The sequence below is a fragment of the Schistocerca americana genome, chromosome 10, assembly GCF_021461395.2.
Source record: "Schistocerca americana isolate TAMUIC-IGC-003095 chromosome 10, iqSchAmer2.1, whole genome shotgun sequence".
Taxonomy (NCBI): domain Eukaryota; kingdom Metazoa; phylum Arthropoda; class Insecta; order Orthoptera; family Acrididae; genus Schistocerca; species Schistocerca americana.
This window is the reverse complement of record NC_060128.1, coordinates 176444828-176589006: the sequence shown is the minus strand read 5'-3', so window position 1 is coordinate 176589006 and position 144179 is coordinate 176444828. Positions and strand designations below refer to the sequence as shown.

The following is a 144179-nucleotide window of genomic DNA, read 5'->3' as shown; positions in this document are numbered from 1 at the left end:
GAAGCTGCTTAAAACATCAGTGTTGCCTGTGCTGTGATAGTGCCACGCAAAACAACAAGGGGTGCAAGCCCCCTACATGAAAAACACGACAACACCATAACACCACCGCCTACGAATTTTACTGTTGGCACTACACACACTGCCAGATGACGTTCACCGGGCATTCGGCATACCTACACCCTGCCATCGGATCGCCACATTGCGCACCATGATTCTTCACTCCACACAATGTTTTTCCACTGTTAATGGTCCAATGTTTACACTCCTTACACCAAGCGAGGCGTCGTTTGGCATTTACCGGCATGATGTATGGGTTATGAGCAGTTGCTCGACCATTAAAATCCAAGTTTTCTTACCTCCTGCCTATCTGTTATAGTAATTACAATGGATCCCGAAGCAGTTTGGAATTCCTGTGTGACGGTCTGGATAGATGTCTGCCTATTACACTTTACGACGCTCTCCAGCTGTCGGCGGTTTATGTCAGTCAACAGACGAGGTCGGCCTGTACGCTTTTGTGCGGTACGTGTCCCTTCACGTTTCCACTTCACTATCAAATCGGAAACAGTGGGTCCACGGATGTTAATGAGTCTGGAAATCCTGCGTACAGACGTTTGATGCAAGTGACGCCCGATCACCTGACCACGTTTGAAGTCCTTGAGTTCGGCGGAGCGCCCAATCTGCTCTGACACGATGTCTAATGCCTGTTAAGGTCGCTGATATGGAATACCTGGCATTAGGTGACAGCACAATACACGTAATGCGAAATACGTACGTTTTTGGGGTGTCCGGATACTTTTGATCACATAGTACATGAGAAGTGAAGTGGTCCACCGTCATGCTGCAACCGCATCTCATGACGGACATTCAGTACCACAGCTTCCAAGAACAGGTCCAGTACGTTTTGTCGGAAGCAAGTATGCAGCACCTGTTATCCTAAGTGGAAGGAAGTATGGCTCAAATGGCTCCGAGCACTATGGGACTTAACATCTATGGTCATCAGTCCCCTAGAACTTAGAACTACTTAAACCTAACTAACCTAAGGACATCACACAACACCCAGTCATCACGAGGCAGAGAAAATCCCTGACCCCGCCTGGAATCGAACCCGGGAACCCGGGCGCGGGAAGCGAGAACGCTACCGCACGAAGGAAGTGTGGATTAGTCGCATAACCGTCCAGGATACGTGCCCACACGTCAATACGAAACCGGTGTTCAATCCCTGAACATGCGCGGAACGAAAATTTTCGGCTGTTTGGACATGGCTGGTTGGGGAATTCGAAATACAATCCTTTCAGTTGAGAACAAAACTCGACGTGAAAACAGGGATGTATCGATGCAGCGGTGCGATAACCACGTAGAGCAGGCAACGCGTTGTGGAAAATCGGCGGGACCCACAGCTTGTACCCTTTGTAAGTGGTAGGGGCGTAATTATTGCTCACGCAGAGCATCCCATGCCGTACTGTGACTGGCACCCATTGCATCCATTACATGTGCCATTGTTCGAGTACTCGTTGACGGGTTCTCTTCAGCCCGATGCAGTACATCTTCAAATCCGGCCGTGCGGCTGCCTTCTCACGGGGATAGTACCTGTTTCTCGGAGCCGCTGCGTAACTTGGGCAAAAAGTCTGTGCGATGGCGTGCCGCGTTGCGGAAAACGTTCGTGGTACAGCCGACTAGCAGATCTTGCGTTGCCTCGAGCTTCGCCATACACAAGGAGCATGTCTGTGTAATCCGAAAACGTGCACCGAACCACGTTTACTGTACCGGATATGCAGAGGCTACTGAGTGGGCCTCATAGCAAGGCAGACGTTAAATGACATGTCGTTCTGTCTACCCTATTGCGTACCAGAACGAGCAATCCTGAGACTTTTTGTCTTTGCCTCACCACATCGCGTTGAAACCGTCGCAGACGGAAACTGTACGTTTTCGAACATAGGTTCCTACACAAAGTATTATGTTCGAAGATGCTACTCCAGGCGGCTGTAAAATGAATGTGCGCAACGGAAAAAAAGTGGTTTAAATGGCTCTAAGCACTAACATCTGAGGTCATCAGTCTCCTAGACTTAGAACTACGTAAGTGGATTTCCGCATTTGCGGCTCGTACCTTTCGCTCGCATTCTTCCCTTACTGCGTCACGTACCCACACGACCATCCTTGCGAAGGGCAGTGGTCATAATGTTTTGGCTCACCAGTGTATGCCGCTACAATGTTGTGTATCGCGAGCTCATTTCGGAAGCGGTACATGGTCTGTGTAAGGCTCGCGTCGATCCGCCTGGAGAAAACCGCTCGTGCAGCGACCACAGGCGGCTCCGTTCCAGAGGGGAGTGAAACCAACACCGACTCAAAGGAAGGCCTCGGCGCTTGTTGGTGACGTCACGTCAGCTAGGCAGGCAGAAACGCCTGGGCGTGCTTATCACCATAATTCTCTTATTTTTGGACCAAATGTTTGGTATTGTTTTGGATTCTGCAGTTTTATTTAGATGAAAGATTTTCTTACTATCGTAAAGCTAGAAATGAAGATCATTGTTCTGTGTTACTGAATCCTGTCGAAACAAACGTAGACCAATATGACAAGATGCTTTGCCCCATTGCAAGCTTCGGAAATTTTACATTCAAGTAACTATATTTACTTGATCCATTGTGTTATCGAAACTTACCCCAACCCCATTACAATGAACTCGTTTCTTTTATTTAATTATTTATTTATTTCCGTTTGACATCGTCACTCGAAATGTGAACTAATTTACATGTGTAAATGTCCAACTGTTGCCAGTCATTAGATTACAGTCGTTTTCAACGAGAGGAATTCTAAACAGGAAACAAAATAGCTTCATACATCGAAAATACAGCTGAGCTTAAACTTTTTTAAACATGCACATTAGAAAAGATAAATATTCCCCTCTTGCAACTGAATGGAGAAACTTTATAAGATACAAATAATTTAATTTGATAAAACAAGTATCTCTCTTTTGCCTCTTCGTCTCTCCCCCACCCCGTACCCCAAACGTGTACAATCGCAAGATATTTCATTAACATTCAGTGCTCCTCACCCCATAGTCAACCAAGATACCTAAAGAAGAGCACCAATATGTTCACAGTTTCTTGTAAAAGCAACCCAGTACAAACGTAACTTCCTCAGATTTACAAGTAAGGTTAAGAAGCACGAATTCTGTTGCCGCTGGACCATGAAATTGTGTTCTACATCTACATCTACATTTATACTCCGCAAGCCACCCAACGGCGTGTGGCGGAGGGAACTTTACGTGCCACTGTCATTACCTCCCTTTCCTGTTCCAGTCGCGTATGGTTCGCGGGAAGAACGACTGTCTGAAAGCCTCCGTGCGCGCTCTAATCTCTCTCATTTTTGTATGTCAATCCTTAAAACAGGTGGAAATTTAAGTTCAGGAGAACACTATTTGTGAAGAAGTGTAATGAATTGCACAATTAATTGATTGCAGCAATCTCTCAGAACAATGTGTGTTGGTCAACTACCGCCAATAGTTTCACATTTTTCTGTGTCAGGGGGGGAGACACCACCATTATGAGTATGCCTGCAACAGACCTGGCGTTCGCCGTGCCTAGCTGACGTGACGTCACGAACAAGCGCAGAGGCCTTCCTTTGAGTCGGTGTTGGGGAAACAGGGCGACGCAAATTGGGTAACAGGACAGAGCGGGTGAGACGTCAGCCGTAGTTGACTCAGCGGTCCGCATCGCCAGTGCATGCCCCACTGGGCTCGTAAATCTCCCAAGTCTGAGCCGGCGGGCGGCGGCGGTGAAAGCACGGCCCTAAACACGTGCTGCGGTGGGCGTTAAGGCTTACTGCACCAGTTTCTGAGGACGTACCAGGCACGGCTAGTTGAGCGCCGTATCACAGGCCTACAATACTGATGAAAGCTGAACAAATGAATTAAAATTTGTGCTGTGGACGAGACTTGAACCCAGCTCCCCTTGTTTGGTCGGCGGTAGTGCTAACCATTACACCACCACAGCACCATACCTGCGTGGCCTGCTGTAGTCCAGTGCCCTCCTTAACACAAATTTCAGTTCAGGTCTTCAGATTATTTTCCTCTCCATAGGTTGTCACTATTACTGCGGCTCTTCAGTACTGGAATAGCACCTCAGCGTTGGACATAATGGGGAAATCCTGCATGTATCTCAGCAATAGTGACGATATACACTACTGGCCATTATAATTGCTACACCAAGAAGAAATGCAGATGATAAACGGGCATTCACTGGACAAATATATTATACTAGAACTGAAATGTGATTACGTTTTCACGCAATTTGGGTGCATAGATCCTGAGAAATCAGTAACCAGAACAACCACCTCTGGCCGTAATAACGGCCTTGATACGCCTGGGCATTGACTCAAACAGAGCTTGGATGGCGTGTACAGGTACAGCTGCCCATGCAGCTTCAACACGATACGACAGTTCTTCAAGAGTAGTCACTGGAGTATTGTGACGAGCCAGTTGCTCGGCCACCATTGACCAGACGTTTTCAATTGGTCAGAGATCTGGATAATGTGCTGGCCAGGGCAGCAGTCGAACATTTTCTGTATCCAGAAAGGCCCGTACAGGAACTCACATGCGGTCGTGCAATATCCTACTGAAATGTACGGTTTCGCAGGGATCGAATGTAGGGTAGAGCCACGGGTCGTAACACATCTGAAATGTAACGTCCACTATTCAAAGTACCGTCAATGCGAACAAGAGGTGACCGAGACGTGTAACCAATGGCACCCCATACCATTACGCCGGGTGATACGCCAGTATGGCGGTGACGAATATACTCTTCCAATGCGCGTTCACCGCGATGTCGCCAGACACGAATGCGACCATCATGAGGCTGTAAACAGAACCTGTATTCTTCCGAAAAAATGACGTTTTGCCATTCGTGCACGCAGGTTCGTCGTTGAGTACACCATCGCAGGCGCTCCTGTCTGTGATGCAGCGCCAACGGTAACCGCAGCCATGTTCTCCGAGTTGATAGTCCATGCTGCTGCAAACGTCGTCCAACTGTTCGTGCAGATGGTTGTTGTCTTACAATCGTCCCCATCTGTTGACTCAGGGTTCGAGACGTGGCTCCACGATCCGTTACAGCCGTGCGGATAAGATGTCTGTCATCTCGACTGCTAGTGATACGAGGCCGTTGGGACCCAGCACGGCGTTCCGTATTACCCTCCTGAACCCACCGATTCCAGATTCTGCTAACAGTCATTGGACCTCGACCGCCGCGAGCAGCAATGTTGCGATACGATAAACCGCAATCGCGATAGGCTACAATTCGACCTTTATCAGAGTCGGAAACGTGATGGTAGGCATTCCTCCTCCTTACACGAGGCATGACAACAACGTTTCACCAGGCAACGCCGGTCAACTGCTGTTTGTGTATGAGAAATCGGTTGGAAACGTTCCTCATGTCGGCACGTTGTAGGTTTCGCCACCGGCGCCAACCGTGTGTGAATGCTCTGAACTGGTTCAAATGGCTCTGAGCACTATGGGACTTAACTGCGGTGGTCATCAGTCCATTAGAACTTAGAACTACTTAAACCTAACACCTAAAGACATCACACACATCCATGCCCGAGGCAGGATTCGAACCTGCGACGCAGCGGCCGCACAGTTCCAGACTGTAGTTCCTAGAACCGCTCGGCCACCACGACCGACGTGAATGCTCTGAAAAGCTAATCATTTGCATACACAGCATCTTCTTCCTGTCGGTTAAATTTCGCGTCTGTAGCGCGTCATCTTCGTGGTGTAGCAATTTTAATGGCCAGTAGTGTAGATATGGCAATCGTAGAAGTAAGAGATGGCTTCTTTGTCGTAATACTGCCGCGATTAACAAATCATTAGTAGCGAACAACGTCGCAAGCGTGTAAGGCAGGCCTCTCCCGCGTACTGCCGTGGGAGAAAAGTGTTAACAGTGTAGCGCTTATGCAACAGCGTACACGATTAAGATATAAAGCAGCTAACTGGACCATCAGATGAAAGCCCGTAATGGCTGCCTAAAAAGAAAGAGAGGCAAGTGCAGTTAAATGGGGCGGAAGGTTGCGCAACGTTTCTTCACGGCGGCGATGAGTGAAGGTACACTAGGGGCAAGGCGGCCGTTTCTCGAGAGAATAGAAAAAGGTCAGCGGGCGAAAGTTTCCGGGCGCTCGCGATGTTTGTGAGGTGTTGACGGGCGGCCGGCTGGTGCGGTTTTGGCCGCGAGGACTTGCCGACTCACCGGGCACGGGCTTTCAAAAGAAGCTGTTCGGCTTAGGGTACGCCCAAAAAAAAAAGAGATGGAAAGAAAAGCAAATCGGTATAGGCGGCAATTTGGCAGATCTCCGTCGGCAGCCAATCCGCACACGTTTCCCGTGGTCGTTCGCCGCTCTAGCGCGCACCACGCTACGGAACTCTCCCCGTTGTGCAACGCGCAGCTGTCGGCTGTCGTCCCCTGTGGCGAGCCGCTGGTGCGCGATTCACCTCTCGCCGCTACCCGCTCGTTGCAGCAGAACCGCAAACACTTCCACTGCTTTACATAAGCGGCAGGTGCACTGGTTTTCGACATCTGGATTTCTAAACTGGTGGTCGAGTAAGTACACCTGTTACATATTCACTGATTGGGATGTCTGAGTGGTGCAGTGGACAAGCGTCAGACATCAAGCGGTTTTTGATATTGCCTAGCAACAGTCGTACAATATTTTTTAAAGGAAAACACTGCCATTTGTTTTATTGTTTATTTAACTACAGCCCAATTTTCCGCCGTCTTATGCCACTTGCAAGTATTTGATTTTATGTCTTCAACATACATTGAAGCACTCCGATTACAGGCCACGAGTGGCCTACCGGGACCATCCGACCGCCGTGTCAACCTCAGTGGAGGATGCTGATACGAGGGGCGTGGGGTCAGCACACTGCTCTCCCGGTCGTTATGATGGTTTTGTGTGACCGGAGCCGCTACTATTCGGTCGAGTAGCTCCTCTATTGGCATCACGAGGCTGAGTGCACCCCGAAAAATGGCAGCAGCGCATCGCGGCCTGGATGGTCACCCATCCAAGTGCCGACCACGCCCGACAGCGCTTAACTTCGGTGATCTGAGGGAAATCGGTGTATCCACTGCGGCAAGGCCGTTGCCAACATACATTGAAGAGCCAAAGAAATTGGTACAGCAGCCTAATATCGCGTCGGACCCCCGCGGGCACGCAGAACTGCGGCAACGCGAAGTGGCACGGATTCTGCTAATATCTGAAGTAGTACTGGATGGAACTGACACCATGAATCCTGCAGGGCTGTACATAAATCCGTAAGAGTACGACGGGATGGAGGTGGCTTCCAAACAGCACGTTGCAAGGCATCCCAAATATCCTCAATAACGTTCATGTCCGGGCAGTTTGGTCACCACCGGAAGTGTATTAACACAGAAGAGTGTTCCTGGAGCTACTCTGTTCCAGTTCTCGACGTGTGGAGTGTCGCGTTGTCCTGCTGGAATTTCGCAAGTCCATCGGAATGCACAACGGACATGATGGGTGCAGGTGATCAGACAGGATGCTTACGTACGTGTCACCTGTCAGAGTGGTATCTAGACGAAGGATAGCTCCCATATAACCCCAAATGCACATGCCTATTACAGAGGCTCCACAAGCTTGAACAGTCCCCCGCCGACGCGCAGTTTCCATGGATTCATGAGGTTGTCTCCATACCTGTACACATCCATCCGCTCGATCGCAGTCATCAATGGTATACGAGTGGGCCTTCGGCTCCGAAAGCTCATATCGATGATGTTTCGTTGAATGGTTCGCACTCTGACACTTGCCGATGGCTCAGCACTGAAATACGCAGCAATTTGCGAAAGGGTTGTACTTCTGTCTCGTTGAACGATTCTCTTCAGTCGTCGTTGGTCCCGTTCTCGCAGGATCTTTTCCGGCTGCAGTCATGTCGGGGATTTGATGCTTTATCGGATTCCTGATATCATCGGTACACTTGTGAAATGGTCGTACGGGAAAATCCCCACCTCATCTCTACCTCGGAGATGCTGTGTCCCATCGCTACTGCGCAGACTACAACACCACGTTCAAACTCACTCACATCTTGATGACATGCCATTGTAGTAGCAGTAATCGATCTGAGAACTGCGGCAGACACTTGTGTTATACAGGCGTTACCGACCGCAGCGCCATATTCTGCCTGTTTATATATCCCTGCACTTGAATAGGTATGCCGGCCGCTGTGGCCGAGGGGTTCTAGGCGCTTCGGTCCGGAACCACGCTGCTGCTACGGTCGCAGGTTCGAATCCTGCCTCGGACACTGATGTGTGTGATGTCCTTAGCTTAGTTAGGTTTATGTAGTTGTAAGTCTAGGGGACTGATGACCTCAGATGTTTAGTCCCACAGTGCCTAGATCCATTTGAACCATTCCTTTTTTTTCAATACGTACGCCTACACCAGTTTCTTTGGCGCTTCAGTGGATATTGCAGGACACTTAACACGTTGTCAAGCTCAAAGTTGGCCATAAATTAAGAAAGATATTGGCTCCCCACGAAATGCAAGACGTAAAATCACCATATTGTTCAGTGATCGGTTACAAGCTGGTGATTTTAGATCTAACATTTCATGGGGAGCTAATGTTTTTCCTATTTTATGGCCAACTTTGAGCTTGACAACGTGTTAAGTGTCGTGCAATATATGTTAAAGACATTAAAACAGATACTTGAAAATGGCACAAGAGCTCGAAACCTGGGCTGCACCTAAATAAACAATAAAACAGTCAGACATCAATTTAATTTTACCGGACACCAGTTTATTGTCTGGTTCGACAGCGCCCACAACGAAATCCTCCCTGGTGCGAAACTCTTCATCACAAGCCTGTGGTGGTGGTTTGATAAGTTTGTAAAAATTAAAAAATAAATTTGTTTTCTAAACAGATCGCCTTACTTCTCGACATAGTCTCCTTCGAAGAATATACACCTGATCCACCGATCCTCCAGCTTTTTCATCCCATCGGAGAAATAAGTCTTGTCAGAGCTCTGCTAAATACTCGTTGATTGTGCGGTGTAACAGCGATACTGTGGATAAAAGAATGTTGTCCTAAAAAGAAAATGAATTGCAAGTTAATCGTCTTTTCGTAACGTTAATGATGGCTGTAAATAAATTTCTTGTAATTTGGTGGGTGTAACTCAGTATCTTCAGAATAAAAATTAATGTCATCAACATACCCTGCTCTTGATGCTCTTGAAGATTCGTTGTTTCCTGAAAGGTTAAGTGAAAACGGGCCAGAGAACTGCATGGTTCTGAGTAATCGTGTAAATACAGTAGTTGGTTCAAATGGCTCTGAGCACTATGGGACTCAACATCTTAGGTCATAAGTCCCCTAGAACTTAGAACTACTTAAACCTAACGAACCTAAGGACATCACACACACCCATGCCCGAGGCAGGATTCGAACCGTAGCAGTCCCGCGGTTCCTGACTGCAGCGCCAGAACCGCTAGACCACCGCGGCCGGCATACAGTAGTTGTTTTAGGTGTACAATTTATAGCATCACAGAGCCCTTGTCATACCAGCCCTCCCACTCTTACACTCTTTGTATAGACTGATGAGCCAAAAGTTAATGACCCCCTCATTAATAGCTTGTTTGTCCGTATTTGGACCGAAATACATCACTTATTCTGAGTACCAGGTATGCGACAGTTCGTTGGTAGATTGCGGCATTAGATGTCTACCCACAGGTCATGTACAATACTGGCCATTAAAATTGCTACACCACGAACATGACGTGCTACAGACGCGAAATTTAACCGACAGGAAGAAGATGCTGTGATATGCAAATGATTAGCATTTCAGAGTATTCACACAAGGTTGGCGTCGGTGGCGACACCTACAACGTGCTGACATGAGGAAAGTTTCCAACACATTTCTCATACACAAACAGCAGTTGACCGGCGTTGCCTGGTGAAACGTTGTTGTGATGCCTCGTGTAAGGAGGAGAAATACGTACCATCACGTTTCCGACTTTGATAAAGGTCGGATTGTAGCCTATCACATTGCTGCTCGCGTTGGTCGAGATCCAATGACTGTTAGCAGATTATCGAATCTGTGGGTTCAGGAGGGTAATAAGGAACGCCGTGCTGGATCCCAACGGCCTCGTATCACTAGCAGTCGAGATGACAGGCATCTTATCCGCATGGCTGTAACGGATCGTGCAGACACGTCTCGATCACTGAGTCAACAGATGGGGATGTTTTCAAGACAACAACAATTTGCACAAGCAGTTCGACAACGCATGCAGCAGCACGGACTATCAGCTCGGAGACCACGGCTGCTTTTACCCTTGACGCTGCATCACAGACAGGACTGCCCTCGATGGTGTACTCGACGACGAACCTGGATGCACGAATGGCAAAACGTCATTTTTTCGGACGAATCCAGGTTCTGTTTACAGCATCATGATGGTCGCATCCGTGTTTGGCGACATCGCTGTGAACGCACATTGGAAACGTGTATTCGTCATCGCCATACTGGCGTATCACCCGGCGTGATGGTATGCGGTGCCATTGGTTACACGTCTCGGTCACCTCTTGTTCGCATTGACGGCACTTTGAACAGTGGACGTTGCATTTCAGATCTGTTCCGACCAGTTGCTCTACCCTTCATTCAATCCCTGCGAAACCCTACATTTCAGCAGGATAATGTACGACCGCATGTTGCAGGTCCTGTACGGGCCTTTCTGGATACAGAAAATGTTCGACTGCTGCCCTGGCTAGCACATTCTCCAGATCTCTCACGAACTGAAATCATCTGGTCAATGGTGGTCGAGCAACTGGCTCGTCACAATACGCCAGTCACTACTCTTGATGAACTGTGGAATCGTGTTGAAGCTGAATGGGCAGCTATACCTGTACACGCCATCCATGCTCTGTTTGACTCAATACTCAGGCGTATGAAGGCCGTTATTACGGCCAGAGGTGGTTGTTCCAGGTACTGATTTCTCAGGATCTATGCACCCAAATTGCGTGAAAATGTAATCACATGTCAGTTCTAGTATATTATATTTGTCCAATGAATACCCGTTTATCATCTGCATATCTTCTTGCTGTTGCAATATTAATGGCCAGTAGTGTAATTCGCGTACGTAATGGGCCTCTAATTTCCGTATGCAGTGAGGGCGCCCGAGTAAGAGAGATTCTTCGATGAACTTTGCACAGCGTGTGTGGTGTGTGGAACTCTAGAATTTATTTAATTTATGAAAAAATGGATGAGCTGTTACATTTTAACATGTTTCGAAAAAAGCTCAAATTTTATAGTTAATTATTTCAATTTTTACCACTGTTTCTAATAGATTTGGAAAATCCTCGAGTTTCATACACATGTAGGTATGGTTTGTATACTGTGCAAAATTCATCGAAGAATCTGTGTTACTTACGAAGAAAAGTGTACCTATAGCAACAAATGCAGTCAACAGTGAGTGAAAAAATGATGAAATTTCACATGTAAAAAAAAAAAATTACTTTGCTGTATTTTTGAACTTTCACCGCTATCAGTGTGAATCCTGAATCTTTACTGATCAAGCTGATGAAGTTTTATGAATTTATTTGTAAAAGTGTAGACAGTGGAAATTAAAATGTGCTGTTGTGCCTCTCCTACTCCAAGTCGACCTGTTTGACGTCCTACCCTACTTAAACCTGCTGGCAAGAGACGCCCTCAGCCCTCTGCTGAAGTCGCTAGCGAATTCACGCCATTGATTTCAGCCAATAGCAAGCGAGGGATGCAGGTCACGTGTGTGGACGCTCGAGCGTTCTGCAGAGCAGAACACAGTAGCCCTCCCCCCCCCCCCTCTCTCTCTCTCTCTCTCTCTCTCTCTCGTGATCCAGACATCGGGCAGAACAGATGTCTTTTTGGGAGGCAGAGCCTCTGGCTCTCCGTTCCATGATCGGCCACCGACATCAATTAATATGAACCGCCTCCGCTCCCGTTGCTCATTTCGATTAATAGTTCGACCTGCTACACTGACCAAAACGTGGTAACTTCCGACCCTAGGCGCCTCCCTTGTATACTGTACACTAAAATACACTATGTGATCAAAAGTATCCGGATACCCCCCAAAAATGCGTTTTTCATATTAAGTGTATTGGGCTGCCATCTGCTGCCAGGTACTCCATATCAGCGACCTCAGTAGTCATTACACATCGTGAGAGAGCAGAATGGGGCGCTCCGCGGAACTCACGGACTTCGAACATGGTCAGGTGATTGGGAGTCACTTGTGTCATACGTCTGTACGTGAGATTTATACACTCCTAAACATCCTTAGGTCCACTGTTTCCGATGTGATAGTGAAGTGTAAATGTGAAGGGACACGTACATCACAAAAGCGTAGAGGCCGACCTCGTCTGTTGACTGACAGAGACCGCCGACAGTTGAAGAGGATCGTAATGTGTAATAAGCAGACATCTATCCTGACCATGACACAGGAATTCCAAACTGCTTCGGGATCCACTGTAATTACTATAACAGACAGGCGGGAGGTAAGAAAATTTGGATTTTAATGGTCGAGCGACTGCTCATAACCCATACATCATGCCGGTAAATGCCAAACGACGCCTCGCTTGGTGTAAGGAGCGTAAACATTGGACGATTAACAGTGGAAAAACATTGTGTGGAGTGACGAATCATGGTGCACAACGTGGCGGTCCGATGGCAGGGTGTGGGTATGCCGAATGCCCGGTGAACGTCATCTGCCAGCGTGTGTAGTGCCAGCAGTAAAATTCGTAGGCGGTGGTGTTATGGTGTGGTCGTGTTTTTCATGGAGGGTGCTTGCACCCCTTGTTCTGCGTGACACTAATCACAGTACAGGCCTACATTGCTGTTTTAAGCACCTTCATGCTTCCCACTGTTGAAGAGCAATTCGGGGATGGCGATTGCATCTTTCAACACGATCGAGCACCTGTCCATAATGCACGGCCTGTGGCGGAGTGGTTACACGATAATAACACCCCTGTAATGGACTGGCCTGCACAGAGTCCTGACCTGAATCCTATAGAAGACCTTCCGGATGTTTTGGAATGCCGACTTGGTGCCAGGCCTCACCGATCGTCATCGATACCTCTCCTCAGTGCAGCACTCCGTGAAGAATGGGCTGCCATTCCCCAAGAAACCTTCCAGCACGAGATGGAACGTATGCCTGCGAGATTGGAAGCTCTCATCAAGCCAAAGGGTGACCGAACACCATACTGAATTCCAGCATTACAGATGGAGGGCGCCACGAACTTGTAAGTCATTTTCAACCAGGTGTCCCGACAATTTTGATCACATAATGTATATTCTCTTTATTTTACCTGATTTCCTGTTCTGTTATTTAACGGCAGACCTGGATGCCCACTTACAAGTCCTGACCGCTCGACTTCCTGTGCATCGTCGTCGTAAGTAGAAACCAATAACCTTCTTCCCTTTCCCAGCCGATGTACACTTTCACTCTAAATTTTAAACCATCTCTTGAACCTCTCTTTTATAACCGCCATTTGAACAGTAGAGGGAAAGGCTGTATCCTTGTCCTGAAATGAAATGTCGTGTGACGAGGGCCTCCCGTCGGGTAGACCGCTCGCCTGGTGCAAGTCTTTCGATTTGACGCCACTTGCACGTCGATGGGGATGAAATGATGATGATTAGGACAACACAACACCCAGTCCCTGAGTGGAGAAAATCTCCGACCCAGCCGGGAATCGAACCCGGGCCCTTTAGATTGACAGTCTGTCGCGCTGACCACTCAGCTACTGAGGGCGGACCATCCTTGTCCTAAAACCTACCGGGTGATCAAAAAGTCAGTATAAATTTGAAAACTTAATAAACCACGGAATAATGTAGATAGGGAGGTAAAAATTGACACACATGACAGGGAGTTTTATTACAACAACAACAAAAAAGAACAAACAAAGTTCACAAAATGTCCGACAGATGGCGCTGAACAACAAAACTTCTACCGTGACGGGTGAGAGGTACGCCGATATGTTACAGAATCGCATCATCCCCAGCCTGACTGATAAACACCTGCTGGAACGTACGATGTTTATGCAGGATGGCGCTCCACCCCATATTGCTAGACGCGTGAAAGATCTCTTGCGCGCGTCGTTTGGTGATGATCGTGTGCCCAGCCGCCACTTTCGTCATGCTTGGCCTCCCAAGTCCCCAGACCTCAGTCCGTGCGATTATTGGCTTTGGGGTTACCTGAAGTCGCAAGTGTATCGTGGTCGGCCGACATCTCTATGGATGCTGAAAGACAACATCCGACGCCAATGCCTCACTAAAACTCCGGACATGCTTTACAGTGCTGTTCACAACATTATTGCTCGACTACAGCTATTGTTGACGAATGATGGTGGACATATTGAGCATTTCCTGTAGAGAACATCATCTTTGTTTTGTCTTACTTTGTTATGCTAATTATTGCTATTCTGATCAGATGAAGCGCCACCTGTCGGACATTTTTTGAACTTTTGTATTTTTTTTTTTTTTTTTTTTTGTTCTAATAAAACCCCATGTCATTCCAAGCATGTGTGTCAATTTGTACCTCTCTATCTACACTATTCCGTGATTTATTCAGTTTTCAAATTTATGTTGACTTTTTGATCACTCAGTGTTTAACCAGACACTTCCTTCTTAGCTTACCATTCTTACTGTTCCTGTATCTCACCTCTATGACAGCCGTATTTCTCTTGTGGATAATTGCCCTCTGTAGCCTCCTCTGTTATCCGGAAGGGACACATTCACTTCAGACATTTCAAGTGTGCACGAAGCTCTTACGTAAGGTCCCGTTATCTGGAGTAGAGTGTTCGTGTACTACTTACACCAATTCACGCGCTCCCCACTTCGGCTCAGGTTAATCACGCTCTGAGTTGCAAATTACTTTCACGAGTCGCGGAAACCAGCGGGGGAGATATGGGCGCGCGCGCCCGCTACGTGTGACGTAAACGTGTCGGAGAACAGAGCATTGACCACCTGTCTGTCGCAAGTGACGGCTGCCCGCCTGCCTTTCGCCGCGGAGCCGCCGGTCCGAATCAGCAGACACTTTCGCCCCCGGACCGTGTGTCCGCTCTGCTACTGGCGCCTCGGGCTGGGTAATTCAGTCTCTCGACCCAGCAACGTTACCCAGCAGGCCGCGGCGGCGTAGTGTCCCGTGGAGACGCCAGCCGATCGTTCTGCCGTGCCGCTGCTAGTGTTGGTCACGACTGTCGTGCGAACACGAGATCAGTCTGTTCAGGAGGCCCGTAATGAAGCCCGTGCTGGATCTCAGTTGGCGCACGCGACTAGCGCCCGAGAGGACCGACGCACTGATCGCTCGGCCATGCAGGATCGTACACTCAGGCTGTATGAAAACCGTGGCCAACCCATGGAGACGGATCATTCTGCCATATCATATTTTCTTATGATACCGTTATTTTTGAAGATGCCTTATTCCACAGTCGAAATTGGACATTAAAAAACTTCATTTATTAGATTCAACATGATATTCTGAATAATTTCAACATTTATGCTATATAACGGTCAGGCTATAATTTCACAAAAAAGTGCCTTATCCGATTCTGACCAGTAGGTGGGGCAGAATGGAAAAATCTAAGGATTTCTTTGAAAAACCAAAATATACTGAATGTACGGTTTTAAGTAACTATCAAGTAATGTACGTTAGGTTACACTACAAAGAAATATGATCACTTCTGACAAGTGTTTTCTTTCGCTCCCATACTTTAGAAAAACATTAAGTAGCCCTGATAAGGATAGAAGATGAAGTAATGAATTGAAATTTATAGCGAGGACGGGACGTGAACCTGTTTCTCCGGCTTACTAGGGAGATACGCCATGAATTTCTCTCCTGTGCCAACGTCTTCATATCAGAGAAGCACTTGCAACCTACGTCCTCAGTGTATTCCAATTTCTGTGGCCGAGCGGTTCTAGGCGCTACAGTCTGGAACCGCTTCGAATCCTGCCTCGGGCATGGATGTGTGTGATGTCCTTAGGTTAGTTAGGTTTAAGTAGTTCCAAGTTCTAGGGGACTGATGACCTCAGAAGTTAAGTCCCATTGTGCACAGAGCCATTTGGCCCAATTTCTGTCTTACTCTGTAGTTTTTCCCCTGTACAGCTCCTTACACTATCATGGAAGTCATTCCCTGATGTCTTAACAGGTGTTCTATCATCCTGTCACTTGTCCTTGTCAGTGTTTTCCACTTATTCGTTTCCTCTACGCTTCTGTGCAGAACCTCCTCGTTCCTTATCAGTCCATCTAATTATCAACATTAAACTGTAGCACCACATTTCAAATGCTTCGATTCTCTTCTGTTCCGGTTTTCCCACAGTCCATATTCCACCACCATAAAATGTTGTGCAGCACTCGTATAATCTGGGAAATTTCTTCCTCGAATTAAGGCCTAAGTTTGACACTAGCAGACTTCTCTTGTCCAGAAATGCCCTTTTTGCCAGTGCTAGTCTGCTTTTGATGTCCTCCTTCCTCCGTTCGTCATTTCATTTTGCTGCCTAGGTAGCAGAACTCCTTAATGTCATCCACCTCGTGACCAAGAATCCTGATGTTAAGTTTCTCTCTGTCCTCATTTCTGCTACTGCTCATTACTTTCGTCTTTATTCGATTTACTCTCAATCTACATTCTGTACTCATTAATTTGTCCATTCCATTCCTCAGATCTTGTAATTATTCTTTACTCACGGTAATAATGTATTACCCTAGTCAGGTGACATATCTAAGACAAAATTCAATTCACACTTCAGCCCATCTTGATTTTCCTCTTCTTAAATCGTCAACTTTTGTTAGGGAGGGCATTGGACTAGTCTAGTCTGTGCATCTCCGTTAGCCACAATACCAGGATGGTATAGTGGATAACACATCTGTCTAGTAAGACTCGGATTCGAGTCCCGGCATCGGTACAAATTTTAATTCATTACTTCAGCTTCTATCCCTCTTAAAGTAAAGTAGAAACTCAGTATTTGTTGTTGTTGTTGTCTTCAGTCCTGAGACTGGTTTGATGCAGCTCTCCATGCTACTCTATCCTGTGCAAGCTTCTTCATCTCCCAGTACCTACTGCTGCCTACATCCTTCTGAATCTGCTTAGTGTATTCGTCTCTTGGTCTCCCTCTACGATTTTTGCCCTCCACGCTACCCTCCAACACTAAATTGGTGATCTCTTGATGCCTCAGAACATGTCCTACCAACCGATCCCTTCTTCTAGTCAAGTTGTGCCACAAACTCCTCTTCTCCCCAATTCAATTCCATATCTCCTCATTAGTTATGTGATCTACCCATCTAATCTTCAGCATTCTTCTGTATCACCACTTTTCGAAAGCTTCTATTCTCTTCTTGTCTAAACTATTTATCGTCCATGTTTCACTTCCATACATGGCTACACTCCATACAAATACTTTCACAAACGACTTCCTGACATTTAAATCTATACTCGATGTTAACAAATTTCTCTTCTTCAGAAACGCTCTCCTTGCCACTGCCAGTCTACATTTTATATCCTCTCTACTTGGACCATCATCAGTTATTTTGCTCCCCAATAGCAAAACTCCTTTACTACTTTAGTGTCTCATTTCCTAATCTAGTTCCCTCAGCATCACCCGACTTAATTCGACTACATTCCATTATCCTCGTTTTGCTTTTGTTGATGTTCATCTTATATCCTCATTTCAAGACACTGTCCAATCCGTTCAACTGCTCTTCCAAGTCCTCTGCTGTCTCTGACAGAATTACAATGTCATCGGCGAACCTCAAAGTTTTTATTTCTTCTCCATGGATTTTAATACCTACTCCGAATTTTTCTTTTGTTTCCTTTACTGCTTGCTCAATATACAGATTGAATAGCATCGGGGAGAGGCTACAACCCTGTCCAACTCCCTTCCAAGCCACTGCTTCCCTTTTATGTCCCTCGACTCTTATAACTGCCATCTGCTTTCTGTACAAATTGTAAATAGCCTTTCGCTCTCTGTCTCACATATCTCCGGGAAAAATGTAATTCCATCAGATTAAGTATCCCGTTCCGCCTTGATGTCAGCTACCATGTATCTACAAAAGATAAAACTGCGCTGTTTGCTGTTCATTCTGATGTTAGGGTTTTAATGGCTAGGACTGCCGATGTCGATGCAGATGCAGATGCAGATAGCAGTGTTTGCACGCCTCGCCTGCGACCCTCGAAAGCGAGCGGGGCGGAATAGGCTAGGAGCGGTCGCCGGCTAGACCGCCGTGACGGCCGCGGATTTGTGCCCAGATCTCGCCGGTCTGGAGTCCTTGCCTGCTTTCGGCCAGTCACTGCCTGCCGAGCCGGAAGTTTGCGCCGCGCGTTTCAGCGTTTCCTGCTCCTGCGACAGTTCGCCTCGCAGACTCAGTTTGTCCCACTCTGCTGCTCCTAACAAAAGAAAAACATTCCGGCAAGACACTGGTGGTACTGCAGATTTCTCGCGCGAGGAGAAGAAGCGGCGTTGTTCTGCCCGAGAAATAGCAACCTGGTTTTACCGTCCAGATTGGCTATAAGAAATGACAGACTTGAAATGGAAGTTCCTTAGGCAGACTATAAAGTAGTACACGATACAAAACAGTGCTGCACCCTATACATCTCTATTTCTCGATCCAGCAACCTGTCATCTTGGGTTTTTGGCATTAACATCCAGAATGATTCAGCTGGCCCTACCGAAGTCGTTTTACGCAACCGACAATATCTGGTTCTCAAAAACCACGAGCGACATCAAATATGCCTAACTCGCTACGCGCGAGCTGCATCTGTGGCGAACCTAAATGCGGCCATCATTATCTACATCTGCATACATACTCCGCAATCCACCATACGGTGCGCGACGGAGGGCACCTCGTACCACAACTAACATCTTCTCTCCCTGTTCCACTCTCAAACAGAACGAAGGAAAAATGACTACCTATATGCCTCTGTACAAGCCCTAATCTCTCTTATCTTATCTTTGTGGTCTTTCCGCGAAATGTAAGTTGGCGGCAGGAAACTTGTACTGCAGTCAGCCTCAAATGCTAGTTCTCTAAATTTCCTCAGTAGCGATTCACGAAAAGAACGCCTTCTTTCCTCTAGATACTTCCACCCGAGTTCCTGATGCATTTCCGTAACACTCGCGTGATGATAAACCTACCAGTAACAAATCTAGCAGCCCGCCTCTGATTTGCTTCTATGTCCTCCCTCAATCCGACCTGATAGGGATCCCAAACGCTTGAGCAGTACTCAAGAATAGGTCGTATTAGTGTTTTATAAGCGGTTTCCTTTACAGATGAACCACATCTTCCCAAAATTCTACCAATGAACCGAAGACGACTATCCGCCTTCCCCACAACTGCCATTACATGCTTGTCCCACTTCATATCACTCTGCAATGTAACAGCCAAATATTTAATCGACGTGACTGTGTCCAGCGCTACACCACTAATGGAGCATTCAAACATTACGGGATTCTTTTTCCTATTCATCTGCATTAATTTACATTTATCTATATTTAGAGTTAGCTGCCATTCTTTACACTAATCACAAATCCTTTCCAAACCTTCCCGTACACCACAGCATCATCAGCAAACAGCCGCACATTGCTATCCACCCTGTCCAAAAGATCATTTATGTAGAAAGAAACCAACAGCGGACCTACCACACTTCCCTGGAGCACTCCAGATGATATCCTCACCTCCGATGAACGCTCACCATAGAGGACAACGTACTGGGTTCTATTCCTTAAGAAGCCAAACAAACAGAACCTGGATTCGTCCGAAAACAATATCTGGCGCCATTCCTGTTCGACGTCGTACCATATACCATTACCGTTTAGCATGTTTCTGCACATTCGTCAAAGGTAAGTGGAGAAGTGGACGACGCGCACGTAACACATGCCGTAATAAACGGCGACGGACTGTCAGCCCTGATAGTGTACAATGTGTTCCACTGCTGCGCCAGAGTCGAGGAGGACGCACATCTGTTCAGCAATGCCATTCGAGTGAGGTGTCGATTTTCTGTGGGGGTGGTCTGTGTGGTGCGACCTGACCCATCTTGTCGTGTTATACGGCCTTCCGTAAACCATTCTGCATACACCCTTTACACTGCCGAAACACTTCGTGCCACAAGAGTAGTAGCTACCCTGATGCATTCATCGTATCCTTTCTTTTCCTACTGCGTTGATCCCGCATTGTGCGCAGGGTCGGCAGAGTGAAGTACGCTTTTGGCATGGTTAGTTGAAAGGGGTGGCTGGATGCCCTTACTAACCCCACCCCGAACCCCCCAGGGACGGAATCAGTGTACCCCAGTTGTCTGCGTCTTGTGTAAATCGTGAAATAGTGTGAATGTGTTGCATATGTCTGCGAGTCGCGTAACTGAGGCGGAGCATGGGGACCAGCCCGGTATTCACCTAGGAGGATGTGGAAAACCGCCTAAAAACCACATCCAGGCTGGCCGGCACACCGGCCGTCGTCGGTAATCCGCCGGGCGGATTCGATCCGGGGCCGGAGCGCCTACCCAAGTCCAGGAAGCAGGGCGTTAGCGCTCTCGGCTACCCTGACCGGTGGATGCATTCATCGTATTCTCTCATGCCAATAATGCGTCCTCTTTCAAACTCACTGATTTGACGGGACGGTTCGCGCATACGTCTGCGAGGCATATGCACGTCTGCCCAAGTCACACTGACACATTACCTTCGGTTTATAGCGACAACATTTTACCGGTGGGTGGTGTTACGCCGCGATATCGATGTTGACGTTGAGGCAGCAGGCCGACATGGTTAAAAAAAATGGTTCAAATTGCTCTAAGCACTATGGGACTTAATGTCTGAGGCCATCAGTCCCCTAGACTTAGAACTACTTAAACCTAACTAACCTAATGACGTCACACACGTCCACGGCAAAGGCACGATTCGAACCTGCGACTGTAGCAGCAGCTCGGTTCCGGACTGAAGCGTCTAGAACCGCTCGGCCACAGCGGCCGGCGACGACATGGTTCACATGCTAATCATTTCTGCAGAACATACTAAAGTACATGTCCCGTGAATATGAACGTCTTCTCTCTAGTCGTTCAAGGTGTTCTGCTTTTTTCCCTGAACATGGGTGTATTTAGCAAAATCAATAGAATTGAATTTACAAGTTTTTAAATGAAACTACAGCATTGTTTTAAATAAATGGTATATAAATATTTAGTTATGAATTACTTAATTTTTATGTAGACAGTTTTCGTATGAACTTTCCTGTTTGTAAGCGAATATACGTACACCCGCTGCTATCGTAGCATTCACTATATGCCATGGGTTGATTAGATTAGAGAGATGTAAAGGGGAGTCCATTACTCGTTCTCGGATGGCAGACGCAGATGTGAAGCAATTACGATGTGCTCGGTGCACAATACGCGATTCCCTTCAAATGGCTCTGAGCACTATGGGACTTAACATCTGAGGTCATCAATCCCCTAGAACTTAGAACTAGTTAAACCTAACTAACCTAAGGACATCACACACATCCATGCCCGAGGCAGGATTCGAACCTGCGACCGTAGCGGTCGCGTGGTTCCAGAATGAAGCGAGTAGAACCGCTCGGCCACTGCGGCCTGCGATCCCGTCAATCCTCCCTTATTGTAATAGAAGACATGATACGTATTCGCAATTGCGAATATGGACCACCATCAGCTGTATAATGGAATGACGACAATGGAAATTTGTGCCGCACCGGGAATCGAACCCGCATTTACGCTTATTGCGAGCAGTCGCCTTACCATTGGTTATCGGAACACGACTCACGGCCAGATCCAAGCATCTAAATGTTGTCAATTATGCATTTATAACCTGCAATCGTGAATCCATTATGTATATTTCTTGTACAGGAATATACATATTGACTCCCATACATGGGAGATCGACTAGAACCTTGACAGTCAGTATGCCTGCCCTCAGGTTCCCTTGCAGTTCAACATGAGGTCACTGTGACATCTGAAGGCCTCACATCTCTGGATCCTGCACCATCGTACCAGATGGTCAAATGGAGAGTCTCAATGACGCCCCTTTCAGAATCCGCCAGGCGCTGATAACGCTGTCTCACACGAGTACGCGGCATTCCCGTGTTCTTCAGAGTGATCATTCGACATCTGAAGCTGTTCACGCTCCTCATACATCCTACCAGGCCTTATAACCGCACGGAACGCGAGGAACATTAATGTCCTTTAGTGGCCTTTGTACCTGCCATGGAGTGTTTGTAGTTCTTATCATTTCCACATCTGGCGATGGTCTGTGCGTGTACGAAGCTTTCTAGACATCCGACCATCTCTTCTACATGCTCCACTTTGTTTGTCAGGCAGTGTAAATCTGATAACATAATATACTGTTGGACTGCTACATCATTACTTCAACAACAAAGCACGTCAGAGTAAATGTTGGGTTGGCAGAAGAGCCAACACCGTGTTACTAGAGGAGGCCGAAATGCACGCGTTTTAGCTCACGCAGGCTGGCGTGAGGAGGGAAGAACGATACTGACTTCAGGTCCGGAACATGACAAGGAATTAGAATTCAGAAAGCGGACGTAATTAGCTTCATACTTAACTTTAATCCATTAATTATGAACGTCGCTCTTGACGGTACATGATTCACAATATTATCTGTTCAGAATAGTAACGGAATATGGCGCCTTGCTAGGTCGTAGCAAATGGCGTAGCTGAAGGCTATGCTAAACTGTCGTCTCTGCAAATGAGAGCGTATGTAGTCAGCGAACCACCGCTAGCAAAGTCGGCTGTACAACTGGGGCGAGTGCTAGGGAGTCTCTCTAGACTAGACCTGCCGTGTGGCGGCGCTCGGTCTGCAATCACTGATAGTGGCGACACGCGGGTCCGACGTATACTAACGGACCGCGGCCGATTTAAAGGCTACCACCTAGCAAGTGTTGTGTCTGACGGTGACACCACAGTAAATATGTTCCTTCACCCCATAGGAAAAAAAGATCAAACATATTCTAAACTGAGAATACAGTACCACAACAGCGATACAATTACTGAAAACAAGTGAAAACTTGTGCCACACCGGGACTCAAACCCGGATTTCCCTCTTTACATGAGCAATCGCCCTAACCGCTTCGCTCCCTGGACAAATCCAAACTTCCATAATATCCCAGTGTCTGCCCCCCATAGAGGTCGTACAATTGTGTGATTCCCGGCCACCGAGAGACTTTTTTACTTTTCTCGTCGGGTTGTCTTAGCTTTGATATGAAATACATTTGTGCAGTGTCTGTATTTCACAGTGTCTGTAAAGTTCGAAGGAAAGTTCCTTCGGTCATGCCTGCATGTGCAAAGGAATAGACACTGCAGAGATGCATTCGCAAATTGCATGCATCTCGGAAAGAACATTGAATCCACATATGTTGGTCTGCTTGTACAATTCATCACAAAAACACACGACTTTGGATTCAAAATTATTATTTAAAAACTTCCTTTTTTGTTACAGGTCCATTATCAGATTCCAACAAAATAACAGCTGAACCCTAACTCTCTTACTCTGTGCATTTCGAAACGTCATTTGCCCTGAAAAGAAAAATAAATTTAACACAAAGAACAATTATTTACAGAGCTGTACGTTATTAACACAATTACACTGAAGCGCCAAAGAAACTGGTACAGGCATGCGTATTCAAATACAGAGGTACACTGCGTGATCAAAAGTATCAGGACACCCTCAAAAACATAGGTTTTTCATATTAGGTGCATTGTGCTGCCGTCTACTGCCAGGTCCTCCATATCAGCGACCTCAGTAGTCAATACACGTAGTGAGAAAGCAGCATGTAGCGCTCCGCAGCACTCAGGGTCTTCGAACGTGGTGGCTCAAATGGCTCTGAGCACTATGGGACTTAACATCTGAGGTCATCACTCCTCTAGAACTTAAAACTAATTAAACCTAAATAACCTAAGGACATCACACACATCCATGCCCGAGGCAGGATTCGAACCTGCGACCGTAGCAGTCGCGTGGTTCCAGACTGAAGTGCCTAGAACCGCACGGCCATACCGACTGGCGACTGATAGAAACCGCCGACAGTTGAAGAGGGTCGTAATGTGTAATAGGCAGACATCTATCCAAACCATCATACAGGAATTCCAAACTGCATCGGGATCCACTGTAGTTACTACAGCAGATAGGAGAGAGGTAAGAAAACTTGGATTTCATGGTCGGGCGGCTGCTCGTAAGCCACATATCAACCTAGTAAACGCCAAACGACGCCTCGCTTGGTGTAAGGAGCGTAAACATTGGACGATTGAACAGTGGAATAACGTCGTGTGGAGTGACGAATGATGGTACACAACGTCGCGATCCGATGGCAGGGTGTGGGTATGGCGAATGCCCGGTGAACGTCATCTGCCAGCGTGTGTAGCGCTAACAGTAAAATTCGGTGGTGGTGGTGTTATGGTGTGGTCGTGTTTTTTGTAGAGGGGGCTTGCACCCCTTGTTTTGCGTAGCAGCATCACAGCACTGGCCTACGTTGATGTTTTAAGCACCTTCTTGCTTCCCACTGTTGTACAATTCGGGGATGTCGATTGCATCTTTCAACACGATCGAGTACCTGTTCATAATGCACGGCCTGTGGCGGAGTGGTTACACGACAACAACATCCCTGTAATGAACTGACCCGCACAGAGTCCTGACCTGAATCCTATAGGAAACCTTTGGGATGTTTTGGAACGCCGACTTCGTGCCAGGTCTCACCGACCGACATCGATACCTCTCCTCAGTGCAGCACTCCGTGAAGAATGGGCTGCCATTCCCCTAGAAAACTTCAGCCAGGTGTCCGGATACTTTGGATAACATAGTGTCTGCAAAGAGGCAGAATACGTCGCTGCGTTCGGCAACGCCTACATAAGACAACAAGTGTCTGACGCAGTTGTTTCATCGGTTACTGCTGCTAAAATTGCAGGTTACTAAGATTTGAACGTGATGTTATAGTCGGCGCACGAGCGATGGGACACACCATCTCTGAGGTAGCGATGAAGTGGGAATTTTCCCGTACGTCCATTTCACGAGTGAACCATAAATATCAGGAATCCGGTAAAACATCGAATCTCCGACACCGCTGCTGCCGGAGAAAGATCCTGGAAGAAGGGGACCAACGACGACTGAAAAGAATCGCTCAAGGTGACAGAAGTGCAACCCTTCCGCAAATTATGATAGATTTCAATGCTGGGCCATCAAAAAGTGTCAGCGTGCGAACCATGATCAATATGGGCTTTCGGAGCCGAAGGCCTACTCATGTGCCCTTCATTAATCAACCACACAGACTTCTATGCTTCGGCTGGGCCCGTCAACACCGACAATGGACTATCGATGACTGGAAACATGTTGCCTGGTCGGATGTGACTCGTTCCAAATTGTAACGAGCGGATGGACGTGTAGGTGTATGGAGACAGTCACATGAATCCATGGACCCTGTATGTCAGCAGTGGACTGTTCAAGCTGGTTAAGGCTCTGTAATGGTGCGACGTGCGTGTAATTGGAGTGATATGTGACCGAAAATACGTCTAGATACGCATCAATTTAGGTCCATTGTGCATTCCGACTGACTTGGGAAATTCCAGAATGACAACGCGTCACTCCACAGGTCAAGAATTGCTACAGAGTGGCTCGAGGAACACTCTTCTGAGTTGAAACACTCCCGCTGGCCACCAACCTCGCAAACATGAACATTATTGAGCATATCTTGGATGCCTTACTCTCACGGATTTACGGTAGCCCTGCAGGATTCATGGTGTCAGTTCCCTCCAGCACTACTTCAGACATTAGTCGAGTCCATGCCACGTTGTGTTGCGTCACTTCCGCGCTGTCGCGGGGTCCTATACGATGTTAGGAAGGTGTACCAGTTTCTTTGGCCCTTCAGTGTATAATCCTATAACACTGTCAAATACAGACAATGCATTAGTGCATCGTTATAAAGTGTCTATTCGTACCAGAATGAAATTTTCACTCTGCAGCGGAGTGTGCGCTGATATGAAACTTTCTGGCAGATTAAAACTGTGTGCCAGACCGAGACTCGAGCTCGGGACCTTTGCCTTTCACGGGCAAGTGCTCTACCGACTGAGCCACCCAAGCACGACTCACGCCCCGTCCTCACAGCTAAGCCATGTCTTCGCAATATCCTTTTTGTCAGGAGTGCTAGTTCTGCAAGGTTCATAGGAGAGCTTCTGTAAAGTTTGGAAGGGAGGAGGTACTGGCAGAAGTAAAGCTGTGAGGACGGGGCGTGAGTCGTGCTTGGGTGGCTCAGTCGGTAGAGCACTTGCCCGCGAAAGGCAAAGGTCCCGAGTTCGAGTCTCGGTCCGGCACACAGTTTTAATCTGCCACGAAGTTGGGGTTGGGTTGTTTGGGGAAGGAGACCAGACAGCGAGGTCATCGGTCTCATCGGATTAGGAAAGGACGGGGAAGGAAGCCGGCCGTGCCCTTTCAAAGGAACCATCCCGGCATTTGCCTGGAGCGATTTAGGGAAATCACGGAAAACCTAAATCAGGATGGCCGGACGCGGGATTGAACCGTCGTCCTCCCGAATGCGAGTCCAGTGTCTAACCACTGCGCCACCTCGCTCGGTGGAGTGCCAGGAAGTGTCTATTCGCAGTTTCTACAGAAGTCATCCACTTCGTGGCCACACCACCAGAGCCCACTGTTAGGAATGGACGAGAAAATTGCCGGCGCCCAAGGTGTTTCCGCTGACGACAGGCGCTGGTGCGTCGCCTTGCTGGTTTTCCCCGCTCCGTCCCGTTCTCTGGCTGCCTGCCTAGCGCGTGTCGCCTTTCCAATTCTCCAGCCCTGCAGTACACACGGCCACCGCCCGCCGCACATTCTATGCGGATGTCGTGAACGCGGTCTCTGCTGCTGAGCTGGCCGTTCTGACGTCATCCTGCCACCGAGCGCTTACTATTGGACGTCCGGTTGCTCACGAAGACATCCTCCACAGAAACCGACAATTTTATTTGCCCTGTGTGCGGTTTTGTGCGCGAGTTGTTGGCTGTTGACTACCTTGCAGATCAGCTTGTTTCTGCATCCGATTTTTAGTAGTGTGTATAGTGTTACAAACAGTAGTAATAGAAGTAAAAAGATGTTTTGAAACAATATTTACGGGTGTAATCCCAAAAGTAAGGTCTCTTATTTTTTTTATAAGTACATATACATGTTTATTTCTACAGTGGTTTACGTCAGTTTACAGCTTGAACATTTAGCTATTTTTCGACATAATCACCAATTCTGACGATGCATTTTTGTAGCCGCTGTGGCAGTTTTTGTATGCCCATGTCATACCAGCTCGCCGCCATGGTGTTCAGAAAGTTACGAACTTCTTCTTTCACCTCGTCGTTGGAGCTGAATCTCTGGGACCACAATTAACGGTGACAGGTACCGTGAGACTCTGAAAAAACTCAAACGGGCAGTTCAGAACCGGAGAAGAGGAATCTTGAGCAAGGGCGTACACATTCTCCATAACTACGCTCGCCCACACATCGCTCGGCAAACCGTTGCTCTGCTGCAACAGTTTCAGTGGAACATAATCACCCATCCACCCTATAGTCGTGATTTGGCGCCCAGTGACTATCACCTGTTCCCTAAGTTAAAAGAACATTTGGCCGGAAAGCGATTCAGCTCCGACGACGAGGTAAAAGAAGAGGTTCATAACTTTCTGAACAGCATGGCGGCGAGCTGGTATGACATGGGCATACAAAAAGTGCCACAGCGTCTACAAAAATGCATCGACAGAAATGGTGAGAAAGTCGAAAACTAACTAAATGTTTTAGCTACAAACTGATGTCAACCATTGTAGAAATAAACAGGTCTATGTACTTATAAAAAAAAAGGAGACCTTACTTTTGGAATTACCCTCGTAAATACGCTCTAAAACAAAAAGATACGGCGCATCTCGAAGGAATTGTCAGAATGGGACGGAACTCGGTAGATGTGATGTGATTCTTGAGTTTCTCCCGGCGTATTTGATAATCAATATATCCACGGGTGTACTGCCGGTCTGCAGTGTCCAACGGGCACAATATTTCGGCGATCATACATGTCGCCATCATCAGGTGAACTGACGGACTGAGCTCCAGTGAACGTGCCGGCACGGAGATCCGTACGCTATCTTTGCTCAGAGGGAACTGGGTTCGGTCGCGGCGGCGGCCGATTTAAATACCCTCCGCCCGCGGCGCGCTCCCTCCGCCGTCCGCGCCCCGCGTCATGGTCGCGCGGTGGAATAGATTGCGACGGCGTCTGAGATGACGTCGGTGTGATGGCTCTGTCCGTCGTGGTCGTCACAACTATACGTTTGCTCGATTTACTCTTGATTAACCCAGTCGCTGGTTCCCAAGCCTTGCTAAGATTATAGCCACAGTCACGGTTTATGAGGTCGTCATTGGTGCGAATTTCGATGGCCTCTCTAACAACGCTGTCCCAGTATCTCGACGTCTGTACCAGAATCCTCGTGCGTTCGTACTCCATAGCGCGATTTTCCGACAAACAATGTTCAGCGACCGCCGACTTGCTCGGATATATCAGTCGAGTGTGCCTCTGGTGTTCACGGCATCGATCCTCGACGGCACGCATCGTCTGACCAATATACGATTTGCCACATTGACACGGAATCTGGTACACGCAGGCCTTCCTCAAACTGAGGTCATCCCCCTGAGCAGCCATAGCGTACGGATCTCCGTGCCGGCACGTTCACAGGAGCTTAGTCCGTCAGTTCACCTGATGATGGCGACATGTATGATCGCCGAAATATTGTGCCCGTTGGACACTGTGGACCGGCAGTACACCCGTGGATATTTTGATGGTAGATGTGATGTTTATATACAAACAAAGAAATGATTTAAATGCCAGAAAAATCTGGTGATTTATTCAACAGAAAGGGCTTGGAGCAAGTTAATAACACGTTGGTCCATAACCGACCGTTACGCAAGCATTTAAGCCGCTTGACAATGACTGACAGTGTTGTTGGATGTCCTGCGATATTGCGCCAAATTCTTTCCAGCTGGTGCAACAGAGCTTCAGAATCCTGAGACGGTTGAAAGGTCCTGGCCATAATACTCTAAACGTTCTCAGTTGGGGAGTGATCAGGCGATCTAGCTGGCCACTGTAGTGTTCGTCAAGCACGAAGACAAGCAGTAGAAACTCTCGTTGTGTGCGGGCGGCCAGTATCTTGCTGAAACGTAAATCCAGAATGGCTTGCCACGAAGGGCAGCAAAACGCAGTGTAGAATATCGTCGATGTACCGCAGTGGTTTAAGGTGGCGTATATGACAGCCAAAGGAGTCCTGCTGTCAATATAAATGGCACTCTAGATCATCACTCCTGGTAATTGGGCCTTATGGTAGTCAGCAGTGGGGCTGTCATCCCACCACTGTCTGGGGTGTCTCCAAGCACGTCTTTGCTGGTCATCGGGGCTCAGTTCGAGGCTGGGTTCATGACTGAAGACAACTGTCGTCCAGTCAATGACATTCCAGGCCGATGATGTGTCTGGAGCCGCAGCTGACAGTGGAGGGATAGCAACCTCTCTGTCGACCGCCAAATAGCCCTACAACCATGCATGATGGTCTGCCGGATCTCCCCCAAATTGAGAAAGTTTGGAGCATTATGGGCAGGGCCCTGCTATCGGCTCGGGATTTTGACGATTTGCCAAATTCAGAAGAACGCAAAATCCCCAAGACTGGCTAAGTTTCACGGAAGCTCGAAATTTAGTGCGGACGTCAATCAAGATACTTTTAATAGGTTCCACAATGAAACATTGTGGAACCTATGATAGAAAATCCAAATAGATTCTGGTCGTATGTAAAGTACTCCAGTGGCAAAAAACAGTCAATACCGTCACTGTGCGATAACTACGGAAATGTTACCCATGATCGTGCCTCTAAAGCGGATTTGCTAAATACAATTTTCCGTAATTCCTTCACAAAAGAAGATGAAGTAAATATTCCAGAATTCGAAACCAGAACAGCTGTCAGCATGAGTGACATAAAAGTAGATATCTTAGGTGTTGCGAAACAACTCAAATCACTAATGAAAGGCAAGTCATCCGGTCCAGATGGTATAACAATCAGGTTCCTTTCAGAGTATGCAGACACAACAGCGCCTTTCTTAGCAATCATATACAACCGCTCACTTGACGAAAGGTCTGTTCCTAAAGACTGGAATGTAGCACAGGTCACACCAATATTCAAGAAAGGAAATAGGAGTATCCCGTTGAACTACAGACCCATATCACTGACCTCAATTTGCAGTAGGATTTTGGAGCATATACTGCACACGAACATTATGAATCACCTTGAAGAAAATGACTTATTGATACATAACCAACACGGATTCAGAAAATATCTTTCTTGTGCAACACAGATAGCTCTTTATTTCCATGAAGTAATGAGTGCTGTCAACAAGGGATCTCAGATCGATTCCATATTCCTAGATTTCCAGAAGGCTTTTGATATCGTTGCTCACAAGCGACTATTAATCAAATTGTGTGCATATGGAGTATCGTCTCAGTTCTGTGACTGGATTCGTGATTTCCTCTCAGAGAGGTCACAGTTCGTAGTGATAGACCGTAAATCATCGAGTAGAACAGAAGTGATATCTGGCGTTCCGCAAGGTAGTGTCATAGGCCCTCTGCTGCTCCTGATTTATATAAACGATCTACGCGATAATCTGAGCAGCCCCCTTAGATTGTTTGCAGATGACGCTGTAATTTACCGTCTAGTAAAATCATGAGGCGATCAATTCCAATTACAAAATGATCTAAAGAGAATTTCTGTATGGTGCGTAAATGGTAATTGGCACTAAACAAAGAAAAGTGCGAGGTCATCCACATGGGTACTAAAAGAAGTCTGATAAATTTTGGGTATACGATAAATCGCACAAATATAAGGGCTGTCAATTTGACTAAATAGCTAGGAATTACAAATACGACTAACTTAAATTCGAAAGACCACATAGATAATATTGTGAGGAAGGCGAAACAAAGACTGCATTTTGTCGGCAGAACACTTAGAAGATGCGACAAACCCACTAAAGAGACAACCTACATTACACTTGTCCGTCCTCTACTGCAATATTGCTGCGCGGTATGGGATCAGGTAGGATTGACGGAGGACATCGAAAAAGTGCAAAGAAGGGCAGCTGGTTTCGTGTTATCGCGCAATAGGGGTGAGAGTGTCACTGATATGATACGCGAGTTGGGGTGGCAGTGACTGAAACAAAGGCGGTTTTCTTTGCGGCGAGATCTATTTACGATATTTGAAACACCAACTTTCTCTTCCGAATGCGTAAATATTTTGTTGATACCCACCTACGTAGGGAGAAATGATCATCATAACAAAATAAGAGAAATCAGAGCTCGAATGGAAAGATTTAGGTGTTCCTGTTTCCCACACGCCATTCGAGAGTGGAATCGTAGAGAAGTGGTAAGGAAATGGTTCGATGAACCCTCTGCCAGGCACTTAAGTGTGAATTGCAGAGTAACCATGTAGATGTAGATTGATTTTTTTTTTTTTTCATAGCAGGACCCATTTGGTTGGTATCTGTGGCGCCCTTACCGCAGAGCGGTGCATCGACGATACTCTACGCTCCGTTTTGTTGCCCTTCATGGCCAGCCATCCTGGGTGTACATTTCAGCAAGATAATGCCCGCCGGGGCATGGCGAGAGTTTCTACTGCTTATCTTCGTGCTTGACAAATCCTACCATGGCCAGCAATGTCGCCGGATCTCTCCCAAATTGAGAAAGTTCGGAGCATTATGGGCAGGGCCCTCCAACCAGCTCGGGATTTTGACGATTTGACGCCCCAGTTGGGCAGAATGTGGAACAGTATCCCTCAGGAGGTCACCCAACAACGCTATCAATCAATACCAAGCCGAATAATTGCTTGCATGACCAGAGGCGGACCGGTATGTTATGGACTTGCTAATTTGTGAAGCTCTTTCTCTGGAATGGCAACGGCCTTGCCGCAGTGGATACACCGGTTGTTCCCGTGAGATCACCGAAGTTAAGCGCTGTCGGGCGTGGTCGGCACTTGGATGGATGACCATCCAGGCCGCCATGCGCTGTTGCCATTTTCGGGGTGCACTCAGCCTCGTGATGCCAATTGAGGAGCTACTCGACCGAATAGTAGCGGCTCCGGTCACAGAAAACCATCAGAACGACCGGGAGAGCGGTGTGCTGACCACACGCCCCTCCTATCCGTATCGTCAACAGAGGATGACACGGCGGTCGGATGGTCCCGTTGGGGCACTTGTGGCCTGAAGACGGAGTGCTTGCTTTTTCTCTGGAATAAATCATCCAATTTTTCTGAAATTTTAATCGTTTTTTGTCGTTACATGTCCCACATATCTACCGATTTTTGACTTACTGGGACAATTCGTTCCTGTTGCTTTTTTTTCTTAGACTGGGTATTTAGTCTCAGTTTGTAGTAGAAGAGAATCTCTGCGGTGCTTTTGTTGCTACCATTTTAAGGAGGTTTTCCGGTCTCGAGGTTTGAAAAAAAGATTTTTTTGAGTGTTCCGATTCTTTATACTCATATTAATATGCGATCGAAAGAATTTTGTGCGGAAATTATCGCTCATACCTGCCAATAACGTTTGATGGCAGTGCCCATACGGCCGCTCCAGTCATATGGTCCACACTTGGGCCGTTCGCGACTGCGATTGATATCTCTTTCTCTGTAACACTATTGAAACATTCTAGATGGAGGACAGTATCGATACACGTGTTGTACTCGCCCACTAGGTGTCTCAAGAATATGCTTTCCACAAAAGTGTGCTGAAAAAAGCGGCTTTAGTGACATTTTATCGCAGGAGTTCAACGAATGAGAATACGCAGCACGAATAATGTTCTGAAAGCAGGTGTAAGTGGAAGCAAGATGAGTTGAACCGAACACTGGATACTTCCGATCATAAGCCACCACTGCGGAGTGACTTTATTAAAGTTATTCCTAGTGTGTATAAGGTTCGAGTCCTGTCATGGTCGCCACTTTATAATATAATAAAATAATGGAATAGATGATAATAAAATGTTGAAATGCGTGGCTTTTTAAAATTTATTGACTTAATGAGATTAATTTTTCGGCATGAATGACAAGTACAATAAGCTGAGCTATGCCTGGAAATAAGTTTGTATTAGTTCATATTATTTTGCAGAGCGAAGTAGTTTCTTTCTCCGCTGTAGATTTGTGCTTACCATTCTTTATAATGCTACGTTTGGTAGCCGTATTCACCTTTGAAGTCTTGACCGTGTTCCCATTAAGCTTATCGGATCTTCGTAATTTTCCAAAGTACACAGGTGGGCCTCAGTTCTTGTAATTATTGTACTATTTGAAATAACAACACACACGACCTTTCTGTTAATAAAACAATACTGTATTTTTTTAAACGGTGCACACATGAAATACATACTCCTCACTTATTCACAGCGACCCCAAAATGGCGGTCTACAATTACTCGCTAAAAATTGCGACTTCTCACTCGTTCACTAGCTGAGCGCGAATCCTTCCTTCCTCCTACTGGTACCAGCAAAAATCCTCTGTTTTTTAACAACTGAAAGTCAAAAAGTAAATACATGACGGTAGGCATAGGCTCTATGATGGGCTACCGCTTCATCTTCTCTCTTTGCCTTTCAAGAAGACGAAAACATAAAGTAAATGCAAAAGGTTTATCACAACACACAACAACGCAAGTACTGAATTCATTAGTTTGGAGCCGGCCACTGTGGCCGAGCGATTCTAGGCGCTTCAATCTGGAGCCTCGCTACGGTCGCAGGTTCGAATCCTGCCTCGGGCATGGATGTGTGTGATGTCCTTAGGTTGGATTGGTTTAAGTAGTTCTAAGGGACTGATGACCTCAGATGTAAAGTCCCATAGTGCTCAGAGCCATTTGAACCATTTTTTTCATTAGTTTGGACTTATCCTCCAAAACACGTGTTTTCGAAGGTGAAAGTCGTCCAAGTAGCAACTGGACATGCCTAATTTATAATTTAAAGGTGTTGCGTATAGCGTGGGAGTCATTACGGGCACCGCGGCTCGCTCATTCACCACGAAAAGGGACAAGAGACGCCCCAAGCGTGTGGACCGGCGCTCATTCCAGACAAGAGAAACCCGCGCTTTAAAAAATGAGATCTTCAAAGAAGAGGAAATTTGGCTTTGTAGCCCAACATTTTAAAGTTATGTACACAAAAATCGAACTCAAAACTTAAAATGAGTATTTCTCAAACGGCTCGAATGACTCTAAGCACTATGGGACTTAACGTCTGAGGTCATCAGTCCCCTAGAACTTAGAACTAGTTAAACCTAACTAACCTAAGGACATCACACACATCCATGCCCGAGGCAGGATTCGAACCTGCGACCGTAGCAGCCGCGTGCTTCCGGAATGAAGCGCCTAGAACCGCTCGGCCACCGCGGCCGCCGAGTATTTCTCGAGACAATGATGTTTAAACTGTTTCGCATGAAATACCCTGTAAAACTGGATGCCGTTTCAGGTTTAATAAGATAGACACTAGTAACTTCGGCGTGAATCTCAAAAAACAATACATTTTTGACAATGTTCGTTATTCATTTTCACTTAAAGGCAACAAATTAGGTCGATTTCCGGAACGAACGTTTTCAAGTGGTTACAATTTAAATAATGCACTTAATAAAATCTGACTTTCGAGGTTCACGCCGTAGAGAATTTAATTCTGATGATGTACATCTATGTTGATTGCATACTTACATCAGTCGAGCGAACCGTTTAGTAGCGAAATTCGCGCAGATGTATTTTCACAGCCATTTAGTGCTGCACAGGGTCATCAATTTAGCGGCCATAAAATTATTTACAAAGGTCTTAAGATATTTTACAAAAACAGACATAATATCTGATGGGATAACCGCGATCACTGTTTTTTCCAACGTTATGTATAATCCGTCTTGGTTGAAAAAAATGTTTATTCACATAACCGGTTTCGGTTGCTCCTGAACCATCTTCAGATCTGCAATTTCGGTTACCCGTCCATACATGGCAACCTTCACATGTTGCGTCACATAAAACTGGTTAGCAGAATGCACGTCTTTTACATTAATTATAAAACTATTACCGACTGGTGGCGTCTGGTACATTTGTTACATTACATATGCACATACTGTATTAAGTAGATGTTTGTAATTTACTTTTATCTCTAAAAATAAGTCTACACCAGCGCCATGGATATAGAAATCGCCCTTTGTTTTTAGATCGTATAAAAATGATAATGTTACTGTGTATTTTAGTACTGACAAGCACACATTTTAACCTTGACATCTACAGGTTTTAGTTAAGTATTTTTAGAGATAAAAGTAAATTACAAAAATCTACTTAATACAGTATGCGCATATCTAATGTAATAAATGTACCAGACGCCACCTGTCGCTGATAGTTTTATAATTAATATAAAAGACGTACATTCTGCCATCCAATTTTATGTGACGCAGCATGTGAAGGATGCTGTGTATGGACGGGTTACTCCTGTAACCGATATTGCAGATCTGAAGATGGTTCTAGAGGAACCGAAACCGGTCACGTGAGTAACATTTTTTGCAATCAAGACGGATTATAAATAACATTGGTCTTAAGATATGTACTTTTTTATTTGTTAATAAAGATAAGTATCAAGAAATTAATTTTTTACAGAAAATTTTTGGACATCTGCCAGAAATTATTTACGTAATATTTAAGATGTGTACTTTTTTGTTTGTTAATAAAGATTTGTATGAAAACGTATTTTTATACCCAAAAAAGTCGTCCAGGTGCGTGTAGAACTCACGCACTCTGGGATCCTTAAAAACTTAATTACGTATGTAGACTGCTCATCCATTCCAGGAATCGGGAATCTCGGCCGCTTTCACCTGCTGTCGACACAGATGTTCGCAAGATATCGGTTCCAGGGACTGCAAGATTTTCGAGAATGTTTTAATTTCGATAATATAAACGTGACATAAAGTCATGCAGGAGGCAGACCACCGTTATTATATTAATCAGCAGTTCTCCATTCAAGCTGACTGAGTCGCAGTGCGAAAAGTCAAACGTCAGGCAGGGAATGACGTGTTTCGGAATTTATCCATCATCAGATATCCAGGAGCGATTACTGCACACATACATGACATTTCAACCTGTATGTGAAACTCTACTCTGGATATCTGATGATGGACAAATTCCGTAACGCGTCATACGAGCGGTAGTCATTCCTTGCGTGATACCTGACTTTTACCATTGCGACGCAGTTCGCCTGAACGCAAAAGCACTGACTGTTTTAATTTCAAGTTTGACGTCGGATGGCAAATGACAATTTTTTTTCGTGTGATTTAATTTAAAAATTAACAATTTTCGGATTTATTCCTGTACTTGCACTTCGAAACCATAACTCTTGCCAAATTTCATTGCTGTATATTAGCAGTATAGGTTTTGATGAGTGAATTTTCGAGTATAAATGGCCATATCTTTTGACTGCATTGACTTACGAGGGCGAGTCAAATGAAAACATTAAATATTTTTTTATAAATTATTTATTGTGCTGAAGTAGTAGAAAGCTGTACCGCTTTTCAACATAATCTCTCCTACGCTTAATGCAAGTCCTCCAGCGCTTACAAAGTGCATAAATTCACTTAGAAAAAAATTCTTCTGGTACTCCGCGCAACCACTCATGCACCGTGTGGCGTACCTTTTCATCAGAACGGAAGTTATTTCCTCCGATTGCGTCTCTGAGTGGTCCAAACATATGGAAATCACTTTGGTGATGAGGAATGGCGCCATTCCTTGCTCGCTCTCTTCGTTTCCGGATGGTGCACGTGAACCCAGGTTTCGTCCCCAGTAAAGATTCCTGCAAGGAAGCCATCACCTTCTCGTTCAAAGCGCTGAGGAAGTTCTTCACAAGCATCAACACGTCGTTCTCTCATTTCAGGAGTCAGCTGCCGTGGCACCCATCTTGCACACACTTTGTGAAACTGGAGTACATCATGCACAATGTGGTGTGCTGACACATGACTAATGTGTAAACATGCTGCAATGTCATTCAGTGTCATTCGGCGGTTTTCCTTCACTATGGCTTCAACTGCTGCAATGTTCTGTGGAGTCACAACTCGTTGTGCCTGACCTGGACGAGGAGCATCTTCCACTGAATTCACACCATTTGCGAAATTCCTACTCCATTCGCAGACTTGCTGCTGTGACAAACATGCATCACCGTACTGAACCTTCATTCGTCGATGAATTTCAATAGGTTTCACACCTTTACCACGCAAAACCGAATAACAGAACGCTGTTCTTCTCTGGTGCAAGTCGCAAGTGGGGCGGTATGTGTGCATCTGCACTATGCTGCCACCTACAGGCCATTCTGCACGCTGTTTGTAGCACGCTTACCAACTTACAGGATAACGGAGCGAAATTTCGATTTCTTATTACAAATTTAAGGTTTTCATTTGACTCACCCTCGTAGAAGCTTCAGTCTTTCACACCGCAAACGGACAGCAGACCTCAGTACGTGACACAATTTTCAGGTCGACACGTCTACCCGTTCTTGAGAAAAAGGGTTCTTAACGGTCGGACTGACAGATAGGCACATGGACAACAAAGGGGATAAGTTGCAAGGGTTCTGATTTTACGGACTGAGACGCGGACATAAAATTAGGCTGCGAGGCTGGAAAACGCCCTTAAACTCCATTACTGAATGCAACTTTTGCACGCATAAACGTCATTTCCGCATTTTTTTTGTTGCAGGTGCGGAAAGAAGATGGCGGCCACCGCGACGTTGCTGCTGACGTCGATCTGCGCATGTGCCGCACAGGCTCCTTACTGTGAGTATTCAACGCAGAAAAACAAAGAGTGTAGAAGCGTCATTCTAAGAATTTGTGCTTGTCACACTGGTACGGAGGTAACCCAGTGTAGTTGGTAACGGGAGGGGGTGACACTTTCGATCAAGCCTCCAGTGTCGGTGGAAAGGAAACTGTGGTGTTGTTTGAGCTACGACATCGTGCGTTATCTATTGAGTCTACTCTGATAAGCCAGAACATTAAGACCACCTACCTAATAGCCTGTATGTCCACCTCTGGCACGGATAACAGAGCCGACGAGCTACGGCATCGAAGCAGTGAGGCCGTGTTAGTCCGCTGGAGGGAGTTGGCACCACCACACAAGTCGCCTAATTCCCGTAACTTTCGGGAAGGCGCGCGATGAGGTGTGTTCGATCGGATTCAGATCTGGCGAGATGTTGGGGTGGTGGACAGCACATCAATCGGAACTCGCCACTCTATTTCTCAAACCACTCCATCACACTCCTGCCTAATGACATGGCGTATTGACTTCCTGAAAAATGCCACTGCTGTTGGGAATCATGATCATCATGAAGGGCTGTACATGGTCTGCACCCAAAGTGCCATACTCCTTGGCCGTCATGGTGTCTTGCACGAGCTCCACAGGACCCACGGATGGTCACGTGAATGTTACCCAGAGCATAATGGACCCGCCAGCAATTTTTCTCCGTCTTGCAGTACAGGGGTCAAGGAGATATCGTCCTGGAAGACGACGGATTCGCATTCTCCTGTCGGCACGAAGAAAATGGTATCCTTCAGACCCTACAAAGCTGTGCACAGTGCCAATGGTCAGGTGCGGACTTCAGGGATGAAAGTGTATCCATCTCTTGGTCTCCCTCTACGATTTTTACCCTGCACGCTGCCCTCCAACGCTAAATTTGTAATCCCTTGGTGCCTCAGAACATGTCCTACGAACCGGTCCCTTCTTCTTGTCAAGTTGTGCCACAAACTCCTCTTCTCCCCAATTCTATTCAATACCCCCTCATTAGTTATGTGATCTACCCATAAAATCTTCAGCATTCTTCTGTAGCACCACATTTCGAAAGCTTCTATTCTCTTCCTGTCCAAACTGGTTATCGTCCATGTTTCACTTCCATACATGGCTACACTCCATACAAATACTTTCAGAAACGACTTCCTGACACTTAAATCTATACTCGATGTTAACAAATTTCTCTTCTTCAGAAACGATTTCCTTGCCATTGCCAGTCTACATTTTATATCCTCTCTACTTCGACCATCATCAGTTATTTTGCTCCCCAAATAGCAAAACTCCTTTACTACTTTAAGTGTCTCATTTCCTAATCTAATCCCCTCAGCATCACCCGATTTAATTTGACTACATTCCATTATCCTCCTTTTGCAATTGTTGATGTTCATCTTATATCCCCCTTTCAAGACACTGTCCATTCCGTTCAACTGCTCTTCCAAGTTCTTTGCTGTCTCTGACAGAATTACAATGTCATCGGCGAACCTCAAAGTTTTTATTTCTTCTCCATGGATTTTAATACCTATTCCGAATTTTTCTTTTGTTTCCTTCACTGCTTGCTCAATATACAGATTGAATAACATCGGGAAGAGACTGCAACCCTGTCTCACTCCCTTCCCAACCACTGCTTCCCCTTCATGTCCCTCGACTCTTATAACTGCCATCTGCTTTCTGTACAAATTGTAAATAGCCTTTCGCTCCCTATATTTTACCCCTGCCACCTTCAGAATTTGAAGGAGCGTATTCCAGTCAACATTGTCAAAAGCTTTCTCTAAGTCTACAAATGCTAGAAATGTAGTTTTGCCTTTCCTTAATCTATTTTCTAAGATAATTCGTAGGGTCAGTACTGCCTCACGTGTTCCAACATTTCTACAGTAAGAGTCCTGTTATGGAGTGAAACGCCACGCTTGGCGACCATCTGTTGTTGTTCTGACCTTTCTGATATATTGTTGTTGCGGTCTTCAGTCCTGAGACTGGTTTGATGCAGCTCTCCATGCTACTCTATACTGTGCAAGCTTCATCTCCCAGTACCTACTGCAACCTACATCCTTCTGAATCTGCTTAGTGTATTCACCTCTTGGTCTGCCTCTACGATTTTTACCCTCCACGCTGCCCTCCAATACTAAATTGGTGATCCCTCGATGTCCCAGAACATGTCCTTGTCAAGTTGTGCCACAAACTCTTCTCCCCAATTGTATTCAATACCTCCCCATTAATTATGTGATCTACCCATCTAATCTTCAGCATTCTTCTGTAGCACCACATTTCGAAAGCTTCTATTCTCTTCTTGTCCAAACTATTTATCGTCCACGTTTCACTTCCATACATGGCTACACTCCATACAGATACTTTCAAAAACGACTTCCTGACACTTAAATCTATACTCGATGTTAACAAATTTCTCTTCTTCAGGAACGCTTTCCTTCCCATTGCCAGTTTACATTTTATATCCTCTCTACTTCGACCATCGTCAATTATTTTGCTCCCCAAATAGCAAAACTCCTTTACTACTTTAAGCGTCTCATTTCCTAATCTAATTCCCTCAGCATCACCCGATTTAATTCGACTACATAAACTGTAAATTTTCTTTAACAGCTAGAAAACGAAGGACTTTCTGAGATATGTCTATATCACCTTTTTTCCTTGTTTTGCTGTAAGAAACCCAAATTTTGTAACATTATTATCCCCTCCGATAGCTAAGCGGTCAGCGCGACGGACTGCTATGCCAAGGGGCCCCGGTTCGATTCCCGGCTGGGTCGCAGAGTTTCTCCGTTCAAGGACAGGGTGCTGTGTTGTCTTTATTACCAATATCTCGTCCCCACCGACACGCAAGTCGCCGAGGTGACGTCAGTTCAAAAGACTTGCACCAGGCGACAGGTCTACCCGACAGGAGGCCCCAGTCACACGACATTTCCAATTTCAGTAAAATTATTTTTAGAGAGTCTGTATAGAAAAACATCTCTGAGGACATTCTGCGAAGTGCCCATTCCATTTGTCATCGATACAGGCAGTAGTAAATGGTTCAAATGGCTCTCACCACTATGGCACTTAACATCTGAGGTGGAGGTGGAATATGGACTGTGGGGAAACCGGAACAGAAGAGAATCGAAGCATTTGAAATGTGGTGCTACAGTTTAATGTTGATAATTAGATGGACTGATAAGGAACGAGGAGGTTCTGCACAGAAGCGTAAACGAATAGGTGGAAAACACTGACAAGGACAAGTGACAGGATGATAGAACACCTGTTAAGACATCAGGGAATGACTTTCATGATAGTGTAAGGAGCTGTAGAGGGGAAAAACTACAGAGTAAGACAGAAATTGGTCCAAATGTCTCTGTGCACAATGGGACTTAACGTCTGTGGTCATCAGTCCCTTAGAACTTAGAACTAATTAAACCTAACTAACCCAAGGACTTCACACACATCCATGCCCAAGGCAGGATTCGAACCTGCGACCGTAGCCGTCGCGCGGTTCCAGACTGAAGCGCCTAGAACCGCTCGGCCACCGCGGCCGGCAGGCAGTTTTTTTTTGTCATCAGTCTGCTGACTGGTTTGATGCGGCCCGCCACGAATTCCTTTCCTGCGCTAACCTCTTCGTCTCAGAGTAGCACTTTCAACCTACGTCCTCAATTATTTGCTTGACGTATTCCAATCTCTGTCTTCCTCTGCAGTTTTTGCCCTCTACAGCTCCCTCTAGTACCATGGAAGTCATTCCCTCATGTCTTAGCAGATGTCCTATCATCCTGTCCCTTCTCCTTATCAGTGTTTTCCACATATTCCTTTCCTCTCCGATTCTGCGTAGAACCTCCTCATTCCTTACCTTATCAGTCCACCTAATTTTCAACATTCGTCTATAGCACCACATCTCAAATGCTTCGATTCTCTTCTGTTCTGGTGTTCCCAAAGTCCATGTTTCACTACCATACAATGCTGTACTCCAGACGTACATCCTCAAAAATTTCTTCCTCAAATTAAGGCAGGCAGTAGCCGATAGTAAAGTAAGCCGTTATTTGTCCTGACTTGTATACCTGTGGGTAGTGTCTAACGGTACAAGGACCTCAGCCCTAGCACGGTTGTTGTGTGCGCTACCGGTTGGGGGAACACTAGATATGGTAAGTGATAAAGCTCTGGGCAGGGAATGTACGGTTGGTTGGTTTGTTTGTTGGTTGGTTGATTTGCGGGAGAGGACCACCCATCGGATTACGATAGGATAGGGAAGGAAGTCGGCCGTGCCCTTCCGAAGGAACCATGTCAGCATTTGCCTGAAGCGATGTAGGGAAATCACGGAAAACCTAAATCATTATGACCGCACGCGGTTTTGAACCGTCGTCCTCCCGAGTGCGAGTCCAGTGTGCTTAACCACTGCGCCACCTCGCTCGGGAAAGTATGATTTGATGCGTCATCCCAAGATAACTCTCACATTCTACGTCCGCAAATCTTTGTTCGATGTATTCCAGATTCTATCTTCCCTTACAATTACTACCCTTTAGCGTTCCCTCTAGTACCTTGGACGTTATTCACTGATGTCTAATACATGTCATTTCATCTTGTCCCTTGGTTTTGTCAGTGTTTTCCACATATTCCTTTTCTCTCCGATTCTGCGCGGAACCTCCTCATTCCTTACCTTGTCAGTTCACCTAATTTTCAGTATCCTTCTGCAGCATCCTACCTCAAACGCTTCGATTTTTCGGTTTTCCCACGGTCCATGACTCACTACCAAACGATGCTCTGTTCCAAACTTACATTCCCAGAAATGTATGCCTTAAATTTAGGCCTAAGTTTGATACCATCAGACTTCTCTTGGCAGGGAATGCTGTCTTTGTTTGTGGTAGTGTGGTTCCTATGTTCTCCTTGCTTCGTCCGTCTTCTGTTATTCTGCTTCCAAGGTAGCAGAATTCCTTAACTTCATCTGCTTCGTGTTCCTCAATTCTGATTGTAAGTTTCTCACTAATCTCATTTCTGCCAATTCTCAATACGTATTCTGTGCCCGTTGACGGTTAAATCAGTTCAGTACTTCCTAATTATTTTTCGCTTTCACTGAGGATAACGACGTCATCCGCGAATTTTATCATTGATATTCTTTACCCTGAATTTTAACTAAAACCTGAATCCATCATTTATGTCCGTCACTGCTCCTTCGGTGTAGAGGTTGAACAGTAAGGGAGAAATGGCGACCAACGTACAAACTTTTTATTCCGAGCACTTGTTGCTCAGTCTTCCACTCTTCTTGTTCCCTCTTGGCTGTTGTACATTTTCTATAACGCCAGACTTTCCCCGTAATTTCTCCCGTTTTTTTCAGAATTTCGAACATCTTGCACCAGTTTACGTTCTCGAACGCTTTCTCTCCGTTGACGAATTCTACTAACGTGCAGGAATTTTCTACAGACTTGCTTTCATTATCAAATGCAATGTCGGAGCTACTCCCTGGTGCCTCTACCTTACCTAAATCCAAACTTATCGTGACCTAAGAGATCCTCGAATTTGTTTCCCATTCTTCTGTACATTATTATTGTCAGCAGCTTGGATGCATGAGCTGTTAAGCTGATTGTACGCGAGTTCTCGCACTCATCTGCCCTTGCTACCTTCGGAATTGTTTGCATGGTAACCACCCGAAAGTTTCATGCTGTGCGTCCAGCCTCTTAGATTCGACACCTCAGCGTGACTATTCCTGTGGCTCCGACTTCAACCATCGATTTAGAACATTCCAAAGGAATGTCATCCACACATTCTCCCTTATTTCATCGCAACTCCCTGTTTAATTCTGATTCCTATACCGGATCCGCTATGACTTCCTAATTTCCTCCAATTTCTTCCTCTGTCACGTCATGAGACAAGTCTTTCCGCTTCATAGAGGCCGTCAATGTACTCTTTCCACCTACCTACACTCTCCTCTGGTTGGTATGTCCATTGTACCCTTAATTTGGCTCCGTTGATTTTAATTACACCGAAGGTTGTCTTGGATGTCCTATGTGGTGAGGTAGTCCTTCCGATAATCATTTCTCTTTACATTTCTTCGCATTTCTCGTGTGGCCATTTCGTTGTGGCTTCCCAGCGCTTCGTGTTTATTTCATTCCTGAGTGAGATATATTTCTGTACTGCTGAATTTTCCTAAACATATTTTTACTTCCTTCTTTCGTTGATCAACTCAAGTATTTTTTTCTCTTACCCAAGGTTTCTTACCTTCCTTACCTTACCTTCCTTGTAACTGCACTGCCCTTTCTAGTCATTCCTGTTCATCTGAAGTACCTACTGTGGCATTCATTATCCCAGTATCTACAGCCTTAGAGGACTTCAAATGCACATCTTCAACCCTTAGTACTCCAATACCCAAACAAACTTGGCACACATATCACTTACGGTACGGAAAGAATTACTGTGGGGGTAATAAACAAATATCTCTCTATAGGATGGGGTTGGAGTTGAAAAAGAAGGGTTGTTCAAGACGCGAAAATAGCCGGATTATGTCTGTTTGAGAATGAGTAGCTTGCAACAGAGTTTACAAATAATTTTAAAGCTTACTACACTTTCACTGTTCATAAGGTAAAACTGCCGCATCAGGGATGACCTTTTAATTTATTGTAATGTATGTGAGGTGTCAAGCAAGGCGATCCCATCTCCCCAAAACTGTTCTCTGCTGTATTGGAAATGGCTATGTCAAAGCTGAGCTGGGAAGGTAAGGGAATTAGAATTAATGGAAGAAGGCTTACCAACTTGAGATTTGCTGATGATATTGCCTTACTGGCCAAAGACTTCGCAGAGCTCCAAAACTTAGTTACAGATCTTGCATCGGAATGTCAGCTGGTTGGCTTGAACATGAACCTTTCCAAAACAAAAGTAATATCCAACAAATGGGTCCCAGCTGGAGATACGAAAGTCAAGGACAGTCTACTAGGTCAGTAAATATGATGGGAGACATAAGGCCGGAAATCTATCGACGCATCAAGCTTGGCTGGCAAGCATTTGGGAAGAATTCAAAAGTATTCAGATCAAAAATGCCAGTAGATTTGAAGAAAGCAGTATTTGATCAATGCATTCTTCCTGTGATGACGTATGGCTGCGAGACATGGACACTGAAAGGGAAACTTAGGACAGCACAGAGAGCCATGGAGAGATCAATGCTGGGCTATACAAGAAAGGACAGGAAAAGGGCAGATGACATCCGGTCTGTGACGAAGGTTAATGACATCTTACAGAGAGTAGGTTCCTTGAAATGGCAGTGGGCTGGCCACGTCGCAAGAAGAAAAGACAACAGATGGACCTTGCTGGTACTGGAGTGGAGTCCGAGAGAGCACCGGAGGCCTAGAGGAAGACCACCAGACAGATGGGACAACGACATCAAGAAGATCGCTGGTGACACCTGGCAGAGAACTGCCCAAGACCGTCCCACTTGGAGAAGACTTCTGAAAGCCTACCTGAATCCATGACTCGAAGAGGCCACATCATCTAATGACTGAATTGACTGATGATGATGATGATGTGAACCGGGGACCTAGAGACGACGGAGAGGCTCCGTCCCTGCCGCTGCCGCAGCCGCAGGGGTTCACAACCCCACGACGACTATCGCAGTCCACTTCACCCCTCCGCCGCCCCACACCGAACCCAGGGTTTTTGTGCGGTTCGGCCCCCGGTCTCGCACCAGACGAGTGTAACCCCTATGTTTGCGTGGTAGAGTAACGGTGGTGTACGCATACGTGGAGAACTTGTTTGCGCAGCAATCGCCGACATAGTGTAACTGAGGCGGAATAAGGGGTACCAGCCCGCATTCGCCGAGGCATAACGGCCTAAAAACCATCCACAGACTGGCCGGTTCACCGGACCCCGACACAAATCCGCCGGTCGGATTCGTGCCGGGGACCAGGCGCTCCTTCCCTCCCGGAAAGCCGTCCGTTAGACCGCACGGCCAACCGGGCAGGCTTTTAATTTATTACTTCGTTACTGTGTATTCGCAGGTAGTGTCCACATATATCACTGGATGTTCTTGCAGAAATATGTCGTTGTACAAGTCATAGCTCAAGAAATATGACGTCGTATACACTGAGCCGCGTGGAAACGAAACAGGAGGGTGAAATTCGCTATAGGTACAGGTAAAACACGTGTACAAATGTGTGTGAAATATATTTGGCATGTGCGTATGCGGGCAAAGCAACACGTAAAAATTACTTCTGAATACATTGTGGGAGTGAACAGCGATCGAAGTGTTGCAAATATTCACTGTCAAAAGCAGTCTTGATCACAATTTATTTATTACAGTGACCGGTTTCGACCACTAGTGTGGTCATCTTCAGACCTACAAGTGGTATACAAAGCTTTAATTAGAGGGCTACAGATTTAAAGAAAATACATAAAGTTATAAAGATATAAAACGATGAATTACCAACGAGTAAGAACCTCCTTCTGGCGGTAAATCACTACTGGAGAAACCAGTGCACGTCTTACTATATATAATGGAAACTCCGCCCACTTCTGACGGAATTATGTCATTATTAACCAATGGGTTATAGGTCCAATAACAATGTAAAATTTCTTAGTTAAAAGAACATTGTCAAGAAAGGAAAATAAACACACACTAAACTTCGCTTATTTAACAGCTATTGTCAATTAAAAAACGTTAAAAATATTTAAACATGTAGAATAAATGAACTTCGTTTTGACAGTACATGGGTTGCCCTCTCAAGGCCTGTTAGTGAACCATTTGGAACCACTGGTTGCCACGGTGAAGTCGGACGCCGTTCCAAAGACGTGGCAGCAGGCTTCTTTCTAACGAAGTTGTTGCGAAAGTGAAATGGCAAAGACTGTCGCGTCAGACGATGTACTATTGTTAAATAAGCTAAGTTTAGTGTGTGTTTATTTTCCTTTCATGACAATGTTCTTTTAACTAAGAAATTTTACATTGTTATTCGACCTATAACCCATTGGTTAGTAATGACATCATTCCATCAGAAGTGGGTGGAGCTTTCATTATATACACTACGAGCACTGGTTTCTCCAGTAGTGATTCTCCAGTAGAAGGAGGTCCTTACTCATTGGTAATTCATCGTTTTATAGCTTTATAACTTTTTGTATTTTCTTTAATGTATGTAGCCCTCTAATTAAAGCTTTGTATACGACTTGTAGGTCTGAAGATGACCACAGTAGTGGTCGAAACCCCTCACCGTAATAAATAAATTGTGATGAAGACTGTTTTTGATAGTAAACAGGTAAAAAGCTCCTTATCGATTTCACAATTTTCACCTGGTACTCATGTTACTTACTATCAGGATAGCAGTCTGCTCTTGGGATATGGGTGTTAACATGTAAAGGGAAGGTCAGAGAAAGAAATGGAGAGAAAGGGGGAGGAGGAGATAGATATGGGGGAAGATGGGAAGAGACAATGGGAGGGGAAATGGACAGAGAAAGGCAGAGGAGTTAGAGAGAGGGAGAGGAAGAGGAGAAGATGGACAACAAAGGAAAGGGGAAGAGATGGACGGAGAGGGACAGAGGAGGAGATGCATAGCGAGAGGTGAGAAGAAGGTAGGAAGAGAAAGAAGAGATGGAATGGACAAAGAGAAGAGGGGAGGATATGGACAGAGAGAGAGGGAGGGGTATGGATAAAAGGGAGGGCAAGAGGAGATGGTGGGAGGAGTAGATGGACAAAGAGGTGTGGAAGGAGGGAATGGACTAGTAGAATAAATAGCCGGGCAACACTGGGTACTCTCAGCTTGACTTAACTAAATCGTGATCTGATTCTATATCTGCCCCAAGGTAGGCTAGCAACCAAATATCCGATCTCCATTTGAGGCTGCTTATTGTGGTAAAGAAATAAATTGTAAAATACTGAGAATAAAAAAACTATATTCCCGGTCAGTCCCAGGGCTTTTACTTGTCACTCTTCGCTGGTATCACCTTTGACAAAGAAAAAGGCCGGTGGCACAGTGTTTCGGAGCCCACGATGAACTGTATGTCCCCAAACAGCTGCCTGTGCAAGTCAGTTCAAAGGGGGGAGGAGGGGGGGGAGGAAGGCAATGGCATACACCTCCAACAGGACCATGCCTAGTAAAGTACTCTGTAGACACCCACCTTCGGCCCAGCGACAGCATCACGTTAATCTCTAATTCACCCAGTGTCGTTTACAGCACACTGCGGTTCTTTTTTTTTTTTCAGTTGACGGCGGTTTTGTGGGAGGCGGGGGCGGCTTCGACGGTTTCGGCGGCTTCCAGCCGGAGAGCCCCAAGGACTTCGCGTCGACGCTGGGCGCCTTCCACACGGCGCTCACGCTCAGCCCGCAGGACCGCTTCCAGCAGCTCATAGGGTGAGCACTACTGCCCCGTCTGCACGAGCGCGAACAAAACACGGAGTGATGTTAGGAAGAACTCCGCTTAGAGCTGCTAATACTGTTGTTTATTAAAACACGGCCGGCTTTAAGCCGCATCATCATGTGAACCCACACGGTAAAAACCAAAGTACAGTGCCACCACATTTTGTGGATATTAAAGTTAATGAAGAAATGTCTAAAATGTACTCACAAAGTTAAAAGATTATAGGCATACCCATCGTTCCTAATTAAAATTTACCGTCCAAAGAATGTCGTCAACACTGTGGCGAACGTACTCCGTTCTTTAAAATTTTGACTGCTTCTAAAATGAAATATATATATGTTGTTGTTGTTGTGGTCTTCAGTCCTGAGACTGGTTTGATGCAGCTCTCCATGCTACTCTATCCTGTGCAAGCTTTTTCATCTCCCAGTACCTACTGCAACCTACATCCTTCTGAATCTGCTTAGTGTATTCATCTCTTGGTCTCCCTCTACGATTTTTACCCTCCACGCTGCCCTCCAATACTAAATTGGTGATCCCTTGATGCCTCCGAACATGTCCTACCAACCGATCCCTTCTTCTGGTCAAGTTGTGCCACAAACTTCTCTTCTCCCCAATCCTATTCAATACTTCCTCATTAGTTATGTGATCTACCCATCTAATCTTCAGCATTCTTCTGTAGCACCACATTTCGAAAGCTTCTATTCTCTTCTTGTCCAAACTATTTATCGTCCATGTTTCACTTCCATACATGGCTACACTCCATACGAATACTTTCAGAAATGACTTCCTGACACTTAAATCAATACTGGATGTTAACAAATTTCTCTTCTTCAGAAACGCTTTCCTTGCCATTGCCAGTCTACATTTTATATCCTCTCTACTTCGACCATCATCAGTTATTTTGCTCCCCGAACAGCAAAACTCCTTTACTACTTTAAGTGCCTCATTTCCTAATCTAATTCCCTCAGCATCACCCGACTTAATTAGACTACATTCCATTATCCTTGTTTTGCTTTTGTTGATGTTCATCTTATATCCCCCTTTCAAGACACTTTCCATTCCATTCAACTGTTCTTCCAAGTCCTTTGCTGTCTCTGACAGAATTACAATGTCATCGGCGAACCTCATAGTTTTTATTTCTTCTCCATGAATTTTAATACCTACTCCGAATTTTTCTTTTGTTTCCTTTACTGCTTGCTCAATATACAGATTGAACAACATCGGGGAGAGGCTACAACGCTGTCTTACTCCCTTCCCAACCACTGCTTCCCTTTCATGTCCCTCGACTCTTATAACTGCCATCTGGTTTCTGTACAAATTGTAAATAGCCTTTCGCTCCCTGTATATATATATATATATATATATATATATATATATATATATATATATATATATTTCATTTTAGCAGCAATATATACATATATATCATTTTAGAAGCAGTCAAAATTTTAAAGAACGGAGTACGTCTTTTTACCTTTCGTTTAGGGATGAGGAATTGTGACTGCTAGCATGATTAGTCGCGGCACATGCAAATTATCATGTGGAAAGTACAGGGTGGCAGTGTCTTTACCAGTGTGAACAGCAGGGCAGCGCGGTGCAGGACGAGGCAAAAGCAACCCGCACCAAACACGGAGAGAGACTAGCTGGCTGGCGGAACGGAAGCTACCGATATTGACCGAGGCCCACGAGAAAGACAGGCCGCGGCACGTACGTCACGAAGGTAGTCCTGAACTCGCTCGCTCGCTCGCTCGAATCAGCACACAAACTACGTTTCTAAACCTGTTAACTAGCAGCTGGGTGTGTAAGTGCTAACGAAAATTGCATCTACCACTGGAATCTGCTATTACGAAGTCTTACTGATTAACAGTACTACAGCAAAAGTTAATTTAAGATCAATACTCGATATAAATGGTATGGCGGCTTGTTTATAGCACTTAGTCTCTTCTGCTTAACAGTACTCGTTACATACTGGAAGTGGTGCCTTATGCAACTGATAATCATTTTAGAATGATTTCATTTTATTGTACGCCAGTGCAGCCGTAACAAATTATAAGGAGCCCCATGGACTTCCCATCATTATAGGACTGACAACAGTGAGATTCCATAATAGCGGATTCCAGTAGAGCATTCAGTTTTCGTTTGTACTGACGCGCCAGGTCACGAGTTAACAGGTATAGAAACCTAGTTTATCTGCTGATGTGAGCGAGCGAGCGAGTTCAGGACTGCCTTCGTGGCGTACGCGCCGCGACCTGTCTTTCTCGTGGGCCTCGATATGGACAGCGTGACGTCACGCACTTATGAATATGAGCCCTGTGTCACCTTTACAAGCGAGAACGGTACACAATTTTATTACATACTAGCACCTAATCATACAAACAATCACAATGCTATGGTGATTTAGTTCCAATTGGTTATTCAACATCAACTGTGCATTTTTTTATGTGTAAACATTTCCACTTCCTTTAATATATTCACAATATGACTTTTTTCTTTTTTGTGAAGTATTTTTAAATTTTTCTGAAAGGCTTGTCATGCTGTATTATTTTCGCTTGTGAAGGTAGCGACCCAGCACTCCTAGTCACAAGTATATGACGTCACACTGTTCACATGGATAGCTTCCGTTCCGTCAGCCAGCTACTCTCTGTGTGTCATTCGAGGGGGCCGCTTTTGCCTCGCCGTGCACTAAACTGCCCAGCTGTCACACCGGTAAGACGCAGCCACCTGATCCTTTCCACGTTGTAATTTGCACAGTGCCGCGACTAATCATGTTAGCAGTGACAATTCTTTGTCGCCAATTGGGCCTCTTTTTTTTAATTTAGCGTCCGCTCATTATTATAAATAATTTTCTTTGCAGATGCAAGCAAAATTTTAAAGAATGAAGGAAGCACTTCTTTTTATGTTACGTTCGCCATAGCCTAGACGATATTATCTGAATAGTACATTTTGGCTATGAGCGATGGGTACGCCTTTTAACGTTGCGAGTATATTTTAGACATTCCTTTATTAATTTTAATATCCACAAAACGTGGTGCCACTGTACTTTGCTTCTTCCCGTGTAGGTTCACCTGGTGATGCGGCTTGAAGCCGCGATCCGGTCGTGTTTTAATAAACAACAATTGCACCAGCTGTAGGCGCAGTTCTACATCTACACCCATACTCCGCAAGCCTCCTGACGGTGTGTGGTGGAGGGTACCTTGACTACCTCCATCGGTTCTCCCTTCTATTCCAGCCTCGTATTATTCGTGGAAAGGAAGGTTGTCGGTATGTCTCTGTGTGGGCTCTAATCTCTGATTTTATCCTCATGATCTCTTCGCGAGATATACGTAGGAGGGAGCAATATACTGCTTGAACACTCGGTGAAGGTATGTTCTCGAAACTTCAACAAAAGCCCGTACCGAGCTACTGAGCGTCTCTCTTGCAGAGTCTTCCACTGGCGTCTATCATCTCCCTAACGCTTTCGCGATTACAAAATGATCCTGTAACGAAGCGCGCTGCTCTCCGTTGGATCTTCTCTATCTCTTCTATCAACCGTATCTGGTACGAATCCCACACCGGTGAGCAGTATTCAAGCAGTGGGCGAACAAGTGTACTGTAACCTACTTGTTTTCGGACTGCATTTCCTTAGGATTCTTCCAATAAATCTCAGTCTGGCATCTGCTTTACCGACGATTAATTTTATATGGTGATTCCATTTTAAATCACTCCTAACGTCCACTCCCAGATAACTTATGGAATTAACTGCTTCCAGTTGCTCACCTGCTATATTGTAGCTAAATGATAAAGGATCTTTCTTTCTATGTATTCGCAGCAGATTACACTTGTCTACATTGAGATTCAACTGTCATTACCTGCACCTGCACCATGCGTCAATGCTCACCCCTCATGGTAATGTACATGTGCGTCAGTGAAAAAGACCAATAAAAAGGTGTTAGCATGTGGACGTGATGTGCTGTTCCAGTCTCTTCTGTACGTAAGGTCCATCGGCGTTCCCTTTGGATCCATACATAATTCGGTGCTCTCCGATACACACGATCGAACAGCGGAGGAGTGGTACTCAAGCGTCAACTTTAGGTTACAATATCTCCGGATGTAATTAACATTTTACAATGCAACAAACGGCACTGATTACGTATTTGTTTATATGTTCAGATGTGCTAACAAAACTAACGGAGTTCCATTTAAAAAAACGTAGGTTTGTGTTAAAAAACATACTTCCGTGCATTATTTTATGGTTTGTATTAACCAATTACACTAGCCCCTCTCCTCACGTTCGGTCTGTGGAATCGATTCGTCAGTATTTGATGTGGTTTACGAAATATATCCAGCGGTAACGTTAAGTGACTCACCCTGTATATTGTGAATAGCAACGGTCCTACGACACTCCTCTGCGGCACATCTGAAATCATTCTCACTTCCGAAGACTTTTCTCCACTGAGAACGACATGCTGCGTTCTGTTATCTAGGAACTCTTCAATTGGTCCGATAGTCCATATGCTCTTACTTTCTTTATTAAACGACTGTGGGGAACTGTATCAAACGCCTTGCGGAAGTCAAGAAACACGGCATCTACCTGGGAACCCATGTCTATGGCCCTCTGAGTCTCATGGACGAATAGCGCGAGCTGGGTTTCACACGATCGTCTTTTTCGAAACCCATGCTGATTCCTACAGAGTAGATTTGTAGCCTTCGTAACATCGAGTCTTTCAACAGCTGCGGTTGCCCGGAATATAAAATAGTTTGTAATGAAACACCAAGTGGCAGACACACGCGTCCCGTTTTTTGAATTCTGAATGGTCACGAGACCAGGGTGTCTCAGTCTAGTCACTGTAATATTAATACGTGAACACCAAAATTGAAGTACCGATTTTTAATATTAATTGTTCAACAAGGCAAATGATCCTTACATAAAACGAAAGCTACTTTCTCGTACAAACGCACAAAGAAAAAAATGTGTGTATGTAACCGTTAAGAGTGGTAAAAGGAAGTAGAAGCTTTCACATTCATAACAGTGAGGTTTCATTCTGTATCACGCATTAAAATCTCCAATACCCGAACATCGAAAATTGAAGAGCTACCAAACTCTGCCCTGCGCACCGATCAGATGCTATGGTAGAAATGATAAGTGAAACTGTAAATAGACTGTTTAGGTTTTTATGTTGGTAACGCCACGTACTGCTCTGCATGAAAATCGCTGACTGTGATGTGTGCAGTCTGTGGCTGGTTGGACTCATTATTGGAATATTCGCTTGTGTTGTGTGGGACGGTTGGATGTGAACAGCGCGTAGCGTTGTGCAGTTGGAGGTGAGCCGCCAGCAGTGGTGCATGTGGAGAGACAGATGGCAGAATTTTGAGAGCGGACGATCTGGACGTGTGTCCGTCAGAAAAAGGAAATTTGTAAGACTGGATGTCATGAACTGATATGTATATTATGACTTTTGAACACTATTAAGGTAAATACATTGTTTGTTCTGTATCAAAATCTTTCATTTGCTAATTATGCCTATCAGTAGTTAGCGCCTTCAGTAGCTAGAATCTTTTATTTGGCTGGCAGTATTGGCGCTCGCTGTATTGCAATAGTTCGAGTAACGAAGACTTGTGAGGTAACTGATTCATGAAAGGTATAGGTTATTGTTATTCAGGGCCATTCTTTTGTAGATATTATTGAAAGTCAGATTGCGTTGCGCCAAAAAATATTGTGTGTCAGTTTACTGATGACCAGAATAAGTAAAGAGAGAACTGTCTGAGTACGTTCACTTTTGCTCAACTGTTTGAAAATCAAATAACGTAGAAGTTTACCAGCACGGTCATTCTTTAACTTCAAAGGAGAAGTTTCAAAACTAATAGCCGGCCGGTGTGGCCGTGCCGTTAAAGGCGCTTCAGTCTGGAACCGCGTGACCGCTACGGTCGAAGGTTCGAATCCTGCCTCGGGCATGGATGTGTGTGATGTCCTTAGGTTAGTTAGGTTTAATTAGTTCTAAGTTCTAGGCGACTGATGATGACCTCAGCAGTTGAGTCGCATAGTGCTCAGAGCCATTTGAACCTTTTTTTTTTTTTTCAAAACTAATAACACTTCATGAAATCGCCTTCTAGGAGCATCCATGTTTACATGATTCATTTACAATAAAGCGTGCGTACCGGGCAGCTACAATGCGACAACTGCTAGGCCGATGATGTTGTCAGCAGTGAAAATCATGAGAAGGGTTGCGCTGGAGTCTGTGCAGGGACTGTTTCAAAACGATCAGGCGCAACCTTGGGTGGAAGTCGACAGGCAACTTAAACAACAGCCTCGAGACCATTCTGACTTCATTGAAAGGTTCTCGCTGATGACGAAAGGACGTCTTTGGCTACGATCCCGAAACTAAGCGACAATTGTCAAAATGGAAGAGTCAATTATCCAAACAATTCCCAAGAAGTGAAAAACAGCGTTAAGTACTTGTTAATCGGTTTAATTTATATTGACGGGGTTGTTCTACATCTACATCTACATATATACTCCACTAGGCACCAAGCAGTGTGTAGCGGAGGGCACTATTCCCGCCAAAGTCATATTTCCCCCCCTCTATTCCACTCGCGGATCCCGCGAGGGAAAAACGACTGAACGCCTGAGTATGAGCTCTAATTTCCCTTATCTTTGAATGGTGATCACTGCGCGATTTGAAAGTTGGTGGTAATAATATATGCTCTAGATCGGTTAAGATCGGATTTCGGAATTTATTGAGTAGCCCATTCTTTTTAGCGCGCCGTCTATCTGCGAGTGTGTCCCACTTCAAACTTTCTATGAGATTTTTAACGCTCTCGCGATGGCTAAATGTACCAGTCACGAATCTTGCCGCTCTTCTTTGGACCTTCTCAATCTCTTGAATCAGACACAACTGGTAGGGGTCCCATACAGACGAACAATACTCGAAGACTGGACGAACTAACGTATTGTAACCAATTTCCTCTGTTGAAGGAATGCATCGCTTCAGGACTCTACCAATAAACCGCAGTCTAGAGTTTGCCTTTCCCGTTAATGGTATAATCTGATCATTCCATTTAAAATCATTTCGAATAGTCACACCAGATACTTGAATGATGTTACCACTTCCAAAGATTGGGCATTTATTTTGAATTCGTACATTAATGGGGATTTTCACCTTGTTATACGCAGTAGGTTACACTTACTAATATTGAGAGATAAGTGCCAGTCATTACACCACACATTTATTTTCTGCAAATCCTCATTGATTTGTTCACAACTTTCGTGTGATACTACTTTCATGTAGACTACAGCATCATCGGCAAACGGTCTAAGGCCGCTGTCAACACCATCAACCAGATCGTTTATGTAAATCGTAAAAAGCAGAGGACCTATTGCACTGCCCTGGGGCACAGCTGAAGTTACGCTTGTGTCTGTTGAAGTCACCCCATTCAGGACGACATACTGCTCCCTGTCTGTTAGAAAACTTTCTATCCAACCGTATATGTCATCGGATAGACAGTCAGCGCGCACTTCTTGGAGCAAGCGACAGTTCGGAACTGAGTCCAACGCCTTTCGAAAGTCGAGAAATATGGGAGCTAGTATCTAGAGCCTGTTGTATATCGTGCACAAAGAGGGCCAGCTGTGTCTCGCATGACCGCTGTTTCCTAAAACCGTGCTGGTTTCTGCAGATGAGCTTCTCAGAGTCTAGAAAGGTCATTATGTCTGAACACAAAATATGTTCCATGATTCTACAATAAATCGACGTCAGTGAAATTTTCCGGTAATTATGTGCATCCGATTTTCTACCCTTCTTATAGATTGCTATGACCTGGGTCTTCTTCCAGTCCCGTGGAACTTTCCGCTGTTCCAATAATCTCTGATAGATGATGGAAAAGTATTTTTGTAGCATAGTCAACATATAATCTTACGGGGATACCGTCTGGGCCAGATGCCTTCCTGGCGTCTAAGGATCTTAACTGTATTACAATCCCAGATACACTAACCACTATGTCAGCCTTCCTTGCGTTTGTTGGTAATTGAAAGGAGTAATGGTGCTGCAGTCCTCTACCGTAAACGAGTTTCTGAAAGCTATGTTTAGAATTTCGGCCTTCTGTTTATCATCATCAGTTACATCACGCGTACTGTCAGCAAGACAAGGTATTGAATTATTTGTAGCGTTCATAGATTTTACGTACGACCAACATTTTTTAGGGTTATTTTTAGAATCTGCTGATAAAATATTGCTTTCAACTTCGTTAAAAGAATATCTCATTGCCCTTCTGACAGCTGCTTTCATTTCGCATAATTTCTGTTTGTCAGCGGGGCAATGACTACGTTTAAAACGATTGTGCAAAATTCTCTGCTTTCTCTGCAACTTCCTAATATGTTTGTTGTACCAAGGTGGATCTTTTTCCTCCCCTATATTTTTGCTAGTCACATACTTCTCTAGCACATGGTGGACAATACCTTTCAATTCCGACCAAAGATGCTCAATATCTTTTCGTCCTGCGGTGAATGCTTGGAGCTGACTATGAAGATATTCATTAATGACTCTTATTTGCTTTCCCAAACAAGAAAACTCTACGCTGTTTCTTTGGTTTTTTTGCATCTTCCACTGACAAAGAAGCCACAACGACATTGTGGTCGCTAATACCATCTTCTAGATTAACTTCCTCAAAAAGATCAGGTCTGTTTGTCGCCAAGATATCTAATATGTTCCCATCTCGAGTTGATTTTCTAACCAATTGCTCAAGGTTCTATGTTGAGAGCGCTCCAGAATATCTACAGACGAGTCTTTGCTTCTGCCCCCTGTGATAAACGTGTAATTTTCCCAGTCAATGGATGCGAGATTAAAGTCTCCGCCTATAACTAATGGATAATTTGGATGTTTATTTCCCATGTACTCAAGACTTTCCCTGAACCGTTCTGCGACGTTTGTTGCGGATAATGGTGGTCTATAAAAATATCCCAACACAATGGTCAATCCTTGTCTGATTGACAGCTTTATCCAGACTATTTGACAGTCCGACCCAGTATCAATCTCAACTGCGTTTAAACAGTTTTTAACTGCAATAAACACACCACCTCCCATGGCATCAGTCCTATCCTTCCTAAACATTGTCCAATCCGAGTTCAATATTTCACTGCTTATTATGTCTGGTTTCAACCAGCTTTCGGTACCTAGTACAATATTGGCATTGCTAGTGTTTATTTCGGAGAGTAACTCGGGGATCTTGCTACAGAGACTTCGACAATTTACTAACGTGAGATTAAGCATATTTAAATCCTTTGGAATGACCTGTTTAGGCGAACTAATAATTTTTAAAGTTGGCACACCCACATTAGTGACATGAACTGGTAATTTTTCAGGCCAACGGTTTGTTTCCCGTGGGGAGGAACCTAATCTAAAGAACCCCCATGTGCATGCCACAAGTACTGTGCTACCCATGTAGCTGCTTCCTGCATGTAGTGCACCCCTGATCTATCAACGGGCGTCCTACAACGTTCCAACCCATTGCGTAGGTCGAGGAATCTACAACAGTTTTCGACGTAGTCTCTGGTTTAGATTCTCCACTTGACTCCAAACCAAAGGACCCCAGTCCACCCTAGGTACGATGCTGCAGATCGTCAGCTTGGCCTCCACTCCTCGAGAGATAGATGCCACCTTCGCCAGCCGTCGAAAGGGCCCAAGGATTTCCTCGGAACCCCGACGACTGGCATCGCTGATGCTGACATGCGCAACAATCTGCAGCTGGCTGAACCCCACACTCTCTATAGCCGCCGTAAGAGCTTCTTCCACATCCCGGACAAGGCCCCCCCGGCAAGCACACCGAGTGAATTTTGGACTTCTTCCCCGCCCTAGTCGCTATGTTCTGAAGGCCTCCATGACCCGTCTAACACTGGAGCTCCCAATAACCTTGCTGGAGGAGCGGCCACTATCCTGGCAGAAGGTGCATTCTGGTCCGGCTCAGCCTTCCCCCCAGCATCAGATAGCACACTGAATCTGTTAGCAAAGTGCATGGGATTTGGGAGGAGCCTGCGTCCCCCATCCAGCCTTCGCCTTGAGGCTCGAGACCTCAACACAGTCCACCACCCACGCTGGGGTGAGAGTGGGCCGGCCAGCTCAGTGGCACCTGATGTCAGCTCAGTGACAGAGAACTGTGAAATCTCCCCCCCCCCCCCCTGCACATCTAGTACAGTAGAGGCTGCCCCAGGCACCCCATCCCCACCGCAGCTCAAGGTGGCACTCTGGAGCTTGTTGACTGTGGCCAACAAAGCTTCCAGCTGCGTTTGGACTGTGGCCAACTCCTCCTGCATCCACACACAACAGACACAGTCCCTATCCATCTAGATAATAACATTTACTATAAAAAACTTAAGGAAACCTACTGCAACACAAGGTTAACAGCTACACTCTAGTTGGCAGAAAGGACACTCAATAATGAAAATAAAAAATTATGGTAGAAGCTAGATCTGGAGCTCATTTTCCTGCTAGGGGCTATTTAGTGAATACTAAAGAATAAGACAGTGACCTGTAGTAAACTGCTAGGGGCTATCTAGTGAATATTATTAACGAATTAAACAGTGACCTATGGTAAGCTACAACTACTGATTATCCCTCGTATTTGTAATTTAAACAAGCGTTTACGTACACGCGAAAGTGACCCAATAAAACTATAAAAACTGCACTTTAAATGTGTTGTTTGTTGTTGTGGTCTTCAGTCCTGAGACTGGTTTGATGCAGCTCTCCATGCTACTCTATCCTGTGCAAGCTTCTTCATCTCCCAGTACTTGCTGCAACCTACATACTTCTGAATCTGCTTTGTGTATTCATTTCTTGGTCTCCCTCTACGATTTTTACCCTCCACGCTGTCCTCCAATGCTAAATTTGTGATCCTTGATGCCTCAGAACATGTCCTACCAACCGGTCCCTTCTTCTTGTCAAGTTGTGCCACAAACTCCTCCCCAATTCTATTTAATACCTCCTCATTAGTTACGTGATCTACCCATCTAATCTTCAGCATTCTTCTGTAGCACCACATTTCGAAAGCTTCTATTCTCTTCTTGTCTGAACTATTTATCGTCCATGTTTCACTTTCATACATGGCGACACTCCATACAAATACTTTCAGAAAAGACTTCCTGACAATTAAATCTATACTCGATGTTAACAAATTTCTCTTCTTCAGGAACGCTTTCCTTGCCATTGCCAGTCTACATTTTATATCCTCTCTACTTCGACCATCGTCAGTTATTTTGCTCCCCAAATAGCAAAACTCCATTACTACTTTAAGTATCTCATTTCCTAATCTAATTCCCTCAGCATCACCCGACTTAATTCGACTACATTCCATTATCCTCGTTTTGCTTTTGTTGATGTTCATCTTATATCCTCCTTTCAAGACACTTTCCATTCCATTCAACAGCTCTTCCAAGTCCTTTGCTGTCTCTGTTAGAATTACAATGTCATCGGCGAACCTCAAAGTTTTTATTTCTTCTCCATGGATTTTAATACTTACTCCGAATTTTTCTTTTGTTTCCTTTACTGGTTGCTCAATATACAGATTGAATAACATCGGGGATAGGCTACAACCCTGTCTCACTCCCTTCCCAACCACTGCTTCCGTTTCATGCCCCTCGACTCTTATAACTGCCATCTGGTTTCTGTACAAATTGTAAATAGCCTTTCGCTCCCTGTATTTTACCCCCGCCACCTTCAGAATTTGAAAGAGAGTATTCCAGTCAACATTGTCAAAAGCTTTCTCTAAGTCTACAAATGCTGGGAACCGATGAGCTTACAGTATACGATCACTAAAGCCCACATCAAGCTAAAGAATTTAAGCAGATGGTGAGGTGAGTTTTAGCTTTCTACTAACTAAACGGTATGTAAGAAGGGCTCAGAAGTTGTATTGTAACACTGATTTACTCTGATATTGTAGTGTAATACCAATTTACCACGTATTTTACGTTTGCTTAAATGTTAACGGTCGCAGGTTGCGCTTGTCAAACGTATACAAGTGAGGTTAGTATTCACTGTCAGTATCACTATTCCTAACAAAACGCATAAAACTGCTACCTTCAATGTATCGAGTCTAAATGACACTAATAAACGTGAATACTGAGTACTGTACACTAACTTAAACTGATTAACCCTCGTATTTATAGTGTAAACAAACGTTTACGTACACGCGAAAAATAACCTAATAAAACGTATAAAAACTGCTACCTTCAATGTATCGAGGGTAAATGACACTAATAGTCGCAAATACTGAATATTGTGCACTGAATCAATTAATAATCCCGCGTATTTAACGTCAGTTAAGAGTGTAAACAAACGTTTGCTTACACGCGGAACTGTCCTAAACCGAAACTTTGCTTATCTTATTCAGACGCAAATAAAAACTGAAACCTTCAATTTATCACGTCTTATCTGGCACTAATGCACGTAAATACTATAGAATAGACAGCAAAAACGATTAATTACTAGCTAAATTACTTATCTTGTAACACGGCAAGCGAAAATCGCTCGTAGCCGGCGTCAGGACTGCCAACAGCTTCATACATAGTTCGTCCCTCCTGGTCATTTGGTCGACCTGCCAGGACGTTTGAGGGATAACAGAACGAGGAAACCTACACAGAGTGTGTGCGCCACGGCGGCAAAGCACAATACCATATGGCCCACACAATTTCAAAAATGTTTGACTAAAAACAAGATGACGTACATTTCCTACCAGTCACGTTCACCACATTTAGCTCTGTGTAATTGCTTTGCGTTATTCAGGATGAAAATCGACTTAAAGCTGTAAAGTGTAATGTAATGTACCTGAACTAATTGCTTTACCGCACACTTACCATCTACTTCCGGACATGTGTTGATCTAAGCAATTTTGCTCCTTTTTCTGTGGTTGGTTGGCTTGGAGGTTAAAGGTTATCTCTATTTGCGGTATTAGCGGTACAAGTGCAGATATTGTGATCATTGGTACCTTAATATATACCCACTTCAGCGTGTTCGTTGTGTTTCCTCTGCGTCCAAACTCATCCGACAAACACATCACATAATTTACTACTTGATGTTTTCTGCACAGTCGTAACTGCACCGATGAATGAACTACGCCTGCTACTATATACTTCCCATTATGCTTCAACACCTGACCTTCTGTCCAGGGTGAAACAAGCATAGATGTCACGTGAGCTGGGAGATACTAACCATCGTAAAAAACATGCCACTTTAGTCTTCAAACACAATAAATATTGATGTAACGTTTTTCAGTACATTGTCTTCAGTCATATCAATAAAAATATCTGCCCTTTTACCCCTAACAACACTCACAGGTTGATGCCATATTTCTCGACTTTCGAAAGGCGTTCGGCTCAGTTCCGCACTGTCGCTTGCTCCAGAAAGTGCGCGCTTACCGTCTATGTGATGACATATGCGGTTGCATAGAAAGTTTTCTAACAGACAGGGAGCAGTATGTCGTCCTGAACGGGGTGATTTCAACAGAAACAAGCGTAACTTTAGGTGTGCCCCAAGGCAGCGTAATAGGTCCGCTGCTTTTTACGTTTTACATAAAGACGATCTGGTTGATAGTTTTGACAGCGGCATTAGGCTGTTTGCCGATGATGCTGTAGTCTACAGGAAAGTAGTACAACACGAAAGTTGTGAACAAATCAATGAAGATTTGCAGAAAATAAATTCGTGGTGTAATGACTGGCAGTTATCTCTCAATATTAGTAAGTGTAACCTACTGCGTATAAAAAGGCGGAAATCCCCATTAATGTAAGAGTACAAAATAAATGCCCAGTCTTTGGAAGCGGTAACATCAGTCAAGTATTTGGGTGTGACTATTCGAAATGATCTCAAATGGAATGATCAGATTACACAAGTAACGGGTATAGCGAACTCTAGATAGCGGTTTATTGGTAGTATCCCGAAGCGATGCCGTCCTTCAACAAAGGAAATAGCTTAAAATACGTTAGTTCGTCCAGTCTTAGAGTATTGTTCGTCTGTATGGGACACTTACCAGTTGGGTCTGATTCAAGAAATTGAGAAGGTCCAAAGAAGAGCGGCAAGATTCGTGACTGGCACATTTAGGCATCGCGAGAGCGTTACAAATCTCATAGAAATTTTGAAGTGGGACACACTTGCAGATAGACGGGGCGCTAAACGGAAGGGGCTGCTCACTAAATTCCGAAATGCGATCTTCAACGAGGATGTAGAGCGTATATTATTACCACCAACTTTCAAATCGCGTAATGATCACCATTCAAAGATAAGGGAAATTAGAGCTCGTACTGAGGCGTTCAGACAATCGTTTTTCCCTCACGCGATCCTCGAATGGAACAGAGGGGGGGGGGGGGATATGACTTTGGCACAAATTGTACCCTCCGCCATACACCAGTTGGTGGCTAGCGGAGTGTATATGTGGAAGTATATTGCAGAGTGAAGCAGATAATTTGACGTTGCACTGAATTTCGCTACGTACCTAGAATAGAATATTTTTCTTCTACACATGATGTGAAGCACTACGACATCTGACGAGAGGTCTCTCAAGAATTTCGTTCGGAGCGTACTTGAGTGACCATCGGCCAGAGTAACTGCTGGTAGACACCAGGTCCTGGTAAATGTTGCTACCACTTTATATGTGTTGCAAAGGCAATTGCCTGTCACCTTCTGTGCAATGAGCCCCCGTCAGCAGCACATCTCCCACACACTACCAGGTAAATGGTTTACAGTAGTATATTCCCACTGGACCGTATCTGCCTACACTATGTTTGTCTCAAAGTAATAACTACCATGCAGAAGCGCTACCCTGAAAACTTCATAAATATATCAGGCATAGTAATGTAATGGTCATATAATTGTTTTACACTACTGGCAATTAAAATTGCTACACCACGAAGATGACGTGCTACAGACGCGAAATTTAACCGACAGGAAGAAGATGCTGTGATATGCAAATGATTAACTTTTCAGAGAATTCACACAAGGTTAGCGCCGGTGGCGACAATTACAACGTGCTGACATGAGCAAAGTTTCCAACCGATTTCTCGTATACAAATAGCAGTTGACCGGCGTTGCCTGGTGAAACGTTGTTGTGATGCGTCGTGTAAGGAGGAGAGATGCGTACCATCACGTTTCCGACTTTGATAAAGATCGCATTGTAGCCTATCGCCATTGCGGTTTACCGTATCGCGACACTGCTGCTCGCGTTGGTCGAGATCCAATGACTGTTAGCAGAATATGGAAACGGTGGGTTCTGGAGGGTAACACGGAACGCCGTGCTGGATCCCAACGGCCTCGTATCACTAGCAGTCGAGATGACAGGCAATCTTATCCGCACGGTTGTAACGGATCGTGCAGCCACGTCTCGATCTCTGACTCAACAGATGGGGACGTTTGCAAGACAACAACCGTCTGCACGAACAGTTCGACGACGATTGCAGCACCATGAACTATCAGCTCAGAGAACATGGCTGCGGTTACCATTGACGCTGCATCACGGACAGGAGCGCCTGCGATGGTGTACTCAACGATCAACCTGGGTGCACGAATGGTAAAACGTCATTTTTTCGGATGAATCCAGTTTCTGTTTACAGCATCATAATGGTCGCATCCGTGTTTGGCGACATCGCGGTGAACGCACATTGGAGGCGTGTATTCGTCATCGCCATACTGGCATATCACCCAGCGTGATGGTATGGGGTGCCATTGGTTACAGGTCTCGGTCACCTCTTGTTCGCATTGACGGCACTTTGAACAGTGGACGTTACATTTCAGATGTGTTACGACCCGTGGCTCTATCGTTCGTTCGATCCCTGCGAAACCCTACAGGATAATGCACGATCGCATGTTGCAGGTCCTGTACGGGCCTTTCTGGATACAAAAATGTTCGACTGGCCAGCACATTCTTCAGATCTCTCACCAAATGAAAACGTCTGGTCAATGGTGGCCCAGCAACTGGCTCGTCACAATACGCCAGTCACTACTCTTGATCAACTTTGGTATCGTGTCGAAGCTGCATGGGCAGCTGTACCTGTACACGCCATCCAAGCTCTGTTTGACTCAATGCCCAGGCGTATCAAGGCCGTTATTACGGCCAGAGGTGGATGTTCTGGGTACTGATTAGTCAGGATCTATGCACCCAAACTGCGTGAAAATGTAATCACATGTCAGTTCTAGTATAATATATTTGTCCTATGAATACCCGTTTATCATCTTCATTTCTTCGTGGTGTAGCAATTTTAATGGCCAGTAGTGTAGTATTCATCTTAAATTGTGATGGAATATTTTCTATAGTTTTAGAATAAGTTATTCACTGACCTTATGAAATGTAACTGCAGTCAATTCGGCTGTGACTCTGATAAGAGGATTCACTGAAGAATAATTCGACCAAAATCGTGACTCCTGAATAGACGGCAGCTGTGGTATGTGGCAAGTACCAGACAGTGGAGTAGATTCTCCCTCACAGCACAAGGCTCTCGAAGTGACCAAAAGGTGAAAGGAAATGTCTTCCAGCAGCACGATAATGACACATCACAGAGACACATTGGTGGCTTTTCTCTCTGAAACGGTTACATATATCGTCTGCAAGCTTATGTCGCGTGCCGCGGTATGCGGAGACACTACAAGCAACACGGTAGAACCGAGAAGAAGCAGAGACTGGAGCTCACCGCTGTGCTACGTCCTCCTCAATGTCTCTAGCTGATGCAGTATTACTTCTCTCTGCTCCCAATAATGAGAGAAGACACGCAGGGGCATCACTAAGCATCTGATGAAGAAATTAGGAGGCTGGGGGCACAGACAGGATGTCGACTTCTTCCATTACGTCTTCAGAAAACTTGTTCGTCATTGGCAGAAGTGTATCCAACTGTACGGTGATTATATAAGAAGTAAATTTCTGTAATTAAAGAGCATTATTTAAAGAGTTTTCCGCCTCCGATTCATTAAAATATTCCCATCGAGTCGCAAGTCAAAGAGATGGAGGCATTACTTCTCATTCGAGTATTGTAAATTTTTCTGAAATAAAAATAGTTGTAACATACTCTGCTTACGCATGCGCAGTTTAAAAAATGCATCACTCTTTGTGTTGCAGCGTTGGCAGCGGCGGCGGTGGTGGCCAGTGCGCTGCACAGGGTCCCCAGGGATGCGACCCCCACCAGAAGTACCGCACCATAGACGGCACCTGCAACAACGTCTACCGGCCAGGACTGGGTGCTGCCCAGTCCACCTACAGCCGACTGCTGGGACCAAAGTACTCTGGAGGTCAGTAAAACCACCACACATCTCCACAACCACACACCCTCATGTCCACACACCCCCACATCCACAACAGCCAACTGCTGAGACCAAAGTACTCCAGAGGTCAGTAAAACCATCACACATCTCCACAATCACACATTCTCACGTCCACACACCCCCACATCCACATACCCCAACATCCACACACCCAATGTCCACACACCAACAGATCCACAACAGCTGACTGCTGGGTTCAAATGGCTCTGAGCACTATGGGACTTAACATCTATGATCATCAGTCCCCTAGAACTTAGAACTACTTAAACCTAACTAACCTAAGGACATCACACACATCCATGCCCGAGGCAGGATTCGAACCTGTGACCGTAGCAGTTGCACCCCTCCGGACTGAGTGCCTAGAACCACTAGACCACCACGGCCGGCGGCTGCTGGGACCAAAGTACTCTGGAGGTCAGTAAAACCATCACACACACCCACATCCACACACCCCAACATCCACACACCCCCATGTCCACACACCAACACATCCACAACAGCCGACTGCTGGGACCAAAGTACTCCGGAGGTCAGTGAAACCATCACACATCTCCACAATCACACATTCTCACGTCCACACACCCCCACATGCACATACCCCAACATCCACACACCCCATGTCCACACACCAACACATCCACAACAGCTGACTGCTGGGACCAAAGTACTCTGGAGGTCAGTAAAACCATCACACACCCCCACATCCACACACCCCAACATCCACACACACCCATGTCCACACACCAACACATCCACACACTAATACATCCTCACACTCCACACCAAAACACACCACACTGACACACACCACAGTGACACCCACCACACTGACACCCACCAAACTGACACAGACCAAACTGACAGAGGCCTCATCAACACACACCACACCAACAGACGCAACACCCTCACATCCACATATCCCCACACTGAAAAGTTTCCAGAGTGACACACACTGACCCACAATCCCTGCACTGACTCAGTTCCACCCTCATGTATTATCACAACTCACATCCACGCTCTCTACCCTACACATGTCCACACCTATGCTACCCACATCCATGCTCTCTATGCCCACACATGCCCACCCCTACACTACCCAAATCCACACTTTCCACTCCCAAACATCCCCATACCTACACTACCCCCACTTCTCACACCCACACAGCCCTATAGTAATACATCCCTGTACCAACAAATCCCTACACCCACATATCCCCACACCAACACATCCCTGCTCTGACACATTCCTGCACCCACACATCCCCACAACTCCAACTCCTGAGATCCACACATCCCCCACCCTCATGCTGACATCTGCCTACACTGACAAACACCTTACTGACACATCACACACCCACACATGCTCACACCTACACACCCACATACTGACGTATACCCATGCTGATGAATCCTCAAACCACTCTAACTGGCCTCTATTATTATTTGAATTTATCTCACGACAAGATCATCATGAAATCTTTCTTTTATAGATTGCAGTAATCAGGATCAGCTATAATCTCAGCCATAAATTTGCTGCAATTAAGAGAAATGGTTATCTAAGTTAAATAATATCCCTCAGCTTAGTGTTGAGTTATAAGCAAAGACTGCATGTCATATTTTTCCGCCGGCCGGTGTGGCCGTGCGGTTCTAGGCGCTTCAGTCTGGAACCGCGTGACCGCTAAGGTCGCAGGTTCGAATCCTGCCTCGGGCATGGATGTGTGTGATGTCCTTAGGTTAGTTAGGTTTAAGTAGTTCTAAGTTCTAGGGGACTGATGACCTCAGATGTTAAGTCCCATAGTGCTCAGAGCCATTTGAACCAACCATATTTTTCCTATCACAAGTACTTGGATTAAATTATCTATTTTATTAAGGAAACACACAATGATTTCTGCTCAAGCCAAAGTTACTGAGTAGCTTCGGCTTGTGTGGCTGCACTTCAAACACATATAGAATGTACAATTATCTAGACTATATAACCCAACGAAGTATAGGATTTCGAAATAAAATAAACTATGCTCAGGTTCTTTTGAGTGGTAGACAGAAGTAATGATTATTAAGAATGAAAATAAGTTAATTTCGTTACACATATTATACAAGCTTCTACTACTAAAATTACAATGACCGCATTTAACTTTGATGTTTTGGAATTGTAAGGGACAGAAATGACGTAAAGAAGGTTGTAAGAATCTTTTCAGTCGTTATTATTTCAGCTAGAAACAGACACCTACATTCATCAGAACGAAGGCAACAATCTCAGTGGTAAACGTAAAGACAGACAAAGGGGAATGGAATAGAATGAACGAATCATTGACTTAAATAACTATGCATACCTAAACATGAATCAAATAAGGAGTGTTAGCTCCTTACTATATGCTTTCTCTTAAACGAACATGAAAATCTACATAAATCATAACAGTGTAGAATACAGCTATTTCCACCATATGCGTAGAATTATTTTGAAAAAATAAAGAGGCGCCACACGCCTTAACACCATACACTATTAGACTTTCACTCCTACACACCACCTCACTTACATGCCACATACCTTAAGAATTACCTCCATCCACACACCCTCCTACCCACAATCCCCACCACACACACCCTACTTTGCAAAGTACTCACCCACACCATATCATCCTGAGTGCAGATTATTTATAATGAATGGCCAAAAGTCAAGGGAAAGCACTGAATGTGATATCATTAGCTAATCATTCCTCCGCCAGAGAATAACTTTTTATTGGTTTTCGGAACATGTCCTTTCAGGCAGCTGAACACTGGAAATGTTACATTATGGATTACAATTTGTTGTGACAATTCAAAGTAGACATTAATTTAAGTCGACCCTTGTACGAAGTACGAAGTACGAAGTTACATATGCTTAAAAAGGACTGACTACGACATAAAACAAGTCTTACATTCACGGTATACAGAAACAAGTAGACAAGACGAAAATGTAACACAGGATACACATAGGTCTGTGAAGAGATGGAATCGTTCTGGAGGGATATTTAGCAATGAATCTTGCAGTACTTCTCACACTCGGGCGCCACACATAATGCGACATAACTCGAGAGTGAATAAAAGCCTGCTCAAATTAAAAACGCGTTGTTGTCCTAGAGTAGCTGTCTATCTCTTTGACACGTCATATGCCCCCGTTTCTAGTTGAAAGTTACGACTTGCATCCAAGATGACGAATTCGAAAGTGGCCACTGTGTTGGTAACATAGCCTAATAGGTTTTCCGTTCCCACTCCCCTCACCATCCGATTTCATACTATTTCTTGTCCTCCATCTGCACTAGTTTTAGAACCGTGAACACAAGCATATGGGCCACCCTGTACATATAAATTGGTTACTAGTCACAGCTATTGCTTAACTGCTGCAACGGCAGAACACAGGCAGTTCACTACACAAATACCTCCCCGATATTTTGCTAACAATTTTGACGATTATTTCTTCATCTGTGCATCAGAAATAGCGTACAAACTACTCCTTCGATGTTACTACGGACACACTGGCCCCTGTCATGTATACTTCGCGCATAACTGAGTTGTTCGTTGAGTGGCAGAATTTCCAGGCGCAAGTTACTGGCTTTCTGAGCTGACCTACTTTCCTCGACAGCTTTTGAACGAAAACACCGGATCGGTACTTTCTAAAACTGAAAAGTACATCTTTGCGTGGCTGTATTATTAATTATTGTGCCATATGTTGTCTATGACGTAATAATATTAAGACCACTCGATCTTTCCGAAGAAATGATCGCCCACGTGTTGTCTAATGGTACCACGCAGGTTCACGGGGAACGCACGGAATGAGAACAGCAATATTTTCAATTATTTATTTTATTTATTTTTTTCACCTTTTTCAACTCGGATTTTTTGCGCACTAATAGTTCGCCCTATCTCTCTGAAACCAGATTAACTTTCTCACGTCAGCAAGGCCACGACTGATCACTGTGTGAGAAATGAGCTTACCATTCCGCACTCCCGAAAAAAATTCTCTGTCCCAAGACTATACAGGGTGTCCCATTTATCTTGACCACCCTAAATAACTCTTTGTCCAGACGCAAATTACAAAATGTTTCAAGCAAATGTTCTTTAGCCGTCAGGGGGACATCAATGAGCATGCTTGCCTTCGTTGCACCTTTGTTTTTTTTACAAAGATATGAACAACGGTAGGACTTTTCTAAGTGGCAACCTGTATTTTTTATTCGGTAACTCATTTCCTCTCCTAAAGACCTATACAAAAATGTATCACAGTGTACCATTCACTGAAATGCAACGTTATTAATTAGATAACACAACACTGACGTTGACGCTCCCAGCGCTTAGTGCAGGTACTCGGGGCAATGGAACTCATCCACGTGCTGACTTTGGCAGAGGACAAATTCAAACGTAAGTAGAATGCACACCCGTCATTCCGTCAACCATCGTCAGTTGAAGAGTTGTGTGAGTAGAATGTACACCAAAGAAGGTAGAAATGCTACTCATTTTTGGGGAATGTAAGTTAGCAGAACAGTAACTGCAATACTCTTTTCTTATGTACCGGTACATTTAGTACAGTTGTTTAGTACTTTTAAATACTGTTGTGTAGAGTAGGCATACAGTAAAGGCTGTCCTTCCTACAAACTGCTTCAACATAACGTTTCTTTTTTTGTCGTTGAAGGCAGGCGAAATGCTACGCAGGCAGCGGAATTGTACAGAGCGATATCCTGACAAGAATCCACCTTCCCGACGGATGTTTTCTCGTCTTGTTGCGACGCTTCAGGAAACGGGAAGTTTCAACGCACGACAACGCAATAGTCGTAGCACTCGCACAGACGAAGCTGCCGAAGTTACTGTTCTCGCTTCCGTTGCTATGAATCCACATGTCGGCACACGACAGCTTGAACACGAGATTGGCATTCCTAAAACCAGTGTACATCGTATTCTTACACGTCACCGGTTCCATCCTTACCATGTACACCTACATCAAGAATTGCATGGGAATGGTTTCCAGAATCGTGTACAGTTCTGTCAGAGGGCACAGCAGCAAATCCTCGCTAACCCGAACTTCTTCTCCAGTGTTCTATTTGCCGATGAATGTTCCTTCTCAAACAAAGGACAGGTAAACACAAGGAATATGCATCATTGGTCCAGCGACAACTCACGATGGCTTGGACAGGTGGAACACCAGCAGCGTCAATGGAGAGTTAATGTCTGGTGTGGGATACTTGGTACTACAGTTATTGGCTCCTATTTCATCAATGGTAGTCTAAACGGCACAGCGTATGCCAACTTCCTCAGTCGAATTCTTCCTCCTCTTCTGGATGAAGTGCCGCTAAGAACCAGAATGCTTATGTGGTATCAACACGATGGATGTCCAGCACATAATGTCTTGCGTGCACGTCGTGTTCTGAACGGAAGGTATCCTGCCAGATGGATTGGTCGAGGAGAAACAGTTACTTGGCTTGCTAGGTCTCCTGATTTAAATCCTCTGGACTTTTTCTTTAGAGATGCATTAAAGATGTTGTCTATCGGGATATCCCAACAACTCCAGAGGACATGCAGTAACGTATCGTGCTTGCTTGTAATTCTCTTCAGCAGGCATCACTGGAAGCAGTAAATCTTTCATTCAACGAGTGCACCAGTGTATCGGTGTCCAGGGTGACGACTTTGAACACCTTTGAATGTTCTACTCCTGGACAGTGGTACAGGAGAGTCAAAGTCAATTTTGGGTTATGTTTTCATTGTTTTCTGACTACTCCAGCAAGTGGACGAGGTTGTGATCCCGGGCTCAAAGTCAATGTTGTGTTATGTAATTAATAATGCTGTGTTACAGTTAATGATACAATGTGATACTTTTTGAATAGGTCTTTAGGAGAGGAAATGAATTACCGAATAAAAAATACAGGGTGCCATTTAAAAAAGTTGCGACCGAACCGCCGAATCTTTCCATCAGTAAATGGGGTATGTTCTCAAGTGACTCCGTTGTTTTAACCCCTCCACTGACAGAATGACCCGCTTCCTACTTCCGTATGTATAAAGCCAATACGGACTTGTAGCTGTCACGCCTTTGCGCTTACTGCTGCGTATTTTAACCGTAAATAGCTCAGCCCTAATGGTAAGAGTTAGTAGTGAATTCACGTTATTAATCTTTGAAGACAGCACAGCTGCCACAAGATCAGCTCACTTTTACTCCACTCCTACCCTCGCCATTACACCACATTAACTAGGTGCTACATGGACCTTGCTAAATTCACTTGCGTATACATTTTTGACCGTTACTCGCCAGTATTTACCTATTGGATTAGTACACTCCTAACCGGACTATTTCTCAAAGAGCTGTGATGATTGAACGGGTTCGATCCACGGCCTACAGTGCCCTACAGTTCACACGGTAACACTGCCTACCTGACCCACTTAACTTGGTAGTGAGCTTATGTATCCAATCACCACTGCTAGCAGCAGTGGATAATCCTATCAGCACGACGAGAGCAGCAGACTTACCGTCGAATCATCCTGAAAATACTTATAACTACGGTCGCCAGCTCTGAAGGAGCAAAAGAATAAATCAATTTTTTGGCTCGTTTCAAAGTGAAACGGCTTGAGTTGAATTTAAACTTAATTCTGAATATTACTATTTCTGATCATTCTAGGTGATTCTACAAAGCAAATACTCTCTCAATTTCTGTGAGTTGGCTTGGTAATTACTACCAAGACAATTTATGCAACTTAGGTTAACAAAATCCTATCCTTCAACTTATTTAATGATTTTGGATATTACTCTTTGGACATTTGATATAGACTTAGTTAAGTGACTTTACTTGAAAGGTTACTCAGAAAAATTTAAGAAATTATAAATAGGCGACTCATTCTGGTATGACCATTGCTCTTTTCAACATTCTTATATGCTAAAGTATTCTACACCCAAAAGAATTGTAAATGAAAGAGGCGATGGTGGCCTCAGTCTGATTTCACTACACTATGTTTCAGGTTACTACACTTTACAATGAACAACATGCCTCGTAATTTTACTCATTACTATATTCTGTCTTCTGCACTTGCACAAAAGAAAACTGGTATTCTCCTTTTACATGTATACAAAGTTCGACTTAACAATTGCAAGCAGTCTTGCCTTGGGTAGCCGTGTCGGTGCTGGTGGTGAGATGCATGTGGTTAACGCAGCTCTTCACGCCTCATGCCCTCAATGGCGGCTGGAACTACGAGCTGTAGCACTCGTATAAGCTACTGCACGTCCGCCACAAAATCTGGGCGCAGGAACTCTTACAATCAGCCCCAGTGGCATAGAGACGGCTTCGACAACCATTTGTCGCGTTCCACTCCACAAACGGCGACGATATTCGCCTCTTCGCTGTTGCAGAATCACTTTTGCGTGAGCACAGTTACGCACGTCCTGTCACGTCAACACTCCCCAGGCCATTCCATTGTTCAGTCCCTGTGTCTCCAGCTACCTCTAGCTATGCTCGTATCACCAAGAGTGGGGGCGTTCCCCTACCACCTTTTCACCGAAATCATTTAGTATTTAAGAATATTTATATTTATTACCCTGGAGTTCATACCAGTCATAATAATTTACTACTAGCGCCTTATAACATTAAATCATACACTAATAGCTTATAATTACCAAGAAAAAGAATACATTTGACTCCGATAGCTTAGTGCATTGTCTGAGAGGCAGCGCTAATTCCCAGTTCCGCCAATAGATGGCATCAGGGTGCACTCCCTGGCAGTCTCACACCAGCGCGCCCGTTTCCGACGCGCGGGCTCCAAATTACTGTCAGCCCACCATCATTTCAGTTCCGTTACAAAGTCATACCGCTGTTCATATCTTTGTAAAAAACAAAGCTACAACGAAGGCAATCATACTGATTGATGTTCCCCTGACGGCAAAAGAACATTTGCTTGAAACATTTTGTAATTTTGCATCTGGACAAACAGTTAATTAGGGTGGTCAAGGTAAATGGAACACCCTGTATATTTAGGTAGATAATGCATCAAATATAATTCATCAGAAGCTGGGTTGATAAGAATGTACAATATCCACCTATTGCTCTACACGATTAAGGAATCCAGCTCCACGCTCCGATTTGTAGATTGCCAGGTTTGGTTTTCCTGATTTCGACATTCTCGTTAATAGCCTCGTATCACACATCCAAAAGAGGAACTACTTTGCCTCCAGACTACTTCACCCAAAATGATGCTGTTTTAAGCTATACAGTAGAGAGGCACATATATGAGCTGTAGTTTCTATCAGAAGCAGGAGTACAGTTTTAGATATTGAAGAAGAGATCGATTCCAACTATCTCACTGTGGAAGTGTCTTACTAGGAGATGTACGAAGAATAACTGTGCAACTGACGGAGAGAAATAACATGTTTAGGTGTTATTTTGAGTTTTTGTACTAGAAGTTTGATGTAGGCGAACTTTCATAGCACTGCAAGGTTAAATAGTAAAGACAAAAAGAAATTCATTCACACACCCAATAGTATTATTTTCTAAATAAAACATTTCTAGGAACTCTCTGCGCAATAACTCGTCCTCCCGTCTTTGTCCATGTCCTGTTTCCGACTCTCTTGTCCATTCCCTCCACCCCTGTCCGCCTAGCTGCCCTTACCACACCACCCTCCTTCTGAAATTCAGCCTTCTTCATTGTTATTGCCAATTCAGATTCCATAACAATAATATTCTAATCATAAGCCAATAAGACACTGTGAAAGCCGACTGCGAGGACGAAAACAAAATAGCACACTGATGTGTATACAATTTTTGTTCAAATATACATATAATGATATATACATATATACATTTCTATATATGGGAGAAGCAATATGTGTAATGGTTTAAATGTCCTACATAGGGAGGAATGATCACCACGATAAAATAAGAGAAATCAGAGCTCGTTTTTCCCGCGTACCGTTCGAGAGTGGAACGGTAGATAGACAGCATGGAGGTGGTTCATTGAACCCTCTGCCAGGCACTTTATTGTGAATAGCAGAGTAATCACGTAGATGTAGATACGCTATGTGTTGAGTGTTGTTTGCTGACAGATACCTGTTGTTTCCACAGCCAACCGGCAGCCGGCAGTGTCCGTGACGGGGCACTCGCTGCCCCCGGCGAGGACGGTCAGCTGGGTGTTGTTCCCGGACAACCCGATCCACGACCCCATCTGGACGCTGGTGGCCATGCAGTGGGGGCAGATCATGACGCACGACATGAGCATGGCCGCGGGCACATCGCAGGCCAGTCAGTAACAATTCTCTCTCTCTCTCTCTCTCTCTCTCTCTCTCTCTCTCTTTCTTTCTCCATTCTGTTCCTGCCTCTGTGGATCACGAGTCTCTGACTGTTTTGACGTGTCACAGCATGACTTCAAGTCGTAAACTAATGTCATCACCTCAGAGTAGCACACACACCCTATAGTGTCTATTGGATATCTATCAATCTGTCTCGTCATCTATAAATTTTGTCCTGAATGTATTTAGGAACCAGGTTTTAAATTGTAAGACATTTCCAGGGGCAGATGTCGACTCTGACCACAATCTATTAGTTATGAACTGTAGATAAAAACTGAAGAAATTGCAAAAATGTGGGAATTTAAGGAGATGGGACCTGGATAAACTGAAAGAACCAGAGGTTGTACAGAGTTTCAGGGAGAACATAAGGGAACAATTGACAGGAATGGGGAAATAAATACAGTAGAAGAAGAATGGGTAGCTTTGAGGGATGAAATAATGAAGGCGGCAGAGGATCAAATAGGTAAAAAGACGAGGGCTAGTAGAAATCCTTGGGTAACAGAAGAAATATTGAATTTAATTGATGAAAGGAGAAAATATAAAAATACAGTAAATGAAGCAGGCAGAAAGGAATACAAACGTCTCAAAAATGATATCGACAGGAAGTGCAAAATGGCTAAGCAGGGATGACTAGAGGATAAACGTAAGGATGTAGAGGCTTATCTCACTAGGAGTAAATTAGATACTCCATACAGGAAAATTAAAGAGCCCTATGCAGAAAGGAGAACCACTTGCATGAATATCAGGAGCCTTGATGGAAACCCAGTTCTAAGCAAAGAAGGTAAAGCATAAAGTTGCAAGGAGTATATAGAGGGTCTATACGAGGGCGATGTACTTGAGAAAATGCAAGAGGATGTAGATGAAGACGAAATGGGAGATATGATACTGAGTGAACAGTTTGACAGAGCACTGAAGGACCTGAGTCGAAACAAGGCCCCTGGAGTAACAACATTCCATTAGAACTACTGACAGCCTTGGGAGAGCCAGTCCTGACAAAACTCTACCATCTGGTGAGGAAGATTTATGAGACAGGCGAAATACCCTCAGACTTCAAGAAGAATATAATAATTCCAATCCCAAAGAAAGAAGGTGTTGACAGATGTTAAAATTACCGAACTATCAGTTTAATAAGTCACAGCTGCAAAATACTAAAACGAATTCTTTACAGACGAATGGAAAAACTAGTAGAGGCCAACCTCGGGGAAGATCAGTTTGGATTCCGTATAAATCAATATAATACTGACCCTACGACTTATCTTAAAAGAAAGATAGACTTAGAGAAATGATTGGAATACTCTCTTTCAAATTCAGAAGGTGGCAGAGGTAAAATACAGGGAGCGAAAGGCTATTTACAATTTCTACAGAAAGCAGATGGCAGTTATTAGAGTCGAGGGGTATGAAAGGGAAGCAGTGGTTGGGAAGGGAGTGAGACAGGGTTGTAGCCTATCCCCAATGTTATTCAATCTGTATATTGAGCAAGCAATAAAGGAAACAAAAGAAAAGTTCGGAGTAGGTATTAAAATCCATGGAGAAGAAATAAAAACTTTTGAGGTTCGCCGATGACATTGTAATTCTGTCAGAGACAGCAAAGAAGAGCAGTTGAATGGAATGGACAGTGTCTTGAATGGAGGGTATAAGATGAACATCAACAAAAGCAAAACGTGGATAATGGAATGTAGTCGAATTAAGTCGGGTGATGGTGAGGGGATTAGGATAGGAAATGAGACACTCAAAGTAGTAAAGGCGCTTTGCTATTTGGGGCCTCTTGCAGGCGTATATTAGCAGTCATCAGACTTCTGCAGGAGCAAGTTCGGGGTCTATCGAGACAGGGGTTTATCGTTCTGTGATACTGCTGCACATGTTGGTCTGTAACCCACGACTAAAATGTGAACATGGAATTAACGTATTCAGGAGAGACGTACTCAATGTCACTCACGCAGGATATCAGAGGCCCAAAGCGACTACCGCCCGACAGACATTGATTGCTCGAGCATGGAGGACCGTACAGCTACGTGAGGTACACTACTGGCCATTAAAATCGCTACACCACGAAGATGACGTGCTACAGACGCGAAATTTAACCGACAGGGAGAAGATGCTGTGATATCCAAATGAATAGCTTTTCAGAGAATTCACACAAGTTTGGCGCTGGTGGCGACAACTACATCGTGCTGACATGAGGAACGTTTCCAGCCGATTTCTCATACACAAACAGCAGTTGACCGGCGTTGCCTGGTGAAACGTTGTTGTGATGCCTCGTGTAAGGAGGAGAAATGCGTACCATAACGTTTCCGACTTTGATAAAGGTCGGATTGCAGCCTATCGCAATTGTGGTTTAGCGTATCGCGACATTGCTGCTCGCGTCGCTCGAGATCCAATGACTGTTAGCAGAATATGGAAAAGGTTTCAGGAGGGTAATACGGAATGCCCTGCTGGATCCCAACGGCCTCGTATCACTAGCAGTCGAGATGACAGGCATCTTATCCGCATGGCTGCAACGGATCGTGCAGCCAGGTCTCGATCCCTGAGTCAACAGATGGGGACGTTTTCAAGACAACAACCATCTGCACGAACAGTTCGACGACGTTTGCAGCAACATGGACTATCAGCTCGGAGACCACGGCTGCGGTTACCCTTGGCGCCTGCGATGGTGTACTCAACGACGAACCTGGTTGCACGAATGGCAAAACATAATTTTTTCGGATGAATCCAGGTTTTGTTTACAGCATAATGATGGTCACAACCGTGTTTGGTGACATCGTGGTGAACACACATTGGAAGCGTGTATTCGTCATCGCCATATTGGCGTTTCACCCGGCGTGATGGTATGGGGTGCCATTGGTTACACCTCTCGGTCACCTCTTGTTCGCAATGACGGCACTTTGAACAGTGGACGTTACGTTTCAGGTGTGTTACGACCCGTGACTCTACCCTTCATTCGATCCCTGCGAAACCCTACATTTCAGCAGGATAATGCACGACCGCATGTTTCAGGTCCTGCACGGGCCTTTCTGGATACAGACAATGTTCGACTGCTGCCCTGGCCAGCACATTCTCCAGATCTCTCACCAATTGAAAACGTTTGGTCAATGGTGGCCGAGCAACCGGCTCGTCACAATACGCCAGTCACTTCTCTTGATGAACTGTGGTATCGTGTTGAAGCTCCATGGGCAGCTGTACCTCTACACGCCATCCGAGCTCTGTTTGACTCAATGCCCAGGCGTATGAAGGCCGTTATTACGGCCAGAGGTGGTTGTTCTGGGTACCGATTTCTCAGGATCTAGGCACCCAAATTGTGTGAAAATGTAATAACGTGTCAGTTCTAGTATAATATATTCGTCCAGTGAATGCCCGGTTATCATCTGCATTTCTTCTTGGTGTAGCAATTTTAATGGCCCGTCGTGTATATTTTATGACCGTGACTTATTAAACTGAACTGGCAGTTGCAAGTCACCTCGGGGGACAATAATATTTTGGGTAAACATTCCCCCTCTCATGCTCTGTCCGTTTAGATTCTAGCCAATAACGATCACCAACCAATAGCGGTAGCAGGAATTTCAACCAATAACCCTTTTCCAGAGTAAGTGTGGAATATTGCTTTTCTATCCAATGACGATGGGTCGCCAATGGTATCCACAGGAGATGAGCTACCAACGCCCATTCTTCTGAATCAGAGCGGGAATATTAGGCTATGACTATGGCCCACCAATGGTAGCCATATGAACGTTAACCAATACTATCACTTCTCCAGCACGAACACGTGAAAACCTCCCTTTATAAGAGGACGCGACACTCGTCTCTTACAGTGTTCCAGCAGTAGTGGACATCAGAAGATCCTGAGGAAGATCCCAGCAGAGGGGTCGAAACGTCGCTCATTTTAAAAGATACATGACGCGGCCTAATAACCCATAAGATTTTAACTTCAGTTCAATAGTACTTTGAAGCGAGAGCAACTGCTATTTTTGGAATTCAAGAGTGTTCATACAGGCAATCTGATGACGTGTCGAGCATCATGCACTGGGAGCATGACGACCATTGTTGAGGCTCCCGTTGACAGGACAGCAGAAAGAGGGTTGCCGACAGTGGTGGCACAGTGACAACATTAGAAGCAGTAGGTGCCCTACATCGTCTATTCAGACAACTCCTGGTTCTGTGTGCAGGATCACGATGGACGTATCCGCGTGTGGAGGGTTTGAAGAGAATGGACGTTTTCCAGTTGCATCTGTCACTGTCAAACGGGCCTAGGTATGCTGATATTGGGCGCTGTTCTGTACACCACACAGCCACCTCTGCATAGCTGGTTAGATTTGAACGACTGTCTCTACAATCATCATATTTTAAGGCCAGTACTTGTGCTCTGTTTTCGAAGTGTAGGTGACGTTATGTTTCAACAAGATAACACACGACCTCAGACTTCTCAACCACTGACAACACCTGCTCATGGGTTACCACCATTTGCTAACCACTGCGGTTGAAGAATGGGATATCCATGAAGTCGTATGGCTTGAAGTGTCCGTAATTGTCATCAAAGCTCTATACAATTCGATAACCAGCCAGATTGTAGTTATTGTTGCCACCAGACATCTTTGCTCTCTGTGTTCTAAATTTCACACCTTGTACATCCCAAATGTAATCATGTGTTCTTCCTACCGAGCTGTTTACCCACAATAAGTAAACTTCTATATGCACTTTCGTTTCTTGTACCACAAATTTAATGGCCAGGAGCACATTTTCTGTGAAGTTTACACACTTGATCATTATCCTATGTCACGCGAGAGTTTTTAACCAATCTCCAAGTCCCAATTTTATCTACTTTAAACCCATGTTTTTTTATCATGTTTATTTTATCTTCACATATTCTTTCGAGTGACCTGCCAGGTTGGCCAAGGACGCTAATGCGCTGCTCCCTGGATTCGGGTAGGCGCCATGGCCCCGGTTCGAATCCGCCTGGCGGATTAACGACGAGGGCCGGTGCACGAGCCAGCCTCGATGTTGTTTTTATGCGGTTTTCCACACCCCACTAGGTGAATACTGGGCTGGTCCCCACGTCCAGCCTCAGTTACAAGACTCGCATACATTTGAAAACGTTCGCACTACTTCATGGCTTACAGTAGGCGCAGGCAGCTGGGGTATACTAATTCTGTCCTGGGGGGGGGGGGGCGGGGGGGGGGGGGAGGGAGGATACCAGGTGCTAAACAGAAAGGGCATGTGGCCACCCTGTGACACTAACCTCGCCAAATCCATAGCAACAGGGCGGACCCCGTGCTGAAGTGGGACAAAAGCCCAAGAAAATGACGATGATATCCTTACGAGCACATTTCTGGGTAGTTTTGTTTCATTCATTGCAATCTGCATGTTTCGTGTGCAGTTGCCTAGAAAATTCTCGTTTTGCTTTTAATAGCTGCATAGTTGCATTTGACATCATTTCCTTTTCTTCCTTCAAAGCTTTAACATACACTGAGGTCACAAAGACATGGGGTAGCGATTTGCACATATACAGATAGTGGTAGTCTCGTTTACACATGATACAAAAGGGTAGTGCAGTTGCGGAGCTGTCATTTGTACTCAAGTGATTCATGTGAAAATGTTTCCGACATGATTATGGTCGCACGACGGCATTAACAGACTTTTAACGCGTAATGGTAGTTGGAGCTACATGCGTGGGACATTCCATTTGGGATCTCGTTAGGGACTTCAGTATTCCGAGAGTGTGCCGAGAATATAAAATTTCACGCATTACCTCTCACCATGGTCAGTGCTATGGTAGACGGCCTTCACTAACCGACAAGCAGCATGCCCTGAAATAACCGCAGAAGTCAATGTGGTACGCACGACTGAGGCGAAATCTGGCATTAATGGGCTATGGCAGCAGGCGACCCACGTGAGTGCCTTTGCCAACAGCACGAAGTCGCCTGCAGCGCCTCTCCTGCGCTCCTGACCGTATGGGTTGGACCCCAGACGACTGTAAAAACGTGACCTGGCCAGGTGAGACCCGACTCCAGCTGGTAAGAGCTGACGGTGGGGTTCGATCGTGGCGCAGACCCCGTGAAGCCAACGACCGAAGTTGTCGACAAGGCACTCTGTAACTGGTGGTGGTTCCATAGTGTTGTTGGCTGTGTTTACATGAAATGGACTGGGTCCTCTGATCCAACTGAACCGATAACTGACTCGAAACAGTTATGTTCGGGTACTTGGAGACCATCGGCAGCCATTGGTGGTTTTCATGAAATTCCATCTTGGGCGTTGTACGGTTGTTATTAGTGGGATATGGATTCCAATTCCAATCAAGACTGGGCGATGTCGGCTATGAGGGGAGTCTGTTAATACACGTCTTGTAGTTCTTAGTGGTGTATGGTTATTGCCAGTCGTCACAAAGCATAAATCTGGATTATATTCCTTTCTCCAAGCTGCTGAATCTAACAACACTACCACAACAAAGGTAAAATTTAATTATGATTGTAGTGTTGCTCACGCTGCTAAATATTGCATTTTCGGGCAACAACACATTATGTGGCAGGTGTCATTAGAGCACAGTTAATAAAGTCATTTCATGTAATAATGAATAAACTAGGCACTCATCTTTTCGTGTTTCCCACGCTGGTCTCGTTGTGAACTCATGGCTCAATCGTCGAAAATCTAGGTACCGATGATTCCAAGCTCGGATGCAAAGAGGACTAGGTGTTATTCTGCGATATTCAAAAGTTTTATAGATGTCATTCATAAACCATTCTTGAAGGTTTAACTTTTGCAAGTTAGGACAATGGTGATGTAAAAAAAGTAATCAGCACTCCGAATTTAAGTTACACTTCTTTTTTATTACTTTTGTTGCAATATCACGTAACTCACAAAACATCACTTCACAATATAAAACATACTTGAAAATATCTTCCTCACTGTTAAAGTTCACATTTTATAAACTGACTACAGTTTGCGTCTTTTCAACATGACGACCAAGACTTGACTCCCTCATAAGCGCTTACGCGTCCAAAAATCAGAGTTACAAGTACGTCCAAGATCATAGTGACAAAAGAAAGAATTCACATAAGAATAATATCATTGCAATATAAACATATCGATATATCAAAGTACCTCTACATTAATGAAATCAAATCTGAATGTTGTCTCAGAAATATGTTAACTACTTTACAGAAACACAGCAGAATATTGCTGGTATCGAGAGGTTGAGGTGAGGTGTCGTAATGGTTACGTAATTCAAGTACCATTACATGACCTAAATGTTCCTTGATCCTTTGGGTTGAAAACTAAGAACATGGGAGAGAGTGTCACGGACATGATTTGCAGTGGACATCATTACAATGAAGGCGTTTTTCGTTGCGGCGGAATCTTCTCACGAAATTTCAGTCACCAAATTTCTCCTCCAAATGCGAAAATATTTTGTTGACACCGACTTACATACGGAGAAACGTACATCGTAATAAAACGAGGGAAATCAGAGTTCGCACGGAAAGATATAATTGTTCTTTTTTTTTCGCGCTCTGATCGAGATTGGAATAATAGAGAATTATTGTGAAGACACTTAAGTGTGATTTATAGAGTACCCATGCATAGTTAGATGCAGATGCAGAAACAACAGTGGCATCGGGCGTTCCGCAAGGAAGTGTTGCAGGCTATCTGCTGTTCCCGATCTACATGAACGCTTTGCGAGAGAATGTACCCAGATTTCTTTGATTCTTTGCAGATGATGCTGTTATTTACCGACTTGTACAGTCGTTACAATAAAAAGCTATTGCAAAATGTGTTAAACACGATATCTGTATGGTGCGAAAAGTGGCAACTGACTCTAAATAATGAAATCATTCATACGAGTATTAAAAGGAATCCAGTAAATTCCGGTTACGTGATAAATCGCACAAATCTGACGGCTGCGAATTCGACTAAATACCTAGCAGATACAATTACGAACATCTTAACGGTCATATTACGTAACGCTCTGAGGAACGTGTACCACAAAAATGTGTTTTATTGGCAGAACACTTAGAACATGCAACAGTGTACTAAAGAGATTGCCTACAGTACTCCTGTCCGTCCTCTGGTAGAATACTGTTGTGCAGTGTGGGATCCTTACCAGATACGATTGCTGCAGAACATCGAAAAAGTTCAAAGAAGGACAGCACGTTTTGTATTATGGCGAACAAGGGGAGAGAGTGCCATCGATATGATCCGCGACTTTGGGTGTCAATCGTTAAAACAAAGGCATTTTTCAATGCACAAAATTTTAACCTCCTGGTTTCTCCTCTGAATGCGACAATATTCTACTCGCGAAAACCTTCACAGGAACGGATAACCATCTTAATAAAATAAGAGATATCGGAGCTTCCACGGAAATCGGGCGCCATTCAAGAGTAGAACGGTAGAGAAATTGCTTGAGACTGATTTGATGTACCCTCTGCCAGGCAATCAATTGTGAATTGCAGACTAGTCATGTAGATGGTCACAAAGTACTGCCTCATCAGTGTGCTATGCTACACGTTCACGTATATCAGTTTTCGATTTTAATTATGATACAGCCCATATTATATGAATTTTCACTAGCTACTGCGCCACCTACGAATGTAGGAAAAGAATCAACTTCAGAGTTTCCTAACAACTAGCCATCACGACTGTTATCAAAAGGGAAAAAAATCCTATAATGAAATTTCCTGGCAGTTTAAAACTGTGTGCCACGCTGGGTCTCGAACACCGCACCTTTGCCTTTAATGGGCAAGTGCTCTGCCTACTTAGCTATCCAAGCACGACTCACGACCCGTTCCCACAGCTCCAATTTCGTCAGTACGTCATCTTCTACATTCCAAACTTCATAGAAGGTCCTAAGTTCAGGTCCAGGACCGACACAAAATTTTAATCTGCGAGGACGTTTCATGTCACTGTAGACTCCCGGAATGAGATTTTCACTCTGCAGCGGAGTGTGCGCTGATATGAAACTTTCTGGCACATTAAAACTGTGTGCCGCATCGAGACTCGAACTCGGGACCTTTGCCTTTCGGGGGCAAGTGCTCTACCAACTGAGCTACTTCTTTTTTTTTTTTTTTTTTTTTTGTCGTTGCGGACGTCGCAAGACATCCTGTTCAAGTTCGGTGCTTGATCGTTCCACTCAGTTTTTTATTACAGAGGCCAACCGGCTCTCTGACCGAACACGCTAAGCTACCGTGCCGGCGAGATACTCAAGCACGACTCACGCCTCGTCCTCACAGCTTTACTTCCGCCAGTACCAGGTCCCGAGTTCGAGTCTCGGTCCGGCACACAGTTTTAATCTGCCAGGAAGTTTCATATCAGCGCACACTCCGCTGCAGAGTGAAAATCTCATTCTGGAAACATCCCCCAGGCTGTGGCTAAGCCATGTCTCCGCAATATCCTTTCTTTCAGGAGTGCTACTCTTGCATGGTTAGTAGGAGAGCTTCTGTAAAGTTTGGAAGGTAGGAGGCGAGGTACTGGCGGACGTAAAGCTGTGAGGACGGGGCGTGAGTCGGGCTTGGGTAGCTCAGTTGGTAGAGCACTTGCCCGCGAAAGGCAAAGGTCCCGAGTTCGAGTCTCGGTCCGGCACACAGCTTTAATCTGCCAGTAAGTTTCACTGTAGACTCCGTTTCAGAGCGACAGAGTCATTGTGAAAATGTCCCATACTGTTTTAGGAATTTTGTCAACACCATACAGTGCTTCATAGTAGGTCCTTTCCCATCAGGTCACCGAAGTTTAGCGCTGTCGGGTTTGACTAGCACTTGGATGGGTGACAATCCAGGTCTGCCGAGTGCTGTTGGCAAGCGTGGTTCACTCTATATGCAATTCAGAACCTGTAAGAGGTTTCCACCCTGCATATGCATAAAGTATGAAGAAGAGCAGATAGAAGAGGTCGACAGTCTTAAATTCCTGGGATTACAACTTGATAATAAATTCAGTTGGGGGGAACGCACCACAGAACTGCAGGAACGCCTTAACAAATCTATATTTGCAATTCGAGTGTTAGCAGACATAGGCGACATAAAAATGAAAAAGCTTGCATACTTTGCCTACTTTCATTCCATAATGTCATATGGTATAATTTTTGGGGTAACTCTTCAAGTCAAAAGTTTTCAGAGTCCAAAAGCGTGTAATACGTATTATTTGTGGAGTAAATTCGCGGACGTCCTGTAGAAACCTCTTCAAAGAACTGGGTATACTAACTACTGCCTCTCAGTATATTTACTCCTTAATGAAATTTGTCCTAAATAATATTTTTTCCAACAAACAGCTCAGTTCATACATACAACACCAGGAACAAAAACGATCTTCACAAGGACTTAAAAGCACTTACTTTAGTTCAAAAAGGGGTCCACTACTCAGGAACACTCACCTTCAATAATTTGCCAGCGAACATAAAAAATTTAGTTACAAATAAAGATCAGTTTAAAAGGAGCCTGAAAGACTTACTAGTGGCCAACTCCTTCTACTCCATTGACGAATTTTTTAATACAAACAAATGATGTATATATTCATACTATTAGTATTATTATTTCAGCTTAAAAAAAATGACATGTTCGACATCCACGAGGATCTGCTCAGCACGGATCTATGGAACGAAAAAGTAATCTAATCTAAGTCCTTGTAAAGCCGATTCAGGAGCTACTTGGGTGAAAAGCAGCTGCTCCAGTCACTAAAATTGACATCGACTGGGAGAGCAGTGTGCTGACCACATACTCCTCCATATCTGAACCAATGACGTCCGTGGGTTGAGGATAACACGGCGGTCGGTCGGTGCCGTTGGGCCTTCCGAGACTTGTTCGGAATTCCTTCAGTTTTTTGGTCGGCCACTTCGAACCATAAATGTACTAGCTGCATAAATGTACACTTTGGTTGATAAAATGGTGTCGCGTGTGAGGAGTGAGCCGACGTCGACGCGTCGTGTGTCCGCAGAGGCGCACAGGACGCAGTGCTGCGCGTCCGACGGCAGCCACTGGTCGCTGACGAACGAGCCCACGTGCTACCCCATCATCATCGACGAGAAGGACCCCGTCTTCGGGCCGGCCGGCATCCGCTGCATGAACTTCGTGAGGACCACGGCGGACGCCTGCTCTCACCACGCCAGCGAGCAGGTGAGTCCTCCACCACCAGGTCTCGACGGCTTTCCTGAGCCCCAAGTGCCTGGGGACTGAGCGTGCTGTCCTCCAGCTCATCATCATCATCATCGTCAGCATCATCATCGTCATCTTGCACAGTATCTAGCCACTGGCAGGACCCGCTTGGTACATCAACCTCTTCATCTTCTCATCCTTGTCGCCATTCCCACCCACTCCTGTCCTCTCTTCTAGAGGCTCTTTTCCACTCCTTTTAGCCACTTATCCATTAGGCTTCCCTTTGGTTTCTCGCCTTCGATCTCCATCTTGTGCATCCTCTGGAGTATCCGTATCTCATCTTCTATTATGGCATGCCCACAGCACTTTCCTTTCCCCAATGTCATTTAGGTAGGATTCCTCAGGTGTTATCTCGCCAAGACTTTAATTCCTCTTTGTTACACCCTGTAATGGTTCTTTATTTACGTGACCATTACGGCACTCCAACCCCAGTTCTCGATACCAGTAATATCGTACTACTTTTCGGTTTTATTAATGTATAGGTACTCCGATGTATCGATATATTACAGTGATATGGTTCTTGTGTGTATTCATTTCTGTGAGACTGTCAAGTTACTTACTTGTAACCGTTTTGGCGCGAATGCGCACAGAGAACAATCTTTGTTTCACTTTGCAGAAGTTAAGTTGTTATTTCGCTTTGTAAAAGAACAGTCAAGTCTTTGGTTAAAGTGGAAATTAAACATATGAAGATTGATACAAAACTGTTTTCTTGATGATGTGACAATTAAGAAGAAGTATACGTGAATTTATAAGAAGTTTAATAAAAATGTGGATCGTGAACACCAAGTCAAAAATTATTTCTACCGTACCATTGTTCTGATCTGGGATTGTTTGATCATTAAGAATTTCCTGAAAAACGCATGTGTTAGGTCTTCAAATATTGCTAAAATACAGAGATGAACCTTCTAGCAGTCAAAGTGGAATCACCCTAGAATCAACAAGGTGAGCCATAACAACTTCGACGAAATCTACGTGGGAATCCATTCAAGTTAAGTGCCAAAATTAATGACTTTTTTACAGTGACTTCATTATTTCCATTCTGACGATACCATCTACAGTCAATAGCTTTGTTGTTGCACGATAAAGCGAACATATGCTGCGTGAGCAACATTATTAATCTGATTTCTAACCTACTTTGCAAGTGGTGGTATTGTTAGAACCTACCCGAGTTTTCTAAAATTCATTTCACTTGCTTACAACAAACATTTTTCCCTTACCTTCATGACCGAGGTTAATGCTCTATTATGTCACTATGCTCGACTTTCCAAGTTCTTTCCGATGCCATTAAAAAGACTGTATCATTCTGTTTAAAGAATCATACGCGCTTCAGTATCTCGCTAGATACAGGAGTTACGGCTGTTTATTGAACGCCAAAGTACGTGCTCCTTAGCGTCATATCATTGCCGAAAGCATCGTTTCGTTATTTGAAACTGTTCACTAAATAAAAGCGGTGTTACATCTTACACGACCCACCGTATATTTTAAAAACATAGGCATATGTCTGAACTTCATAGTTTTATTACTTCGATTTAAGCAGCTTTTTTAATACTATCGATGAAAATTTTCTTTCCAGTAATTGTAAAAAAAAATACGCAAATCTCCCAACTTTTTGATAATATTGTTTCGTTTTATTATATAGGGTATTTCAGAAGTGATGGTCAATAATTCACACATGGAAAGTACAGGCCAAAAGTAGCTAAAACTCTCCAATTAACATGGGTCTGCAAATCAACCGTTGCCGAGGTATCGCATTAATTCTAGTTGGGAACCAACTATAAACGCCTCCGGATACCGCAGTATTTACGCTGCTATCTCAAGGTTTGGGATCGACTATCTGTCTATTTACGCATGCGCAACTACTTCCCTTTCCCACTCTGTACTCTGTGCACTGTGCCGTACCGACCTAACAATCAGTTTCGAACGTGAAGGCACCATGGTTGGTTGGTTGGTTGGTTGTTTCGGGGAAGGAGACCAGACGGCGAGGTCATCGGTCTCATCGGATTAGGGAAGGACGGGGAAGGAAGTCGGCCGTACCCTTTGAAAGGAACCATCCCGGCATTTGCCTGGAGCGATTTAGGGAAACCACGGAAAACCTAAATCAGGATGGCCGGACGCGGGATTGAACCGTCGTCCTCCCGAATGCGAGTCCAGTGTCTAACCACTGCGCCACCTCGCTCGGTAAGGCACCATGGACATAGGTTACGCTGACATGCACTTCATGTGTGGCAAATCTAATGGCGGCGCCGTTGAGGCTGTACGATTGTGCGAAAAAGCTTTTCCTTTTCGCAGGCAGCAGGTTACATCAGCGGCTTAGAGAGACCGGGAATTTCGCGCACCAGGTACTAGAAGGTCGACCCAGATCCATAGTACCCGATGTCGAGGAAACGGTGTTACGCATTGTACACGAACGTCTGAGTACGTCAACAAGGAGGATTGCTACCTAAGAGCGTGTCCTGAGTCATAGCAGTGTGTGGCGGATTTTACGTCGTCAAGTACTCTATCCGTATCATCTTCAGTGAGTGCATGTCCTCAGCAATGTAGACTTTCCTTCTAGAAAGAATTTCTGCCAATGGGTGCAACAACAGTGTATCCTGAATCCCCTGTTTGTAAGCAGTATTCTGTTCACGGATGAGGCTGGATTAATCCGTGACGGTATTTTTAGATGATGGTGTACAGATGTGTGTGAAATCTCATGGGACTTAACTGCTAAGGTCATCAGTCCCTAAGCTTACACACTACTTAACCTAAATTATCCTAAGGACAAACACACACACCCGTGCCCGAGGGAGGACTCGAACCTCCGCCGGGGCCAGCCGCACAGTCGATGACTGCAGCGCCTTAGACCGCCGGTTTTTTTTTAATTTTCATTACTGTCACATTTGGGCCGATGTCTATCCTAATGCAACACACGTATCACGAAATGAGCAGCGTTATTCGTTGAACAGCAGGACTGCTCGGAGACTGCATAGTTGGACCACACTTCCTGCCACAGAGACTAACCGGACAGCAGTATATGCGGTTCCTGCGGTCTGTTCGTCCAGATGTACATTATGATGTCCCACTGAACCGACGTCTGAACATCTGGTTCACGCATGACGGTGCTCCAGCACCGGCCTCTAACTCGGACATATGGTCAGCATTGCATACGTAGAGGAAGGCCTATGCCATGGCGTCCGAGGTCTCCGAATTTAATCCCAGCGGACTTGTATGTGTGGTGTCATGTTAAAAGCCTGCTCTACGTTACCGAGGTCAACTTTCTTCAGGAATTACGCTTGCAGATTGAAGCAGTTTTTCGGCATTTACAAAAATCCCCAGGACTGCCTGAGAGGATTCGCAACTCGTTTCAGAGACGACCTCAGTATTGCATACCGACGCATGAACAACATTTCGAACACCTACTTTAACGTTTAGAGATGCCACTTGTTCCTAGACACTGACAAACCGTAACAGAAACTATGTTGTATCTCGACAACGATTGGTTTGTGGGAACATGTTTATTGAAGCTTTTTAGCTACTTTTGGCCTGTACTTTCCGTGTCTGAATTATTGACCATCACTTCTGAAGCACCCTCAGACCACCATCTGCTGCAAATAAACATTAGATTTCAACCTAACAGAAAGAAACCACCAATGAACAAAACAGTTAGAACTGATCCAGAATACCTTAAACTTAACAAGAGGGAAATTCTCCAGGAAATTGGGCAATCAAATGCAACGAACTGGAATGAACTTGCAGAAGTACTGAAAAACACTATGAAATTTGGCAAACCCCCAAGAAAGAGAAAACACAGATGGTGGAACAGTGCATGTGATCAAGCAATAGAAGAAAGAATACAAGCTTGGAAAACTTTCAGTAGCAACAAAACTACAGAAAAATGGCAGGAATTTTTGAGAATACAAGTTCATCCAAGGCAATACGAAGAGAAAAACGTACATATGATAAAAGCCGGCTTAAAGAAATTGAACAAGAATTTATCAGGAAGAACACCAGAAATTCTTACAAAATTTTCGAGGTAAACCTAACAGGGTATCAGCCACCCAATCTGTGCTTTCGCCGGTCCGATGGATCACTAGAAACCAACCCTAAAAAGAACTGTCAAATTTTAGCTAAATACACTCCTGGAAATGGAAAAAAGAACACATTGACACCGGTGTGTCAGACCCACCATACATGCTTCGGACACTGCGAGAGGGCTGTACAAGCAATGATCACACGCACGGCACAGCGGACACACCAGGAACCGCGGTGTTGGCCGTCGAATGGCGCTAGCTGCGCAGCATTTGTGCACCGCCGCCGTCAGTGTCAGCCAGTTTGCCGTGGCATACGGAGCTCCATCGCAGTCTTTAACACTGGTAGCATGCCGCGACAGCGTGGACGTGAACCGTATGTGCAGTTGACGGACTTTGAGCGAGGGCGTAAAGTGGGCATGCGGGAGGCCGGGTGGACGTACCGCCGAATTGCTCAACACGTGGGGCGTAAGGTCTCCACAGTACATCGATGTTGTCGCCAGTGGTCGGCGGAAGGTGCACGTGCCCGTCGACCTGGGACCGGACCGCAGCGACGCACGGATGCACGCCAAGACCGTAGGATCCTACGCAGTGCCGTAGGGGACCTCACCGCCACTTCCCAGCAAATTAGGGACACTGTTGCTCCTGGGGTATCGGCGAGGACCATTCGCAACCGTCTCCATGAAGCTGGGCTACGGTCCCGCACACCGTTAGGCCGTCTTCCGCTCACGCCCCAACATCGTGCAGCCTGCCTCCAGTGGTGTCGCGACAGGCGTGAATGGAGGGACGAATGGAGACGTGTCGTCTTCAGCGATGAGAGTCGCTTCTGCCTTGGTGCCAATGATGGTCGTATGCGTGTTTGGCGCCGTGCAGGTGAGCGCCACAATCAGGACTGCATACGACCGAGGCACACAGGGCCAACACCCGGCATCATGGTGTGGGGAGCGATCTCCTACACTGGCCGTACACCACTGGTGATCGTCGAGGGGACACTGAATAGTGCACGGTACATCCAAACCGTCATCGAACCCATCGTTCTACCATTCCTAGACCGGCAAGGAAACTTGCTGTTCCAACAGGACAATGCACGTCCGCAAGTATCCCGTGCCACCCAACGTGCTCTAGAAGGTGTAAGTCAACTACCCTGGCCAGCAAGATCTCCGGATCTGTCCCCCATTGAGCATGTTTGGGACTGGATGAAGCGTCGTCTCACGCGGTCTGCACGTCCAGCACGAACGCTGGTCCAACTGAGGCGCCAGGTGGAAATGGCATGGCAAGCCGTTCCACAGGACTACATCCAGCATCTCTACGATCGTCTCCATGGGAGAATAGCAGCCTGCATTGCTCCGAAAGGTGGATATACACTGTACTAGTGCCGACATTGTGCATGCTCTGTTGCCTGTGTCTATGTGCCTGTGGTTCTGTCAGTGTGATCATGTGATGTATCTGACCCCAGGAATGTGTCAATAAAGTTTCCCCTTCCTGGGACAATGAATTCACGGTGTTCTTATTTCAATTTCCAGGAGTGTATTTTCACTCACTTCTCAACTGCAAGCCTCCGTCAGAACAACTAGATTTCGAAACACCTACATCTAATCCCGATTCAAATCCACCATCACTTAAAGAGGTAATGGAAATAATCAATTCTTTGAAGAACAACAAGTCTCCAGGGGAAGACGGAATCATAGCAGAAATATGGAAATTAAATAACAACAATCTCACACAAACAACCCGCAGAATTATAACAAATATTTGGGAAACTGAACAAATACCTGCAGAGTGGAAATGTGCATTAATTCACACTCTCCACAAAAAAGGTGCAAAAACCGATTCAAATAATTACAGGGGAATTCCACAGCTCCCTGTAATATACAAAATTCTTTCAAAGGCCCTGTTAAACAGACTAGAGGAACAAGCTGACCAGTTAATAGGGGAGTATTAGGCAGGGTTTCGCAAAGGTCGATCTTGCATCGAACAGATATGAAACTTAAAAACAATTTTGCAAATGAGAAGATAATACTGTGGTAATTTTCGTCGATTTTAAAAAGGCTTAGGATTCAACAGATAGACCAACGTTGTTTCACACCTTAGACGAGTTCAGGATTGACAGGAAAACAAGGTCAATTATTCAACAGGAATTAACAGATACAACCTCCAAAGTTAAATTCAGCCGGCCAGAGTGGCCGAGCGGTTCTAGGCGCTTCAGTCTGGAACCGCGCGACCGCTACGGTCGCAGGTTCGAATCCTGCCTCGGGCATGGACGTGTGTGATGTCCTTACGTTAGTTAGGTTTAAGTAGTTCTAAGTTCTAGGGGACTGATGACCTCAGCTGTTGAGTCCCATAGTGCTCAGAGGCATTTGAACCATTTTTAGTTAAATTCATAGGAGAAACATCACAAGCATTTCATATCCATACTGGTGTTCGCCAAGGAGATGGAATGTGCCCCCTTCTGTTTAACATGGTTCTGGAAAAAATTGTGAGGACATAGGAAAAGGAAATAAGAGGAATTCAGCTTGGTATTAAAAAAGAGCAGAGAATCAGGGTGAAGTGTCTGGCTTTCGCGGACGATCTTGCCATTCTGGCGAACAATAGAGAGGAAGCCAAACTTGCATTGGAAAAACTATACGAAATCTCACAGAAAACTGGGCTACAAATCTCCTACGAGAAAACACAGTACATGAAAAACAAACCTGTAGATAATCTCCCCATTACTACTCAATACGGGAAAGTGGCACAAGTTGCCCACTTCAGATGTCTGGGAGAGATAATCCAACCACCAGGACTGAACTCATTATAAATAGAGATAGAATCTCCAGATTACAAAAAGCATATAAGCTTACTTGGAATCACTGTAATAATAAATCTATTTCTGTCAATGTGAAACTAATGCATTACAACGCAGTAGTCCTACTAGAAACACTTTATACTGCAGAAACTACAGTGATTCATGGTCATACTAAGCTCAGAGAGACTGAAAAACAGGAAAGAAAAATTCTGAGGAAAATATATGGACTAGTGTTTTGGGAAGGAATTTGGACGAAGAGACCAACTAGAGTGATTTACAAAAACATAGAAACAATAACAGAAACCATTAGAAACAGAAGGATGAAATTTTATGGACATATTAGAAGGATGAATAAAAGCAGGCTCACAAGACAAATCTTTGAGATAGTAAACAAGAGCAAAAACAAGACGAAGTGGATCACTGAAGCAGAAGAAGACATTAAAGAACTGGGGATCACACAAGACAACATAAACAATAGAGAACAGTTTAGAAACATCAAACAGAAACTCACACTTAAACAAGAACACACGGAGAACAGAACGGGAAAAATATGGTCGGAAGAACGCAAGAGAGAACACAGTGAACGTATGAAGAGAATTTGGGAAGAACGAAGAAAGAAGAAGAAATCATAACTACTCAAGTTCAATCGCTCTCTCAAAAGGGCAAACCGAAAATTATATACAGGGTGTTTCAAAAATGACAGGTATATTTGAAACGGCAATAAAAACTAAACGAGCAGCGATAGAAATATACCGTTTGTTGCAATATGCTTGGGACAACAGTACATTTTCAGGCAGACAAACTTTCGAAATTACAGTAGTTACAATTTTCAACAACAGATGGCGCTGCAAGTGATGTGAAAGATATAGAAGACAACACAGTCTGTGGGTGCGCCATTCTGTACGTCGTCTTTCTGCTGTAAGCGTGTGCTGTTCACAACGTGCAAGTGTGCTGTAGACAACATGGTTTATCCCTTAGAACAGAGGATTTTCCTGGTGTTGGAATTCCACCGCCTAGAACACAGTGTTGTTGCAACAAGACGAAGTTTTCAACGGAGGTTTAATGTAACCAAAGGACCGAAAAGCGATACAATAAAGAATCTGTTTGAAAAATTTCAACGGACTGGGAACGTGACGGATGAACGTGCTGGAAAGGTAGGGCGACCGCGTACAGCAACCACAGAGGGCAACGCGCAGCTAGTGCAGCAGGTGATCCAACAGTGGCCTCGGGTTTCCGTTCGCCGTGTTGCAGCTGCGGTCCAAATGACGCCAACGTCCACGTATCGTCTCATGCGCCAGAGTTTACACCTCTATCCATACAAAATTCAAACACGGCAACCCCTCAGCGCCGCTACCATTGCTGCACGAGAGACATTCGCTAACGATATAGTGCACAGAATTGATGACGGCGATATGCATGTGGGCAGCATTTGGTTTACTGACGAAGCTTATTTTTACCTGGACGGCTTCGTCAATAAACAGAACTGGCGCATATGGGGAACCGAAAAGCCCCATGTTGCAGTCCCATCGTCCCTGCATCCTCAAAAAGTACTGGTGTGGGCCGCCATTTCTTCCAAAGGAATCATTGGCCCATTTTTCAGATCCGAAACGATTACTGCATCACGCTTTCTGGACATTCTTCGTGCATTTGTGACGGTACGAACTGCCTTAGACGACACTGCGAACACCTCGTGGTTTATGCAAGATGGTGTCCGGCCACATCGCACGGCCGACGTCTTTAATTTCCTGAATGAATATTTCGATGACCGTGTGATTGCTTTGGGCTATCCGAAACATACAGGAGGCGGCGTGGATTGGCCTCCCTATTCGCCAGACATGAACCCCTGTGACTTCTTTCTGTGGGGACACTTGAAAGACCAGGTGTACCGCCAGAATCCAGAAACAATTGAACAGCTGAAGCAGTACATCTCATCTGCATGTGAAGCCATTCCGCCAGACACGTTGTCAAAGGTTTCGGGTAATTTCATTCAGAGACTACGCCATATTATTGCTACGCATGGTGGATATGTGGAAAATATCGTACTATAGAGTTTCCCAGACCGCAGCGCCATCTGTTGTTGACAATTGTAACTACTGTAATTTCGAAAGTTTATCTGCCTGAAAATGTACTGTTGTCCCAAGCATATTGCAACAAACGGTGTATTTCTATCACTGCTCGTTTAGTTTTTATTGCCGTTTCAAATATACCGGTCATTTTTGAAACACCCTGTATATATATATATATATATATATATATATATATATATATATATATATATATATATATATGTGTGTGTGTGTGTGTGTGTGTGTGTGTGTGTGTGTGTGTGTGTGTGTGTAAACTTTTATGGAACGCTGTACTACACCTCAACACTTCAAGTGACACAGACACATGACTATATCTTCAAACACAGTCCCAAGTGTCGCAACCTTCTCCCAGTCTGACCTCGGAAATATAAATCCGCTCTTTGGTTACGGAGACAATCGAGAACCTCTGTGTCAACGCCCTTATGATCGCAAAATCTCTTCTCCCCCCAGATGTTCTCTCAGATTGCCGAAAATATGAAAAAGTTTCCTTCTCGACCAGCATCAGGCCCGCCTGTTCGTCCTTGGACAAATTGTTGGCACCATTTCACTACAACTACACGTGACATTGCATTTGCTCTGTATACTGCCACAATTTCACTGTGATTCTGTGTGTAATTTGGCCATTTTTCTCCACAACTGTTTCACCGTCCCACGTACTTCAGCCTTGGAGTACGTTTCCAGTTGGTGCGCCATTTTACTCGCACAAGGTGATTGATGTAGCTATTATCCATATGGCAGCAGGGTTGTGCCTGCTGGGAACACAGAACGTGTCCTCTCTCCTGACAATGCGCCATTGTTGCTACGGAGTCGTCTTAGCATGAGACGACATTCGTAACTTACTTTCTGCATTATGACACAGATTACTTTGTGAAGTCCCTACGTATACTAGGTCTCCCAGGAGGAATGGTCAGAATTCATGTGAGTAACGATGATTCTAAGCAAAAAAGTCCCGTATATATGGGCTCTTAAATGCATATCTTAAGAGCTATTAGTGTAAACGGCCTTACCGCAGTGGTAACACCGGTTCCCGTCAGATAACCGAAGTTAAGCGCTGTCGGACTGGGCTAGCACTTGGATGGGTGACCATCCGGAAAGCGGGTTGCACTCAGCCCTTGTGAGGCAAACTGAGGAGCTACTTGATTGAGAAGTAGCGGCTTCGGTATAGTAAACTGACATATGGCCGGGAGCGTGGTGTGCTGACCACAAGCCCCTCCATACCCGCATCCAGTGACGCCCGTGGGCTGAGGATGACACGTGGACCAGTCGGTGCCTTTGGGCATTCATGGCTTGTGCGGGAGGAGAGAGAGAAGAGCTATTAGTATTTCTTCAGTAGAAGAGTTGTGTTTCACAGTTGCGAAGAGAATCAAGTGTTCGTAGGTCTGAGGGATTGCACTTTAGAGCCCATGTTTATTGGACATTTTCTCTTGTTTTGGTTCGCACTAGCGCTTCTCAAAATGTGGAAAGCGGAGAGATTGCATTAGTAGAAATTTTTTTACAGCATCGACGATGGACATTTTGGAGCCCATGTTTATTAGACTTTTTAGTTTCGAATGATCGTCCCTGCCATGTCCCTGAATATTGATTATTACTTCTGTGGCACCCTGTGTATAAGTATGAGACAGCAATGTAAATATAGTAAAAATAACTATTGTGTTGAAGGACCTGCACTAGGAAAGGGTAGTTAGGAGAGGGAAGGTTATAGGATGTGAAAGGTTGTACGGTTCATATCCTCTAACCTTTCCTCTCCTAACTACGGTATGGGTCTGAACAAAGGGCTATATATGGATTGTAATTTCGAGATAGGCTGGAAAGGCTTGATTGGTGGAATGCCGATATGGATTGTAGAATTGGGATTTTATGTAGGACACGATGAGGAATGGAGTAGAATAAATGGAGAAAGAGAGCCTTAATGTGGGGCAGACTGGTGTGTCACATTAACGTTGGTGTAGGTTTAATTGTCTGGGAGAGGAAGTCAGTTGGGTTCGATGGGAAGGCGCCATGGAATGGGTGTGGGTTTCTGTATGGTTAATGGGATAAGTCCCTACATGTAGAGCAGTGTACTAGGACTGGAAGAACAAATATGGGGCTGTTGGTGTCGAGTTCGTGAATATTGAGATATATGGATGTGTTTGAAGAGGTCTATGATCATCATCATCATCATCATCATCATCAGTGTTCTGCCTAAAGGCACGTTTTCACATGGTAGTTCTCCCGGCTGTCCGGTCTTCTGCCATCCTCTTCAGGTCTGCATAATTTCCTCTTCCCTTTATGTCGTCTAACACCTTGTATCCCCTTCTTCCTCTCAGTCTTCTCCCACAAACCATCTACTAGCAAGCACTCCCTTCTCAATGAATGTCCCAACCAGTTCTTTTTCCTTTCTATTACAACCTTCAGCGGACATCTTCTCTCACCAACCCTTTCCAATACTCTTTCATTACTCACTCTTTCCATCCAGCTTATTCTCTCCATTCTCCTCCACATCCACATCTCAAATGCTTCTAACCTTTTTTCATCCTCTCGTCTCAGTGTCCATGTTTCTGCCCCATATAGTGTCACACTCCAGACAATGAATGCCTCCTTCGCTATAGCTATTCGAGCTTTCACCTCCTGGTGACATCTCAAGTCTTCAGTTATTGTGCTTCCGAGATATTTAAATTCACTTACTTGGCTTGGCCTATGAGGAGTAGAAATTTGATCAAGAGGTGAAGGACACAAGTTGAAGACGGTGTCACAACGCGGACTAAAGTGTGTGCTGAGTCACCGTGACGGGCGCCGACTGAAAACTGAGTCAGAAAATAAGAGGGCAACAGCTGCGAGAGTCACTGCAGAACATAGTGTCGCACTTGTGAACACTGTCAGCACCGAAACAACACGAAAGGAGCTCTATAAGTATGGAATTGCAGGAGCAGCTGGAATTCCAAAACCACTAGTCAGTGAGGCAAGTGCCCGTTACAGGAAAGCGCGGTGCCGAAGCCACAAAACACGGACTATGGAGCAACGGGATAGGCTCGGACGAGTCTTGTTTCCCACTGTTTAGAAGGTTGCCTAATAGCTATCCAACACCATTAGCGTACTTGCACCTGCCACTATTATTCAGGAAGAACGGTATAATATTCCCTTGAAAGTCATACACGACCTGAACTTATCCATTCTGAGGCGACTGGAAGTTTTGAATGCCAGTGGGTTTGCTGCATCGTATTGTTGTTGTTGTGGTCTTCAGTCCTGAGACTGCTTTGATGCAGCTCTCCATGCTACTCTATCCTGTGCAAGCTTCTTCTTCTCCCAGTACCTACTGGAGCCTACATCCTTCTGAATCTCCTTAGTGTACTCATCTCTTGGTCTCCCTCTACGATTTTTACCCTCCACGCTGCCCTCCAATGCTAAATTTGTGAACCATTGATGCCTCAGAACATGTCCTACTAACCGGTCCCTTCTTCTAGTCAAGTTGTGCCACAAGCTCCTCTTCTCCCCAATTCTATTCAATACCTCGTCATTAGTTATGTGATCTACCCATCTAATCTTCAGCATTCTTCTGTAGCACCACATTTCGAAATCTTCTATTCTCTTCTTGTCTGAACTATCTAACGTCCACGTTTCACTTCCATACATGGCAACACTCCATACAAACACTTTCAGAAACGACTTCCTGAGACTTAAATATACACTCCATGTTAACAAATTTCTCTTCTTCAGAAACGCATTCCTTGCCATTGACAGTCTACATTTTATATCCTCTCTACTCCGACCATCATCAGTTTTTTGCTCCCCAAATAGCAAAACTCCTTTACTACTTTAAGTGTCTCATTTCCTAATCTAATTCCCTCAGCATCACCCGACTTCATTCGACTACTTTCCATTATCCTCGTTTTGCTTTTGTTGATGTTCATCTTATATCCTCCTTTAAAGACACTATCCATTCCGTTCAACTGCTCTTCCAAGTCCTTTGCTGTCTCTGACAGAATTATAATGTCATCGGCGAACCTCAAAGTTTTTATTTCTTCTCCATGGATTTTAATACCTACTCCGAACTTTTCTTTCGTTTCCTTTACTGCTTGCTCAATATACAGATTGAATAGCATCTGGGAGAGGCTACAACCCTGTCTCACTCCCTTCCCAACCACTGCTTCCCTTTCATGTCCCTCGAATCTTATAACTGCCATCTGCTTTCTGTACAAATTATAAATAGCCTTTCGCTCCCTGTATTTTACCCCTGCCACCTTTAGAATTTGAAAGAGTATTGTCAAAAGCTTTCTCTAAGTCTACAAATGCTATAAACGTAGGTTTGCCTTTTTAAAATCTTTCTTCTAAGATAAGTCGTAGGGTCAGTATTGCCTCACGCGTTCCAACATTTCTGCGGAATCCAAAATGATCTTCCCCGAAGTCGGCTTCTACGAGTTTTTCCATTCGTCTGTAAATAATTCGCGTTAGTATTTTGCAGCTGTGACTTATTAAACTGATAGTTCGGGAATTTTCACATCTGTCAACACCTGCTTTCTTTGGGATTGGAATTATTATATTCTTCTTGAAGTCTGAGGGTATTTGGCCTGTCTCATACATCTTGCTCACCAGATGGTATAGTTTTGTCAGGACTGGCTCTCCTAAGGCCGTCAGTAATTCTATTGGAATGTTGTCTACTCCGGCGTCCTTGTTTCGTCTCAGGTCTTTAAATGCTCAGTCAAACTCTTCACGCAGTATCGTATCTCCCATTTCATCTTCATCTACATCCTCTTCCATTTCCATAATATTGTCCTCAAGTACATCGCCCTTATATAGACCCTCTATATACTCCTTCAACCTTTCTGCTTTCCCTTCTTTGCTTAAATCTGGGTTTCCGTCTGAGCTCTTGATTTTCATGCAAGTGCATCGTATTAGGCATGGTAAAGTATTATGTTTTTGGTGCTGTCCGTGTGGTTGCAGCTGAGTGCGGTGACGTCGTACCTGGATGCCTCGCTGGTGTACGGGTCGGACGATCAGACGGCGGCGAACCTGCGACTCTTCCAGAAGGGCCTCCTGAGGACGGACACCTCCAACCACGGCCGCCACTTCCCGCCCGCCTCCAACAACAAGAGCGCCGCCTGCGATACAGCCAGCGACGGCGAGTCCTGCTACGCCGCAGGTCAGTCTCTGTCCGCCTACGACTGCCTCCGGTCCCCCTACTACTGCTTCTGCATTTGCCACTGGACTGTCACCACGGCGACTTCAACGACTGGTTGGAAAGGAATCCTTAAACAAACGCAGGCTATAAGGACTACGCACATGTGTTACACTACTGGCCATTAAAATTGCTACGCCACGAAGATGACGCGCTACAGACGCAAAATCTAACCGACAGGAAGAAGATGCTGTGATATGCAAATGATTAGTATTTCAGAGCATTCACACAAGGTTGGCGCCGGTGGCGACACCTACAACGTGCTGACATGAGGAAAGTTTCCAACCGATTTCTCATACACAAACAGCAGTTGACCGGCGTTGCCTGGTGAAACGTTGTTTTGATGCCTCGTGTAAGGAGGAGAAATGCGTACCATCACGTTTACGACTTTGATAAAGGTCGGATTGTAGCCCATCGCGATTGTGCTTTATTGTACCGCGACACTGCTGCTCGCTTTGGTTGACATCCAATTACTGTTAGCAGAATATAGAATCGGTGGGTTCAGGACGGTAATACGGAACGCCGTGCTGGATCGCAACGGCCACGTACCACTAGCAGTCGAGATGACAGGCATCTAATCTGCATGGCTGTAACGGATCGTGCAGCCACGTCTCGATCTCTGAGTCAACAGATGGGGACGTTTCCAAGACAACAACCATCTGCACGAACAGTTCGACGACGACGTTTACAGCAGCATGGACTATCAGCTCCATGGCTGCAGTTACCCTTGACGCTGCATCACAGACAGGAGCGCCAGCGATGGTGTACTCAACGACGAACCTGGGTGCACGAATGGCAACACGTCATTTTTTCGGATGAATCCAGGTTCTGTTTACAGCATCATGATGGTCGCATCCGTGTTTGGCGACATCGCGGTGAACGCACATTGGAAGCGTGTATTCGTCATCGCCATACTGGCGTATCACCCGGCGTGTTGGTATGGGGTCCCATTGGTTACACGTCTCGGTCACCTCTTGTTCGCATTGACGGCACTTTGAACAGTGGACGTTACATTTCAGATGTGTTAAGACCCGTGGCTCTACCCGTCATTCGATCCATGCGAAACCCTACATTTCTGCGGGATAATGCACGACCGCATGTTGCAGGTCCTATATGGGCCTTTCTGGATACACAATATCTTCGACTGCTGGCCTGGCCACCACATCCTCCAGATCTCTGACCAATTAAAAACGTCTGGTCAATGGTGGCCGAGCAACTGGCTCGTCACTACACGGCAGTCACTACATTTGGTGAACTGTGGTATTTTGTTGAAGCTGTATGGGCAGCTGTACCTGTACACGCCATCCAAGCTCTGTTTGACTCAATGCCCAGGCGTATCAAGGCCGTTATTACGGTCAGAGGTGGTTGTTCTGGGTACTGATTTCTCAGGATCTATGCACCCAAATTGCGTGAAAATGTAATCACATGTCAGTTCTAGTATAATATATTTGTCCAATGAATACCCGTTTATCATCTGCATTTCTTCTTGGTGTAGCAGTTTTAATGGCCAGTAGTGCATTTCTGTAGGTCAGTCTGTATCCCCCTTGTACTACTTCTGCACTCTGACTGAAGATTGACACACGGATACTTCGTATGGTTTGGGAAGATTAATTAAACGCGGAAAGACTGCAGTCATTATCTACAAAGTGCAAGTGTTACACCTGTAGAGTCTTTGTCCCCCTTCTTCTTCTTTACACTATGGGAGCACAAGACTGAGACACAGACAGTTTAAAGATTGGTTGCGAAAGATTCCTAGCAGGAACAGCGATTGCTGCTACGCCGTTGGTCTCCGCTCCCCTGCTGCTGCATCCGCACTTGCCACGAGACTGGCACTGCGGTGACTTCAACGAGCGGTTGGGAAGGATTCCTTAAAACACACGACACTATAAGCATTATGCACACTGCATGTCTGTTATACATACGCTCCTCCTTGCTACTTCTGCACTTTACCACACACAGGGGACTTCTGCAGCTTTTGCGGAAGAATCATGACTCGAATGCAGACTTTAGCCATTACCCAGAAAGTGTTATGTCTGTAGGCCAATCTCGGTCACCCTCCAGCTGCCATAACGGTCTCGGAAACTAACATACGGCCGGGAGAGCGGTGTGCTGACCACATGCCCCTCCATATCCGCATCCAGTGACGGCTATGGGCTGAGAGGATGACACGGCGGTCGGTCGGTACCGTTGGGCCTTCATGGCCTGTTCGGGAGGAATTTTAGTGCCAGCTGCGATAAGAACGACACAGGGAGACTCCAATGAATGCTGTTGAACGACTCTTTGTGTGCACTGAGATTATTGCCATTTGCCACGAGGTATGCGTGTTACGTTCATCTCACTCCTGCTACTTCTGCGCTTACCATAAGACTAACACCATGGTGACTTCAACGAGTCGTTGAGAAGGATTCCTTAAACATAAACAGGCAATAAGCATTACGCAATGCACGTGTGTTATGCCTGTAGGTCAGTCTCTACTCCTACTTACGCTTTCTGCCACGGAATGACACACAAAGACTTCAGCGTACGGCTGGGGAAGAAGCATTAAGTGTGGCCGAACTACAGGAATTACCCATTAGTTTAGTCTTTATCCCCCTAACGCTGCTTCCGCACTCTGCCACAAAACTGACACCAGAAGAACTTCGCTGTTGGTTAGGAACGATTCCTAGTAGCGATGAGAAGTCCTAGTAGGCCACAGATTAATCTGTGTCCCACTTCTGCCGCTTCTGCACTCGACCACAAGAATGACACATGGCGAGCTTAACGATTAGTTGGTAACGATTCCTTGAAAGCACGCTGACAATAGCCATTACAGTAATCAATGTTTTATGAAACTTTCTGACAGATGGCAACTGTGAGCTGTATGGAGACTCGTACCTGAGACCTTACCATTCACGTGCAACGCTCCTGCTTCCGAGTTTCGGCTTACAACCTGCAGTCACAGCTTCAGTTCTGCCATCACGTCTTTCGCAGCACCTCCCCTGCGTACCTCATCGGACTAGCACCTCTGGGGAAAAAAGATAATGTGCAGAAAAAGCTTAGCCACTGTGTAAGCATTGTCACAGAATTACTGTCTTATTTCTTCTCTTCCAGGAGTGCTAGTTCAGAAAAGTATGCATTAAAGGTTATGTGGACTTCAGGGACTAAGCGATAGGTATTGCCAGAAGTCAATCCGTGAGTGCAGGTCAAGGATCGTGCGTGTATAGCTCAGTCGGTAACCTTCGTCCCCGACAGACGAGGTTCTGAGTTCGTGCCCAGGTCCAGCATGCAATTTTAACCTGTCCTGAAGATTCCAAAGTGCACTGACTCCTGCAGCAGTGTGAAACACTCATTCTATGAGGTTACGTCTGGAGCACAATGACACTATTCACAAGCGGCACAGCTGCCAGTATGGGGGTGAGGCCCCGCCTCGTCTTTCCTAGCAGTAACTAAAGATCCAGAGAGCTCGACCTTCATTTGTATGATTTTGAAACTAAATATTTTGGAACCAAGTAGAAATACCTTTGATTAATTCTGATTATGTTTGCTGCGTCAGTTCAAGATTTCATACTGTCTCAAATATTTATTTCCCACCTTTGGGTCATTTTCCTTAAATTTTCAGTTTCGATTCATATTCCGTTTGCATAATTTTGACTATAAAGAGTTTGGACATCATGTAAGTATTTCCTTGCTCACGTCTGGCGGTGTTTACCCTCTAGATTATCAGAGTCACTTGATCAGCTGTCGGTTCGTTTGCTGCAGGTGACCAGCGTGTGAACCAGAACACGCAGCTGACGGTGCTACAGGTGATCCTGTTGAGAGAGCACAACCGCATCGCCTCAACGCTGGCCCACCTCAACCCTCACTGGGACGACGAGAAGATCTACCAGGAGGCTCGCCGCATCCTCATCGCCGAGCACCAGCATATCTCCTACTGGGAGTGGCTGCCCATCTTCCTCGGTGCGTACCGCTCCATTTCACCAGCCTACTGACTAAAACACTTGACAAAATGATCAGTAATCTGTCAATAGGCCTATCTTTTCCAGTGAATGGAGGGACATCCTTTGTTAGGACCTTGATGTGTATCAGCTCAGTTATGTATCATACTGATTAAAAACTTGATCAGGATGTCTCTCGTCCGATACCATCCTCATGGCAACCCAGTAGCTGATCCTCTGATTGGAGTGGTTACTGTCGCCCTCTCAATGTACACGGTGACGCATAAAGGACAGATGTTTTTTTTCTAATATTTAGAGGCTGATTCACGAAGATATGCAAATATTTTAATATGTTATTTTACAAGTAAAACTAAAAAAAGTTCATATAAACATAGGACTGCAAATTTTTAGTTATGGAGTTACGGCTAGTAAAAGATTTTGCCTGAAATTTAGCAACTTCTCTAATATGAAGCCAATCGTAATACTGTACGAGATTAAAGTAAAGCAAGATTTCCATTTATTTTGTTGTTATTGATCTGGTGAATCTAATAAAACATGTCCCAGACGTGAAACACGGATTCTTTTCAACAGCATCCATAATATCCTCATCATCTTCTTCACGTATCGAGCGCTTGTACTGATTATGAACGCTACGTAGAGAAACTGTCTCCCATAACATTCGAAATATTCCGCTAATGGTTCATGCATTCGGAATCCTGCCAGTTGGATAACGTACGAGATATTCGTCAACTACAGCCGTAGCATTACCATCACATTTGGCATAAATAAACACCGTATCGGCGTATTCCTCCGTCGTAAAATTGAAAGGCATCCATATTTCATAAATAATCTACAAACTACAACACTTACTATGTGGTTTCACTTAAATACACTGTTGTTATTATGTTATTTCGCTGAATAATGCAGAAAACTAACTCGTTTCAAGGTTAGGAAACGACTGAAACAACTCAATAACAGTTGCCAACAATGACATAAACGTTTCTACATTCTCCATGGAAAGTAAGCAAATTTACTTGTATAATAATCTTTGAATGCTCTGGAAAACTACTGCAGATACAATTCTGGGGCCTGTTTTATTCCATTCATCTGATCAATAACAACAAAATAAATGGAAATCGTGCTTTACTTGAACCCCGTACAGTTTTGCGATGGCTTCATATTAGCGAAGTTGCTAAATGTCAGGCAAAATCTCTTATTAGCCATAACTCCGCAACGAAACATTTGCGGACCTTTGTTTATACAGACTTTTTTATTAGTTTTACTTGTAGAATAACACATTTCAATACTTGCATATCTTCGTGAATCACACTATATGTATCAGTCATGCGCTTCTCAAGCCGCTCGCGGAAGTTGGCATCCTCTCTCTCCGATATCGCTCTGTCAATTTGAATGACTTCCACACGAATTGCTTCCTGCAGTTCTACAGGTGTACGTGGTTTATGCTTGTATACACGTAAATTGAGATAACCCCACAAAAAGTAGTCTGGGTAATGAGAAAACCAACCAAATCTGAACCACGAAAAACAGTCCAAATAGCTTCCATTGTCATTCTTGCTGTGTGAGCTGAGGCCCCATCCTGCCGAAACCAAATTCGCCAGATGGGAATACGTTTTCTTTTTAGTTCAGGAAGGAAGAATGCAGTGTCCTCCGTCTATAATGTTCCGAGATTACTGTTACAGTGTTCCCGTTGTCGTCCTGGAAAAAGTATGGACCAATAATATCTGTACCGGTTGCAGCACACCAAACAGTTACCTTGGGGCTATGAATTGGTCTCTCACGCGTTAGTTTCCGGTTTTCACTGGCCCAATAACGACAGTTCTGCTGATTTACAATGACATTCAAACGAAAATAAGCTTCATCAATCATAAACAAAATCATGTTCTCATTTTGCTCGAGTATGGCCTCCATTCTCAAGCAAAATTTAGCCGCTGTACATAATCTCTAGGGTTCAACTGATGCACAATGGCCATCTAGTAGGGATGAAACCCTAGATCAGTAGGCAAAATACGCTTTACTGAACGATTACTGAGGCGCAGTTCAGCAGAATGTCTCCTAACAGATCGATCAGGTCTGCGAAGTATGGCTACCGAACTCTTTCAACGTTTTCTGCACTGCGTACTGGGCGTGGAGCCCCTGGCTGTTTTCCGTTCATCAGTGTTTATCGCGAACGAAATGATTCAGCCAAACGTAAAATGGTGTTACGAGTGTCTATAACGTTGCGAAATGGCGACGAAAGTCACACTGAACTGCAACGATAAACTCATTATTATGCACAAAACTATTGTAAGCAAACACACTATGTTACCTAATCCACGGCTCCATGACCACGTCTAAACAAAATGGCAGGAGCTAACAACGCGTGACAACATCAGTCGTTCTGTTCCTGCTACCTGACCGTGAATATTCCAAAAACATCCGCCCTTTCTGTCTCACCTTGTACAAGCCATGTTGCATACTCTACAGATATAAAAGCTTGCCAATCTCAGCCATCCTTTCGTTAATCATCTATCCCTTGACGAACTCATGCATATCTTTTACAGGACATGGCGTCCCATCTCCGTCCAGTCTTGTACCTTACTAACAAAACACATCATCGAGGCTGATCTCTACATACATCAGTCTCCCAAACCACCTAAATCTCCAGCTCACCACTTCTCGAACAGACATAACAGGTCCTCACATTCGTCGCTCAGCCCGTTCTCATTACCTGCTGATAAAAAACATCATCGAGATACACTTTTACACTTTCTGACCTGCTCCAATCACCAGCATGTATCATATTGGATTTTGTTCCTCACCTACACGGGTACTATTATACGTTTATATACTACTAACCATTGAGCTCACCAAGATACATTCTTGTAGTCTTGAGCCTCATTCTGGTACATGTATCAACAACTGCGAGGCCATCCGCCATTGGGAGCGGCTGTGATTTTTCCTTATATCTAAGAACCCTTTGTGGAAACCTTCTGACATAACAACTGACCAAATGCACATTTAAAGCCGGTCAGTTTCTCACCTTTTCTGTTCTTCATCGCTGTATAGAGAAAAAATGCTGAAAGTGAATCTTCCTCGAACAACAGCATCCCAGTCCCATATCATGCTAAGTAAATACCTCACCAAGACGCACTTTATGTCGTCAGTATCTCGACAACCGCTATACTCATCAGCAGACACCACTGAGCGATGTGGCGCAGCGGTTAACACACTGGACTCGCATTTGGGAAGACGATGGTTACAACTCATGTCCAGCCATCCTGATTCAGGTTTTCTGTGATTTCTCTAAACTGCTTCATGCGAATACCAGGATGGTTCTTTTGAAATGGCATGGCTGACTTCCTTGCCAATCCTTTCCTAGTCCGATGGGACTGATGACCTGGCTGTTTGGTCCCCTCCCCCAAATCAACCAACTAGCCAACCATCAGCAGGCTTCGCTGTCCATTCTGCTGACAATGACGCCAGATTTTCCTTTTAAGTTTAAGAAAGTTTTGTTTAAACTGATTATACACATATACAAGACAATGCCATCCTTATATAAAACTTCTCGTGTCACAGTGTTAGTTGCCATACTCCTCTGAAACGGCTCGATCGATTCTGTCGAAATTTTACACGTATATGCGGTAGGTCTGAGAATCGATCGTAATCTATTTTTCATACCCCTAAGTGATGAGGGTGGTCCACCCCAAAAATTTTTTTCTTATTTTTTGTACAGAACTTTTTATTTTTATTTTTATTTTTGATGTGGCATTACAAAATACACACAACCCTAAATTTTCACCCTTCTACCACCAACGCCTATTTTTGATAGTGATTTTAGTAATTTAATAATTTTCAACCCCAGTTGATAACTGATCAATTATCACTAATCAACGGCTCAATCGATTCTGATGAAATTTTACATGTATATTCAGTAGGTCGGACAATCGGTCGTAATCTATTTTTCATACACCTAAGTGATAAGGGTGGTCCATCCCAAAAAAAATTTTCTTATTTTTTGGACAGAACTTTTTATTTTTATTTTTTTATGGTGTGGCATTAAAAAATACACACAACCATAAATTTTCACCCTTCCACCACCAACCCCTATTTTTAATAACGATTTTAGTAATTTAATAATTTTCAACCCCGGTCGATAACTGATGAATTATCACTTGATCAGCTATTTCTACCAGGTGTCTAGCGGTGATAACATTTCACTGTTCGATAGATAGGTAAAAAGACAACGTACCAAAAGCAACGAATCGAATATCCCTCTTTGAATGGACGTAACTAGACCGAGAAGTTTAACTAGGTAGCACGTGTCATTCGCCAAACCGACATTTAGCCCACGCATCGATTTTTACTGCACGGAAACATATCGTACCATCAAATTCCATTAGTAGAATAAAGAAGTTCCTATGCTCTCCTTTGTTCCTCTAAAAGAATTTAATCGTACAATATTTTTACGTACGATAAAAATCGATGCGTGTGCGCTTGGCCTTATTCATAATGCGTGCGAACACGTTTCGACACGAAACTGCCGTCATGTTTGTATGCTCATGGGCGAGCCGTGTATCGGCAGCAATTGCTAAATCCGCGCGATCTACCGTAGAAACGCTAGAACTAATAGTGGCCGGCACTGCCGGACTTCCCCCTAAGCCTTTCTCACTACCTACACAGTTTTCGGCCACTATTATTGTTTGTGTCACGAGCTCCCGCCAGCAACGGCTATTGTGTTACACGTATACAGTATTCTTACTGACTAGAGATAATTTGTATGGAAAAACAACGTTTGCCGGGTCAACTATAACATATAAAGATTTTCGGAGGCGGAACGAAGTTCGCCGCGTAAAGCTAGTCTCATGACATAAAAAAGTTACAATTATGGTTCTCTTCCTTAAATGATGAATTCTGTGTGCGTCTATTCTTCCTGGCAAATTGGTTAATTACGTCATCAACAGAACAGTCAATCTCAGTGGGCGTCGCGAAAGGGGGGGGGGGCGTGGCCGCGACCCCCCCTACCCCCCATATCTATCCACCACTGCTGGTAGTAAAGAAAAGCCCATTTCTTTGCTTACCGATTTTCATTGAGGCCTCACACAATTTCTGTGTTAATGTCTGCTGCGTTGTCCTGCAGGCTGGGAGACTGTGAAGACCCACAACGTGCTTTCCTACGGCGAGGGCTACGCACAGGACTACGACCACACCGCCGACCCCCGAGTCATCAACGAACACGCCACGGCCGCCTTCCGCTACTTCCACAGCAACATCCAGGGCTACCTCCAGTGAGTACTCCACAACATTCGTATCCTCCTGACTTCACCCAGTGTCCACGAAGTCCCCCTATTATTTCAAAAAAAACATAATTTGGAAACTTCACTCATGCTCATAAATTAAGGATAATGCTGATGCATGGTGAAACAACGCTCTGGTGGGCGGTTTGCGTCTTTAAATCTTCTCAGGGTATGACCATGCGTTGCATCTGACCTGCGGTCGACGCACGGTGGCGCTAGCAGCAGTCCACATATGCAGAGGTGTGTTGGTGCATGTCAGAGTACGGTGCAGCGAGTAAGAGTGCAGACGTTTTCAGACGTGCTAATGGTGACTGTGCGTTGAAAATGGCGCTACAGTACAGGACGTCCACAGTGTACAACACCACAAGAAGACCGATATCTAATTATCAGTGCCCATAGATGGCCACGGAGTACTACAGGTAGTCTTGCTCGGGACCTTACCACAGCCACTGGAACAGTTGTCTCCAGACACACAGTCTACAAACTACTGAACGGACATGGTTTATTGGCCTGGAGATCTGCAAGGTGCATTCCACTGATCCCTGGTCACAGGGGAGCCCGTAAAGCCTGGTGTCAAGAACACAGTACATGGTCATTGGAACAGTGGTCCCAGGTTATGTTCACGGACGAGTCCAGGTATAGTTTGAACAGTGATTCTCACCGGGTTTCCATCTGGCGTGAACCAGGAACCAGATACCAACCCCTTAATGTCCTTGAATGGGACCTGTATGGACGTCATGGTTTGATGGTGTGGGGTGGGATTATGATTGGTGCACGTACACCCTTGCATATCTTTGACAGAGGAACTGTATGGGACTGATGACCTGAGATGTTAAGTCCCATAGTGCTCAGAGCCAACCACAGAGGAACTGTAACACGTCAGGTGTATCGGGACGTCATTTTGCACCAGTACGTCCGCCTTTTCAGGGGTGCAGTGGGTCCCACCTTCCGCCTGATGGATGATAACGCACGGCCCGACCGAGCTGCCATCGTGGAGGAGTACCTTGAAACAGAAGATATCAGGCGAATGGAGTGGCCTGCCTGTTCTCCAGACCTAAACCCCATCGAGCATGTTTGGGATGCTCTCGGTCGACGTATCGCTGCACGTCTTCAAACCCCTACTACACTTGAGGAGCTCCGACAGGCACTCGTGCAAGAATGGGACGCTATACCCCAGCAGCTGCTCGACCACCTGATCCAGAGAATGCCAACCCGTTGTGCGGCCTGTGTCCCCATGTTGATGTCGGGGTACATGCTCAGGAAGCAATGGCATTTTGCAGCACATGTGTTTCGGGACGGTTTTCACATCTTACCACCAGTACTGTGGACTTACAGATCTGTGTTGTGTGTGTTCCCTATGTGCCTATGCTATTAGCGCTAGTTTTGTGTAGTGCCACGTTGTGTGGCACCACATTCTGCGATTATCCGAGTGTATTTAGATACGGCATCGTGGTTCGTTGCAAAACGATTATCAGTTCTGAAAGTTTTTTTTTTTTTTTTCTTTCTGTTGTGTCAGAATTTCAGGGTGAAACCCACCCGTCACTCGCAGAGCACTAAGGCACCATAGCAGCATTAACATTTCTCATTGCCTCGTTGACTGGCGCACAAAGGGTCATTTACTGGTGTTCTGTACTTGCAATCCCTGACGTAACTCCACAAATGGCGTGGGATTGGGCCATCGCTAACAGTCCACCTCTCAATAAATTGACTTCTGGGGGCTACACTGACGTGTACACTGTACTCTACTGTCAACACGTGCTTGAGACACAGGTGGACGTCCACCTCGAGGAAGGTTCAAAAATGGTTGAAATGGCTCTGAGCACTATGGGACTTAACTTCTGAGGTCATCAGTCCCCTAGAACTTAGAACTACTTAAACCTAACTAACCTAAGGACATCACACACATCCATGCCCGAGGCAGGATTTCAACCTGCGACCGTAGTGGTCGCGCGGTTCCAGACTGTAGCGCCTAGAACCGCTCGGCCACCCCGGCTGGCCTTCGAGGAAGGTCTCTGAGACTGCCTGTCTCTTTCATATTTCTGATCCCTCTCATTATGCTTGTTTCTGCCAGCGCTTTTCTACAGTACTAACTCCTCCCGACAGGCCATGAAGGCCCAAAGGTATCGACCGGCCGCCGTGTCATCCTCAGCCCACAAGCGTCACTGGATGTGGATATGGAGGGGCATGTGGTCAGAACACCGCTCTCCTGCCCGTATGTCAGTTTCCGAGACCGGAGCCGCTACTTCTCAGTCAAGTAGCTCCTCAGTTTGCCTCACAAGGGCTGAGTGCTCCCTGCTTGCCAACAGCACTCGGCAGACCAGATGGTCACCCATCCAAGTGCTAGCCCAGCCCGACAGCGCTTAACTTCGGTGATCTGACTGGAACCGGTGTTACCACTGCGGAAATGCCGTTGGCTTTTTCTCCAGTACGGGGGTTGATAATTTCGCGGTACTGTTGTCACATATTTGATTTCTGCATACCGGACGAGACACTGCACCTTCTCCTAGTCTGCCGACATTTTGATGCAGCTAGGTCGAAGCTGCAATACATACACCTCAAAAAAAGTTCGGAATATCATAGAGTTTACTACAATGCCTTCCTACACCCACTGAGGTTTATACAATACGTTATTAACAAAATTAAAGTAGTTTATTCTAAAAACAACAATGATTTATGTTAGTTATAAAAAATCAGTAGAAAACAAAGAAGATCCTTAGTGTACATCTGTAAAACAAAAACAGTGAAAATTTTTGTCTCATGACGATGAGTATCAGTCTTTAGTAGTGTGTGTGTCCTTCGCACACACGAATGGTTTCTCTCACTCTGCGAGGCATGCTCTGGATGGGATCGTCAAGTTTATCTTGGGATGTGGGGTCCCATTCCTCAATGGCAGCTTCAGTGAGGCCCGGAAGATAGGTGGATTTGGACGCTGTGCAGTGGCCACCTTCAACAGATTCCATGCATGCTCAATTGCATTGATATCTGGGGACTGTGCTGCCCAATGCATTCGGTTGATGTTGCCTCATTGAAGATACTGAGACATTGTTAGAGTACAGTGCGGTCTTCCATTGTCATCGACTAGGATGAAATTGTCACCGACTTCACGGGTCTGCAGGACCTTACAGTAATTTGTAGGACCCCTTGGAGGTATCTGGAACCTGTCAAATTGGCGTAGATGGGAATTAGAGAGGTCCAACGTCCCGTAATTACTCCCGCACAGAAAATTATACTTCCGCCGGGAAACGGGTGGACTTGCTGGACGTATCGGCGTTCTCCAAACTCTAACACGTGTAGTGTCCGGTCGCAAACCAATCCTGGTCTCGTCAGAAAACGTGACACTGCTTCATTCTCCAATGGTCCAATGTTGATGTGCAAGAGCGAAGGTCCTAGATCGCGCCGGTTATGTTGGTTCACTGCAAAACTTCTCATTGGTAGGCTGCAACCACCCTAATGCAATCTGCTACGTGCTGTTTGATCTGAGATACGAATTCCTGTTGCGTGGGAGGAGTCATTTCCAATATTTCTGGCAGCTGATGTTGGGCGCCTGCGAGCCAACAGCTGGAGGAAACGATCTCGCATTGGTGTCGTCGTATGAGGACGACCACTGCGAGGTCTATCATTCACATTTCCCATCTCTCTTCACTTTCTTCACAGCTTAGACACACCACTTTGAGTGACCGACCAGCAACATCTTGCTGAAAGTAAAGGCACTATCCTGACTCTGTCAAAGTATTGTATGCCTCTACGTGTCGTGTTACTGCAATGCTGAACACAAACTGGATGAAGCTGTTGTCGATACTGAACCGCTCGTGGCGTGCCACTGCGGCAGCGGTGTTTTTACATGAATAGGAAACGGCCACAAATCATGCCAGTAGTAATGGTTGAAAATGGTTCAAAAATGGCTCTGAGCACTATGGGACTTAACATATCAGATCATCAGTCCCCTAGAACTTAGAACTACTTAAACCTAACTAACATAAGGACATCACACACATCCATGCCCGAGGCAGGGTTCGAACCTGCGACAGCAGCGGTCGCGCGGTTCCGGCCTGAAGCGCCAAGAACCGCTTGGCCACACCGGCCGGCTAACTGGACAATGCATGAAATGCGTACGTCAATAAGACCTCTAGTATCGAAGTCTACATTTTACGACAGTATTCCAACCTTTTGTTGAGCAACGTAGTTCCAAGAAGAAACTTTGAGAGCGGCTCAGTGTTTTACAGCAAATCACTATTTTCTGTCACTAATAATTTCCATGTTATGGTTTATGAAACGACACTGGTACTTTATGGATGCCCTGCATAGCCCTCTATAGCATGGCAAGCATAGATAGCGCTATATGGCTCGACAAATCATACCCCGACTTCAGAGGTGTTTGCGGTATACTTCGCGTTACCATGTCGGGAAGAGTAGAAAATTCATCCGGCTTTAAGTGGTTCGTTACGATACTAGCGATGATGAAATACTCCACCGAATGAGTGGAGTGCAAAGTGGCTAAGCGGGAGTGGCTAGAGGACGAATTTAAAGATTTAGAAGCAAATATCGCCAGAAGAAAAATAGATAACGCCTACAGGAAAATTAAAGAGGCCTTGGAGAAAAAAGAACCACCTATAATACTAATAGCAGAGAAAGCAGAAAGAGGGAAGGAGTATATAGAGGGTTTACATATGGAAGATATACTTGAAAGCAATATTACCGAAATGGAAGAGGCTCTAGGTGAAGATGACATGGGAGACATGATTCTGCGACAGGAATTTGATAGAGCGCTGGAAGACCTAAGTCGAAACAAAGCCCCAGAAGGAGGCAACATTCGACCTGAACTACTCATAGCCGTGGGAGAGCCAGCCACGAAAAAGCTCTTGCATCTGGTGTGTTAGATGTATGAGACACATGATACAGCCTCAGACTTCAAAAGAATACAATTCCAGTTCCAAAGAAATCAGGTGGTGACACGTGTGAATATTACTGAACTATCAGCTTAATAGATCAAGGCTGCAAAATACTAACACAATTTCTTTACAGAAGAATGGAAAAGCTGTTAGAAGGCCCCTCAGGGCAGATCAGTTTGGATTCTGGAGAAATGTAGGAACACACGAGGCAATACTGACCCTACGACTTATCTTAGAACATAGATTAAGGAAAGGCAAACCTACGTTTCTAGCAATTGTAGACTTATAAAAAGCTTTTTGATGAAGTTAACAGAAACGCTCTTCGAAATTATGAAAGTAGCAGGGGTTAAATGCAGTGAGCGAAAGATTATTTACAGCTTGTATAGAAACCATATGGCAGTTGTAAGAGTCGAGGAGTACGAAAGAAAAGCTGTGGTATAGAATGAAGTGAGACAGCGTTGTGGGCCATCCCCAATGTTATTCAATCTGTACATTGAGCAAGCAGTAAACAAAACAAAAGAAAAATTTGGAATAGGAATTAAAGTTCATGGAGAAGAAATTTTTTTTTTTTTGAGATTTGTCAATGACGCTGCAATTCTGCCAGAAACAACAAAGGATTTACGAGAGCAGTTCAAGAGAATGGACTGTGTCTCTAAAGGAGGATGTAAAATGGACAAAAGCAAAACATGGATAATGGAATGTGATTGTATTATGTGAGGTGATTCTGAGAAAATTAGAGTAGCAAACAAGACTCACAGAGTCGTAGACAGGTTTTACCACTTGGGCAGAAAAATAACTGATGACAGCCGAAGTAGAGACGATATAAAATGTAGACTGACAATGGCAAGAAAGAATTTTCTGAAGAAGAGAAATTCGTTATCGAAAATAGGTTTAAGTGTTAGGCAGTCCTTACTGAATGTACACTACTGGCCATTAAAATTGCTACACCAAGAAGAAATGCAAATGATAAACGGGTATTCACTGGACAAATATTTTATACTAGAACTGAAATGTGATTACATTTTCACGCAATTTGGGTGCATAGATCCTGAGAAATCAGTACCCAGAACAACCACCTCTGGCCGTAATAACGGCCTTGATACGCCTGGGCATTGAGTCAAACAGAGCTTGGATGGCGTGTACAGTTACAGCAGTACATGTAGCTTTAACACGATACCACAGTTCATCAAAAGTAGTCACTATAGTATTGTGACGAGCCAGTTGCTCGGCCACCATTGACCAGACGTTTTCAGTTGGTGAGAGATCTGGAGAATGTGCTGGCCAGGGCAGCAGTCTAACATTTTCTGTATCCAGAAAGGCCCGTACAGTACCTGCAACATGCGGTCGTGCATTATCCTGCTGAAATGTAGGGATCGAATGAAGGGTAGAGCCACGGGTCGTAACACATCTGAAATGTAACGTCCACTGTTCAAAGTGCCGTCAATGCGAACAAGAGGTGCCCGTGACTTATAACCAATGGCACCCCATACCATCACGCCAGGTGATACGCCAATATGGCGATGACGAATACACGCTTCCAATGTGCGTTCTCCGCGATGTCGCCAAACACGGATGCGACCATCATGATGCTGTAACTAGAACCTGGATTCATCCGAAAAAATTACGTTTTGCCATTCGTGCACCCAGATTCGTCGTTGAGTACACCACCGCAGGTGCTCCTGTCTGTGATGAAGCGTCAACGGTAACCGCAGCCACGGTCTCCTAGCTGATAAGTCCATGCTGCTGCAAACGTCGTCGAACTGTTCGTGTAGATGGTTGTTGTCTTGCAAACGTCCCCATCTGTTGACTCAGGGATCGAGACGTGGCTGCACGATCCGTTACAGCCATGCGGATAAGATGCCTGTCATCTCGACTGCTAGTGATACTAGGCCATTGGAATCCAGCACGGCGTTCCGTATTACCCTCCTGAACCCACCAATTCCATATTCTGCTAACAGTCATTGGATCTCGACCAACGCGAGCAGCAATGTCGCAATGTCGGGATACGATAAACCGCAATCGCGATAGGCTACAATCCGACCTTTATCAAAGTCGGAAACGTGATGCTACGCATTTCTCTTCCTTACACGAGGCATCACAACAACGTTTCAGCAGGCAACGCCGGTCAACTGCTGTTTGTGTATGAGAAATCGGTTGGAAACTTTCCTCATATCAGCACGTTGTAGGTGTCGACAGTGGCGTCAGCATTCTGTGAATGCTCTGTAAAGCTGATCATTTGCATATCACAAAATCTTCTTCCTGTCGGTTAAATTTCGCGTCTGTAGCCCGTCATCTACGTGGTGTAGCAATTTTAATGGCCAGTAGTGTATTTGTATGGCCATGTATGGAAGTGTAGCATGGACGATAAACAGTTTAGACAAGAAGAGAAGAGAAGCTTTTGAAATGTGGTGCTACAGAAGAATGATGAAGAGTAGAAGGGTAGATAACCTAAGTAATTAGTAAGTGCTGAACAGAAATGAGGGGGAAGAGAAATTTGTGAGACAGCCTGACCAGAAGTAAGGATCAGTTGATAAGGCACATTCTGCCACATCAAGGGACCACTAATTATTATTAGGGGAAAAGGAGGGGAATAAAAATCGGAGACCAAGAGATCAACACAGTAAGCATATTCAGAAGGATGTGGGTTGCAGTGGTTACACGGACGTGGAGAGTCTTGCATGGGGTAGACTAGCATGGAGATTTGCATCAAATCAGTCTTCCGAATGAAGACCACAAAACCATACATCGTTTTGTGAGCAACGTATTGTCTGTTTCAGACTGCACATAACAGATTAAAAGTAAATAGCGAGTATGTAATTCCTCCTTCGTGTGTCGCTGTGTAACCTAACGGCTGCACTGTTCGCTGTGTGTGTCAGCCTGGTGACGGAGCACAGGGACAGCTTCTCGGCCCTGAGGCTGAGCGACCACTTCAACCGGCCCGAGATCATCGAGCAGGGCGACAACTTTGACGATCTGGTGCGAGGACTCAGCTCCCAGCCGCAGGAGAACGTCGATCAGTACTTCACCAAGGAGGTGCGTAGCACCACGTTCACATTACCCCCTCTCGTCCCCTTCTCTCTGTCTCCGTCTCTCATCCTCCCTCTCTCCCCCTCTCCCTCTCTCTCCCTTCCTCCCCCCCCCTCTCTCTCTCTCTCAACCCACCTCTCCCCATTTCCCTCTCTCCCTTTCTCTCTCTCTCCCCATTTCCCTCTCTCTCTCCCTCATTCACACACACACACACACACACACACACACACACACACACTTTAATTTTAAGATTAGTTTTCTTTATTTTAAGGCAGTCTGCTCAGCTGATCTTTGAAGTTAATTGCGTCTCCAACATCACGACAACATCAACGGAAAACATCATAGTTTTTTTTATTTCTTCCCCCTCAACTTTAATATCCTCTCCAAAACTCTCCTTGGTTTCCTTTACTGTTTGCTCAACGTGCACACCAAATGACGTCAATGATACGCTACAACCGTGTCTCACTTCCTTCTCAACTATAGCTCTCCTTTGATGCCCCTCGACTCTTGCAACTACTGTCTCGTTTCTGCATAAGTTGCAAATAGCCTTTCTCTTCCTGTATTTTACGACCATTGCCTTCAGAACTTTAAATAGAGTATCTTAGTCAACATTTTCATTAGTCGACAACTGCTATAAATGTAGATTTGCCTTTTCTTAACCTGCCTTCTAAGATAAGTGCTAGGGCCAGTACTGCCTCAGGTGATCCTATACTTCTCCGGAATCCAAATTGATTTCTACTAGTTTTTCCATTCTTCTGTAAAGAATTCGTGTCAATATTTTACAACCCTGACTTATTAAATTCATAGTTCGGTAATATTCCTACCACTCAGAATCTGCCTTGTTTGGAATTGAGGTTGTTGCATACTTATGGGACTCCGGAAATAGTTTACTCTTCTCATATACCTTGCGTGCCAATCAGAACAGCCTTGTCACTGTTGTATTTACCAATGTTGTCAGTAGTTCTAAGGCAAAGTCGTTTACTCCAAGTGCTCTGTTTCGACTACGCCTTCCAGTGCTCCGACAAAATCCTCCTCGCGGTATCCTGTCCCTCATCTGACATCCATCTACTTCCTCTTCCTTCTTCATAATATAATACAGCGATTCTACACATTTGTTTCGACTTTCAGTCTTTGGTTCTCTGTTTCCTAGAACTCGCTTGCTTCCTGAGCTCTTGATTTTTATACACCCGCTTCTCTTTCTCAAAATTTGTCTGAATTTTTCAGTAAACCGCATCTATCTGTCTATTCATGCATGCTGCTACAGCCTTACATTTATCCTCTAGCCATTTCTGTTTTGCGTTTCGCACTTTCCGTCAATCTCATTTTTCCTGTATCATTTTTTGCATTTTCATATTTGCTCCTTTCCTCAGTTAAATCCACTAACTCGTGTGTCACCACGAATTTCACTTGACCTTGTCTTCTTCTTTATTCGATCCTTCACTACAGCCTTCACTATTTCACTCCTGAAAGAAACCCATTCGTCTTCTATTCCATTGCGCTGTTACATTCAATCGTTGTCGAATGTTCCTTTTGAAAGACACAATAAATTCTGGTTTTTTCAATTCATCCAAGCCCCAAGTCCCTAATTTCCTACCTTTTTGCAATTTCTTCGGTTTTAGTCTGCAGGTCATAACCAATAAATTACAGAGTCCACATGTGACCGTGGAAATGTTTTGCAATATAAAATCTAGTTTGAAATCTCTGTCTTACGATTACTTAAACTATCTGAAACCTTCTGGTGTCTGCTGGTCCCCTTTCCTTCACGATTCTTGAACTGAATGTTAGCAGTTATTAAATTCTGCTCTGTGCAAAATCCTAGCAGTTGGCTTCACCTTTCATTCCTTTCACCAAGCGCATATTCATAAACTATTTTTCCATCTCTTCCCCTTGCAACTACAGAATTCCATTACTCAATCGCAATTAATGTTTGGCTCCCTCTAACTACCTGAATAAATTATTTTAACTCACAATACGTTGCTTCAGTCTTGCTTTGTAGAATCATCATCCTCCGAGTTCTGCCTGAGGGCAGAGGATGTAGCTCTATGTAGTCCTGTCATTTCTACCCTCTTCGTTTTCTCATAATTGTTTCCTATGTTTATACTATCCACCATCTGGTATTTTCTGCGTCTTCTCCTTCTTTCATGCACCCTTCCATAGCATCCATCAGTAAACAAGTGTCCAAGCCCGTTGTGTTTTCTATTCCTGATTACCTTAAAAATATCTCTCTCTTCCTTTCCCCCACTCATCTCAACACCCCCTCATTTCCTCTGTCTACCCATTTCATTTCTTCCATCCTCCTCCAAGTCCACATCTCAAATGTTTCTATTCTTCTTTCTTCCTCGTTCCTCAGCATCCATGTCTCACCTCCATACAGTGCCACACTCCATATAAAGCACTTCGCTAGTCTCTCCCTCACGTCCCTGTCCATGCACCCACCTGGAAACCTTCTTTTCTTATCAAACGCCTCCGTGTGAGAATTGCTATACGCGTTTTCACCTCCTTGCTGCATCTCATGTCTTCTGTAACTGTGCTTCCCAGATATCTGAAAGCAATAACTTGGTCTGTATGTCCAGGTCTAACTTTAAAGTTGTTCTTACTTTTGGTGCACTTATCACCAGACAATCTATCTTCTTCTTATTAATTCTCATTGCGAATTCTTCGTAAGTCTTATTTCATTCTTTTAACATTCCAGTCATGATTCTTCCGCTCTTTACGAATAACATAGTATCATCCACAAATCGTATACATTCTATCCTCCTACCAAACCCGCATTTCTCTTTTTCGTTTCAAACATTTATCAATAATATGCTCGAAATATATGTTACACAGTACTGGGGAGGGACAGCAACCTTGCCTCGCCCCTCTTCCAGTTGCGCTTTCCTCTGTCATCTCACTCCCAACCTGTTCTCATATTTTCTGCTGTAAGTATAGATTCTTAATCAGTCTTCTATCTTTCCAGTCTTTCTCCGAATTTCCATTAATGTATTCTACTGTACTCTATGAAAGGCGCTCTCTAAGTCAATGAAAACAGTAAAAACTACTCCAGAATGAGATTTTCACTCTGCAGCGGAGTGTGCGCTGATAAGAAACTTCCTGGCAGATTGAAACTGTGTGCCCGACAGAGACTCGAACTCGGAACCTTTGCCTTTTGCGGGCAAGTGCTCTACCAACTGAGCTACCCAAGCACCACTCACGCCCCGTTCTCACAGCTTTACTTTCGCCAGTACCTCGTCTCCTACTTTCCAAACTTCACAGAAGCTCTCCTGCGAACCTTGCAGAACTAGTACTCCTGAAAGAAGGGATATTGCGGAGACATGGCTTAGCCACAGCCTGAGGGATGTTTCCAGAATGAGACTCACTCTGCAGCGGAGTGTGCGTTGATATGAAACTTCTTGGCAGATTAAAACTGTGTGCCGGACCAAGACTCGAGCGACTGTTCTTCTTTTAATGTGTCTCTCACCTGTAATTATCAAGAGTCCAATTGGATCTCTTGTATCGTTCCCCTTTCCAGATCCATAGTTCCTCTGCAATGCTTTTTTTCCAGTTTCCCGCGAGGTCTTCAATTTATCCCACTTGGTAGAACTTCTGCTCCATTATAAATCATACTTACGATTCTAAAATCCTCACTTGGAATATTCCTTTCAGCCTTGCGTTCTTTCTTTACAACTGGCATGCCATACTCATAATATTCGTACAGATACTTGTCTCCAGTCGAGTCGTCCGCCTCCTTAGCTGACAAGGGGAAGGCCTCAGACACAGCCAACCTATTCGGCTCAAATTTGGCACGTCGCTTGTGTACAACCTAAAACGAAGGACTCTAAGTTATTTTGTGTCAACACCCCCGAAATTTTGAGAAAATCACCCCTAAAGGTTACGACGAGCAATCGACTCAAAATTGGCGGGATCGATAGATAATTGTAAATAGAGCACTTTTCATCATCAGGTATAGGGTCCGCAAACGCAAAATTTTCCAGAAATCGAGGAAAGAAACTTTTACAACTGCCGCTTCTGTGCCCACACGGGTAAACGCCTTTCGCCGACAGCGCCGATAGCGCAATAGCCAAGGTAATTGGCTGGGAATTGGAAAACCCGGGTTGGAATCTCGAAGAAACGTAGCGGATGTTATTCTTTTCGTTTGTATTTTTCCATATCTCAGTTAATAGGGATAGGAGGGTTAATAACGTAAGTACATCAATAAGGAATGATAATAATACTTACCTTATTAACCCTCCTATCCCTATTAATTGAGATATGGAAAAATACAAACGAAAAGAATAACATCCGCTAGGTTTCTTCAAGATTCGAACCCGGGTTCTCCAAGCCCCAGCCAGTTACCTTGGCCGCTGCGCTATCGGTGCTGTCGGCGAAAAGCGTTGACCATGTGGGTACAGAAGCGGCAGTTGTAAAAGTTTCTTACCTCGATTTTTGGAAAGGTATGCATTTTCGGACCCTATACCTGGTGATGAACAATGCTCTATTTACAATTATCTATCGATTCCGCCAGTTTTGAGTCGATTGCTCGTCATAACCTTTAGGGGCGATTTTCTCAAAATTTCGGGGGTGTTGACCCAAAATATCTTAGATTCCTTCGTTTTAGGTTGTACACAAGCGACCTGCCAAATTTGAGCTGAATCGGTTGGCCGTGTCTGAGGCCTTCCCCTTGTGAGTGGTACCGTGCTTGCCTACTATTCAGCGGACCCGGGTTCGATAAATGTAAACGTCGTGTGACTAGGGCCTCCCGTCGGGTCAAGTCTTTCGACTTGACGCCACTTCGGCTACTTGTGCGTCGATGGGGATGAAATGATGATGATTAGGACAACACCCAGTCCCTGAGCAGAGAAAATCTCCGACCCAGCCGGGAATCCAATCCGGGCCCTTAGGATTGACAGTCTGTCGCGCTGATCATTCTCCTACCGGGGGCGGACTCGGGTTCGATTCCCGGCAGAGTTGGAGATTTTCTCCGCCCGTGGAGAGGGTGTTGCGTTGTCCTCATCATCGCCTCATCATCACCGACACGCAAGTCGCCCAGTGTATCGTCACCTGAAATAAAACTTGCAACGCGGCGGCCAACAGTGCCACACGACCATTTCACTATTTTTCCAGTCGACTCTGGAACGGTGAGTGCTATACCGGTCCGTGACGCGACCCTGTTCCAGCTTGTGACAGCAGCTCGACGTGCCCTGTTTTGCAGATCACGTGGTACCTGTTCCGGAACGGCAAGCCCCTGGGGCAGGACTTGCGGGCCATCGACATCCAGCGTGGGCGGGACCACGGGCTGGCCTCCTACAACGAGGCGCGCCACCACTGCTCGCTGCGCAAGGCGCACTCCTGGGAGGACTTCCTCGACGTCATCAGCGCAGAGGTGAGGGACCGCGGGATGGCAGTTCTCCACACCTACCACCGACCCCCCCGCCACTTCCTGACTCCTTCCGTACAGTTATTCTTGAATTCTTTCCGCCGTAAAGACCAATCTGTGATGTCTCGGAATTACAGCCAGATGACATAGTATCTACATCTACATCCATACTCCGCAAGCCACCTGACGGTGTGTGGCGGAGGGTACCTTGAGTACCTCTATCGGTTCTCCCTTCTATTCCAGTCTCGTATTGCTCGTGGAAAGAAAGATTGTCGGTATGCCTCTGTGTGGACTCTGATTTTATCCTCACGGTCTCTTCGCGAGATATACCTAGGAGGCAGCAATATACTGCTTGACTCTTCGGTGAAGGTATGTTCTCGAAACTTTAACAAAAGCCCGTGCCGAGCTACTGAGCGTCTCTCCTGCAGAGTCTTCCACTGGAGTTTATCTATCATCTCCGTAACGCTTTCGCGATTACTCAATGATCCAAATGAAGCGCGCTGCTCTCCGTTGGATCTTCTCCATCTCTTCCATCAACCCAATACTACTAAACAACTCAAGCATTTGTAAACAAATAAGTGATCAGGTCCGGGTGAAATCCCAGTTCGGGGTTACAAACACTGTTCTACAGCATTGGCCCCTTACTAGCTCGTATTTATCGCGAATCTCTGACCGAGCACAAAGTGCCAAGCAACTGGAAAAAAACGCAGGCGACTCCTGTATACAAGATGGATAAAAGGACGGACCTGTAAAATTACAGGCCAATATCCCTAATTGCGGTTTGCTGCAGAATCCTTGAACGTATTATCAGTTCGAACTTTCTTGAGACTGACAAGCTTATGTCCATGAATCAGTCTAGTTTTAGACATGGCATTCGTAGGATTTGGCCCCAGTCAACTTCTGGTTGTCCCCCAAATTAAAGATGACAATGGAAGGACATCCAAGAAAATTGTCCTGCAGCACGAAATGCATCTCCAAAAACAGACTGCTGTGATTGATTCAAAACACTTTTAAAACGATTTTATCTGTGTTTCCATTCGATTTTGTGAACATAATTCATGACTTATTTTTCATAGACAGTCCTAATGGAACTGCAACACACTGTGTATAAGTTTGCAGCCTACCGTTGCCATTGCCAGGCGTGACAAAATCTTCTGAGTCCATAAGCGGCCCCACATTTCTCTTCAAACTTGTTCACGGCTGAACGTTCCTAGCTCTGTTACGATGTTCTCAAACTTTCACTGACGATGTAATAAATGTAGGCTTCTAAGTCAATGCAATCAAAATATACAGCCATTTATATCACATACTTTAACAATCGCAAAGTCACTCAGCGAAAGGTGTAGCGTACCTCCTGTTGACCTACAATCATTGAATTTGGCAAGAAGCAAGATTCAACAGTGCAAGTAAAAGAAAAAAATTCGAAAATTGTTAATTTGTAATTGTATCAGACGAGAAATTTTTTTGTCACTTGTTATGCGGCTTCAAACCTCAATGCACTTTCATTTACTACGATATTAATGCATTAAAGGTGTTACTTAAACATAACACAGTCTCACCTAATGTCACTCCATTGTCCAGGAATATAGTGTGCAGAAAAGTCTGGCACACTGCAACGTTATTCATAAATACTTCGAGGGCTCTAGAAGATGACTGTGCGAAGACATACAGAAAACTGACGCACACCAGTAAATAGAGCGCCTGTCCAAGTTTTGATTCGTAGCACGCGCTGTGGCGTAGCTGCAAAAAGCACCAATACGGAGCAGACGTGTCGTAACATGTAGACTAGAGATGTAAAACTACCACAGGCTACCATAGACTATAATAAGTGTATGCTGCGGTACTTTTCCTAGTAGCTTTGATGAGTTAACATCGCACCTGCGTTACTTGCATGTTGGGTGTGTTGCATACTAGTCGGGCGTTACCTCACAACTATCGCTTTATTTACTTGCACGATCAGTGTCTTACTAGACTCGCCTAAAAGCTAGAAGCGATTAATCATCTGGAAACTGAGTGAGAATATATAAAGAGCCGGGTAACCTACGAAACATTTTTGTTACTCACATTCATATCTCTTACATTAATATAAACAGTATTTATAGCAAAACTGAAATTGTCAATGTTTAATTGAGGTTCTATTCGAAAAGTGTTAATTTGTAAAAGTGAAAGCAAGCTATATTGCAGTACCAATAAATAAAACAATACAGATTTGTTATATAGTCAGAGAAAACACAATATGCTCAACAAAGAGGTACCGTTAAAAAAACGCACAACAAAAACCTAGCCGGCCAGTGTGGCCGAGCTGTTCTAGGCGCTACAGTCTGGAACCGCGCGACCGCTACAGTCGCAGGTTCGAATCCTGCCTCGGGCATGGATGTGTGTTATGTCCTTAGGTTAGTTAGGTTTAAGTAGTTCTAAGTTCTATGGGACTGATGACCTCAGCAGTTAAGTCCCATAGTGCTCAGAGCCATTTGAACCATTTTGAACAAAAACCTATCACACATCGCTTCAATACTTCGTGGAGATTATATAAAACATGTTTCTGTTATTCATGAACAAATTTTGCATCTATCAATAACAACAGGAAACTCTTGCAACAATATTTTACATATATACAACTTCTGACAATAAAGTTCGGTGAATGAACTCAGAACGGTCGATCAGGCAACATTGGCGACTCACAACCGTGCACCTGCGTAGAGGTCCGTGTTGACAACCTGTGCTCACCGTAGCTCAGTTGAGCATCGTGTGTGTTCCGTGTTAGACCTGTTGGACGAAGTGCTTTTTCAGTGCGTTAGTTCTGAATTGAGAACAGGACAACGAACGACAAAGGATCAATTTAAAGTTTTGTTTAAGCTTGGCAAGACGCCGAAAGAAACGCATGCAATGCTGGTACGTGTTTATGGGGATCAAGCACTGTCCATGAAGTGTGTGTACGAGTGTTTCGCCCGTTTTCGGGGAGGTCTGACAATACCCGTAGAGGACGAGCGGTGACCGCCGTCAGTGACGAAAACATTGAAAAAGTGAGGACATTAATCGCGAACGACCTTCGATTAACTGTGAGCATTATGGTGGATGAACTGCAAACGAACCGTGTATTTGTGCGGAAAATCCTTACCCAGGAGTTAAGGAAGAGGAAAACGTGTTGTCGTCTTGGGCAACATCACTTGACTGACGATCAGAAGCAGCCACGTTTATGGGCCTCACAGGATTTTGTCGAAACGGTGGATGCAACACTCAATTTCTTGAACCGTATTGTCACTGAGGATGAAACCTGGTGTCTACGGTACGACCCTGAAACGAAACGTCAAAGCATGGAATGGGGATCTACGACAAAGGTCAGAGCCGAAAAAATCACGCATCAAAACGATGCTCAGCACCTTTTTCGATAGTCGAAGCATTATCAACAAGGAATTTCTACCTGAGGGAACGACAATGAATGCTGCACGGTACGTTGAAATTTTGGCCTGTTTTATACGAGAGTTGGAACTAATTTATTTATTTATTTATTTATTTATTTATTTATTGTTCCGTGGGACCACATTTAGGAGAAGTCTCCATGGTCATGGAACGAGTCAATACATGAAATTATAACACGATTGTAGAAATAGATAAAATGAAATATAAGAAACATATTCAGGCGACAAGTCGTTAGTTTAAATAAAGAAAATCAAGAATGTAACACTGGAATTTGCTTAATTTTTTAGCTCTTCCAGGAGCTCCTCGACAGAATAGAAGGAGTGAGCCATGAGGAAACTCTTCAGTTTAGACTTAAAAGTGTTTGGGCTACTGCTAAGATTTTTGAGTTCTTGTGGTAGCTTATTGAAAATGGATGCAGCAGAATACTGCACTCCTTTCTGCACAAGAGTCAAGGAAGTGCATTCCACATGCAGATTTGATTTCTGCCTAGTATTAACTGAGTGAAAGCTGCTAACTCTTGGGAATAAGCTAATATTGCTAACAACAAAGGACATTAAAGAAAATACATACTGTGAGGGCAATGTCAAAATTCCCAGACTATTGAATAGGGGTCGACAAGAGGTTTTCGAACTTACACCGTACATAGCTCGAACAGCCCGTTTTTGAGCCAAAAATACCCTTTTTGAATCAGAAGAATTACCCCAAAAAATAATACCATATGACATAAGCGTATGAAAATATGCGAAGTATACTACTTTTCGTGTTGAAATGTCACTTATTTCAGATACTGTTCTAATGGTAAATAAAGCGGCATTTAGTTTCTGAACAAGATCCTGAACATGGGCTTTCCACAACAGCTTACTATCTATCCGTACGCCTAGGAACTTGAACTGTTCCGTCTCGCTTATAACATGCCCATTCTGTCTGATTACAATGTCAGTTCTTGTTGAATTGTGGGTTAGAAACTGTAAAAACTGAGTCTTACTGTGATTTAGCATCAAATTATTTTCCACAAGCCACGAACTTATATCATGAACTACATTATTTGATAATGTTTCAATATTACACACAAGATCCTTCACTACCAAGGTGGTGTCATCAGCAAACAGAAATATTTTTGAATCACCTGTAATACTAGAAGGCATATCATTTACATAAATAAGAAACAGCAGTGGCCCCAGCACCGACCCTTGGGGAACGCCCCATTTAACAGTGCCCCATTGGGACTGAACATCATTACCACTCTCAATATTGCGGAGGATTACCTTCTGCTTTCTGTTCTTAAAGTAGGAGGCGAACCAATTGTAAGCTACTCCCCTTACTCCATAATGTTCCAACTTCTGCAGTAATATTTTGTGGTCAACACAGTCAAAAGCCTTCGTTAAATAAAAGAAAACACCTAACGTTCGCAACCTTTTATTTAATCCGTCCAAAACCTCACAGAGAAAAGAGACTATAGCATTTTCAGTTGTTAAGCCATTTCTAAAACCAAACTGTACATTTGACAGCAAATTATGTGAATTTAAATGCTGCAGTAACCTTGTATATACAAGCCTCTCGATAACTTTAGCAAACACCGATGGCATAGAAATAGGTCTATAATTGTCAACATTATCCCTGTCTCCCTTTTTATAAAGTGGCTTCACTACCGAGTACTTTAATCGGTCAGGAAACCGACCACTCCTAAAGGAAAAGTTACAGATATGGCTAAGTACTGAGCTAACATACGTGGAACAATACTTCAGTATTCTGCTAGATACCCCGTCATATCCATGAGAGTTCTTGGTCTTTAGTGATTTAATTATTAACTCAATCTTCCTCTTGTCAGTATCATGGAGGAGCATTTCAGGTAACAGTCTCGGAACACTTTTTTCTAAGAGCGCTATATGATTCCCTGTTGGGACTAGGTTTCTATTTAGTTCACCTGCTATATTCAGAAAGTGATTATTAAGTACTGTACATATATGCGACTTATCAGTAACACGGACATCCCCACTACGCACTGATTCTATATTCTCGACCTGTCTCTGCAGACCAGCCACTTCCTTTACGACTGACCATATGGTTTTAATTTTATCCTGAGACTTAGCTATTCTATCCGCATACCACATACTTTTTGCCTTCCTAATAACTTTTTTAAGCACCTTGCAATACTGTTTGTAATGGGCTGCTGCATTTAGATTTTGACTGTTTCTAACGTTTTGATATAATTGCCACTTTGTTCTACAAGATATTCTTATCCCTTTAGTCAGCCACCCAGGCTGCCTGTTTGTGCTAGTACCTTGTTTTGAACGTTCTAACGGAAAACAACTTTCAAAGAGGACGAGGAAAGTCTTGAGGAAAGCATTATATTTATCGTCTACTGTATCAGCACTATAAACATCTTGCCACTCTTGTTCCTTGATAAGGTTTACAAGTCTGTACAGCAACTGGATCAGCTTTCCTAAAAAGTTGGTAACTATATTTAACATGTGTTGCAGCACAAAAATCTTTTAGACTTAAAATTTGTGCATCATGATCTGAAAGGCCATTCACCTTTTTGCTTACAGAATGCCCTTCTAATAATGACGAATGAACAAAAATATTGTCTATGGTTGTTCTACTGTTCCCTTGCACTCTCGTTGGAAAGAATACGGTTTGCATAAGATTATATGAATTAAGGAGGTCTACCAGCATCCTTTTCCTTGCACAATCACTTATACAATTAATATTGAAGTCACCACATACAACTAACTTTTTGTATTTCCTATAAAGTGAACGAAGAACCTCCTCTAGCTTTAGCAAAAATGTTGTGAAATCGGAGTCTGGGGATCTATAAACAACAACAGTAAGAAGTTTAGCTCCACTAAATTTAACCACACCTGCACAACATTCAAACACCTTTCCAGTGCAGTACTTTGAAACATCAATTGACTCAAATGGGATACCGTTTTTCACATACATGGCTACTCCCCCACTATTTATTTACAGAATGAGATTTTCACTCTGCAGCGGAGTGTGCGCTGATATGAAACTTCCTGGCAGATTAAAACTGTGTGCCCGACCGAGACTCGAACTCGGGACCTTTGCCTATCGCGGGCAAGTGCTCTACCATCTGAGCTACCGAAGCACGACTCACGGCCGGTACTCACAGCTTTACTTCTGCCAGTATCTCGTCTCCTACCTTCCAAACTTTACAGAAGCTCTCCTGCGAACTAACGGACCGCGGCCGATTTAAAGGCTACCACCTAGCAAGTGTGGTGTCTGGCGGTGACACCACACCTGACACTTGGATGATGTCGTCCAGGATACCGAGCAGCATACATAGCACACGCCCGTTGGGCATTTTGATCACAATAGCCATACATCAACACGATATCGATCTTTTGCGCAGTTGGTAAACGGTCTATTTTAACACGGATAATGTATCACGAAGTAAATACCGTCCGCACTGACGGAATGTTACGTGATACAACGTACTTATACGTTTGTGACTATTACAGCGCCATCCATCACAAAGCTAAAAAAGTGGTCCAACTAGAACATTCATATTTCTTTACGTACTACACGAATATTTAATAAAACTGGGGTTCCTATTTTTAAAAAATAAACGCAGTTGATATCCGTTTGACCTATGGCAGCGCCATCTAGGGGGCCAACCATAGCGCCATCTGGTTTCCCCATTCAAGCTAGACGAGTTTCGTTCTTTGTAGTTTTTTTGCGTTTGATGCTTATTTCGTGAGATATTTGGCCCGGTCACAATGAATGGACCACCCTGTAGTTCAGGGACACAGTGCATGACATTCTTGACGTTGGAGCACTCACGTACACCACTGTAACCAACAGAACACTTCTTGGTGCTCTCAGATGAGGGACTGTAATGAGGCTTTGTGGTGTTCAGAACGTGGAGAAGCTGTCCAAGCTGTACGAGCACCCGGACGACGTGGACCTGACGGTGGGCGGCTCCCTGGAGGCGCACGTGCGGGGCGCGCTGGCCGGACCCACGTTCGTCTGCATCATGGCCGAGCAGTTCCGGAGGACGCGCCAGGGCGACCGCTTCTTCTACGACTTCAAGCACGCCGGATTCACGCCAGGTACGTCACTACACACTCCAACTACTACTGGACAAAACGGGTCTACCAGGTGTACCGGTACGAAATGAGCCTCAGGATACAAATGTGTCGATAGGGAACATTCGACGTGAACGAGCCTTAATTTTTATTTTGTTTGGTTGGTATGACATCTGTCAAAGATATTTAGTATACATGAAGTCACGGAACAAACAACATCACATGTTTCCATCGTGTTAACAATGTCGAATTTTGTACCAGAAAGTGATGTTTTGCGGAAAGCATTAAGTTTTTGTTTTCATTTGAAAAAAAAAAGTGTTGCAGAGTCGCATCGAATACTTGTCGAGGCATATGGTGATCGTGCTCTATCAGAAGCAACATGCAAAAGACGGTTTCAACAGTTCAGAAATAATGATTTTGATGTAAGAAATGAAGAACGAGGAACACCACCAAAAAAGTTCGAAGATGCCGAATTGCAAGCAATATTGGATGAAGATGATACTTTGAGACAGAAGCAAATGGCAGCAATGCTAAATGTTGCACAACAAACAGTTTCTGACCGTTTCAAAGCTATGGGAAAGATCTAAAAGTGTGAAAAATGAGTGCCACATGAATTAAATGAAAGACAGATGGAAAACCGAAAAACCACTTGTCAAATTTTGCTTAAAAGACATGAAAGAAAATCAATTTTGCATCGAATTGTTACTGGCGATGAAAATAGATTTATTTTAAGAATCCTAAGCGGGAAAAATGATGGATTAATCCGGGAAAACCATCAACATCGACTGCAAAACTATTCGGCAAGAAGACAATTAATTCTCTGTGTTTGGTGGGGTCAGAAAGGTGTGGTGTATCATGAGCTTCTAAAACCCGGTGAAACTGTGAATACTAATCGCTATAGACAACAAATGATCAATCTGAACTATGCATTGATTGAAAAAAGACCAGAATGGGCCAGAAGACATGGCAAAGTAATTGTTTTACACGACACTGGACCTGCACACAAAGCAAAACTGGTTCAGGATACAATCAAAACACTTGGCTGGGAGCTGCTACCCCACCCGCCGTATTCACCAGACTTGGCCCCTTCCAACTACCATTTGTTTTAATCAATGGGACACGCATTGGCTGAGGAACACTTCTATTCATACGAAGAAATCGAAAATTGGGTGGCTGATTAGTTTGCTTCAAAAGACGAACATTTCTATTGGCGTGGTGTCCACAAACTGCCAGAGAGGTGGTCAAAACGTATAGAAAGCAATGGTCAGTACTTTGAATAAAATATTTTTACTTTTCAATTCAAAATTAGTGTTTCATTTTCACAAAAAAACGCTTTATTTCATACCGGTACATCTGGTATTCCCCCCTACTCCACTGATTTTCGTTCCCGTCACGCCTCATGAATGTCAGTCCAGTGTGATAACCACTCTGCTGATATTGCTCGGTATTCTGCGTAATACAGGGTCAGTCACTAACTACTGCCACCTAGAACAACTCCGAAAATATGATAGGAGCTGAAATATTCGTAGGACAAAAGTTGCATCGGACAACGGGATCCATAATATGACGTTGGTTTTTTGCTGCTAGGTGCGGTCGCTTCAGAGATATTTTATAAGAGAGACGGGGCCCCTCCACGCCCGCACCAACGTGGTGACCAAACCAAAAGTTCTACTGTCACCTCCGTCAACATGTTAGTTATCTAATACGTGGATCACAGGATGCTGGGCTGTGATGTTATCCGTGCATCTGGGTAAGACAACGCATTAACACGATCCATCAGTGGACGGAACGCGAATGAGGGTAGCAATTTGAAGAGCAGAGGGAAAAAAGTGCCAAGGCTCGTGCCGTGGGAAAAAAACCTCTGCGACAGTGGGATGGGTAGTAAGAGCAGTAGTGGCTTACTAGCTGAGATAGTTTATGCAAGGTTGGGTTTGTTAGTATGGGTATCATGCATCATTACCGTAGCAGGCAATAGCGATGTATCCCGGTTTGCTGCAGCCGCTGCATTCCTGGAACAGTCAGGATCGTTATATAGTAGTTGGAGATCGGCCATCGATCATCTCACCGTGGGGGGGGGGGGGGGGGGGGTGGAGCTTGTCTGCATGCAGTGTACGGTACGGCTTCCCTGCGTGGTGCCAGTTATTCGGCAAACGGATATCCAGTAATGGTGGCTGATTAACAGGGGCTCACCTGTACCGTTGTGTTTATATTAAGGTCAACTTTGATTTTTTAAATGGGATGCTATAGTTTGGTACTTATTTTTTTATAGCGGCTATAGGGACGAAACCAATGATGTGTAAATGTGTAACAGTAACGTCTTTGAAGGTCAACGAAGGTCACAAAGGTGACAAGAACGTCCACTTGCAGAAGGTGTTCGAAGTGATGACCACTGGTATAAATGCAGTGTTGCAATCTTCTTATCATGGATTGAGTGGTATTCCTTATCACTTCGGCTCTTAACGAAGCACATGCTCTGACAATCCCCTCTCGGATATCTTCAGGAGTAGTTGGAACGTCTTTATAAACAATGTCTTTTTACGAATCCCCGCAAGAAAAAATCCAGAGGCGTCAAGTCTGGCGAACGAGCCGGGCACGACACATCTCCTCCGCGTCCAATCCAACGATTTGGGAATTGTCTCTGCAACTCATTTCTAGCCATCAGCGGAAAATGTGCCGGACACCCATCATGTTGATACCACATTCTGTTCCTTGTTCCTAAAGGTATTTCTTCCAATAACAGACCTAATGTTTCTTGCAGGACTGTGGTGTACTTCCTACCATTAAGTTTTCCTTCGATGAAATAGGGGCCTGTAATTCTGTCCTCCAGAATCCCACACCATACATTCACCGACTACGGTTTTTGGTATGCAACTTTCCGCAGCCAACATGGATTTTCAGTTGCCCAGTAATGCATGTTATGCAAATTAACATTTCTGTGGTTCGTGAATGCGGCCTCGTCAGTAAATAAAATCAAATTAATAAATGTGTCATCCCTCTGAATCTGAAGTTGAGCCCATCGGCAGAATTCAATGCGACGCATACAATCCGTACTAGTTAATTCTTCGTGGAGACTCATGTAGTAGGGATGATATTTACGGCGATGCAGAACACGAACAACACTACTCTGGCTCATGCTAGATTCCCTTGCGATTGGACGCGAACTATCACAAGGATCTCGAACCACAGTGGCAAGAGTAGCAATTTCCGTATCCACGTTAGTAACTTTCCTTTACCGGATACGTTTCCGATACGTTAAAGATTCAGTTCTTCTCACTTTGTAACACACATATTTAAGTGTACGAGCTGTGGGGTGAGTACGTTGAGGATATCTTTCAGCGTATAAGTCTATAACTCTCGCTGAATTTCGTTGGCGTTCTCCGTAAATGGAATACATCATTCACATTCGCTTGATTCGACGATACTAGTCTTGCCGTTCCTATTAGTGTTATATTGCGAAACCGTCTAATGGTGTTTACATGCCAATGGCACGTTAGATGGATACGCCGTATTCGACGAATATTTACTATTTGCACGCTATACGAGAAAGAATTGTCAGAGCATGTGCTTCGATAAATGCCGAAGTGATAAGGAATACCACTTAGTCCATGATAAGAAGATTGCAGCAATGCATTGATACCGATGGTCATTACTTCGAACACTTTCTGTAAATGGACATCCATGCCACCTTTTTGACCTTCTTTGACTTTCAAACACCTTACACATCATTGGATTCGTCGCGATAGCCGCTGTCAGAAAATAACCTACCAACCTATAGCATCCTATTTAAAAAAAAAAAAGTTGACGTTAATATCTCTGACGCGACCCAACCTAGCAATAAAAAACCAACGTCATATTATGGCCCCCGTTGTCCCATGCAACTTTTGTCGCACAAACTTTTCAGCTACTAGCATATTTTCGGAGTTATTCTAGGTGGCAATAGCTAGTGACTCACCCTTTATATTAGATTGGTGGTTAAGTTCCGTAAGCTTAACAAACACAACAGATACACATAATGGAGACATTATTCATCAATAAGATATTTCCTTAGACAATATTATGAAAAGGATAGTTGCTACTCACCATATAGCTGAGATGCTGAATCGCAGACAGGCACGGCAAATGACCCAAACAAAGCTTTCGGCCAAATAGGTCATCATTAGAATAGACAACATACACTCACAAATACTGACGCAAACGCAGCGCGCACACACAGGATCATAGATTCTGGCCGCCAGAGCCAGACTGCCGGCCTTGGTGGCCAGAAGCTATGGCCATGCAAGGGCAATCAGTAAAGAGTATTATTTAAAAGCTCAAAGTTTTTTGCGTGAAGCAGTCCGAAAAAGATGCCTGGATTTGTGCCGAAACAATTCGTGCTTTTGCACCACAATAGTGCACCTCCTCACACTTCGTTATTTGTTGGCAAACTTTTGGCCAGAAACAATACCGTAATGATGACCGAGCCTTCATATTCACCAGACAGTACTCAGTGTGACTTCTTTCCTGTTCCCAAAAATAAAGAAAATCTTAAAAAGCCGTCGTTTTACAACCGCAGATGAGATAAAAAACGCATCGCTGAGAAATCTAAGAGGAGCCCCGACGATCGATTTCCAGGAGTGTTTCGGGGATTGGACAATGCTCTGACACAAGTGTATAATACCTCTGATGGGGACTATTTGGAAGGCGAATAAATAAAATTCTTTCCAAAAAACAAAAATTGCCTTTTTTTTGCACACACTTGTGCGAGGGTAATCCCAAAAGTAAGATCTCCTATTTTTTTAGAAGTACACACACCTGTTTATTTCTGCTATGGTTTACATCAGTTTACAGCTTGAAAATTTAGCTATAATCGCCATTTCTGTCTATGCGTTTTTGCAGACTCTGTGGCAGTTTTTGTATGCCCATGTCATACCAGTTAGCTGCCATGCTGTTCAGAATGTTATGAACCTTTTCTTTCACCTCGTCGTCGGAGCTGAATCGCTTTCCGGCCAAATGTTCTTTTAACCTAGGGAACAGGTGATAGTCACTGGGTGCCAAGTCAGGGCTATAGGTTTCCTCTTCTCCGGTTCTGAATTGCCCGTTTGAGTTTTTTCAGAGTCTCACAGTACCTGTCAGCGTTAATTGTGGTCCCAGCGTTTCAGCTCCGACGACGAGGTGAAAGAAGAGGTTCGTAACTTCCTGAACAGCATGACGGCGAGCTGGTATGACATGGGCATACAAAAACTGCCACAGCGTCTACAAAAATGCATCGACAGAGATGTTGATTATAGCTAAATTTTCAAGCTGTAAACTGATGTAAATCATAGCAGAAATAAACAGGTGTGTGTACTTCTAAAAAAATAGGAGACCTTACCTTTGGGATTACCCTCGTATATGTAGAGGTAGGTGCAGATGTACAAGGGGGTATTATTTCCATTCGCGGAACAATGAAAATTAGTGGTTATAAATCAGAAGTTCATACAGGGATGCCTGTAGCCTGGAATAGAAACCTACCTACAACTCCTCATTGTCAGTATTACAACCAACATAATTTAAGCATGTGTTGAATTGTACTGGTAAGACAGTGAAACACCTCATCTGACTGTATTACCTGTTCCTTTGCAGAACAACTTCAGGAAATCAGGAAGGCGAACATGGCCAGGCTGCTGTGTGACAACTCAGATCACGTGAAGAGTATGCAGCCACGAGCGTTCGAGAAGATCAACCACGGGTGAGTATTGCTCGACGTTTGCCACTTGTACACTAAAACAACATGAATTAGACTATCCACACCACTGCTTCATTGACAGTCATGATCGAAGAGCTATGTAGTAGAGATCTTTTACACAAAATAGCAGTTATGATAACTAAAAAATGAGTGCCTGCAGGGATCAATTGATGGACCAACTTATTAACTGCATTATATTCGTTGGAATTTACAACTACAAGTACGCTCGAGTTCACAACGCAGCTTCCCAGTTAACTGGGGTACTAGAGTTGTGGAACAGACAGCTGTTACACAAACAAGAAGTTACGATAACTTAAAAACAGAGGCCCACAGGGGTTAATTTGGAGACCTATGTTCTAGTACTTTACAATAACTTATGAACTTCATTGTATGAGTGAAATCTGTTTCTTTCGATGGAAACAGTATGTGTGTACGTCAACACGCCACTATGCTGAGTGTACTCTCCTACTCCATTATTCATACACAGTTGTTGACCAAAACAGTACAAACATTTCCTTATGAACACTCCATTTCGGAACATGTTACTTTGTTACTTTTCTCTAGTTCCAAACAATTTTTGGAAGTTTTCTGAGCCATCAATCTATAGTCACTACAGAGCTGTATTGATTTGTCGTCCATCAAGGTGGATTTACAGATTTCCGACAGAAAACTATCAGTACTGCCTCGTTGGTGGCCGTAATACAAGGTACACAACTACTACGATATCTAGTTGTTCCATATGTAATGTCATTGCAGCATGCAAAATTCGCTGAAAATCTTCATCTACTAAATACAGCACTGAAAATTTAACTCGCTTTAGTTAAGTTTTTGGGTGTTACATGGATCATATTCACAGCAATTTGTTGTGATGTGGCACTTGTTGAAAGGATTACAAATAAACCTTAAATGCTAGCTATTTACATAATTCTTTTTTTTTAAATCATAACCTACAAGGAAATTTGATAAGACTAACGCAACCACATACTATCTACTCAGAAATTCGATTATGGGTTAGAAGGTGTTATCACACAGGTTATTTTAAATTGTTTCTCAATTCGTTTTCTATCAGTATAATTCACAAGAAATGTGGTCACATATGTATATGGTTGCGTACTTCACTCCTTTCTGCACAAGAATAAGATTCAGTTTTGGTAGAGCCTGTTTTTGTTCACAGTGTTGCATTTTGGAATTCTGTTATGGCTTTCAAATTGAACCTGATTCTCCACAACGAACTTCAGAGGAGATTTCGTGTATCCTGACAGTGTTAGCGTGTTTAGTTTTTTAAACAGTTGTCTGTATCAAATCAGAGGATGGACATCACGTAGTATGCTTACAACAGGTTTTTGTACAAATGCATACTTTGTATCTATGCGTGGAACTCCCTCAGAAAATTATTTCACATAATATCAGTAAACTGTAAGCACGCAAAAGAAGCTGATTTTCTAATGCTTCCTTCATAAAAAACGTAACTAAATTCACTTATAGAGTTTTCCGAATTGTGGGAGCAAAGCCATGGAGACGCTAGCACGTCATCAATCTATTATTTTAAGATAGGGAATTAATGGTCGAAAATGAAGATTACAGGAGGTAAATCAGCTAACATGGCTCTGGTATCATAGTGCTGTTGCTGGACTCCAAATGAATCTGCCTCAAAATTCACAGCTGTTTACATGGCTCCAGGGCACATCAGTTGCACTATTACCCAGTCCTCGGTTGCGTAGCTGACAGTATGGTTCTCGCCCTCTTCTAGTGACAATTCTTTTACTGCTGTGCAATGCATGTATTGCCAAGCACAACTATCATGTCTCATAATCCATTGCATACATGTTGCTATAGCTTACATGTCACCACACTAGACTTACCAGCCAGCAGTAGCTATCGCAACAGCGGCTTTCTTACAGATTCCTACAAGTTTCACTTAAAACTAAGTAGTGATTCTACAACACTTTCAGCGTTTGAAGTCATTACCAACTAGGCATGACAACAGAAATAGAAAGAACTCGGGGGCCCACAGCTGGGATCGTCACAGATGTGTATAGCCCATAAAAAGTGTAACAGGAATACTCAAATAATCTAAATGGGACTCATAGGAAGAAGGATGAAGTTTTTTCAACACTGTGTTGAGTAATTTAGAGATTCTGCTTTCGAAGAATACAATGGGCCATCATGGTGCCACCATCCATCTCATTTTAGGATTGTGAGAATAAGATAAGAGGGAACAGGGCACATGCGGAGCAGTATACACTCATCATATTTCCCTCGCTCAGTACGCAAATGGAACAAGAAGTATGACAATGGTATGAAGTATGGTACCCTCTGCCATGCACTGTATGATGGCTTGAGGAGTGAATATACAGATGTATGGAGCGCTACCCAGAGAAGGAATATGCAGTTATCTGTAAAATACCCTAAGTGGAGTTCACCCTATTTATAGTGCATTACTGGTGGTTACCCATTACCCATTGCCACAATTTGTGAATTGCATTTTATGTATGGAGTAGCAGGGTATGATGCCTGAAAAATCGAACGATTGTACAGAGAAAAGCTTAGGAACAAGGTGACTCAAAGTGGAAGAAATTTATTGCTGTCGAAGGACAATCTTGTATTTTGGATCTGAAGATGCATAATTGGGCCAAAACACATAATTATAATATTAAGAAACCTGATATATGCTGTCTTTCAATTAAAATGTGATCTCATCCCTTAGTAGACTTTACCATTTCACTGTTGCAGAAACCCAATTGTGCCGTGCGACTCGCTGCCAGCTGTGGACCTGAGTACATGGCAGGAGTCCGGTGGTGATGGTGGCCACGGAGGAGAGTCTGCATCGCTCTGGTACTTCAAGAAGTGAAGACCCGAGGGTCGCCAGTGGACGAGGACCTCTGCACACTCCAGGGTCAGGCTGCCTCGCTGGAGAAGACTGCCTCGAGCCCCTCAGCACCAGCTGTGACGAGGCCCCAGATCCTGGATGTTTGGTTCTCTGAATGGCCAGTTGGTGTCCTCCAACTATCGTTATCATCAATGCTCTCACCATCCTCATCCACATCATCACCCTCGTTCACAGTGTCTACCGCATATCATCACCTTTGGTCACCCCAAGAATATTGGCATTGTGAGTCAGTCGCCAAGTGGTCTACAATGTAAAATTCTGTATTCCCTGAACTCTTCAACATATGCATTTGAAAACAGCGAAATATCGTGAATTTTTGCGGCCATTTCTGTAACTGGGCACTGAATTGAAGTTTGGCCCACTGACCACAATAACTAGTATCAAGATGAGAATGGTAATTGTAGTCAGGATTTGCTTTCTTGAGGTGAGCAGTCCAAGTTTCTAACTGGTCAGTTAGACCTATGGTCATCATTAATGTCTCAGCACTTACGGCCATGTGTCTGTTGCAGATCATGTTGTGCATCTGATGTAGGTCCTAATGAGTGAATTGTGACTGAAGTCTGGGACCCAATTTAAATTCATTACTGTGCCCCTTCATGACATAATCAGCCAATTCTGTATGGCCACATAGGCGGCCATGCACAATATCTTCCTTGCAGCTGAAGATCATGCAGAAACCTTGACCTTAAGTTTCTTTTTATTTTGGTAAGTTAAACGGCACAGCTTTTGACCACCCACTTGTGATTTACCTATTTATTTAGTTCGGCTTGACCCTTTTGGATGAAGAGTAACTTGTTCAGTATACCTTCTTACTTCCCAGTACTTCTTAACTCTCTATCTCCTCCTTGGTTTCTCTGCTTTTGTTACCTTAATTGTCACCCTTGCATCAATCGAACTTTCCACATCTTCCTGTTCAACATGGTCTCAGCTTCATGACATACACTTGTAATTTGCAGGCAGCTACGTCCTGAAATTTTCTCAATGTGGCGTAAACCTCACATAGGGTCTGTGATAATCCTGATGGCAGGAAATTCAAAGAGATCTTTCAGATCCCAGAACACAGTTTCATTGCTTCTCCAAACAGACTATATGTGCCTGAACTTCTTCAGACTTGGTTAATTTGACTAACGCCACTGTATGGATCCACAGTGACGTAATCAACCGCTGTTTTATCACCAGTAGCAAATGTGAGGCACTAAAGTTCCTCCATGTAGCTTCGGCATTGCTATTTCACATGCTGTGAGACAGTTTATTTTTGTTGTCACTTTAAGTCTCAGAGGCACAAGCAAAAATGCCAATAGCTTGAAGAACTCTGATTGCTGCAGATATCCTGACAATAAACCCTTAATTTTTAGTTCCTCTTCATATTTTCAAACAGCATACTGTATGTTTGTAAACAATTTTTGCGTCTTTCTCTTGGCTTCACTGAAAAAAGAAGCCATGTTGTTGATCCGTGAACCACTTTTACCTTCCTTTGCAGTTTTTCCTCCTCATCTGCAATGGGTTGTCTACATGGTTTAATAGTGGATACACTCCTTTTTAAATGGGTATAGTTTTCCATTTCACAACCATAACTGTCAGTTAAGTAACTTATATCTTTTCTAATAATTTCGCCCAGGAATGATGCTTAGTGTCAAAGCCTTCCATGGTTTGTGACAACTTAAATTAATGTTCATTGGCACACAAATTATTTATCAGCATGGACCAAACAACTGAATTGAGTTTGAGTTCTTCTAAAACATATAATTATTAAACAATAAATCACATTTTATCCCCTTTTTCACAAACTTGCAAAGTTGCAGAGGGCGCACAATCAGAGTTACAGGCTCATTCTCCAGTTTCTCCAGTGTTACTGTAGAGAGCATTGTAAATACCATTGTTATAGCAGTAATGGGCTTGGAACGGAAAGCACGTCGCTACCTTACACATTTGACTGTTATCTGAAGTTTTATTCTAGACTGCATAAGATTCCTTTCTTTTAGGACAGCCAGAACTATGTAGACCGTTTGTGCTTCTTTAGACTCCGCCTATGTTCTTTGTTGAACTCGTATTGTTACCAAAGTCATACTTTTAAAAAAATGGTAGCGCTATTTATTTTTGATAAAATGGATGAAACTTATTCAGTACACAAAGGCTACAAAAAGACAACTCCAACTTTCCTCACATACAGAAACCTCCTTCTTCGTTATGTTTGTCCACTTTTGTTATATATATTCCCAGATATTTATATACTGCTTAAAGTGTTTTTTCCTACAAAAATATATGACTGTAATTTTCTTGGAAATAAACATATTGTTACAACAGCTGATGTAAGACATTCTTTCTTCCTACAGAAAAATTGCCATTTGCATTGAATGTAGTTCTAAGTAATTCAAGCAATGCTGGAATGACAGATAAATTTTGCGCCTGCTGGTAGATTTGATCCTGGGTCGCCTGGAAAAATACTGTCTACAACGATTTTTCAAATAATTGTTAAGGGATTATCTGCTAATGGACTCCTCGTTTGTTTCGAAAACACACGTTAAATTCTTTTCAGACTTACAAACGGAATAACGTCAAACATACAATGCTACAGTGTAGGTGTGGCCAAGATTTGCACCTTTCCAGCAGACGTGTGAATGATACTGAAACAATGCGAAGGCGTTACACTTGAGAAACTTTAGATTTTATCACTAGTGTTTATTCTCAACCTTCTATTTTCCCGCACAAACAATAACTTTATTACTAAATTCAGTATATACGGTAGACAGTGCTAATACACTGAGCAGAACTCCAAAAAGGTTTACATAAAGGCATTAAACGTTAAGTTGAGATGTTAATACATATATACACATTTCGATTTTAGGATGTCTAATACGAGGTGCCTTCAATAAGTAATGCAACACTTTTTTCTCCGCAAATTTCGCTTGAAAAAATGTGAAATTTGTTGTGGGACATCTGGGAATATTCCTGCTTCAGCCCCTAAAGTTTCAAGAAGTTCCCATACGTAGTGACCGGGATCGCGTCTCTAATGGAGGTGCCTTCCAGGCAAAGAGCTGTCATTAAGCTTCTTTCATCGAAAACCAGAGCATCACGGATATTGTAACTTATTTCTATCTTTACGACGTTTCTCGCATTTCTAGCTGCTTCTCTCACACAAATAATGATAAAAATTCAGAAATTCAGGGTCGCCACTGGCCCAAGCCCTTCCTAACCATTTAGAAAAAAACGGAGCTGGAAAATTATTAGTTTAATTACTTTAACAGTTTAATTTTAAGTATGCAAATTTCTTTAAGTAGCCAGATAAATAGCACTCCGTGTCGTGCATGAAGCAACTTGATTAATTCAGGATTGGAAATCGGAGTAAGTGGGTAAGATCAACACCACAGAATTTACCTTTCACGTAGATTATCCTAACTACACATAACTGGTGCCTGACTAGAAATATTTAAGTAAGAATTACGTGAGAATGTAACACAGCACAATTTAACTACAGCAAGAAGAAACACAGAAAACGGAGTTGGGAGACAATGATAGTATCATCTCCTTTGCATTCATACCATAAAAATATCTCAGTGAGACTCGCATTTCGACTATACTCATCCACTATTCTGGACAGAGGTTTAATCAATGCACGAGGTTGTGCGATAATTATTCAACCTACTGCTTCGGCTGCTTGCAAACGGCCGAACTAGAGCACGTGGTGCATTACGAATCAAACTGTTGTGCTGCTTTGTAGAAAGCGCACGAAAGAACAGATATTCTTGCCAAAATTATAGCTCATTAAACAAGCAAACTGTTAAAATAAAGCCTATTGCGGTGCCGTGGTGGAGCAAAAGGGTCACTGATTACCAAACACGTTGTACAAAATCTACACACAAAGAAAAAAGCAACTTCCACAAAATATAAGATTAAAAATCATTCTTGCTTCGACACAGTATTACACTCACGTACGGTTGAAGTGATCCTAACCAGCTTTTCCTAATCAGATTTACCATTTGAAATTCTTCTTCATCGTTGTTCAAAATGAACAAAGTAACTTCCACACTTTTAACTCAAACACCTAAAAATCGCCTATTTGAAGCAATATAATTATGGCATATTCGTAAAAATAACTCGCTTCACACGCTTCAGTTAAGCTGAAGTTCTTAAGTATTTCAACAGTTAAACATAACGAAGTCCTAACTCAACCTGAAACGCCCCTTAACTCCCCGTACTCACCAGGCATTCACCGAAGAGTGGCGCTTTTTCTTTCGAGATTACCTAGCTCGGAAACTACCAGAGGGGTACAGTCCGTCACCAACCTCACACACAAAAGCAGCCTTCGACTAAGATGGGTAAACTTCTCTCTTCAGGTATTGGAAACCTAAATTGGTCATCCAGTGCTCTCCTTCGAACGAGAAGCAGAATCGTCTGCTCCCAGCAGACAAATACCAACTCAGCGTTTCCCACAAAACAAAACCGAAACCCCACATTGAAACACACATATAATATTCAATAGTGAAACGTCCCTTTAGAAAAATTAATGAATTACTTTGCTGATAAAGCTCTACGTTATTTGATTTTCAAACAGCTGAGCAAAACTGAACGTACTCAGACATTACTCTCTTTACATATTCTGATCAACACTAAACTGACACACAATATTTTTAGCGCAACGCAATCTGACTTTCAAAAATCCCTACAAAAGAATGGCCCTGACTAACAATAACCTATACCTTTCATGAATCACTTACCTCACAAAAATCTTCGTTACTCGAACTACTGCAATACAGCGAGCGCCACTACTGCCAGCTAAATAAAAGATTCAAACTACCGAAGGCACTAACTACTGATAGGCATAGTTAGCAAATGAAAGATTTTGATAGAGAACAAACAATGTATTTACCTTAATAGTGTTCAAAAGTCATATATATATCAGTTCATGATATCCAGTATTACAAACCTTAATAGTGTTCAAAAGTCATATATATATATCAGTTCATGATATCCAGTATTACAAATTTACTCTTTCTGGCGGACACACGTCCAGATCGTCCGCTCTTAAAATTCTGCCATCTCTCTCCCCACATCCACCACTGCTGGCGGCTCACCTCCAACTGCGCAACGCTACGCGCTGTTCACGTCCAACTGCCCAACACTACAATAGCGAATATTTCAACAATGCCAATCAGCCACAGACTACACACAGCACAGTCAGTGATTTTCATACAGAGCGCTACGTGGTGTTACCAACATAAAAACCTAAACAGCCTACTTACAGTAGGCCTTATCTGAGTGTTCAGTCTTTCTGGGAGAGTACATGAATTGAGCTAAAATCAGGTAGTGAAGTGAATAAGTTCTACCGACTTCGACAAGCGTCTCATGAAACGACTTCACATAGACTTTTCAATATTCATAAACGGTTGCAGAATATCTACGGACACCTGGCGTTGAACAAGAGCACGGTGAGTCTTTGGGCGAGGCTCCTGCCATCACCGCAACAAGGTCGCTTAAACCTGTCCAATGTCCCGCATGTCGGCTGGCTACACACAGCTGTGACTCCGATATGTTGGAACGTGCGGACACTCTCATTCTAGGAGCACATCGCTGCTCAACTGGACGTCTGTGTTGGTGGTCCTGAAACACCATCCACCAGTTGGGATACTCAAAGGTGTGCAGCCGTTGGGTTCCTCGCCGCATAATGGAAGACCATAATGAGGGTCAACAGTGCGGGATTCCTTGCGCATTACGAGGCTGATTGTGACAATTTTTTGTCGGACATCGTCACAGGCGATGAAAAATGGGTTCATCACTTCGAACCGGAAAAAAACGGCAGTCGATCGAGTGGCGAGACACCACCTCTCCTCTGAAGAG

General features: G+C 44.4%; 1 protein-coding gene and 1 pseudogene across 1 annotated transcript; one reads left to right on the top strand and one right to left on the bottom strand.

Annotated features, from left to right (window-relative positions):
• Positions 1-66012: 66012 nt before the first annotated feature.
• LOC124552510 (peroxidase) lies at positions 66013-140647 on the top strand. Its single transcript, XM_047126800.1, has 11 exons — positions 66013-66033; positions 74424-74600; positions 85553-85731; positions 99567-99765; positions 103540-103737; positions 108853-109000; positions 116775-116931; positions 122117-122287; positions 129582-129774; positions 135352-135457; positions 138188-140647. The coding sequence occupies exons 2-11, from the start codon at positions 74540-74542 to the stop codon at positions 138303-138305; spliced, it is 1530 nt and encodes a 509-aa protein (XP_046982756.1). The 5' UTR covers positions 66013-66033; positions 74424-74539; the 3' UTR covers positions 138306-140647.
• On the bottom strand, positions 111307-111424 carry LOC124552893 (annotated as a pseudogene).
• Positions 140648-144179: the final 3532 nt, after the last annotated feature.

Coding starts and splice junctions, on each gene's coding strand:
- LOC124552510 (XM_047126800.1), top strand. CDS start 74,540: ATGCAGTGGGGGCAGATCATGACGCACGACATGAGCATGGCCGCGGGC. Junction 99,766..103,539: donor CGAGTCCTGCTACGCCGCAG/GTCAGTCTCTGT, acceptor CGTTTGCTGCAG/GTGACCAGCGTGTGAACCAG. Junction 122,288..129,581: donor TCGACGTCATCAGCGCAGAG/GTGAGGGACCGC, acceptor TGTGGTGTTCAG/AACGTGGAGAAGCTGTCCAA.